The 144179-nt window shown below is 34.4% G+C and overlaps 3 protein-coding genes across 3 annotated transcripts; 1 reads left to right on the forward strand and 2 right to left on the reverse strand.

Annotated features, from left to right (window-relative positions):
• Positions 1-24786: 24786 nt before the first annotated feature.
• On the reverse strand, positions 24787-89425 carry LOC144848252 (uncharacterized). The gene is made up of 39 exons (XM_078704966.1): positions 88941-89425; positions 88623-88751; positions 88224-88316; positions 87881-88093; positions 87586-87627; positions 86934-87416; positions 86616-86744; positions 78520-78612; positions 78178-78390; positions 77884-77925; positions 77232-77714; positions 76914-77042; positions 54199-54291; positions 53833-54045; positions 53688-53720; positions 53034-53615; positions 51849-52988; positions 51126-51275; positions 50808-50999; positions 48975-50753; positions 48510-48863; positions 48114-48344; positions 47681-47840; positions 47417-47538; positions 45986-46237; positions 43151-43210; positions 42759-42887; positions 42543-42638; positions 42197-42269; positions 41779-41902; positions 41537-41595; positions 41344-41452; positions 34005-34102; positions 33813-33924; positions 31491-31714; positions 31116-31182; positions 30296-30429; positions 27793-27955; positions 24787-26411 (listed from the first exon to the last, which is right to left on the reverse strand). The coding sequence occupies exons 1-39, from the start codon at positions 89356-89358 to the stop codon at positions 25614-25616; spliced, it is 10014 nt and encodes a 3337-aa protein (XP_078561092.1). The 5' UTR covers positions 89359-89425; the 3' UTR covers positions 24787-25613.
• Positions 89426-89542: 117 nt separating this feature from the next.
• LOC144848253 (uncharacterized) lies at positions 89543-117850 on the reverse strand. Its single transcript, XM_078704967.1, has 23 exons — positions 117702-117850; positions 105677-105799; positions 105423-105515; positions 104921-105133; positions 103459-104739; positions 102955-103203; positions 102124-102672; positions 98407-98529; positions 96947-97039; positions 96606-96818; positions 93914-93958; positions 93695-93739; positions 93296-93550; positions 92996-93037; positions 92484-92600; positions 92139-92231; positions 91783-91995; positions 91597-91638; positions 90944-91426; positions 90629-90757; positions 90230-90322; positions 89892-90104; positions 89543-89634 (listed from the first exon to the last, which is right to left on the reverse strand). Exons 1-23 carry the CDS (start codon positions 117751-117753, stop codon positions 89543-89545), a joined length of 4851 nt encoding a protein of 1616 aa, XP_078561093.1. The 5' UTR covers positions 117754-117850.
• Positions 117851-126918: 9068 nt separating this feature from the next.
• On the forward strand, positions 126919-127628 carry LOC144848255 (uncharacterized). The gene is made up of 2 exons (XM_078704968.1): positions 126919-127111; positions 127246-127628. Exons 1-2 carry the CDS (start codon positions 126919-126921, stop codon positions 127626-127628), a joined length of 576 nt encoding a protein of 191 aa, XP_078561094.1.
• The last annotated feature ends 16551 nt before the right edge of the window (positions 127629-144179 follow it).

The raw sequence follows: 144179 nt of genomic DNA on the forward strand, positions 1-144179 counted from the left end.
AAAAAAATTATATCATCAATCTATGAATTTAAAAAAAAAACAATTGGGCGCAACAGTGCAATGTTGGGTTTCGTATTATTAGTTATAACTAATTAGTTATATGCTATGCCTATAATATACTATCATGCCTACACTGTCAGACTGGTCTAGGCATATAGGCTAGTAGTAGGGCCTAGTATTATTAATATTTAATTATATTTATAATATTCTAAAATCTAAATAATAATTTTATTTTGTCAACAATAAATAATGCCAAACTGTAGGCCTAGAAAAAAAAACAAATAACTATGTTTTAATAATAGTAAATATCAAATTTTCTAGCGTTGGGCCTAGCGTCATCCTAGGCCCCCACCTATACCGCTCTTGTCGCGGTCATCACCTAGGCCTGAGCGCTCCGCTGAAATCGCCGATACGCTGATCGTATAAAAAAGGGTTGCACATTACGGGATTTTACCAGGTTTCTAACCAGCAACTCTATTTAAACCTTTGCTCAATTGAATCATATACAAATTTTGTTTTACATAATATTTGCTGTTTATCTACAAAAAATTACATTTAAACAAAAACAGTAAAATAATACGATCATTTTTGTTCACTTACGTTTGTTTACTATTTGTAGCGCTAGCCATAGTATTTCCTGGTTTCATGTACTGTACTAAATGTGATTAAAATCTGCTTTATAAGATTTTTTTATATTTTAAGCGTGGTCAAACAATAACATGTTTATGTTTTAACCAAATGAATTTAATATTGAACAAAAACAGTATGTTAAGAATTATTAAACTAATAAGTACTACAAGGTGAAAAAAATAGCTATCGATCTCGCGAAAATACGATCGATAGCGAAAATCATAATTTGCGCCGTTGCTCGAGCGTCGTCTGCTAATATTGAGGGCGCTTGACTTTTATTAATATTTATTACATGATGGAACAGCTGTGGTATGCACTTTGATGTTTTTGTGTGAAAAGTTTCATCGAAATGCACAAAATGGTCTCAAACGTCTCCAAATCCGTTTTGAAGCTATTCTTATCACTTTGGTGTTTTTTTGTTAACAAGTTTTTTCAAAATGCACAAAATGGTCTAAAACGTCTCCAAATGCGATTTGAAGCTATTTTGTGTGAAAAGTTTTATCGAAATGCTCAAAATGGTCTAAAACGATTTCAAATGTGATTTTAAGCACTTTGATGTTTTTGTGTAATCAAGTTTCATCGAAATGCACAAAATGGTCTAAAACGTCTCCAAATGCGATTTGAAGCTATTTTGTGCACTTTGATGTTTTGTGTGAAAAGTTTCATCGAAATGCACAAAATTGTCTAAAACGTCTCCTAATACGATATTAAGCTATTGTATGCACTTTGATGTTTTTGTGTGAAAAGTTTCACCGAAATGCACAAAATGGTCTAAAACGTCTCCAAATCCTTTTTGAAGCTATTCTAAGCACTTTGGTGTTTTTATGTTAACAATTTTTTTCGAAATGCACAAAATGGTCTAAAAGGTCCTCAAATGCGATTTGAAGCTATTTTGTGCACTTTAATGTTTTTTGTGAAAAGTTTTATAGAAATGCTGAAAATGGTTTTAAACGGTTTCAAATGTGATTTTAAGCACTTTGATGTTTTTGGGTAACCAAGTTTCATCGAAATGCACAAAATGGTCTAATTCGTTTCCAAATGCGATTTGAAGCTATTTTGTGCACTTTGATGTTTTGTGTGAAATGTTTTATCGAAATGCTCAAAATGGTCTAAAACGGTTTCAAATGTGATTTTAAGCACTTTGATGTTTTTGTGTAATCAAGTTTCAACGAAATGCACAAATTGGTCTAAAACGTCTCCAAATGCGATATTAAGCTATTGTATGCACTTTGATGTTTTTGTGTGAAAAGTTTTATCGAAATGCACAAAATGGTCTAAAACGTCTCCAAATGCGATTTGAAGCTATTCTAAGCACTTTGGTGTTTATATGTTAACAAGTTTTTTCGAAATGCTCAAAATGGTCTAAAACGGTTTCTAATGTGATTTTAAGCACTTTGATGTTTTTGTGTAATCAAGTTTTATCGAAATGCACAAAATGGTCTAAAACGTCTCCAAATGCGATTTGAAGCTATTTTGTGCACTTTGATGTTTTGTGTGAAAAGTTTCATCGAAATGCACAAAATGGTCTAAAACGTCTCCGAATTCGATTTTAAGCTATTTTGTGCACTTTGATGTTTTTGTGTGAAAAGTTTCACCGAAATGCACAAAATGGTCTAAAACGTCTCTAAATTCGATATTAAGCTATTGTATGCCCTTTGTTGTTTTTGTGTGAAAAGTTTCATCGAAATGCACAAAATGGTCTAAAACGTCTCCAAATACGATATTAAGCTATTGTATGCACTTTGATGTTTTTGTGTGAAAAGTTTCATCGAAATGCACAAAATGGTCTCAAACGTCTCCAAATCCGTTTTGAAGCTATTCTTATCACTTTGGTGTTTTTTTGTTAACAAGTTTTTTCGAAATGCACAAAATGGTCTAAAACGTCTCCAAATGCGATTTGAAGCTATTTTGTGTGAAAAGTTTTATCGAAATGCTCAAATTGGTCTAAAACGTCTCCAAATGCGATTTGAAGCTATTTTGTGCACTTTGATGTTTTGTGTGAAAAGTTTTATCGAAATGCTCAAAATGGTCTAAAACTGTTTCAAATGTGATTTTAAGCACTTTGATGTTTTTGTGTAAACAAGTTTCATCGAAATGCACAAAATGGTCTAAAACGTCTCCAAATACGATTTGAAGCTATTTAGCTTCTAGAAAGACTGATAGCTAAGTAAAGATCGATGCTTGCACATGAATTAGACATTTTTGTAAAACATATAACATTTTTTACTTTAGCTGGCGATAGTAATTACATAAGCTGGGAGCCAATTTTCGTTACTACATAAGCTGTTGACTGTTTCTACATTAGCTGGTGTTGATGTTTATTTACTACATAAGCTGTTGGTGTTTCTACATAAGCTGGAAGTTTTACTACATAAGCGGTGGATTGTTCTACATTAATGGTTGTTTCGACATTAGCTAGCCTTTTCTACATTAGCGGTTGTAACAAATGTGATATATTTTACAAAAAAAGTCTAAATCATGTGCAAATGCATCGATCTTTACTTAGCTATCAGTCTTTTCACCTCTTGTAAGCAAAACGACCACACATCGTAAGCAACCATCTCTGTTAATTGACCACCTCTCGTAAGGAATCACCTCCTCTCATAAGGGACCGCTTCTCATAATCAACAACTCCTCATAAACGACCACCTCTCTTAACGACCACACCTCTCGTAAGTGACCACCTTTTTTAAGGGACCACGACCTCTTTCTCTCTATTTAAGGACCGTTTCTCAATAATCTCCCGTCAATGACAACGACCTCTCGTAAGTAACCACCTTTATTGAACGACCACAGTCTCTTTTAAGGGACCGCTTCTCATAATTAACAACCTCTTGTCAATGACGACTCTTTTAAAGGACCACCTCTCTTAACGACCACACCTCTCGTAAGTTATAGTCTTAGTCTGTTTTAAGTTATGTGGCTAAGAAAAACAAAGGTTGTTTCTACTCTCTAGTATTTAAAAACCTTTATTTCCTCATCAAGCTGAGATACAGTTTTTCTTGAATTCTTTAAGGAAGTATGAGTAATTCAGTGCGTTACATAAATTACTTTAATATAAACCCAAAACGTAAGGTAAAATTCAACACTTAGGCCGTCTGTTCCTGGGCTTTTATTAAATTTCATTTTAAAAACTGCTTTTGTACAGTCTTCTTCAGTTAGCAGTCCTTCACATTTAGAATGTTCTTCTTTTGATAATTTTTTAACCTTAGAGTTTGAAAAGTATGAATTTATTCTTTCCACTTGAATATGCTTATTTTTATAAAATTTTTTTGTAGTATTTAACATGTCCTTCTAAAATGTCATCTATTTCTGTTGTTATTTTACCATTATCCTTAAAAAAAGACGTATTATGTTTTCTTTTAGCATTATTTTTTTCTAATCCTAGGAAAAATGTATTTTTCCCTTTTCAACCATTCTATTCTTGAACTTATTTTAGCTCCATCTGCTTCTAAGATGTATATATCACTTAACTCTTTTTTCTTTTCTCGTACAGTATATTTAACTTAGTGATAATCTCTTTAACCTCTTTGATTTGTACTTGTTTGAATTTCTTTTTTCTGTCTTGCACAATATTTATTAGAAAATTTTTTATTTTATATTGTAGATGCTCCCATTGTTAAATTGTGTTTATTTTTTGTTTTGTTGTGTATCTTTAATCATGGAGACCAAGTGGTTGGTGATTATTTAAGGTCTTGTTGGTTGATTTAGGAGATCGTGTAGAACATATTCAGTATTATAAGCTTCATTTTGTCTGATCTCGTTGCTGATAGTTGATACTATTTTACTTCCAGCCTCGTCCTCGTCGCTACTCTCTTTGCTGCATGGAAGAAATACTTCATCTTCTTCGTTTTCACTTTCTGTTTCCGTTTCTTCTGATCCTGACATAAACGTTTCGGCTTTTTCTTTATGGAATGAAAATTCTGTTCTTCTGTGTATTCCAATTTCTTCAATCATGGGGTTGCTTATGTATTTTTCTCTGCAGTTGTACGCCATATGTCCTGTTTTATTACACGTGTAGCACACTATTTTATTTAACTTTTAAGTTTTCTCAATGCGTCTAGAATTTCTTCGTTTCTCACAGACAAAGGTACATCTGTTATCAAGATTCTTAACGCATTTTCGTTTCTGTTAAGATATGGATTTGTTTTCCTTTTATGCTGAGACCTAAAGAAATTGCTTTACTCGTTCACCGTGATCATCTATAATATATACGCCATATATTTTTTACTTTTTTGGCTCCAATAAGATGGTCACAGTTTATGATATTATTTAGAGCAAAGTATATATCCTCTTCTTTTATGTATTCTTCTTCTTTTTTACGAATTTCGTCGTCTTTAACGAATATTGGTTTGACATTGTTCCTATTTACTTGTTCTACATTAGTCATAGTAACAAACGGTTTTAGAAACAATAGGTATAGAAATAGTGTTCACTGATGCGTTATCTGTGCGTTGGTTGTTGCTAGGGTAAATAAACGACATTCTTCTTGGGCACTTTACCGCCTTTTGATCAACAGTTAGTTAGTCAAACTGACCTAGTAAACAAACGTATCTCATACTAACACTTACGAAGACTGAAAATCACCATGAAAATTGAATTCCAATTCTGGGTGATTGTTGCTTTCTTCTATTATTTTCTTATGAAGTACGTATACTATAAAAACGCCACCAATGATGAAAAAGTTAGGATGTAAAATAAAAGGAAAACTCATTATTGCCAAAATAATATTGTATAACAATTTCGATAAACCAATTATCAAGTACTACGTTTCGACTCAGCTCAGCTTTTCAGCTTTCTGCTGGTGTCCCTTTTGATCATATCATTCTTGATGTGGCTCATGTCCTCATTGGTCTCTGTTGATGTTATTGTCAGTTTTTAGTCACGTGCAACGCAACTCAACAGCTCACTATGTCGGTCGGTCGGTTGGTTGGTCGGTAAACACTAACTCAAATTTGAGCACGCGACTGCAGCCATATATATGGCCTTGTTCTTATCCAAATACCTTGTTTTATTTTCCTTGATAGACAGTGTTGTTCTTTATCCAATATCTAGGTATTGTCAAAACTTGGTTTGTGGTTTTCCATGGTAGCATGATCAGTGATAGCCGACTTGTGGATAATTTTTTATTGTGAGTGTTGAGCGCTCCTGGTTCTTGTTCCTGTAGTGATTTTCTCTACATCTGTTTTGTGTTCTGTCTTTCTTGTTTTTAATGTTCTGCCTTTTTCCCCTATATACACTTTTTTGCAATTGTGGCAAACCTACTTGATATACTATACCGCACTGTTGTTCTTTGTCTATCTTATCCTTGGGGTGAACTAGGCTTTCTCTTAATTCGTTTTTGAGAGTTTCATTTCTTCTACATACGGTAAACCGATGTTGACTTTTTATCCGCATTATTTTTATTGATTAGTTAACAACCAGATTACCCAAAGTTGAAACAATATGTGGTTTTCGTGCTAGAATAGATAAAGGTCAAAAAATCAAAGAAGAAATTACATGTAGAAAATGTTTGGGGCCTGTTTCTGCTGAGCAGAAATAATCGATTATTAACCGTTTATTTTTGTAATCGATTATTTTTGGGCAGCAGAAACGGCGCAAAATAAAATAACCGATTAAAAATAACCGATTAAAAACACTCAATCCATTGCGTGTTTTAATCGATTATTTCTTGTTTGTTCTTGTTTTCTGTTTTACATGTCCGTTTTTAGGCCTGTTGTCTGTTGACTTGTTTCGGTAAATATATTAGCATATAGGCCTAGCAGGCCGAAGGTAGAACCAACGAACGGCGAAACGAACTTTTCTCGCCGACGTGTCTTTATTAATATAACATCATTATTCTGTTGTATGTGGTACGGTAGTAACCCTAGATGTTTATTTTACAAATAATATAGCTTTACGTAAGAGTAACTTTTAATCCTGATTGTGAGAGTTTTAGGCAGCGATAGGATGTAAACAAATCAACTCTCATCGGCCTTTCATAACTTGAATGCGCTGTGGGATAATGATGACGTGATTTTAAAAACCGATTACTTGAATAACCGATTAAAGTCGTAGCAATTTTCAATTGCAACGCGATTATTTTTGTGGTTTGCGGTGACTGGAAAAAATCGATTATTTTGATTTTTTCAGCAGAAACAGACCCTTGGTATGGGTCACAATGCTGGTAAGTGCAGAAAACCAACACATAGAAAATATCAGTGCCCGTTAACAACCAAAGTAAACGAGGTGGATGATAATATTAAAACAGCAGTGGCTGAAGACACAAGTGATCGGGGTGAAAAAAACAATATAAAAGAACAATTACTATTTTATTTCCTTCTGTGAAGAACAGAAGATGGCAAACGAAGAAAATATGTTAAAAAGAAGAACAAAGAAGGTAAGAAGAAATTTAACAATCATTAGCAAAATGAACAAAATATTGTACTGCAAAAAATACAGACTCCATGCTTTTTTTTTATAGTCTTTAGTGTTTCAAAAGTTACACTTTATTACACTTAATGTTAGAGGTTAAGAGTAAAAAAGAAACAAAATAATATTACGTAAATAGATTAGAAATCAGAAAGGGGAAATAATTGTTTTACAAGAAACATATATAACACCCGATATTTATAATAAGTATGACTTTCTGTGGAAAAGAATTTCATATAATTGTTAAGGTGGAACAAATTATGCAGGAGTTAGTGTCTTATTTAAGAAACATTTTGATATAAAAGTTAAAAATAAAGAGATTGATTTAAATGTCAGATATGTCATGCTAACTATTGATATAGACAATGTTCAATATATTATTATAAATATGTAGGCACCTAATAAACCATCATTTAGAAAAGTTAGACAGGGTTTTTAGACGCCTTGATTATTGGCTGGTATCAAAACATGTTATATCAGGCTCGAATAGGTCAGTAGATATAAGACCAGCAAATTTAACTGACCATAAGGCAGTATCATTGAAAATTGTTTCCAATGTTAAAAATGGAAAAGGCATCTAGAAACTGAATAACAGCTTCCTAGATAAAGAAGACTATAAAAATAACATAAATAGATAAAATTTATGAAATGGAGACAAGTGCAGTACAAATTAGAGCAAGGGCTAAATGGATTAAAGAAAACAGATGGGTCTCTGATATATGATTAATTTGAAATAACTAAAGAAGAAGTCAGAATTGTTTGGTAGAGAGAACGTTTGTCGGCGGCTGGGAATTAGAAAATCTGTTTACCTGAATGTTGCGATATGTGGGTCACTACGACTATTCAGAACAAAATACACAAGTTCTGCCAATTGTTGCATCCACATGAGTACTGTCTTTATTTGACATAGGCTTGCTAATGCGTGACGATAATCTAACGTGACGGTTACAATGTTCCTATATAATTATTTCCTTCTAGAAATTCTCCGCCACGCCCAAGTTCACATATCATGATTAACTGAAAATTTAACAAAACATTCTATAAAAGTAAAGACTCAAGATACTACAATAATGTCATAAAGATGATATGCCTGCCTCCTAATCTTATGTATATCTAAGTATATGCTTACCGAAAGTAGGCCTAAGCAACCAAAGTAATACACTAGCATCCCACTGTTGTGTCCATTAACCACCATTGTCTTGTACTAACTGACCTTGGCCACAGAACACAGTGAGCTAATTTGCATAATAATGCCACCTGTGAGCACTACTAACTAGCCAATCAGCAAGGAGTCACTCAAGTGGAACAATGAGCTAACTTGGCTTCATAGAGCCACACAATAAATAAAGTACAGTAAATTAAAAGTAAAATAAACTTCTTCATTTGGCCTTTACACCGGCCCCTTAATTGTGAACCACAATTATCTATAACAAACTTGGCCAAATATATTTTCTTTCTTTAATAGAACAAATTAATTATTTAATTAAAGTTTTAATTTAAAAGTTCTCTTTTCTTTAAACATTTAGTTATCTGCCTCTAGAAGTAAGCACAACTTGTCAATTGGTCGCTGGAGTACTGTAATTGCTGTTTTTACTTCGACCACTCTAACAAATCCATTTCTGTCAGTCATTACTTCAGCACCCTACCAAGTGCCTATGTGTTGCGGGGTGTGTTTTCCATCAGCAAAACTATATCTCCAACAGCAAAGTTTCTTCTAGGATTTATCCATTTCCGGCGTACTTGTAACGAAGGCAAGTATTCTTTTGTCCACCTTTTCCAAAAGAGATCAGCTAGATGTTGAACTTGACGCCAACGTCGACGTGGATAATTGTCATCTTTGTTAAAGATTCCAGGTTGTAAAACTTTACCTTTGCTCAACAACAAATCATTTGGTGTTAATGCCTGTAGATCATTTGAGTAATCAGAAACAGTAGTAATGGGACGGCTATTTAGTGTTGCTTCAACCTCACAAAATAGTGTATGAAGACCTTCATCATCAAATCGATGCATTTGGTGATGCATTAGTGAGTACAATATTTTCCGTACCGAACGTATTAACCGTTCCAAAACACCGCCGAAATGAGAACCATGCGGTGGATTAAATTTCCAGGTTATACCCTTTTGACACAAGGTATTTGTCAGTTTGGTTTGGTTCCACTTGCTGATTTCTTCCCGTAACTCTCTTTCAGAACCAACTAAATTTGTCCCGTTGTCGGACAATATCATATTGGGTGTACCTCTTCTAGCAATAAAACGTCTTATCGCGTTAATGCATGAAGCGGTATCAAGCGAATGAGCAACTTCAAGATGCACTGCCCTACTGGTAAAGCAAGTGAATATTACCCCATATCGTTTTTGTACAGCACGTCCCCGTTTCACTTCCAGGGTCCAAAATAATCCATTCCAATATTAGAAAATGGTGGCATTATTAAGACGTTCTGCGGGTAAATCTGCCATTATTTGTTCACCAGCCTTGCCCTGATACTTGCGACAGACTACACATTTTGACGTCAACCTCTTTATAGCTTCATTTGCTCCTAAGATCCAATATTTTTGTCTTACTCGTGCTAGTATGGAATTTTTACCAAGATGTCCAGTCAATCTATGTGTCTCTTCTATTAGCAAATTTGAGACGACATGTCTCTTCGGCAACAAAATCGGATGTTTCATCTCGTATGGTATAGATGCTTGTTCCAGACGTCCTCCAACTCTCAGAATTCCATCTTTTACGAAGGGATTTAATTTATAAATGGAACTAGATTTCTTTAATTTACCATGCTTTTCACCTTCTTTTAGTGAGTTTAGCTCATCAGGAAACTCTTTGGTTTGTACGTAGCGAATTATCGCCTCTTCTGCTGTGGCTAGCATTTCAGGAGATAAAGTTATTGGATTACCGTTATATTGCAGCTTCTTGTTTTCAGCTTGGGTTTGAGTTTGATTATGGTTGTTATTTAATTTTCTCTTTTTCAGAGCCGCTTGTTTACGTAATTTACCTTTTAGCCTTAAAATCCAACCAACCGCTATCTTCAACCTCATCCATGTTGAATAACGAGAGAACAACCTTTTAATTATTTCTGAGGACCCATTTACGATAACAGCATTTGCAGTCGTTTTCACTTCTGGGTCATTATCCAAAATAGGTTGAGGTTGTATATTATACTTAGGCCAGTTATCCTCCGATTTCCACAAGAAGTCTGGGCCTTTCAGCCACCGTTGATTTTGTACCAAATTTCTGAAATCGAGACCTCTTGAGGCATCATCAGCTGGATTACATTTGGATTCCACATATCTCCACTGGCTGCTCACCGATGATTCTCTTATTGTGTGAATTCGGTTCGCCACAAACGTATGGAAACGTGCAGATTCATTAGATATCCATCTTAAAACTGACATGCTGTCCGTCCAAAATACAACTTTATGCACCTGACAATCCAACTCATCCATAATAATTTTGTTGATACGAACAGCTAACATAGCGGCTGTCAGCTCCATGCGTGGTACTGTGACCTTCTTCAAGGGTGCAACTCTGGATTTACCCATAAGTAGAGAACAATGTCTTTCCGTCAACATCTTCTAATCGGAGATAAGATACCATACCATAATCTTGGTTACTAGCATCTGAGAAGTTGTGTATCTGACAAGACTTCACCTTACCGAAAATACATGGTTTAAAGCATCTAGGGATAATCAATTTATCTAGATTTGTTAAATCGTTTAACCATTGCTGCCATCTTGCTAAGTCGTTACCAGTTAATTCTTGGTCCCATTGAACATTATTTCTGCACATTTCTTGAAGGAGGATTTTAGCAGGTAATATAAACGGTGCCGCAAATCCCAAAGGATCATAGACTGAGCTGATTATAGAAAGAACGTTTCTTCTAGTTGGTTGTCGACTTGGTACAACATTCTTAAATCCAAGAGTATCAGCGCCTACTGACCATCTAATTCCTAGAGCTCGTTCTATAGGAAGTTTCTCATAATCTAATTCTATGTTTTCGAACTCTTTGGCTCGTTCAGCTGCTGGAACCGAAAGTAGTATTTCTCGCTTGTTGCTTACCCATTTCGATAACTTGAAACCACCCATTTTACAAAGTGTGGTAAGCTGCTGAATAAGAGATACTGCTTGGTCACTTGAACTGATCGATTTCAGGCAATCGTCAACATAAAAGTTACCTAACACTGTATCGGCTACTATCGGATCGAATAAATTCTTGTTCATCTGTGCAGTCAAACGCAGTGCAAAGTTGGCACACGAAGGCGATGAGACAGCCCCAAACAAATGAACTGTCATTCTGTAGATAACTGGATCAATGCTTAGATTACCTTGCGGCCACCAATAGAACCGAAGAAAATCACACTCATCTTTGGGAACATGAACTTGGTAAAACATCGATACAATGTCTCCCATGACTGCAACATTCTCTTGTTGGAAACGCAACAAGACGCCAAGGAGGTTGTTGGTTAGGCTTGGACCTTGAAGGAGAAGGTCGTTTAGTGATACCCCATGGTATTTACAAGTACAGTCGAAGACGACACGAACTTTGTCTGGTTTCTTGGGGTGATACACCCCATGATGAGGGATGTACCATACCTTCCCGTCAGCTCTAGCTAATTCCTTAATAGGAACGATTTCTGCATACCCATTTTGTATTATTTTAGACATTAAGTCGGTATAATCAGAATGAAGTTTGGAGTCTCTCTGGAGCCTCTTTTCTAAACCTTTTAGTCGACGTACAGCTACTTCAGAGTTATCAGGCAAGTTCAAGTCGCTTCTGAAAGGTAAACTAATTTGATAGTGGCCATCTTTCAACTTACAGGATTTTTCCACTACCGCCATAAATCTTCTGTCCTCTTGAGACCATTCTTTCTTGTCATCAATTGTACGTTCAGGAAAGTCATAATTAATACATTCTCTGACTAACTTCTCTAGTTTTCTGTTGTCTTCAACTTCCTGTATCGCACTTATAGTGGCTTTGTTCACTGCCAAGATATCTTCTTTACCAGACCTGGATCCATCGTTCCGAATTACGTTCCATGCTATCCAACCTAAAGCTGTCTGTGTTGCATGTTGGCTCCCAGCTGGTCCGGTTCTAACTTGCCTTGGCGTATATGCATCTGGAACATTATTTCCAATTAACAAACCAATATCAGCGTTGATGTGGAAGATGGACATCTGAAAAGTGTGGCCAACGACGAACATCGCTGGCAGTAGGTATGTGATGGTGAGAAACTGGCATCCTATCTTTAGTATATACTTTAGGTAGTTTTGTTCTATTTAAACCGTCAAGACTTAGAATTTCTAAACCTTCCACCACGTAGGTATACATTGTATGTGGTACTCCCATTGTTTCGATTGTGGTCTTCATTTTATGACCGGTCCCACACACTTCTTTCATTAGAGAACTGGAGCAGAAAGACACATTGCTACCAGGATCAAGAAATGCATATGTGACGACTTCCTTAATACTATTTCTCATTCTCACTCTTACAGGAACAATTGCCATCGTACAGTCTCCATCACATTCTGTATTTTCTGTATCAGAACCATATACATCTGCAAAACTTGAGCTACCGTCTATCTGTGTCTGTGTAGTAGTGGATTTGGTCTTGGGAATGTCCGTGTTAGGAGCTTCTGTCTTGGGTGCCTCCATATTATTAGCTACTGTCTTTGGAACATCCACAGTATTTCCCTCTCTGCCAGAAACATGCAAAACTGAAGGGTGGCGCCCCTGACATTTCTTACAAACTGCCTTATTGCGACAATGCTGTTTCATATGACCTGGTTTCAAGCAGCCAAAACACAAACCCTTGCTTCTTAGAAAATGTATGCGGCCCTGAAGGGTAAGTGTTTCAATCTTTCGGCAACCCATTAGTGAATGTGAGGTATTCATGCAGTACAGGCATCTTGTATCTTGTGAATTTGCCGTTTTACCGCTCGGAATTGAACCATCCAAGTTATGCCCGTCTGAAAGGTTGGTTGCTGTGCTGACTCTCCCTCCCTCTACTCTTTGCCTGTGCCGGCCCCTGTACACCAAAGTCATCTCCAGATAATGCAAGTTTACCATAAGTAGGGTCATTAGCCTTTTTTGCTTCGCTCTTCACAAACTGCACAAGAAGTTTAAACGCCACTGGTTGCTTGTTTTCTTTAGTTTTCTGCACCAAACTTCTCCATTTGTCATGAAGGGAGTAAGGAAGCCTCTTCACAATCTTCTTCATGTTTTCAGAGTACTCAAGAATTTTCATAGAATGAACGCATCTTACCGCATTTTCACATTCTACCAGAAATATTGAGAAGGCATCTAAAGCTTTAGGGTTACCATCTTTGATTACTGGCCAAGCTAGTGCCTTTCTAATAAAGGCATTTGCGATTAATTCTGTGTCTCCATATCGTTCCTCCAATTCATGTAAAGCTGCTTGGTACCCCAATTCAGCATCAAGATAACTAAAGCCATTTACAATCCTTTTTGCTTCTCCGTAGGTAAACTGCTCTAAGTAGTACAACCGCTCATCATCATTTTCCGTATTTCTCACAACTCTAGCCTGAAACTGTCGCATTAAATTTGTTATATGCCATCGGATCACCACCAAACTTCATCATTTCCGGTGTCGGCCTTTGAAGTTGTTTCACTAGTGCCTGAGGAAGATCTGCGGCAATAGTCGGCATTACATATGGATTAGTAATCTTCCCGTTTACATCAGGTACACGAACCTCATACACAGGTACCTTATCCTGAACATGTACTCGATGATCTTCGATATGTGCACACACATCAACATGTGTATGTGCATTAACTTTACCATCCAATGAACTTGCAAGTCTAGCTCTCGGAGCCCTATCAATATCAAGGCTATCACTGAATACAGACCCTGCCTCACTATCAAACTTATCAAGCACTCTGCTTCTTGCTTCAAGGACGTCCACCTCTGTCTGCAGTCTCATCTCTTCTTCTTTCAATCTTAAACTTAACTTCTGAAGTTCTAATTGGTGCACGTTTCTAAGAGATGCTGCCCTGGCTTTCAGTTCAGCTCGTTTCTGCTCACTTCGTAGCCTTTCCGACACAGCCAAACTATGCTGAGACGACCTTCTTGACACAATAGATCCAGGTGGATTGGGTTTCTTACTGGAAGCTATTCCAAACCATTCTTCCATTGAAGCCTTAAAATTGCCAAGCCAATTGCTTCTTTCATCATACCATTTAATTCTATAACTAACACGTTCCTCGTCAGACAACAGAGCATAATAATCATCATGCCTTTGGAGAAATTCTTCATACATGCTCATCCATGCCTTATATTCATTTCTCATAACTTCCAAATCATCTGAAGTGAAGCCAGCATGCAACGCGACTAGACGTGCTGCATTTCTGCTCGTCAGGTGAGAGGAATTTTTCACCCAAATTCAGGTATATTCCATATTACTAAGGAATTGATTCCCTAAAAATGGCGACGACAAGGCAAGCTACTAGCAAGAATAAAAATAAAATCACTGATTTTACTACGAAAGGAAGAAATAATTCCCAGGCCAGGCTCCAACAGAAAGGTGATACCAGTGGGCTTACACATGAAAGCCAAGCGGGAGAAACAACCTCTGTCCACCCCATTACGCTGGGTGAGGCACCCATACAAATCGAACGTACTGCGCATATGGAATATGTCAGATATGCAAATGATGATGCAGCTGGGGCGACGGCGGAGAATTCGAACGCATGCCTGAAACCAAGCACACAAAGCAACAGCACGACGGAGGTGGAACATGTTGATTCGGTGCTTGAACAAATACGGGAAGAACTGAAGCTAACCTTTCCTTCATTGGAAACAACTATGAAAGCAAATCAAACTTTAATCAACAACAAGCTAGATACTATTCTAACAAATCAACAGACTCTCAATATGAGACTGGATACAGTAGAAGAAAAGCAGGAAAACTACAGATTGTCATTGGATTTTGAAAGTGAACGCCTGGATAAGGTAGTCAAAGCTTCGGAAAACCTGAACAAATCTATCAAAGAATCAAACAAGAAAATGGCTGAAGTGGATGAAAATTACAAAAGAATAAAAAGTTTAGAGAATGAAGTACTTAGCCTAGAAAGATATACTAGGTCCTTCAACCTAAGGTTTGGTGGCATAGCTGAAAACCCAGAGGAGGTATGTACAATTACTATTGATAAAATAATTTCCTCCCACTTCAAAAAACGGGTACCCATTGAAAATGCCCATCGAATAGGAAGAAAAGGACCCAAGCCAAGGCATATCATTGTGCGATTTCAAGCCCGACCAGATCGGACAGATATTCTAAAGATGGCTAGGAGTTGCCTTAAGGATAGCGATATTTTTGTCACTGATGATCTACCATATAAAGACTTAAACTCAAAAAAGCAATTTAAGGGTATTATGAAAACTGCTTATGAAAAAGGGAATCGTGTATTATTCAAGAAAGGGAGTCTATACATTAATGGAAAACTTTACAAGGAATAAACATTAGATAAAGAGAAAAGAATATTTTGGATTTTGTATTGGGGGTGGTTCTTTCCTTCTCATCCTGATGGACGGAAGTTTGTTCTAATTTAAACATCTTAAGATATGATGAGGCTTTATATTATTGTTGTTAAATGTCATTTTTGCTTGTGTTTTTTTATCAATTTTCCTAATGTATTAACCTTAGTCATAAAACATACTGTAAACTGTCGTTTGTGCACGCAGTCAGATCTAACTTATCTCAGATTATTGTCAAATGAAGTCACTTTTTATTGGTAGATGTTAAGTAACATTAAATGTATGTCTGCCAATTGCAGAGGCCTAGGCGATAAGAAAAAACGAAATGACGTTTTTAATTATTTGAGGGAGAAACACTTATCAATATACTGTTTACAAGACGTTCATTGGGTAGAATCACAAACAACGCAAATAGAATCCGAGTGGGGACACAAATGTTTTATTAGCTATGGAAAATCAAATTCTAGGGGAGTCGCCATTCTGCTAAATAACAATTTCGAATACTCCATAAATGATGTTAAAAAAGATAACTATGGTAATTGGATCGCGATCAACATTAGAGTGAGAGATATTGACTTAATAATAATGAATGTTTACGGGCCTAATAAAGATGATCCTTCTTTCTATCAGGAAGTTAAAAAAGTGATCGAATTATTCACTAGCCCTTACATTCTGATTTGCAGTGACTGGAATCTAGTTCAAAATGAAAATCTAGACCTATTTAACTATCGACATGTAAATAATCCTAAAGCTAAAACAATTGTACAACAAATTATGCTAGACTTGGATCTATGTGACATATGGAGAAAAAAAACCCCAAACGAGAAGCGCTATACGTGGCGATCAAAAAATCCTTTTAAACAAGCAAGGCTTGATTACTTTTTGACCTCAAACAATTTATTGCACCTAGTGTCAAATGCAAACATCCTACCAAGTTATAAGTCTGATCACTCCATAGTGACAATAACACTTGATTTAAAAAGTATAGAAAGAGGAAAGGGGTTTTGGAAATTTAATAATTCACTTCTCCATGACCAAAATTATGTTACACTCATAAATGAAATTATAGAGAATACGATTAAAAGCTATACCAACACCACACCTAAAGACCCAGAGAATAATAAGTTAAATCTAACTATAAATGACCAACTATTTTTTGAGGTGTTGCTTTGCAATATTCGTGGAGGTACAATAAAATATAGTTCAAGAAAAAATAAAGCCCTTCGTAATTTGGAAAAAGAATTAATTAATAACATAGAAGAGATGGAAAACGATCTCGCACAACAAACATTAGACATTACAGTCACAGAACACCGAGTAAAAGAAATTGAACAAAAAAAAGCACGCCTAGAAGACATTCGAAACGAAAAGCTAAAGGGAGCATTTATTAGATCTCGTGCTAAGTGGATAGAAGAGGCTGAAAAGCCAACCAAATTCTTAGGTCTCGAGAAAACTAACTTTACGAACAAATTAATAGACGAATTAATAGATGAAGAAAAAAAAACTATATTGGACAATAAACTTATAATAAAGGAAGTTGAGCGTTTTTACAGTTCTTTATATAAAAAAAAAGATATAGAGCAAATAGATTTAAACGTATTAATAACAAACCAGAACTTCGAAAAAGTTTCAGAAGAAGAGTCTCAAAAGCTTGAGAGTGAATTGACCTTAGCTGAGCTTACAAATGCACTCAACAAAATGAAAAACAACAAATCACCTGGAACAGACGGCTTTACGTCTGAATTTTTCAAGATTTTTTGGGGGAAACTGGGTGCTCTACTTCTTCGTTCTTTGAAATATGGCTTTAAAACTTGTAACCTTTCAGTCACTCAAAAACAGGGAGCAATCACTCTAATCCCAAAGGCGAATAAATCAAGAAAAGAATTAAAAAATTGGCGTCCTATATCTTTATTAAATGTTGCTTACAAAATTGCTTCATCGGCCATAGCAGAGAGGCTAAAATCTGTCTTTCCAAATATCATTAATGAAAACCAAGCGGGATTTATAAAAGGTAGATATATTGGTGAAAATGTTCGTATTTTATATGATATCCTCTCACTCTATGACGAACAAAACCTACCTGGTCTCGTATTACTGGTAGATTTCGAGAAAGCTTTTGATTCCCTGGCGTTCAAATTTATTGATAAGTGTTTGACCTTCTTTAATTTTGGACCAACTCTTAAAAAATGGTGTAGACTTTTTTACACGAATATCTCTTCATGCGTTCTAGTTAATGGACACCCCAGCAATTTTTTCAATATTGAAAGAGGTTGCAGACAGGGCGATCCGCTATCTCCATACCTATTTATTCTGGGAGTGGAAATTCTAAACATAATGGTACGCCAAAATATTAATATTAAAGGAGTAACAATTGATACCTCTGAGATTAAAATGTTACAATACGCAGATGACACTGCATTTCTTCTGGACGGCTCACACAAATCACTTACTGAATGCATGAGTACACTTTCAAAATTTGAAAAGATGTCTGGTTTAAAAATTAACATTTCTAAATCCAAAGCAATATGGTTTGGATTAAAAAAGTTCTCGAGTGAACAAATTAAAACTAATTCAAATCTTGACTGGTGTGATAAAGCCCGTTTTGATTTTTTGGGTGTTACATTTGACTTAGAAATAAGCAAAATGACTAAAATAAATGTTGAAGAGATAACGGGTAAAATTAGGTCTACTATCAATGTGTGGCGTAAGAGAAATCTTACTGTGTTGGGAAGATTAACTGTGTTAAAATCTTTAATATTATCAAAACTTAATTATATTTTTACAATGTTGCCAAACCCTACTACAGCTTATCTAAGTGAACTTAATAGGATGTTTTTTAATTTTGTCTGGAAGGGAAAGGATAAAATCAAAAGAAATAAGCTAATTAGAGAGTATAAGGATGGCGGAATTAACATGATTGATATCTTCAGTTACATAAAGGCAGTTAAGATTAGTTGGATGCGAAGAATTCGTAACAACACTGGAATTCTCAATGTAGTTTTCAACAAAATATGCCATGGTAAAAAAACTGAATCAATCTTTGAATACGGCTCATGCATGATTCAGAGGCTGTCGAAAAATATGAACAATTTGTCCTGGAGAGATGTTCTCCATTCATGGTCCGAGTTTATTGCTATTCATAATTCAACAGCATCTGCAAACTATAACGTACTAAAAGAACCAATATGGTTGAATGATTCGATTCTAATCAATAACTTTCCAATTTTTTACACCAATTATTATGAGTGTTGTAAGGTTCATAAATGATTTAATCTCGGATAGAGGAACCTTGCTTAGTTATGAAAACTTCAAAACACACTATAAGGTGAAAAAAAATAATTTCCTTAAATACTATGGATTAATTGATGCAATTGTAACTAAATACCCTTCTTTGGGTACAGAAATAAATACTAAATTACAAAACCCAATAAATTTACCCATACTTGAAACCATAACCAAACCCCAAACAGGATGTAAAGCTTTTTATAGTAAGTTTATTCAAAACAAAGACTTTAACTGATCTTAAAATCTTAAATGTTGAATTCTCGGAACATGAATGGGAAGGAATTAATGTTGCAACTTTTAATGTGACCGACAACATAAAATTACGATGGTTCCAATACAGACTTAACAACAGTATCCTCACAACTAAAGTCTACCTTAAGATTATTAAGTACATCGACGAAGATAACTGCTCTTTTTGTAACATTAGAAGAGAAACAGTTTATCATTTATTCTGTAAATGTAATATCAGTAGATGGATAAGCAATTTTTTTTTTCAATGGTGTTCTCGAAATCTTGATATTCGCATATGTGTTTCGGAAAGTGAACTGCTTTTTAGTAATACACCATCCAATAGGATTAATTTACTTTTGTCAATACTAAAGTTGTATATATATAAAAGTAAGTTTTCGGGCCTCCTCTCACCCACCGGCCTCATAAGCTTTGTAAAATATTACTTTACAATTAAAAAGTTTAGATGTTTGATTAATAATAGAGCCGAAGAATGGGAAGAGTGGAGTGCCTGTGATAATCTTCTGTAACATAGATTTGTATCACTCTACTGACTTGATGTACACAATTGTATTTATTTTATAAGTAATACACTATCCAATAGGATTAATTTACTTTTGTCAATACTAAAGTTGTATATAAATAAGAGTAAGTTTTCGGGCCTCCTCTCACCCATCGGCCACTTACGCTTTGTAAAATATTACTTTACAATTAAAAAGTTTAGAGGTTGATTAATAATAGAGCCGAAGAATGGGAAGAGTGGAGTGCCTGGGATAATCTTCTCTAACATAGATTTGTATCACTATTTTCTGACTTGATGTGCACAACTGTATTTATTTTATAAGAAGGTGTTTATATAGGAGAATTGATTATGTATAATTTTTCTTTTTTTACTCTGTCTGCTTTTTTTTGTATTCCGATGTATTAAAGAAAGATTGAAAATAAAAAAAAAAAAAAAAAAAAAAAAAAAACTTCCAAATCAGGATTACTCTCCTTCACATACTGAATACGTTCAGATTTTTCTTTAACGGCCTTAAAACTGTAATGAATATTCCTCAACTTTAAATCCTTATTATATTCAAGACCTTTCTCAGTGGGCACTCTACGCCTTCTTGTACTATCAACAATTAATCCTGCCGTACTCATTATCAGCCGTTTCGTTAATGCTTATTCAGAACAAAATACACAAGTTCTGCCAATTGTTGCATCCACATGAGTACTGTCTTTATTTGACATAGGCTTGCTAATGCGTGACGATAATCTAACGTGACGGTTACAATGTTCCTATATATTTATTTCCTTCTAGAAATTTTCCGCCACGCCCAAGTTCATATATCATGATTAACTGAAAATTTAACAAAACATTCTATAAAAGTAAAGACTCAAGATACTACAATAATGTCATAAAGATGATATGCCTGCCTCCTAATCTTATGTATATCTAAGTATATGCTTACCGAAAGTAGGCCTAAGCAACCAAAGTAATACACTAGCATCCCACTGTTGTGTCCATTAACCACCATTGTCTTGTACTAACTGACCTTGGCCACAGAACACAGTGAGCTAATTTGCATAATAATGCCACCTGTGAGCACTACTAACTAGCCAATCAGCAAGGAGTCACTCAAGTGGAACAATGAGCTAACTTGGCTTCATAGAGCCACACAATAAATAAAGTACAGTAAATTAAAAGTAAAATAAACTTCTTCATTTGGCCTTTACAACGACCTTACGCTTCTACCATGGAATATGTACAGTACTATAGTTTAGTTTAAAATTATATTTTTGTTTTGTACAGTAAGACTCGCGTCTTAGTGTTGTACTGATTTTTAAATTAGTGACAGAGCTATGTGTGATGCTCAAATTTTGATCTCCTCATTATATGTGACCATTTAAAAAAGAAAAGTTTGCAAATTTATTTTACTTTGGGCTGTTTTTTAGCTAGATTGCTTAGCCTAATTCACGAGCGATTCATTATTGAAACTGTCGCTTATCGACTCATTAGGGACTTTAGATTTGAGTAAACGTGAACGAATTCTACATCCACATGGGTCGTAGTCGACTGTTACTCGTCGACAGCTATATGAACGTTTAGATTGAAGTGGGCATGTACGTTGACGTGCCAGTGAACGTATGATGCAATGGCCTTGAGATCATGTGTAATCTATCACCTTAAACCTTGTAATCGAGTAGCGCTCGTCCGTGGAGCTATTCCACCGCACTGGAAGTACATGGGCTTAGGCCAAGCTAAGTGTGTAGCTTAGGCCTCCTTATAGCCTAGATCCTTAATTTTCTAAACGAAGGCTGGCGTCGTCGTTTGTTTGAATTTTTAAGTTGATAAAATTGTAATTTGACGATTTGTTTTGAAGGGGACGACGTGTTCACATTTTCTCCTTAAAAATTAGAGGGTCAGGACCTCGTGATCCCCACTGCCTGCGCCCTGGAAACGTACGGAGTTCAAAGAGCGTGATTATTTGATCGACGGCAGTGTTTTAGTGTAGGCTAGCGCGTTGGAAAATCGTTTGATGTCACCGTCTATACGTATTTGTGCTATTTAATTTATGATTTTGAATAATATTGTTTAAAACGTCATGTGACAAGCAATCTTTATTCACCAAAAACATATATCCAAAGACAAAAATGAAATACACGATACACCATAATAAAAAAATAAGTGAGAGAAAATCTTAACCTGAAGAAAAAACCTCAACCGATCATAAAATCAAGTATACATTATTTTAAATTTCAACTTTAAGTGTGTTTAATTTTTCAGTGCTATTAAAATATGGAATAGTACTCTGCCCCAAAATATCCGATTAAATCAAAGGTATGGATATTTACACATAACCTAAATAACCTACATTCTAAGATTATAAAAACAGCAGAACAAGTTGTACTTCACCTTGATTTAAAATCAATTTTAATATTTATTATTATTTGTATTCTGTGTATATGGTATTTTAATTTGTTATATCAAATGACCAAAATGAAAATAAGTTTAATTAATATTAAACTTCTTGTGTTTATCCTTGTTATATCTGTTATCTGCCGAGTCTTGTTTTATCAAATGTGTATGCAAAGCATATATATGGATGTTTCAAAATAAATCAAATCAAACGTATGAAGAAATAATAATACGAATTCACTTCCAATCTATTCTTTTGAAAGTGTTACCTTTTAAATACGTACAACTGTATACCTATGTCATTGGATATTTTGCTCTGTAGGTTTTTGTTATGTTTTCTTTTGCTATTTTGATGTTGTTTTTTTGTGTGGCATTTTCTAGGCCTCTGTGTCCATTAGGCTGGACTGAATTTATATTGTTTACTACAGCACTGTAGTGTTGTTCTACATATAGTATTGTTTACATTCCTTGCCTACAGTTGGACTTAACAAACTTTTAATTGTAAGCATATCGTAACTTGAATCATATATGTACTGTTTCCATAATTTACAGTATGATTTATATATAATTTACAGAGTGATACGCAACACAATTGACTTTATATATATATATATATATAAATCCAAAGGCGAATTACTGAAAAATGACAATGCTGTGGGTATCAGTGGCTGGATCTCAATGGAGATACAAAAAAAAAGCGAAAAGCTAAATCAAAACAGCCAGAAAAGTTAGCAGAGCTTTCGGGCAACACTAGCCCTTCATCAGTGCAAGTAAAGGAATTTGGATAACGTCATAGCATAACAACTGACAAGTGCTGCCTGGGTGGACAGGAATAAAATAAATACAACAAAAGGAGATAGGGTGGTGAATGCTGGGTGGAAACTGGATAAGAGTAGAAAACAAGAAGGTAGCTTGGTAGAGATATAAACAATTTTGGAATGAAACTAAAAAACAGCTTAAATGGTGGTTAATATTGAAACTTAAATTTTGGTAGTCAATGGAATAATTTTACCGATCTGGGAGTATGTTCCTAATGTTAAGTCCAAAAGGTTTTGTGGTTTTAAGTTGTAATTCCCAGTGGTTTTCTTTGTCTTTGCGAGTTTTGTCGCTCCATTTGACATCGTGGTCTATTGCAATAACTCTGAAATTTGCAATCGAGTGACCAGCTAAATTAAAATGTTCGGCTACAGGTTGATCAAGCTTTAATGTTTTGATAGCTGATATGTGTTGTTGTGTCATTCTCATACGGAGAGTGTTTTTTGTTTCCCCGACGCCACAAATATTACAGTATATGAGATAAATGACGTTTTTGGTTAGACAATTAATTGATTGTCTTATCCGAAAAATGCGGCCAGTTTGGTTACTCTTAAATTTTTTAGTAGAATAAACCAATGAACAAGTTTTTGCAAGATTTGCCGCAAAGGTGACTGCCCAAATTTTGGCTGTCATGAGAGTTAATTTCACTCTTAAATTTTGATCTGACTAATATATCACGAAGGTCTACGAAATGTAAAACAGTCCTGAGACGTTCTGTGGACTGTAGAATGGGCATATGTTTCTCAATAATAGCCCGTAATGGAGGCAACCTAGGGTGATAGGTTGTGACCAATGGCACTCTGGTCGAATTTGGCTGACGTGGTTTGTACGTCAGTGTTTGACATCAAGGAATATCTTTTGCTACGCTATATATATAGCGTATAGCGTATAGTAGCGTTGAATTTTTGGACACTATATTGACCATAGAAAATCAAAACTGACCTATTCCGTAAACCCACGGATAAAAATATGTACCTGCTCCCTAGCAGTTGTCATCTCCGATACTGTACTAAAAACTAAGCATTACGAATCAGACGTATCTGTTCTTCAGATTTAGATTTTCAGAATCGTACCGAAGAATACCGGGAATAGAAATTACAAGAAGGAATACATCGAAACTGCTATATAGATATATAAAATTGTTTATATCTCTACCAAGCTACCTTTTTTGTTTTCTACTCTTATTCAGACTCCACCCTGCTCCTTTTGTTGTATTTCTTTTATTCCTGTCCACCCAGGCAGCACTTGCCAGCTCTTATACGATGACGTTATCCAAATTCCTTCACTTGCACTGATAAAGGGCTAGTGTTGCCCGAAAGCTGTGCTAACTTTTCTGGCTGTTTTACTTTTTGTATCTCCATTGAGATCCTGCCACTGATACCCACAGCATTGTCATTTTTTCAGTAACTTGCCTTTGGATTTATATATATATATATATATAGTGCACTTTTGTTGTGAATACTATTAGCATTTTGCAAAGCACGCTCGTTGAGCTTGTGCACTCTTTGTGTTCATAATCAGTGTACCATGTCCCGCATACCTGGCTCAGCCTATATATTGTGCTAGTTCTGCGGTACATTTCATTTCGAAACCTGAGCTGCACTGATCTAATAAGATCGAAACAGTACTGTCTGCAGATTGGACATATATATATATATATGTATATATGTTGTATGAGAGAATGTATCTGGTGGTTGAAAATGATGGTAGTGTGGCTCGAAAGCTCTGCTAACTTTTCTGGCTGTTTTGATTTAGCTTTTCGCTTTTTTTTGTATCTCCATTGAGATCTAGCCACTGATACCCACAGCATTGTCACTTTTTTTCTGTATTTTGCCTTTGAATTTATATATATATATATATATATATATATATATAAACACAGTAGGCAAAGAACATTAATTCTAAACCGCCCAGTGATATACTGAAATTTAATTAATTAATTTGAAACGATAAAGATGAGGAAATCTGTGAGAATAAGAAAAAGTCGCCCCAACCGAGACTCGTGCGTGCGTACAACTAAGGACTAGTGCTGTTCCGCCGTACCACGCCGAGAATGTTAAAGAGTCGCTATCCAATCGAGTTTGAACACTACCATGAAAGCCCCAGTGGTCTAATGGTTAGGGCAACTGCATATCAAGCAGACGGTCCGAGTTCGAGTCTCGGTTGGGGCGACTTTTTCTCATTCTCACAGATTTCCTCATCTTTATCGTTTCAAAATATATATATATATATATATATCTCAATTATAACTGTTATTACATTTTTAACCTTGTAAATAAATTCTTAATCTTGTAAAATAAATCATTTATGTATACGACTAAATAATATATCAAATTATAGCTTCTTTATTAATTATGGGCCTCATCTATAAATTGTAGGTCTTCAACACTATTCGGGGAACCCTAAAAGCCATTTTCTTATACTATGTTGTCGTTAGGTCAATCTTCCTAGAATAAAAAGTTAATATTCCGCTTTCAAAGTACAATATTAACATGTGATATATCATGACTGTTGCTAATTGTAATTCTCACATAATTCTAAGTAGCACTTGTTAATAATATTTTCAGTGATTAGACATATATCCTGAAGCCCAGCCCAAAATTACTCCTATTATATTAAACATTAAACAGTAGATACGTCCCCTACACTTAATTGATATACCTTAACTCGTGGAATTATTTGCTTAGATTTGATTTCTTAGTATTTACAAATTTCTGTTAGTATTCATTTTGCTTGTACAACAAAGTACATTCAATAGGTCTATTTTCATGGAGAACAAGAATACTCTTGAAATGAATAACATTGCTTTGAGTTACCTCTCTAGTGGTTAATAATATTAAGGGTTTTATGCATTTCTGTCATTATCTCTTTGGAGGTGACGGTGGTGGTAGTATTCGTCATCACCTTGCCTATAATAAACGTCGTTGTCATATGCATAACTCCGATTTGTTTTCCCATATCGTCTTTCCACATCCATGTCTACATAATTCACAACAACTGTTCCCGACGCCTTCCTTACAGTTGGAACTTCTGGCCTTCTGCTCTCGGGTAATAAATACTTTTCAACAAATCGAGTTGTCTGTGGTCCTTCGAAAATCTTGCGATTGTCATCGTGAGAAATTGCTTCTTTCGGTCTGTATCTATCCGTCTTTATTCTTGCTGACTCAATTACTTCTCTAACAGCAATATCAGATCTTTTGACATCATAATCAGAAATTACTTCACCATATTTTATTACACCTTCCTCTTTAATATTTTGTTGTGACGTCAATGCTTCAACACCAGAAAGAGCATTTCCCGAATATTTCTTCAACATCCCACCGACAACATCAGCTGATGACAGTTTCCTTGAGTCATCATTATATTGTTGCAGAACATCACTTTCCTTTTCTACAAAGCCAATAATGGACTCTGGACTGAGTCCAACAAGAGAAGAACGTCCAAGAGCTTGGACCGTTTTCGGTCCAGTTAATGCTGTTTCGATAACATTTCCGGTGGTGTCAGACCTTTGCGAATCGCCGAAAGAATGTAAATTTACACCATCGTTACGCTGAAATCCCGTAATTTTTCCATATGGCTTTGATTTTAGTGATCCCGACATTTTTCCTTTACCTATCTGTACCGATTGAATGGATTTACCAACCTAAAAAGAAACGAGTTTTATCTGTAGTAATTTTAGGCCTACTATTATAACGCATTTAGTTTTCATCATACATTTTACAAGAATTGAAAAACACTACCATAAACAAAATGATTAATTAATAATATTTACAATATTTTTTTAATTTATTTATTTATTCAGGTTTATATAGTAAAACACATGCAGCCCGAAGGCTGAAATTGTTAATTTACAAAAATATATATATGGAAACACAAATATTAAAAAATACAACATTTATACAAAACATTAAAAAATTTGAGTCAGTTAAATAATAAAATTGTGTTAAAAAATTCCAAAATTTATATACAAATGCATAGGTCTATATATGTAAATATTTATAACATAGCCATCTTCAGCGTGTGATCATTTTAAGTATTTTTAAAATTAAGGATTCTACTTATAGTAAGAGCAGGCGAGGTCTTAAGACGGTTAGTTCTACAAACAGGTATATTAATTAGGGATTTATCTACCGTGGTTGATCTAAGCTCTCTAGTAATAATGCGGTAGTCGGGCAAAACAGTTCTGTACAACTCCGATTTCAAGAGCCTTTCTCCAAATTAATTTAATTAACGTCTCTCGTCTGTATGCGAGAGTGGTCATATTTGTAAGCTCAAGAGCTGAAACATACGTAATGAAAGCGGGACCCAGAAAAACACGTAAAACTCTCTTGTGCACTCTTTCAATGGTCGATATTTGGGCCTTATTGATGCTTCCATGCCACACAGGGCAGGCGTATTATAACATTGGGCGAATAAAACAAATAATAATTGTTCTAGCTTTTTAACAATGACCGTATGGTCAATTCAGTCGAAGGCCTTTCTAAAATCAACGGCACAAATATCCACAAAAGAACCACCTTTTTCAATGTCACTAATTACAGACTGAATCATGTCCACAAGATAATGATTAGTAGAGGAGCCTTTACGGCAACCAAATTGTTTAATATCTAAATGTTCATGAATGTCACTAGTCACCCAAACAGTAAGGAAAGACTCAAACAACTTGGCGAAGATGGGGGTAAGTAAAATTGGCCTGAGGTCTTGGAATGATGTCATATTAGAAACTTTTGGAACAGGAATGGCTGTTGCTAACTTCTATAACTCAGGAAAGACACCTTCGTTAAGACAACAATTAAAAATATGAGCAAGTGGAGTAGCAATTTCAAAGGTAAATTCTTTTATGAGTTTAATTGGCAAGTCATCAGGGTGACTAGACTTTTTTAACTTTAGTTTGTTAATCAATCGTCTGACTTGTCCAGGCAAAATTTGCAGGAAGAGCATTTACATCAATATATAATATTGTAACATACATACTTTCTACAAAAAACACATATTAAAAAATAAAAAGGCATAGGCCTACTTACTATTATATCCAACACAGTAATTCCTTTGAGAATAAGTCCACCAAGCATACCATTAAGAACACCGAAGAAGTATTGAACGTTTTCATTCTTGATGGCTATACATCCGATTATCCAATTAAAACCGACAAGTGACACCAGAGCAATGTACATCAGTATTTTCAGCCTAAAAAAAGTAACATCTTTATTTATTGTCATTCAGCACAGAGTATTCATTGCCTCACGTGTTTCGTTACATGCGTACAAGTTTCAGTCACCTGCTGGGACTGACTCACAAACGCATAGGACTAACGCTTTCAATGTCCGTGTGGTTTGTTTTCACGCCGCGCCTTTGGTCAGTTATATTTAAGAGGACGGAATCATTTAGAAACTGTATCACAGGCGAAAGCTATATTACTACGGTTGGCAATTTTGAGAATTTGTAAACTTGAATAATTTATAGGTCCATGCTGCTCGGCCCAAAGCACGTCTGGGAAAAGAGAGTCTTTAAGGGCTCACGATTGAACGATTTTGGATTCTCGCCTTTTGATTGGTTGACGCGAATCAAAACACTGTGGAAGAATTTTCTCACGTGTGCCATGGAGTCTCTGAGGACTCTCACAATACACGAGAAAATAATGTATTGTAATTATTTAAATAAAGGTGGTGTTGGTCTTGTCATGTCCAAATCAATCTACAAGTGCATCAAGAAGATTGAAAGCATCTCAGAAAGAATTCTTTACGTCACCTTCAATGGAAATCCCTAGCTTTGTATCACTGTTGTGTATGCTTCTACAGAATGTGGCCCTTCATCTACAAAGAAAGACTTCTATGCTTCACTTGCAGAACATCTGGAGCAAGTGAAGAGACATAACACCAACCTTGTTATTGGCGACTTCAACGCCAGAATTGGTGCTGACAGCCATCTTGCACATCCTGAGGTTGTTGGGAGATGCTATTATCATGATGAGACTAACGATAACGGCAAGAGATTGGTAAACCTGTGTGTAGAACACAAACTTCGTCCTGCACAGTCAAGATTTTCCCATCCACGTGGGAGGCAATGGACTTGGACGCACCCAGCAGGATCAAAACATCAGCTTGATCACATCCTTATAAACTACAAGTGGGTAAACTCCCTGCGAAATTGTCGAGCCTATAACTCCGTCGAACTATACTCCGATCATCGTATCGTAAGCATCCACCTTCATACAAGTCTAAGATCAACCAAGAAAAAGGCATGCAAGAGACCTACGTTTGACTGGAGGAAGCTAGAAGATCCAGATAAGAAGGAGCAGTTCCAACTTGAATTATCAAACCGTTTCCAAACACTGTCTTTAGATGACCAATCCATAGATATATCAGAAAGGTACGAGTTTTTTGCAACTTCAGTAGGTGATGCAGATGAGAACGTGCTTGACAGGCAGGAAAAACATGGACTACCCAGTTGGGTATCTGAAGAGACAACCAACCTCAAGCCTAAAAGAGACGAGGCTAAGAAGAGGTTCTTACTATCAAAATCTCCCCAAGCCAGAGAAAGGTGGAGGAAGCTCAATACTCGACTAAGCGACTCATACAAAGATGATGAGGCTGCAAGACTTCATCAGCAAATGGAAGATCTTCAAATTGCATATGAGAGAGGGCATTACTCAACCACCTGGAACATAATACACACGTTGTCCGGGAAAAACACAAAGAATGGCGAGCCACCAGAGAACGCAGAACACCTTATTGAAGAGTGGAAGAATTACTTTAGCTCCATTCTGAATAATGACAGTGGCTTGGCCCCATCAGATCTACCTGCTCCTGCCAGTGACGATCTTCAAATATGCACTGACCCTCCCACACGTGAAGAAACTGCAGAAGCTATCACAGTTATGAAAACCAACAAAGCAGCTGGCCTCGATTGTGCTATTACGGCAGAAGCCCTCCAAGGAGGTGGTGATCAGATGATTGATACCATTCATGTCTTTTGCTCGGAGGTGTACTAAAAAATGTCGCCTCCTAAACAGTGGGTGACAAATTTCATCATCCCACTGCCAAGGAAAGGTGATCTGTCACTTATGACAAACTACAGGGGCATCTCTCTATGTCAATAGCTGCGAAGGTTTACAACAGAATCCTTCTAAACCGCATTCGGCCTCACATTGATCCGCTGCTCCGGAAGAACCAGGCAGGCTTTCGCCCAGGCCGCAGCTGTGCTCAGCAAATACACATCTTGAGAAGAATTATGGAAGGCTTCAGAGACTACCAACTTCCGTTAATAGTCACCTTTGTTGATTTCAAGAAGGCCTTCGACTCGATCAATAGGTCAATAAACATCAGTGTGCCAAATGTGAGCACGTACTGTTCAGCGGCTTCGGAGGAAAAACATTTAGTAGCATTGACATATAGATAATACAATCATTTTTAACCAAGAACAATTCACAACTGATACGTGACCGATTAAAACGTTTCAAAGTTAGTTCTCTTATGAGTGTAGGCTTATATATGGAATAAAATAATATAATAATAAAGTGATTCTTACTGAGGAGGTTTTTGTTGAATATGATCTAAATCACTGCTACTTCTAGATGACGGAACACTTGATTCATCTTCGGAAGATTTGTCTGCATCCTTTCTAGTTTTCGATAACAATACAAGTAGACCAATCACAGCAGCCTAAATAACCATATGAGCATTTTAATATCTCACAACTGAACTCAACAACAGCAATCACCAACGTCGATATTGTCATTAAATTAATAGAATACAGTGTATCAATATTCAAGAAAATTTAATAAATTATTTATGGATTTTGCATTAACCTTAAGCTTCGATCGCATTGGACTTAATTTGGTCAAATTAACCGTGTCATCAGCTAAATTGACTAAGAAAAGTTCAATCCAAACACTGCCGACAATTCCCTTAGGGTCAAATTAACCAACTCAAATGGTTATTTACCTGTCCAGTAGAATTTACCATGGTCTCAGTAAAACTAATCAGGTTGGGTAAAAAGTGCAATACGAACATGGTACTCGGGTAAATACATTACCTTGCAGACAATCGTAGTAAAACTAACTGCGTGAAATTATTATTATTAAGTACGAACAATTGTCAAATTTTAAGTTATTTTGGTAAAGTTTACTATTTTTCAAGCCCAAACAAAGCTTTAGAAAAGTTCTATTTCTCATACATTGTGTTTATATTAGACCTATTTACATTTATTTATTTTAATGTTGATTTGTTAGTTAGTTAGAAAGCTTTCTTATTATTATTATATATTTTTAGGAAGGGACGGCATTTTTTAAATTGTATTACTGTGCTACTAAAAAGTTAGAAATAAGTTTCGAATCAATTATACCTACCAATGCTAACACCGCCAACGGAACAACAAGTCCCCAAATGGCCCCATTGTCTGGATTTGGCCAATTTCTAGAATTAAAGTTTCAATAACAATAACGTTATTTTAAAAAAATTCAATCGGAATTAAACATACTAAAACATCTTTGGTTGAATGGAAAAGCCTTATTTGAATCTCGACTTCATGAAACTTGTTAAATTCATCATTATCGTTTCGTATCTATTATAACAAATCCCATTAATAGTTTTTAAAAAGAGCTTTGGAAATGGTGAATTAATACATGTTGGTAGTCGACTGTACTTAAAATATTCATCCTAAATTTGCAATTAACGTAACTATATGATTAGATAGAATATAAGGGTTAACATTGAAAACAAACCTGTATTTATCAGATGTATACACACTCCAAAGAGCACCACTTGTTATAGCCACAATAGCCGCTGGTGTTGTCCATCCGACAGCCTGATATACAAACTTACGTTTTCCACGTGTCATAGATGGACGGAACACATCTAAACATAAGTCTAATACTAGTATAAACATCCATAAGAACACTGTCAGGATACTGTAATGTAGAGCCATCGCTAACCCATTTTGTTTATTCTACGAAAAAAACAAACAAATTGGACTACAGTAATTATAAATTGCAAAGTGCAAATGGTTGGTTAAATTGGTTAAAAAGTATTAAAATATTTTAAGAGCACTATAATATAAAACACTTTACTCTAAAATATAAACAACATCATAATAGTATACAGATAAAAAAGATAAAGTGACAATATACACCATTTAAAAGTATGATGTAATACGGCACATATGAATTAACATATCTCTCTCGTCCGGCTATTGCACGATCTCAGTCTTTTTGATCTTTATCATAGTTTTATTTAAAGGATGATTTAAATCGTCACATACTTTCGTAGTCTTAGTAACTATCATTTTGTTTTATAGGTCAACCAAAATAGTGTTTAATCCTGCGATCCGACACGCTTTATTTAATATATATATCTACCCCATAATTGTTCTGAGAAAGAACAGAACATTTCTTTTCCAGATACAACAATAAATACAACAATCACACCTAGATATTTGTAGCTTTCAACTGATTCGATTTCATGATTATTATTTTTTTAGGGGTGGGTTTGGGGTACAGTGAAGTGCAATTCTTTCGAAAATCAATTATTATTTCTTTTGTGTTTTTTTAGTCGCGTGGACGCGACTCTATAGTTTACTATGTCGGTCGGTTGGTCGGTCTGTCGGTCTGTCTGTCGGTCTGTCTGTCGGTCCGATATCACTATGCATTGTAGCACGCGACTTAATGGCTGTTGGCCTTGTTTTTATTTAGCAGGAGGTAGTTAACCTTACAACAATTGGAAAAGCATCAATTTCATCATGATATTCTGTTTTACTAACTCTACTCTTTAACAGGCCAACTATGGCGGTGTCATCAACGTATTTTAAGTAATGTATCTATATATAAATTATATTCAATTCTGACACAATGGAAACACTTTGGGAAAAATCTCCGTCTTTGATACATACATTCATCTATCTCAGGTGTATCGCGAAACGTAGATTTGATAACATTAGTTTTCAGTATTACGACAAATTTTAGCGTTTCTTTTTTTCAGGGTTATTTTCACACATTCGCGCTGATCAACTTGCTTCCGGCCGGGTCCCGTGACCAAATCCTTCGGGTGATCCAATGTTAGTATTGACGTATACCAAAAATACTTTCTGTGTTCGATTACATAAGATACTTTTGATCCATTCAATTATAAACGGATTCACCTCTACTTTAATCAACTTATTTATTAAAATGGCGGGATTGAGGGTATCCAATGATGAGGAGAAGTCATTAAAGGTTACTTTCGCATAACATTTTAAATTATTTGTATTCTGTTTAAAAGTTGGGTGATAGTTAGAATTGCATCATCAACAGATCTGGTTGGTAGACGAACTGATATGGATCAATTAAACAGAGCCCGTTTCTCAAGAATAAGTCTATGAACCACAGGAGATATCCAGGGTTTGGCTTTTTTACGGGAGCGACGAACTGGAATACTATCATTGACACAAGCGAGAAAGAAATCCGAAAACTGATCCCGTGCCACATTGATGTCAGTGAAGTCCCATGGAGTCAACAAAATTAGGCTCTGATAATGTTCAACGTCTGCTTTGTGGTACTGATAACTTTCACGGAACACGTTGGGTAGTTTTCCAGGAGATCCGCGAATTCTAAACGTTACCATATGATGGTCAGAATTGGCAAGACCTGCATCAATTTTTACTTCACACAAACGATCCGGGTGAGAAGTAAATATAAGATCAATTATTGTATTAGAACTAAAATCATTCGATGATATAGTTACGCCAAGTACTAGTTGAACATACTAATGTACATAAATACATAATTACTGAATGTATACTGCATTGTACTATATTATTGTAAAATGAGCAACTTCTTGGAATTCTTTATTATCCAAGTAGTGATTGAATAGAAACATTTCTCCAGTACATTTAATAGCATGATTTATATGTATTTCTTACAGTTTATCATCTGAGCCGCTACAGAGTGCAACAATAAAGGTCGATTTGATGTACCGAATAAGAGCAATATGTACAAATGTATTTTTCTAGTTTAATCCTCCTTAAGTCCACGGAGAAAGATGTGTCAGAAATGATAGATGATACAACTTACTTTGTCATGGACCTTGTCAAAACCAGTTTCAGCTAACATGGCAATGTTAGATGCTTGGATAGCAAGAAGAATGCAACGGATAATTGTAGATTCTGGCATTTTCTTCAAATTACTATAAATAAATTCAAGTCGGAATGAGTTTAATTGTCTGTTAAATGAGGTAATTGAGTTTAAATTTAAAAAAAATCACACCTTAATTTCATTGTAGCAGCAATTGATGCCGAGGCAAATGCGAAAGATACTGCGGAACTGGTCAAACCAATTGCCTTCAGAGAACGTGTAAGGCCAGCCTAAAACAAAAGAGATCACACACTCTGCTCATTTTGTATACCTAACAATACCTTTATATGTTTTGTCACAAAACCATCTGTATAACGCAAGTGGCTACCAAATCGTATCGTAAAAAAAATATCAAGATTTCAAGAGGATATCAATGGAGTCGTCAGCTAGCTCCGCGCCCCCATTGTAAAAAAAGCGGTGATATTTATTATTTACACAGTTCGCGGATTTGAATTTGAATGTTCTGAGCATTAATATTAATGGCCACAGCGTTTTACTCACTGAGATCTACGAAATTTATTATGTTCCATGAGCACGTGTAATTAATTAAAACTCTAACGATGCGATTAGTCGATACGGTTGGCACTACAGATGAGATTGAGTAGTTGATACATGACGTAACAACTCGCGAATCATGGCCGCTCAGACGTCAAAATGCTGTTTTTTGCCCTTTTTTAATGTTCATCCTTAAAATTTAGGAAAGTGATATAGTCTATCGTGTGCGGCCCATCAAGAAACATTAGTGTGCCAAATGTGAGCACCTACCATTCAGCGGTTTCGGAGGAGATATGTAAAATAACGCGACCAATTTAGTAACATTAATAATAGATATTTCCATAATAGTCAGGGTCCTCGTGTAATTTCGTAGGATTTTTGTGTCCAAAGTAAATTTTCACTTTATTTTACTTTATTAGTAACAAGAACAAACCGAAATGTTACACCATTCAGCCACATTTCAAAATGATCTATCAAGATAATATTGGTATCAAAATACTCGGAACATGTTGACGAAGTGTAACAGGAAATGCTATTTTTCTGGACTATTGACCCTTGACTCGCACTGTGTCTAATAAACGAGTAGTCATAGAAATTTAAATATGGTATCAAATTGTTCAGACCATACATATTTATATTTATTGTAATGAAGTAGTTTGTAATCAAGTAAAGTTATTGACCTTTGATCTATTAAACATGAACTTGATGTATAAGCATTTATTTTTAGAGCATATATCGGCAATTAATTTTGGTAGGGATTAAAAATTGGGTTTATAAATATTATTATCACTTCAGTTTCTTGAATATCGAATTTTCTAATTCACATGTTTGGTTTTTATATATTTAAAAATATTGTATAATTTCTTATTCTTTATTGCCAATCAACAACAACAATAACACAAATAACTACAAAGTATGTAGCTGAAAAGTGAACTAAATCCCTATGACAAGAGCCTGTGAATCCTCTTACCAAGTAGCATTTCAATAAATATATCACAAAATATCCACACAAGAAATATCAAAAAACCGTTCATAAAAATACAAAAACAAACAGAAAAGTAAAAACACTTTCCTCAGAGAAGAAATCCATTTTAAGTTTAAACAAAAATGTAGGAAAATTATCCATTAAAAATGAGTCCTTGACTTCGTCTTGGATTCCTTCCCACAATCGCGGGAAAATGTGAATTACTGATCAATGCAGGCAGTTAGTCCGTGCATACAAGTGTCTGAAACTTAAGGTTTCTAGACGACGTGTATTGACACAAACATTTTTACGGACACTTTCACAGTCTATGTACCCCATTAGCGTTTTACAGACAAATGACACATTCAGGTAGGCTCTACGGCTGGATAGCCGAGGCCAATTCAGTTGTCCTAATCTAAGATCATAATCCATATTACCCCGTCTCTGTTTCAATGCTAGCCTAGTGGCTCTACGTTGAACAGATTCAATCTTATCAATCAACTTAACTGTTTGAGGAAGCCATGCAGGGATTCCATACTCAAGTATGGGAATAGTAAGTGCACGGTATAATGAAAATATAGCTGCAGACGAGGTGCCTCCAGCAATACTTGCAATATAACAAAGCATCATATTATCCCTTAACATTAGGAACATGGTCATCCCAAGTCAGATTATGATCGATAATTACACAAAGATGAGAATGATTAAGAACAGCTTGAATTTGGGAATTATTGAGATAATATATCGGACGGTACATCCTTTTAGTTCTAGTGAAATGTAGAATACATGTTTTATTTGAATTTAATTCCATTTTGTTTGAGGTACACCATGTGTTTAGGTCCTTTTGAACTAAGAGTTCATCATTATCACTATGTATATTTCTAAAACCAATGGTATCATCGGCGAAAAGAGCACAAGACGGCAAGCATGAAGACAGATCGTTGATGAATAAATTAAAGAAAAGAGGCCCAAAAACACTACCCTGGGATACTCCGGATGTTACAGAACGTGGGCCACTGATTGGAATAAAACATTTTGAATTCCATTGGATAGAAAAGACCGGATCCTTTTTCATATTTGGCCTCTAATGTTAAATTGTGAAGCGAGTTTGTTGAGGACAATTTGATGGGGTAATTTATCAAAGGCTTTAGAGTAATACAAAAAGATAACATCAATTCTAGGTGGACGTAGTTTGTCTAACGACGATGCCCAATTATGGAGGAGGTTAGTTAGCTGCGTAACCCATGCTGAACATCAATGATACGCCTATTGGAGGTGATATGTTCAAATATTGCAGATTGAAAAAACTTCTCAGGTATTTTACAACATATTGGTGGAAGTGACACGGGTCTGTAATTTGATATTTGATAGTTTTGTTTCCTGATTTGAAATATATATGCGATATCTTCCAGAACAAAGATATCTTTCCAACCTTTAGGGACAATTTGAACATATTATAAAGAGGAGGAGCAAGCTTATCTGCTTCCTATTTAATATATATGGATGTACCGTATTAGGACCAGGGGATTTATTAATATATTTATTTATTTAAGCTGGACTTAATATCACCTAAATCAAAACCTACCTGTGAAAGTTCGGGAACCGGAACGTAGGATAAATTGGAGAGGGGTTATATACAGTAACAAAAATATTTCTTACAAAAAACACTGCTCGACATTTTAAAATTAATCATTGTTCTTTCTTCAGATACCTTTAATTATGTATCACATGCCCATTTAAAAATTGTCAATTTTGAACTTTAATTTGTGTGTGTGTGTGTGTGTGACCTCAGCCTGTAGGCATGCAACTGAATACCCTCTAGAGACAACGTGACTTTACGGCGGTACAAGTGAGAACCCTCTTCCCAGTCTGTTCGCGTCAACCAATCAACGGGCGAGAATCCAAAATCGTTCAACCGTGAGCCCTCATAGACTCTCTTTTCTCAGACGTTTTTTGGGTCCAGCAGCTGGGATCTATAAATTATAGTCGAGTTTACAAAGTCGCAAAACTGTCGGCATTAGATACTATAACTGCTGCTTGCTTCTGAATGAGTAGTCCTCATAGGACGTAGCGGGCTAGAGAAGAAGCGTGAAAATGGAAGCAAAGTGATTATTGAAACTATGACAGATGGAGCCAAAGTAGGAGATCCGTTGATATCAAATGTGGTTGGAGCCGGTGAACGTTTGCGTTCCCGAACAAAACGTCAACATTCTTTCCGTGTCTTATCACTCGTGAACAAACGGTTCACATAATCAAAAATAAGATTTTTGGCACAACTGTTTGACATCATCGGACCACCCTGTACGCCTCCCATGTAATTGTGGTACCTCGGCTTTGGCCTTCTTAAATAATCTACGTTTCTTAGCTATCACTTTCATAATATCATCGTTAACACAGGGGTGACCTTTTCTCCTCTTCTTCTTCTTCTCCTCTGCGACGAGGAACACAATCACGCACTAGAGCAAATATCAAGAAATCCTTCCCCTGCATCATCTACATTATTGTCAATGAATATTCCCCATGGAGCAAGAAGAAAACACTGTAAGAGGTGATCAACGTCAGTTTTACGATAGGCTAGACAATATAATCAAGTTTTTAGAATAAAATTTAGATTTAAAAATGTTAAAATAAATGGCATTATAGTCAATTTCAACAGGATTATCAATGATATTAGGTGATGATATTTGTTCAAGCCTATTAGTAAAAACCAGATCAATAATGATGCCAGTTTCATGGTTATTCAAACTAGGCCTAATAATACCATTTACTAGTGAATCCACTGCTTCATTAAAAGATGGAGGGATACAGTTAGGCTGATCCCAGTTTATGTTTAAATCACCAACAATAAATATGCTATCAAACATCGGTAATTCAGATAGAAGTGAGACAAGAAAATCATTGCTGAAGCTGTTCCAAAATGCAATAGGCATATGTGGAGGACAATAACAAGCAATGAATAACAATTTACATTTACGAACAGTAACAGAAACACAAATAACTTCATATTGAATTGCAGAGTTATAATTCATATGAACAGGAATTAGTTCGTTCTTGACCGCAACTAGAACACTACCTCCTTTTTTATTTACTCTATCCTTTCGAAGTATCTGATACTGCGATAAAATGCCAAGCTTCGATGTAATGTCCCAAGAATGTCGACATAGTGTATGGCAAGGTACGCTACCAGTTCGATTAATTTGTTGCGAATACTCCTGGCCACTAGCACAGATACAACCATTGTTATCCAACACAATCGCATCTGCATTTTAAAAAAAAACTAGGCCGAAAGAAGTCGTACGCAAATCAAAAAGAATGACCAACAAAAATATATTCGTTGTACAGTGATTTATGAATTAAAATAAAAAGCGTTGACATTCCGCCAAAAGGCTTCGTTTCACAGCGTTTAAATGTAATTAAGAAGTGTTGACATTCCTCCAAAAGGCTTCGTTGTAAAAGGATTGATTTTCCACAAATAGCTTCGTTTGGCTTCGTTGTAATAAAGCATTAAAATCGTTGGCTTCGTTTAACTTGGTACGTTAAAAACCATAAGCAAAACACAGAGTACCACTTAGAAACGTTAGCAATGTTATAAACCCACAAATGGTTCTGTTTTTTATGAACATTGCCAAATATGTGGTGGATTGAAGAGTCGTGCAGCTGTTAAATACGATTAAAAAATGCCACCAACTTACATTAAAATCTGTAAGTACTGTAAACACATTTATCTATAAAAAATAGTAAAAGTTACAGTAGAAATACATTGCACTTCATACATTTTCCTCTCTATTCACTTCACTAAAATTACGTAGTCCAACAGATTCTTCCTGCACTTTTCCTGAAAAGTTAATTGCTATACTTTTCATTTTTTCCTGCTAAGAAATTGGACCTGAAGTAAAGTTATTGATCTTTGACCTAAAAAACATTAACTTGATGTAAAAGCATTTATTTATTTGAACATGTATCGGCAGTTATTTTTAGTAGGGATTAAAAAATGGGTTTTTACATATTATTATCACTTTAGTTTATTGAATATCGAATTATCTAATTCACATATTTTGTTTTTATATATTTTATAAATATTATATAATTTATAGTGTAAGTAAACACATTTATCTATAAAATAGTAAAAGTTACAGTAGAAATGCATTGCACTGCATTAATTTTCCTCCTATCCACGTCACTAACATTACATAGTCCAATATATTCTTCCTGAACTATTCTTGGAATGTTAATTGCTATACTTTTTACTTTTTCCTGATAAGAAACTGGAGGTCCAAAACTGGACTAAAACATGTTTAATTACATCAATTTTAATATAGATATCAAGCAGCACATAATTAATGTGTCAGCATTCTCGTCGTCAATGACAGTCAAGGAGTGAGAGTGGTTGATACCTTCAACTTTTTTACCTTTTATATTTGTTTTGCTTTGCTATAAATTCATCATGAATGGAATATTCCGTTTTATTTCCTAATGCTTGTTCTTCTTCAAACATTTTCATAGAGGTTTCTCATACATTGAACTACTGCTGGCTATACATGAGTACGTGGTCATAGATGGGAATTTGTTTGCTTGGTTCCTTGGTTTTGCTTCTTCAACATGGATGTTTCGGGATATGAGAAGCAATCTTCTAATTCTAACATTGACTGCCATTTTGTAGTCATCGACAAGCCAGGGAGTGAGATTGTTAGAAGTGACCAAGAGGTTTTTAATGTTTACAGCATTTTATGATTTTTTTTCCTTCTAGACGTGCATACCTCTTGACTGTCAAACTACTAAATGTTTTTAGTTTCATTTTCTTTTTAGGGTCGAGTCCGAAAACAGACTTTGCTCAAAAACTTCAAAAAGCTTCAGCTCTTTGTTATCATCTCTGTTTAAGATATAATTATTGACTTCTTTTCAGATTATTACAGAGGCAATGTTTAAAAAAATTGATTTGTTATGAATGTTTTTTGATGAAGGATTTGCGCTCAATTCCCCTGAAAAACGAGGAAATACATCTAGTCAGTCGTTATAGGTTGTGCGGCAGGGTAGTAATCATTTTTTTCAAGGGAAACCTAATCTTAAGTAATAATTCCAACAGGACCACCAACCAATTTTAACTGTTTTTGAGCCTGATTTTTTCTTAAAATTCAGATTACATTCTTTTATTCTCTGTATCTGGTTCATCTACGTCAAGCCAAGCCAGTTCAGTTGTGCTCGATGGCAATGTATCAGACAACTGAATGCATAACATAATTATCCTAGTGAGGCTAATGATTTGGAGGTCGTTCGAGTCCCACCCGAGAATTGCTTGCCATTTTTCGCATGTATTCCTAATGTACTCAGTATAAGTACAAATTACGTAAGAGCAGGGAAAAAACATCTGACCAATATTTATCCTTGTAATGTAAATAGCTATTCTTTATGAAAAAGGTTAATAACATTACTTCCGGTCATTTTAAACAAAATATTGCATTGCAATAAATATAAATATGCAAGGTCTTTGCAATGTGAGACCATTTTTACATTTCTATGACCAGCCGTTTTTAAGATACAGTACGAGTCAAGGTCAAGGGCCAATAGTACAAAAAAAAGTAGCATTCCGGTTGCATTTAGTAAAAATGTTCTATTACAGCGCATATAAATAATATATATTCCGAGTATTTTGATATCAACATCTAGACCAAAGGGTTATGGAGATATGACCATTTGGGCATCATTTTGAAATGGGGCTGTTACCATGATTACGGGGATCGTAAACATTTGTTACCTAGCATTTTTCACCATAATAAAGTGAAATCAAGTGAAATCTCACTTCTTCACATTAAAATCTTACGGAATCGCTTTCTTCATATATGAGGAACCTGAATACCGGAAGTATTGTAAATCATAAACCTATTAGAGCATTTTGCATACAGTATTTACTTTAATTAGTAACATGTAATTAAACCAATAGAAATTACGGTAAAAAAATAGAATACTAAATGATGAAGAAATTCAGTCACAGAATCAAGAAAACATCAAGCCTACTTGTTTTTCAGAAAGCAATACAAATACATTTCCATATTCAAACGAGCAGCGGACGCCGTCTGTTGTATAGTTACTGTTGTTTGTTTTACAGCCTTTGGTCGAAAAGTCACTGCAAGACCAAAATACACATACAGTACAGTACTTATGGCAAGATTGAAGGTGAAATTGTTATTATTTTGTTTTGGTCACTTACTATTTCGATTGATCCACGTAAGCACATACAGGATCACCCATTACATATTCTAGTTTCATCTTAGAAAAAAAAAATTCAAATAAGATTGATATCAGTCAATGCATTTAAAATCTTAGAAATAGACTGACGCTTTGATATTACCTATATGGCGAAACGAATTTTAGTAAAGTAAGAACACGTACTGTATGTATGTATTGTGTAGCCTATGGAAAACGTGGTAAGCATTTTAAAACATGACTCACTGATTCTGGCGGAAATTGCAACATAACTTTATCATTTTGTAAAACAAAATTGTTTCGTCCATAACTTGTGACAGTAATAAAGTCACTGACAACTTTATATTCTGTTAATACAGTCCCGTTGTCACTGAAAATAACAATAAAGTAAGTCGAAACAGGAGAAAAGTTTGAATATTTTTATACACCTACTTAACAAAACCGATTGAAAACTTGTCTCCAAACCTCTCCCATGTATTTTTGGTGGATGAAGCCCCATGATAGCATAACATTTTTATTGGGATAGTATTAATTTGTTTTATAGGAAGTAGGATGGATGACTAATAGTAGAGAGAGTAATTAATAGAGTAGTCGGTTGGTATTAGAAGATACGCCTGACTTAAAATGAGAATATTATAGCGAAAACAATGTTATTTTGACTTACGTTGTAAGTTCTTTAATTGGTTTGCTGTAATCAAAATTCCAAACCATTGCAGTACTGCATACATCTTTACTATCTGCAACAGTAATATCAATTATTATTGTTATTATTATTGTTGTTGTTATTATTATTATTATTATTATTATTACTATCATCATCATTACTCCTGTTACATTATAGTCAGTAATGAATTGTCCGTAAATAGACAGAATAGACAGACAACATATCACAAAGGTAACTGAATTCAAGAAGTTAATGTATCCAAAAAAATGTATACAAATACTTTTTTTTTAAATGGTACACGAGAATAATCTGTCATACTTGAGACTTTTAGAAAGCAAGTCCTTACCTCTACCAAACGGAGCGTTAACATTAAAACGAATTAAAGAGTCCCCATGAATTTGTGTTTCTGTCATTGGCATACTTGGCTTCATAACCGTACCAACTACAAATAAAACACAGAAAAAATGCAAATTGTATATCATTATTTGAACTTTTTATAACTGTTACAACATCAATATCTTTTGTAATTAAATGTCTCTATAATTAAACAAAATAGATTTACTTGAATCGTTTGATTGTTTAACATGATTAATCTGGCCGGTATTAAGTGTAAGACATTGAGGTTGGTACTCGTCTTCTGTTATATGTGCGTGTTGCATAAATTCTTGCAATGTTCTGATTTCAACTCCAGCTAGACAAAAATAATATACCACAAACTAAGTTGTATAATGTTAAACCCCCAAAAATAACAAAAACAAAAATATGGAATTGTATACTTTTGATCAACGATAGCAATATCGTCAACGATAGCAATATCGTCAACTATAGCTATGGTTTTTTAATGTGGTATTTGGCAGATGGTCTCTTTTATTAGTACTTCTTCACAACGTCATATATGGCTTGCGTAAAACAAAACAAAAAAAAACTCTGTAAAGTGCGCAAATGGAAAATTACCTGGGTAAGATTCGATGCTCTCAAAACTCCTACACTGTTTTTCTTCGATTGCATATTTGGCTGTAACAAATATATACATCTTAAATATGATTCAAAAACTTAAATGTGGTATTAAATAAGTGTTTTAATTTTGTTAATATTAATGTTATTTAAACCACACAGAACATACCTGATATGTTTTTATCCGGTATAAATATGTTTTAAATAACTAAATGAAGGTTTACCTTTCCACAAAGATAGCATGTTTTGCCTTTCGCTGGGCATTTAGCTTCATGTGGATATAGATTCAAGATTCAAGAAATTTTATTTGTCCATAAAAATGAAAATTCACTTTGCTTGGTAGATTAAAACAACAATAATGCAACAATTTAAAACGTGCAGAACTATAACAGATAAAATACAAGATAAAAAGTTAAAAATGTAAAACTATTTAAAAATTGCATTATCGTCTTACATTAGAATTAAAAATATGAATGCTATTTACAACGAAGGATTTTCTAGTTCTACAAAGATTTGTTCTTGGAGGTCGTAGCCTAATACCTGATCTATTTAAGTTATAACAGTAATGTAACGGATGAGTGGGGTCTTTCATAATATTGTTTACTTTTTTTTAAATACTCTTTTCATAGATAAATGAACAAGGCGTTAGATCAGCTTTAATAATACGTTGTGCAATTTTACGTGGTCTCTCAATATTTTTCTTATCATTTTCAGTAAAGTTACCATAAAAACATCCAATGCTAAAAGATAAAATACTAATTTTCTTGAGTTTTCTGAGAAAGTAGAGCCTTTTAGATGCCTTCTTGGAAATCATGAGAGAGTTTGACTCCCAGTTTAATTTGTTGTCAATTATAGTACCTGAGTATTTGTATTGGGTTACTCTTTCAACCTAGGTTTCTTTAATAGTTATTAAATTATGTTTAACTGCGGTTTTACGAAAATCTATTATCATCTCTTTGGTTTTAGTAATATTAAGTATTAAGTTCATATCCTCACACCAATTAACAAATCTTCCAACTTCATTAACAAATTCATTTACATTATGCTTACTATCGCAAAGAAAACCACTAATTACAGTATCGTCAGCGTATTTAACAATCCAAAAATCGATGATTTCTTAGACTTTTCACCACGATACGTTTTGTTCTGTTTGTAAATCGAATTATACTGTATGGGTTTTACTTTGACTGATTCTGAGCATTAAATGATTCTGATTTAATACAGTATCATGTTTATGGGTTGAATGAAGCAAGCAATTTTGTAAAAACGTTTAATAAAGGAAGTAAGAAGGATTGCAAAGTCATAGAAACAAACATTTGAGACAAAATATATTCTTATTAACGATAATCAACACATATTTCGTTGAACAGGTTTCTGTTCAACTCAAATTTAAGTATTAATCATGGTTACTTTCTTTGGACGAAAGCCACAGTATCGATTATGTTTGTCTTCTAAACCAGTTACCAATATCTTAGGTTCGATATTATTTGTTATTTATATCTGCCAGAATAACTAAACTTTGATACAAAGTTATTATATGCATTTGTCACGAACAAGTATACCGTCGGTAATGAACACAGATTCTACATGATAATTAAGATAGTGCTTGGAGGTGGGCAACTTTACTTTAATAAAAAATAAATGCAATATTATGCATTGTGGTCGCAGAGATCTAAGTACAACATAAGGAAGTATACGAACAAAACAGATATCAGTTCTTACGAGAAAAAGAATCTATGAGTGCTTTAAGATGCCTCACAATCGTTTACAAAACACATACATTTTTAAAAAGCTAATTTAAAATTGGAAATATATAAGCGGTCATTTACTATAAGTACTTTGTTTTCTTTTAATAATCGTATCTTAATGAATTTCCTTTTCACATCTTTAAGTGAGATTGTTTTCGAGTAATTTGTAAGCTTTTTCGTCGACCAGAATATAATTTACTTTAAAAGTGTAGTATTTCCTTTGGGACAAGTAAAATCATCATATTATGATCCTTCTTCAGCTAGATAGCTAACTTTAATAGGGGTAACTTCGCTTTACTGATTATCGAAATCATCTTATTCTAAGGGTCATATAGGCTGATTTAAGCTGAGGGTAACGGCATCTTTTTAAACTGTTTTGTACTGAGATTAATTATCCACCTCGTTTAAGTTTAAACTCCCTTCAAATCCAAGTTTTGCGTCTGGTTTTCTTGTAATTTTTGTGGTTTTCTTACTATCCAGTTCTCTGGTTTTGATGTCTGTTTTACTCATGTGTATTACTTTTCTTTTGCTTACATGGTTTGGATATTGTTATGCGCCCTACTGCTGTTCACCATCTAATGTCCAACCATCTTCTTTTCTTTTAAACTGTGTTGAAAGGTGTGTTGACATTTTTTTCATTAAATAGTTGTATTTCAGCGTTCACTGTGATTTTTTCTCTGTTGTTGATATTAGGGACTTTTAAGTTAGGAGGGGCGATGTTAACAGTCGATTGACAGCGCTTTAACAACGAAGTTTCGGGGATAACCACCATTGCGTTATGTCAAAACTCATGCATGACTAAGCTGCTTTGCTAATCAGCGAAGGATCGAGAGAGTTAATTGTAATGTAAGTTTAACTACGGTATATTCTCAATTTAGTTCATCCAAAAAATTATTTTTAAAAAATCATTCGAGATCCACATTCATTTTTTACGAATATCTATAACTTACATATGCCAAATGTGCAGTGTTATTTGGTAATCATCTCTTAAGTTTCTTCTCTACTAATTAAAATACATTCTGCAAACCAGATTCTATAAATTACCAATTGAAATCAAAATTATACAATTTTAAAGAATCCAATATACCTCTTTGCATAGTAAGCTTTCCAGGTTCTCTAAACACAGATTTTCCTACAAGTTCAATTTGCTTGTCATCTATTGAATATCTGATCAGTTTGTTTTGACTTTGCGATATGAGGAACAAATGATCGTCTGCTGATACAATATCAGTTGGCGCCCTGATTCTTGAAAGTTCGGTAATCGTCTTTTTATTCATTCCAGAGAGACTACTAGAAAATACTTGATCATCTATTTCATTAGTCCAAAGCAGCCTACATCCTAAATAGATGATGACACAGTTAATAACATGAATATGAACTTATCAGAATCGTAGCGAAAATCTATACGTGTAGGCTACGCTATTATTAATTACAATGGCGATTGTCAGTAAATGCAGATGTTCACTGCGCCCGAAAGAAAGAGCATAAGAATAGTTTTATTGCATCGCCATAGTGATGTCATGTTAAATTGATTGATTTACTAACCGTCACGTCAGGAAGTATTAAACATGCCAATTGTGGCGCCAGTGTATTCCCGACGGGGGGCTAAAGTCCCCGACAGGAGGCTATGCGAGCATCACTTGGCTGGGGCCAGGGAGCGTCAAGGCCACGGAAGCAACGCTTCTTCTTAGCGTAATTTTAGGCCGTTTTAATCGACGCTGGGCCAATTTTTTTTATAGAGTTCCTGTATAAATGTTTCTTACAAAAGGACACCAACAGACAAATGCGTCCAAGTAACTTGATTCACACTTTGGTCCATGTAACTTTGATACAGCCCAGATACCGACGCATGAACCGAAATGAAAATGAATTAGACGTTTTACTATAATAGTGAAAACATTTTCTTCTGGCTTTTAGTATATTGATATGATGGTTCATTGAGTGTAAACCAGTAAACTTTTATTTTACCTTACGTTTCAAGACAGTTTCAATTAGCTGTCATCTTGACTTCATCAGTTACTAGAAATTAGCTGGGATGTGGGGCGTAATAAATTTATAGGAAACGATCTTATTTTAGTATCCTAGTGTAATATATTTTTCTTTATTATTTGAAGAGAAAATGGCATTTAAATCAGGTAGGAAAACCGACTATCAGGGCGAATTACATGTTCTAAAAAAATCGGAAAACACCCACTTGATATTTTCAAAACACATTGCACGTCGTCGTGGTCAGATGGTATGCGTGACTGACGGAACAATGCAACAAAAATCAAGTGTAGACTGACCAATTTGCATTGGGAACATCAGTTTATTACCTCCCAGGTCTTTGTTTACGAACATTTTTCGGGACTACGACAAGAAGTTCATGACATACAGGATATTGAAAATGTAATAACGTAGCAATAATAAGATGTTGGCCTAACGAAAATTAAATTTTTTTTGTTTAATAATGTAGTCGTCCAATATAATACTCTCTGTACCACCACTGAACGTGCATGACTATTCACAGCAAGCCTACCTGTTTCATCGATGGCTATTCCATTCACATTTTGCCCGAATATTACTGTTTTTCTTCCTTCACCGTTTCCTTTACGAAATCTCTCAATACGCTTTAGGCCATTGTCAGAAAAGTACACGTACCTACAAGAAAGTAAAATTAAAATTTGTAAAGCAGCTTCAAATTGTGCTGGTATTTTATCCTTTGAACAAAATTCTTATAATTTTATTAGTATTAACATTATATTATTTCTATGCCTCTAAACAACATTGAATTTCAAGTTACCCATTGGCATTGGCCAAAGACATATCTTGGGGATCCTTTAAGCCTCCGACTAATCGTTTTCTATTACTTCCACTCAGATCACTAACACTTATTGAATTGTCGACAGATGACATAAAATATACTTTTCTGTCCTGACTATCAATGACAAGAGCATTAATTCCTGAAAAAAATATTGATAAATGAAATTTTTGATCCAGTGATAAATTCAGTCCAAATTTGCAATCAAAGTTAAGACAAAATGTAAAAGAAAAACACAGAAATACAATAAAATACAAAGTCCAAATGGCGTAGTCCGAAGAAGTTCAACTAGTATACATTTATATACCCTATACAAATAATTCGTCATTCTATTTCAGGATAACTCTGGAAAAACATTTCAATTAAATAAATATATATCTTTGGTAGAGGAATTTATATTTTATTAGTAGCTTACCTTGAGCTTGTAGAACAATTTTGATGTCAGTACCGTCAATATTGGCACTATTTATTTGCGTGGTATTTGCCCAGTATACCTTCTGTTCTTTAGAATCATACGCTACAGCATTAATCCTATCTAAAACCTTAATATTGAATGGTTTTAACACAATATTGTCCTCGTCACCATGTTTCAAGTTTGCATAATAAATTATATTGTGAATTTCATCGGTCGCCAAAATAATGTAACCTACAAAATAAGAATGTTTAATTAGCATTGTTTACGTTCCAAACAAATAAATCAACTCTACATAACCCTAACCCTAACATAATTCAATTTAAAAATCAAAATATCTAAAAGTCTAAATTGTGCAATCAAAACACGTGTTGATAGTGTATGTAAACATTAAATCACCTCCTTGTCCTCTTTCTGGTATACCAAACCTTTGTCCTCCTAGTCTAAATCCACCATGACCTCCAGGTCTTCCACCTCCTTGACCTTCAGGTCTACCACCTGCTTGTCCACCGGGCCTACCACCTCCTTGTGCTCCGGGCCGACCACCTCCTTGACCTCCAGGTCTACCACCTCCTTGACCTTCAGGTATACCACCTCCTGGGCCTCCAGGTCTACTACCTCCTTGACCTCCAGGCCTTCCACCTCCTTGACTCCCAGGTCTTCCACCTACTTTTCCTCCTGGTTTACCACCTCCTTGACCCCCAGGTCTTCTACCTCCTTGACCTCCAGGTCTTCCACCTCCAGGTCTTCCACCTCCAGGCCTATCACCTCCTTGACCTCCAGGTTTTCCACCTCCTTGACCCCCAGGTCTTCCACCTCCTTGACCACCAGGTCTTCCACTTCCTTGACCTCCAGGTCTTTCACCTCCTTGACCTCCAGGTCTTCCACCTCCTTGACCTCCAGGCCTTCCACCTCCTTGACCTCCAGGCCTTTTACCTCCTTGACCTCCAGGCCTTCCACCTCCTTGACCTCCAGGTCTTCCACCTCCTTGACCTCCAGGTCTTCCACCTTCTTGACCTCCAGGTCTTCCACCTGCTTGACCTTCAGGTTTACCACCTTCTTGTCCACTGGGCCTACCACCTCCTTGTCCTCCGGGCCTACTACCTCCTTGACCTTCAGGTCTACCACCTCCTTGACCTCCAGGTCTTCCACCTGCTTGACCTTCAGGTTTACCACCTCCTTGAACTCCAGGTCTTCCACCTCCTTGACCTTCAGGTTTACCACCTGCTTGTCCACCGGGCCTAACACCTCCTTGTGCTCCGGGCCGACCACCTCCTTGACCTCCTGGTCTACCACCTGCTTGACCTCCAGGTTTACCACCTTCTGGGCCTCCAGGTCTACTACCTCCTTGACTTCCGGGCCTACTACCTCCTTGACCTCCAGGTCTACCACCTGCTTGACCTTCAGGTCTTCCACCTCCTTGACCTCCAGGTCTTCCACCTTCTTGTCCAATGGGCCTACCACCTCCTTGTCCTCCGGGCCTACCACCTCCTTGACCTCCAGGTATACCACCTGCTTGTCCACCGGGCCTACTACCTCCTTGACCTCCAGGCCTTCCACCTCCTTGACCCCCAGGTTTTCCACCTACTTGACCTCCAGGTCTTCCACCTTCTTGTCCACTGGGCCTACCACCTCCTTGTGCTCCGGGCCGACCACCTCCTTGACCTCCAGGTCTTCCAACTCCTTGAACTCCAGGTCTTCCACTTCCACCTCCTTGACCTCCAGGTCTTCCAATTCCTTGTACACTGGGCCTACCACCTCCTTGTCCTCCGGGCTGACTAAGTCCTTGACCTTCAGGTCTACCACCTCCTTGACCTCCAGGTCTTCCACCTCCTTGACCTCCAGGTCTTCCACCTCCAGGCCTACCACCTTCTTGACCTCCGGGCCTACCACCTCCTTGACTTCCAGGTCTTTCACCTCCTTGACCTCCAGGCCTTCCACCTCCTTGACCTCCAGGCCTTCCACCTCCTTGACCTCCAGGCCTTCCACCTTCTTGACCTCCAGGTCTACCACCTGCTTGTCCACCGGGCCTAACACTTCCTTGTGCTCCGGGCCGACCACCTCCTTGACCTCCTGGTCTACCACCTGCTTGACCTTCAGGTTTACCACCTTCTGGGCCTCCAGGTCTACTACCTCCTTGACCTCCAGGCCTTCCACCTCCTTGAACCCCAGGTTTTCCACCTACTTGTCCTCCGGGTCTACCACCTCCCTGACCTCCAGGTCTTCCACCTCCAGGCCTCCCACCTCCTTGTCCTCCGGGCCTACCACCTCCTTGAACTCCAGGTCTTCCACCTCCTTGACCTCCAGGTCTTCCACCTCCTTGACCTCCAGGTCTTCCACCTCTTTGACCTCCAGGTCTTCCACCTCCTTGACCTCCAGGTCTTCTACCTTCTTGTCCACTGGGCCTACCACCTCCTTGTGCTCCGGGCCGACCACCTCCTTGACCTCCAGGTCTTCCAACTCCTTGACCTCCAGGTCTTCCACTTCCACCTCCTTGACCTCCAGGTCTTCCACTTCCTTGTACACTGGGCCTACCACCTCCTTGTCCTCCAGGCTGACTAAGTCCTTGACCTTCAGGTCTACCACCTGCTTGACCTTCAGGTCTACCACCTCCTTGACCCCCAGGTCTTCCACCTCCTTGACCTCCAGGTCTTCCACCTCCAGGCCTTTGACCTCCGGGCCTACCACCTTCTTGACTTCCAGGTCTTCCACCTCCTTGACCTTCAGGTCTTCCACTTCCTTGACCTCCAGGTCTTTCACCTCCTTGACCTCCAGGCCTTCCACCTCCTTGACCTCCAGGCCTTCCACCTCCTTGACCTCCAGTTCTACCACCTGCTTGTCCACCGGGCCTAACACCTCCTTGTGCTCCGGGCCGACCACCTCCTTGACCTCCAGGTCTTCCAACTCCTTGAACTCCAGGTCTTCCACTTCCACCTCCTTGACCTCCAGGTCTTCCACTTCCTTGTACACTGGGCCTACCACCTCCTTGTCCTCCGGGCTGACTAAGTCCTTGACCTTCAGGTCTACCACCTGCTTGACCTTCAGGTCTACCACCTCCTTGACCCCCAGGTCTTCCACCTCCTTGACCTCCAGGTCTTCCACCTCCAGGCCTACCACCTTCTTGACCTCCGGGCCTACCACCTCCTTGACCTCCAGGTCTTTCACCTCCTTGACCTCCAGGCCTTCCACCTTCTTGACCTCCAGGCCTTCCACCTCCTTGACCTCCAGGCCTTCCACCTCCTTGACCTCCAGGTCTACCACCTGCTTGTCCACCGGGCCTAACACTTCCTTGTGCTCCGGGCCGACCACCTCCTTGACCTCCTGGTCTACCACCTGCTTGACCTTCAGGTTTACCACCTTCTGGGCCTCCAGGTCTACTACCTCCTTGACCTCCAGGCCTTCCACCTCCTTGAGCTCCAGGTCTTCCACCTCCTTGACCTCCGGGTCTTCCACCTTCTTGTCCACTGGGCCTACCACCTCCTTGTGCTCCGGGCCGACCATCTCCTTGACCTCCAGGTCTTCCAACTCCTTGAACTCCAGGTCTTCCACTTCCACCTCCTTGACCTCCAGGTCTTCCACTTCCTTGTACACTGGGCCTACCACCTCCTTGTCCTCCGGGCTGACTACGTCCTTGACCTTCAGGTCTACCACCTGCTTGACCTTCAGGTCTACCACCTCCTTGACCCCCAGGTCTTCCACCTCCTTGACCTCCAGGTCTTCCACCTCCAGGCTTACCACCTTCTTGACCTCCGGGCCTACCACCCCCTTGACTTCCAGGTCTTTCACCTCCTTGACCTCCAGGCCTTCCACCTCCTTGACCTCCAGGCCTTCCACCTCCTTGACCTCCAGGCCTTCCACCTCCTTGACCTCCAGGTCTACCACCTGCTTGTCCACCGGGCCTAACACCTCCTTGTGCTCCGGGCCGACCACCTCCTTGACCTCCTGGTCTACCACCTGCTTGACCTTCAGGTTTACCACCTTCTGGGCCTCCAGGTCTACTACCTCCTTGACCTCCAGGTCTTCCACCTCCAGGCCTACCACCTTCTTGACCTCCGGGCCTACCACCTCCTTGACTTCCAGGTCTTTCACCTCCTTGAGATCCAGGCCTTCCACCTCCTTGACCTCCAGGCCTTCCACCTCCTTGACCTCCAGGCCTTCCACCTCCTTGACCTCCAGGTCTACCACCTGCTTGTCCACCGGGCCTAACACCTCCTTGTGCTCCGGGCCGACCACCTCCTTGACCTCCTGGTCTACCACCTGCTTGACCTTCAGGTTTACCACCTTCTGGGCCTCCAGGTCTACTACCTCCTTGACCTCCAGGCCTTCCACCTCCTTGACCCCCAGGTTTTCCACCTACTTGTCCTCCGGGTTTACCACCTCCCTGACCTCCAGGTCTTCCACCTCCAGGCCTCCCACCTCCTTGTCCTCCGGGCCTACCACCTCCTTGAACTCCAGGTCTTCCACCTCCTTGACCTCCAGGTCTTCCACCTCCTTGACCTCCAGGTCTTCCACCTCCTTGACCTCCAGGTCTTCCACCTCCTTGACCTCCAGGTCTTCCACCTCCTTGACCTCCAGGTCTTCCACCTCCTTGACCTCCAGGTCTTTTACCTTCTTGTCCACTGGGCCTACCACCTCCTTGTGCTCCGGGCCGACCACCTCCTTGACCTCCAGGTATTCCAACTCCTTGACCTCCAGGTCTTCCACTTCCACCTCCTTGACCTCCAGGTCTTCCACTTCCTTGTACACTGGGCCTACCACCTCCTTGTCCTCCAGGCTGACTAAGTCCTTGACCTTCAGGTCTACCACCTGCTTGACCTTCAGGTCTACCACCTCCTTGACCCCCAGGTCTTCCACCTCCTTGACCTCCAGGTCTTCCACCTCCAGGCCTTTGACCTCCGGGCCTACCACCTCCAGGCCTTTGACCTCCGGGCCTACCACCTCCTTGACTTCCAGGTCTTCCACCTCCTTGACCTTCAGGTCTTCCACTTCCTTGACCTCCAGGTCTTTCACCTCCTTGACCTCCAGGCCTTCCACCTCCTTGACCTCCAGGCCTTCCACCTCCTTGACTTCCAGGTCTACCACCTGCTTGTGCTTCGGGCCGACCACCTCCTTGACCTCCTGGTCTACCACCTGCTTGACCTTCAGGTTTACCACCTTCTGGGCCTCCAGGTCTACTACCTCCTTGACCTCCAGGCCTTCCACCTCCTTGACCCCCAGGTTTTCCACCTACTTGTCCTCCGGGTCTACCACCTCCCTGACCTCCATGTCTTCCACCTCCAGGCCTCCCACTTCCTTGTCCTCCGGGCCTACCACCTCCTTGAACTCCAGGTCTTCCACCTCCTTGACCTCCAGGTCTTCCACCTCCTTGACCTCCAGGTCTTCCACCTTCTTGACCTCCAGGTCTTCCACCTCCTTGACCTCCAGGTCTTCCACCTCCAGGCCTACCACCTTCTTGTCCTCCGGGCCTACCACCTTCTTGACCTCCAGGTCTTCCACCTCCTTGACCTCCAGGTCTTCCACTTCCTTGTACACTGGGCCTACCACCTCCTTGTCCTCCGGGCTGACCAAGTCCTTGACCTCCAGGTCTACCACCAGCTGTTATATCTTCCCCTGTTTAAAAAATATTATAAAAGTACAGAACAAACATTTTTTTCCAAGTACTTTCGTAGTCCTTTTCTCTATACATACTTTAGCAAATCTATTTACAGAAAGATGTTCCTACCTGTATATACTTCAACTTCACAAAGAGTGAGAGGTTCTTTTCCAGGAAGATATACACTGACATACCGTCCTGTGATTGGTTGGTCACATACCATTTCGATAGGATTTGAACCAATCTTAGATGATGTTAGAGAAGCCCCACATTGTGCATTTCCAGTAAAAGGTGAAACTTTGTTGTTCCCTGCACGAATTTCAGCACCTACTAGCCTGTTATCTAGGTATATTAGGAAAAGTTGTTCTGGAGATTAGATAGTAACCTGATTTCTTTTTAAAAATTACAAAAAATTATACACTTTATTATAGTAAAGCTTTACACACATAAGTTATAATATTATTTAGTACTAAATATGTTTTAATTGGTTCTTACCACAACAGTCTTTTCTGTTGTATATCACAATCTTGTAAATAGGTATGGGTGATCCTAAATCAACATACCACCAAGGATTTTCAGATCCAGTTTCTTTGGAAAAATTAAAGAAATAATATTTGTTATTTTCTAGTTTAAAAAAATTACTTCTATTTGGATATTTATTATAAATTATTTAGATTTAAAATTGAAATATTTAATTGAAAACAGTAAATAATTAGGTGACTTTTTTGGAAAATCCTAATGGCTATCCGCTATTAATTAGCATTTACATATCTAACTTCTACATGCCTAAAAAAGTAGGCATTTGTGCACACAGTTAATCACATGTCAACGTTTTAAAATGCTCAAAATCAATTTTGAATCAGATTAGAGCATGGTTCAAGACACTTTAAGCCTTTTAACATTTTAAACTCGTTGCCGCCGCGTGCGCATTTTGTCGCTCGCAACAGTGAATTAGCGGAGAAAGTGGTTAATAAATTTCATTTGCATTATTTGATGTGTCAAAATGTGAAATAACGACATACATGTACGTCAAACTATAACATCGTGAACTTTTAAATGCAAATGTACGAAGAATTAATTATGAAACCCAGTGAGTTGTATATATGAATTCATGAAAATTTTGGCGTACAAAAGGTTGTGAAGTTATCTATGGCCCCTAATTTTTTTTAATGATTTTTCGTTTCGCCATAGATTATCACAGAGCGCATCGCTTTTATCTCAGATTTTAATATAATATTTAATGTATTTACTCACAAGACAAATCATAGCTTAAGACAAAAGACGAACAAAACTTGTCGAGTTTTGGAATTTAAAATAATAGAAATTTAACAAGGAATTTTATCACAAAGAGAAGAAAAATTACAAACTGACAGAAACTGTTTCTTCCTATATCGTATTCTGTGAAGAACTTACTATTTCATGTAAACATATTAAGATATATTGTAATGATAAATTCTGGGTTGATTATGGTGATTGGCCTTTAATAGCAATTTATTTTTATAAATACCTCATAAACGTACATATAACTTCCAAAGTGGTGTTTTTATATCAATGAGGTTTTGTAATTTGAAAGTCAATTCTCAACAATAATAACAAAAACAACTGGGGTAACTTACATAGATATATTTTGTGTTGCCAGGACAATACGAAAAATACAAAAAAATAACCACAAACAAAATAACAACAAATAAAACACAAAAAACACAATTTAAATATGGCTAATCTAATAATAACATGTATATTTGACTTGCTATAATGCAACTAGCGTCATAGGAATAATTTTGATAAATACGAGAATGAAAAAACTTTATTTTGCATTTAATAGTTGATGGAAAACAATTATTTTTAATTTTGAAATAATTGTGTCCAGGTTTTTATACATTTTGATATCTAATTTAATATAAGAGATAAAGAAAGACTCCGAAAAAAAATCTGACCTTGTAAACAGGTCAGTTGAGGTCAAAATTCAGGACAGGTCTCCACTTTACTCCAACTAGTAATGTTTTATCACAATTTACAAGATAGTTCATACACTATCTCCAAAAATGTAATTGTTTACCTACAGTGTTACTTTAGCAACTGTTTCTATGTGTAACTAAGGAAAGCAATTTTAAAAATAAAAAATATGGCGGTTTTATGAATACAAACAATTGATTGAATTTGCACTTCTACTTTTTCTCAAGTTTACTTCTACTACATCCTAATAATCACAGATAAAGTGATGACACACTTGACCTTGTAAAAGGGTCATTTGAGGTCAAATGAGGTCAACATTTTACTATAGTAACTGTTTCTAGTGGGAACTAAGGAAAATATTAAAAAAAATAAGGGTTTTTATCAATACAAATAATTTAGTACTTAGTCACAAAAAAGTCTTTGCAAATCTAAATAAAGGTAAAAAATTGAACTTTAGTGCTATTAAACCTGTTTCTATACTTAACTAAAAAAAGTTCTTGGCAAATCTGAATAAAGGTAAAAAATTGAACTTTAGTACAGTGTTATTAAACCTGTTTCTATATATAACTAAAAAAAAATGTTTGGCAAATCTGAATAAAGGTAAAAAATTGAACTTTACTGTTATTAAACCTGTTTCTATACATAACTAAGGATAATTAAAAAAAATATAAAGTATGGGATTTTCATGGAAAAAAATTATTGATTAAATTTTACATATTGCGGTCAAGTGAAATTTTACCTATAGTGTATTGTAGCAACTGTTTCTATGCGTAACTAAGTACAATTTTTTTTAAATACGGGGTTTCAACAAAAAAATTGATTACATAATTTACACTTCCATTTTTTCCCAAATTTACCTTTACTGAATCCCAATAATCACAAACTATGTCAAAATTTATTATTCTATGCGTAATTAATGATAATTTTATTTAAATAAATAAAATTGCTTATGAATAAAAATAATCACAGAAGAAAGTCCTTCAGAATACCTCAATTGTACCTATTATGTTACCATAGCAACTGTTGCTAGGCATAACTGAAGAACTAGGAAATTAAATAATTCAAAATCTGGGGTTTTTAATTGATAATTATACCTTTTCTGCGCATGTCACTGAAGTGGTCGGACGTGTTGTTTTGAGCTCCCACAATTTGTACCAGAAATTGAGTATTTTACAGCTTTTTATGAAATCCCAGTGCACGATATTGATATATACAAAGTCAAGAAACTATGAATCAAAATAAGGAAGAAAACACCAGGAAATATATGCTGAATAAAAAAATGAGGCCAGCAAAGGTAAGCTGGCCGCGAGTGCTGAACCAGCAGATGTAAGCGATATTCAATATGGCGGCCCCCTGGACGACGGCGTGCAAGTACACGTGATTGATGAAACTATTAATAGAAAATTAGATAACATAAAGGAGATGCTACGGACATTGGTAAACCGTCTACAAAATGTAGAGGCGGGATGGAATTAAATGAATGAGCGTGTAAATGAAGTCGAGGATAGTCTTCATGAGGTACATGAAGCATTAGACGAAGTAAAAGAAAATAAAAAACGTTCGCGTCAAAAATTAAAATGGCTGACCTAGAAAGAGAGATCGACGACCTTTCAAATAGATCTCGTAGAAATAATATAGTGATATGGGGAGTACCCAAAGAAAGTGAAGGAGATGATTGTAACCAGTTTATTAGCGATTTTATTTAAAATGAATTAAGAAAAAAAAAGATCGAGACAAATATTAAAATTGAACGGGCACATCGTAGCCCAATGGGTAAGCTCTCAAGGGTGAGCATTGATAGTGGCAGAAGGCCTAGGCAAGTTCATACAACAGGAAGGGAGTACTGCGCAGTGATCAACTTCGTAAAAATAGAAAATTTGCGACGGGTTTGTGGACAGTCCCTGTGCGCCTATTAATGAAAACAGACGACGGTAATTTTAAGCGAGTTTCAGCTGATTCGAATAAATTAAATGGTATTGCAAGGCGGTTAAGAAGTTCAGACTTTCGCGGAAGTTTGTGTAGTTTTTTAATTCTGTGGTATTTGGTGAAGTTACCCTTTGTTATGTTATTTTTTTTTTAAATTATTTTTGTCACAAACTATTTATTATGGTATATGATGTAACAGTTTGGTATATGGTCTGTTCTCAGATTCCTTAGGATTTGTCAGGAGTGGTTGATAAAATCTAATGGATGATAACTAAGATTAGTTTTTCTTTAAATGAACGAGACAGTTGATAGTGTTCTTAACTCTATAATATTTTAAATCAAACGTTATAATTTCTTGCACCAACAATTGACTTGTTTACTTGTAAATATATAAGTAATATAATAATCAAACAAGCAATCGGTATTTGGAAATCTGAAGAAGCACGATTGATTCGTTGCAAAGCCAGGCCAAAGGAATACGCAAGTACGAGATCAGCATATAGTCAGAAGGGGATCTAATTCAAAACGAGTAAGTGCTTTTGTTTATCTTAACAACAGCCTAAATCACCGTCACATTGTTTACGCTTCAATTAACATTGGCTCAACTTACCATTGTTCTCAAAAACGCTTGTTGCCATGGCTAAAAACGAAGCCAATAAAAACGTCAAACCCGTGTTCGTGAAGGATGACGATATTAGAAAAAAAGGGTGAGGAATATTTAAAAGAAGAGAAAGAAAGATGTAATTAACTGTGGTCATTTATCGGAGCTCAAAAAGCTAAACATTTATTTTAATGATCGTACTGAACGTGTTAAAGCAATAATTACAAGATTAAGCATCAACGGCAAACACATTAACGTACAAGATATAAATCCATATTTCAATGAGGAAAACGGTGCTAGAATTCTAGTGAAAGAAATCACTTTTTCTATTCAAAATTGGGATGTAAGATACTAAGCGACATCTAATTTATACAATTCAGGATAAAAGGAAAACTTTCATGTTTTCTTAATGGAGACCGCGTGGTTTTTGTTGAATCTTTTAAAGGAAGCCTTCCACGATTTTCAAAAGTTAACAATTTTAATGCAAGATCCTTCCACAAATATCAACAGTTTGAACTTAAATGCTTTGAATATGGCCGCCATGATATAATTCACAATATGTCACAAATGCAACAAACTAGGTCATATTGCTACCAGTCCCAGTCATGCTATTACCGATGAACAAAGTGAAATTGGGATTGAAGATGATGTAGAAAATGTGGTGATTGTAACCAATGACCAACCGTCTAAAGAAAAGAAAGTACCTCTGAATCTATTGAATTAGACGAAAGCGTTGAAAAAATAATACAGGACGCAATAGAAAGAGTTAAAACCATCCATCAACTTGATAATACAATCCCAGGAAAAACAATGGCATACGACCTATAACATACTTCACTGTCACGGTGAATCCTGAAACAATTGTCGACGTAGCTGCCACGGCCAAGCTCAATTTCGCTGCCTGGAAGAGAAAGAAGCAAACAGGGACCGGAGAAAAGAGTGTACAGAATTAAGAAAGAAAGGAAATCAGAGTTTGTAAGGTAAACTTGCTTCACTATTAAGTACAATAAAGTACAATAATCAACAAATGTTAACCTCAACTATTGTTTAATATCAATTTTAAAAAAATGAATAGAAAATCAAAAAATAATTCTCTACATTTACTTTCACTAAATGTTAGAGGTTTAAGAGAAATGTATAAGAAAAGAAAAGTGTTTAGGTGGTTAGAGGAACAAAAGACTGATATTGCTTTTGTACAAGAAACATACTTTGTTTACTGTAGGCTAGGCCATAATGACATGCTCTGGAAAGATTGTATGTATCATAGTTTCTGTACCACAAGAAGTAGAGGCGTTTCAATACTACTAAGGCCAGGTTTTGCTTCAAAAGATATAAAATGTAAATACATAGACGATGATGGTAGAACACCAATACTTACCTTAAAAGTTATTGATAAAATGTTTAAACTAATTAATATTTATGCTTCAAATAACTGTAAAGAATGAGCATTATTCTTCAAAAAACTTGATAATAAAATTGATAAAATATGTAACAAAAGAATAAAATATCTCCTTATTGGAGGTGACATGAACTGCGTGTTAGAAAGAAAATTAGATCCAAGAAACAGTGTCCATCAATATAATAATTCTACAATTACGTTAACAAAATATATGAATAAACAAAAGCTAATAGACGTATAGAGGCAAGTTAATAACACTAAAACTCAGTTTACGTGGATACGTAAAAACACATACAGAAGACTAGACATTTGGTGTGTATCAAAAGCCCTTCATAGAAATGGAGAGGTACTGTCTACCGATATAATACCTTCAATTTTCTCTGACCATCAAGCAATCTCTCTTAAATTATTAGATAATCAACCAAAAAAAGGGACAGGTATGTGGAAAATAAACAATAGTGTTCTCGACGATAAAGTTTACGCTTTAAACATAAACATAACATAGAAAATACAAAATAAAATGATTGAAATCTTAGCCCAGACTTGTTCTGGGAGTATCTTAAAGTGAAAATAAAAGAATAAGAAAAACATGTCAACAAAAGAATTCAATGACCTCACTAACTGTTTAGACATACAAAGTAGACAAACAATTAAAACAAAAATAAACGACCTAGATAACATTATGTGCAATAAAAGTGGGCCGGCCGACCGACATAATTCTACTCCAAGAATTTGAAAATACATAGTAACAGTAATAGCAGAGGGGTTGCAGTCATTTTTTTTTAAAAACAGTAACATTGATATTAAGGATGTCGTGTCCTAATCATTAACATTATTAGAAATGAATTAAAAATATATATTGGTCAAATATTGAGCAATGGAAAAATATCTTTGTTAAATTGCGAATACAAAATTGCCTCTAAAGTGTTAGCCTCCAGAGATAGTAATTATATACCAAGTCTGGTCTAATAGTGACCAAAGTGGTTTTGTAAAGGGAAGAGTTATTGGAAAATCGGTTCGTGCCATAACAGATAATAATGGACTATACACAAATATTTTTAGACTTTGAAAAAGCCTTCGATTCGTTAGAATGGGAATTTTTCGGAACATTCTGAGCATGAATTTTGGTTATATGTTTATTAATTATGTCAAGGCTCTATACACAAACATTAGTAGTCAATTACTAACTAATTATTAATGATGGCAAAACTTATTTTAAAGTCAGCATAGATGTGAGGCAAGGGGACCCCTTAAGCCCATATTGATTTATTTTGGAATGCTGGCATGTAAAAGTAGGAGTGATGGAAATATCAAAGGTATATCGGTGAAAGATAAGGAAGTTCAAATTATCCAATATGCTGATGATACATCATGTACTTTGGGAAAAAACGGTCCGTGCACAATTTATTTAAACTAATTAGTTTTGGTAATGCATCAGGGCTAGAACTGAATGCGAGTAAATCACAAGCAATGTGGATGGGATCATATAGATTTAGGAAAATGATTTAATTTAGAATGGCCACTTTCAATCAACCAATAAAAGCTTTAGGTGTGTTTTCTCATACAATAATTTTGCAGCTGAAAAAAGCAAATTTGAAGCTAAAATTAATCAGTTGAATTCTTAACATATTCAAGATTCAATTTTATTTGCCAATTTAAAATGGAAATAATATGAGTACATTGTCAAAATTCTAAAATGTATATTAATAAAATTATTATTACTAGAGGGTGAGCTCGCTAGGAAGTGTAGACGATGGCTCTCGGAATGATAATGTTCTCCTTGTACGTTTTCTGTCGGTTACCATTATTGAAAATGCTTGGCATTCGTAAAACTAAACTACTTTGTTTCACAGTGTTTTAGATGATTAATAACATTTTAAAGTATAGTTTTTATTGTTTGGTAGGGCCCTTTGGGGAGGCGGAGTTCATTTGAGGGAGGTGCTTATTCGAGGGATATATGTTAAATTTTTTAGTTTTAATAATATGGTAACATTTATAATCAAATGAAATCCTCTAATAGATATGAAAAATGGTAAAAAAGAATAAAAAATGCTTGGTAAATTGTAGATAAAAGTGCGATGAATTCTACTACAAATAGTATAATTGTGTTATTATAAATGTGGATGGACGTTTATTAGATAGTTGGGTTGAGTGGGGGGGGGGGGGGGGATTATTATTCAATGTTTTATTGGAGAGGCGTTTATTCAAATAAATACCATCCTAATAATTATTAATGCATTATTTAATTTAAACATCTTTTGAAACTAACTGCCGTGACAGAGTGGGCCCAAGAAAGAAGACATTACGGCTTGCAACATGGGCAGACATCTCGGTCCTAACGGGACACAGGAAGATAGCCTACAGTTATTCTTGCCAGCTTACTTAATAAAACTCAGCTATCGGGATTTCACTCGATTTTAAACAAAATGTCTTATCATCAAATCTCCCTATGTAATTTTATAATACTATTCCCCACAATATATTCAGATTCTTTATGGCGTATATTTAATTTGATCTTTATTAATTTGCAGTATAATTTCTATTTTTTAACTACTGTACCTTCACACACGCGCGGTATCTATATATAAATTTACGTAAGGGCAAAATTCGATAAATCGCGCGTTATTTCTAGAATGTTTACTCGATGGTATATGTGACCCGATCTCGCAAAACCCTCTCTTTGTCGGCAATTCAAAATTCACGTAATCAGTCAAAATACGTCCAAATCGACTACCCTGGCAGATTACATGTTTTTGCATTTTCGAAATATTTCACTATTTAAGAATACGTCTACCTGATTTAAACTCCCGAAATTTAATTAAAATTATGAAAAAAGAGAGTTTTAAAAACATTTATTTTCCTCAAGCCTAACAATTTATTCACGATCTACGCTAAAATTTTGCGTAAATTCAGTTGAAAGTTGCAGAGTTCGACGACATTTTGATCGCCAGTTCGCTGCACAATGTTGAAAGGTCACACATCAAAATAAAGCTCATCCATTTGACATTCCAAATATGGAAGTTTTAGGGCGGAGTTTGAAGAAGGAACCAATGAAAACTTTGATTTACTATGACATAATTTCAGAAAATTCGGTTCTTCGAAGTTTCTGGAACAGCGAACTGCGTGTGTTGCTATGGCGCATCATCGCAATAACAAACGTTATTGGTCAACGCGCTAGATGTTATACGCTCTACGCGCGGAAATAAAAAGTTGTTTACATTTTTGTGAGGTTATTTTCATTTTACACACAGCATGTCGTAAATTGGAATAAAAACGATTTTAATATTCAAAGTAAAGTGTTCTGCAATAGCTGTAACCTGTATTTGTTTATTCCATAGTAAAATAGACAAGTCAAAAACAATTCACGTCATAAATTCAATTGTATTTTCTACATTTTTTTGGGCTATAGGCCTTAATTTTATTATGGTTGTAGGCCTACTACTACTGGGCCTAGCTTTATTGTCAATAAATAATTTTCTTTATACATTTTATATATCCAATCGGCTCTTAATTATTTATTTAATTTATTGTCCAGTCCTTTCATCTTAAATGTTTTTTAAACTCATTGGATTCAAGTCCAAACATTACAGCGAATCTTCCAAGTTATAAAACAAACAAATGTATTAAATCGTCAATACAATGTAAGTAGCTAGCAAGCTGTGACTCTGCAAGGCGCCAAACTTGTCTAGGCTAGTTTACTACTAACGCCAGCCCCAATGTCGATGCACCCCTGCCATACACGGCCTGATGAACACCCATCAGTAGGTCTTACAGGCGATGACGGCGAAAATCTGAATAGGCCTAGCTAGGCCTGCTTGGTTTTTCGCTGTTGATATCGTAAACACCTCCGAAACCAGTTAAAATAAGCTTGACGTTATAATGCTGTTTTTCAATAGTGCAAAATAGTTAATTCGAGTGACTAAATAGGTTAAAACGGCGTCTGAAATCAGTCAAATTGACTATGATGTGCACGCTGCTATTATATCGCACACACTTCCTGGTATGACGTCATTGTGCCTTAGACCAAAATACCGCGTTGCTACGGAGTGAGTTTTCAGCGCGTATCAAAAAGAATTTCATTGCAAACTTCAAACGCGATTTTCTCGTAAACTAATTGAATGATTTGTAAGTTTTTAAAATGTAATAACTTTTTAAATATTTACTCAATTTTTATGAAATAAACACCACTACAAAGCTTATGATTCAAATAATCCAAATATATAAAAAAATACAAATGAATATTTCCGACAAAAGTAGGGTTTTGCCAGATCGGGTCACATATAAAGTTGGTTCGTACTTTCGGTACTGATTTTAACCACCTGATGTAACCCTGTTTACTAATTAAATTGAGTTCGATAATTAGTTATTGACAATTAAAACGAATTTAGGTTCAACGATTTGCCCCAAATAGGGGTTTATTTCGATCGTGGTATACACTGTCTAATGGATGTCCATCTTGAAAAATACCCACAGACAATAATACGAGGATGCTTCGCATTTTCCTATCTCCTCCTACGATAATTGTTTTTAATGGCTGAAAACCGGTTGAACAGCTCGAGTACAGCATCATAATGTTGAAGACAGGCCGATTTTCTTTAAAAAATACTATTTTGATAGATTTAATATACGTTTATACAAATGTATTGATTTCCGATGAATGGAACATTCCAATCTTTGTTCCACAATTGTCTATTCCATCAGGCGTCGTAAAGGCAAGTACTGTATACTCAAAACAGAAATTCGATCCATTTTTTTTTTCAATCTGTGCTGCAGAGGTTGGATATAGATTTTTTTTAAACGGATAATGAGCTAGCGTTTTCAGTCGCCGTATATTTATGTACAAATCTTTATTATTGCAGTTAAACCACCCACATCATCACCATTCCCTCACTGGCATGAGTAGCGTTGTAAAGCCAGTAGAGGATAGGCCTACAGTGCATCACGTGCCCTAAACACAGAACAACTTTGGTGGGTAGGGTAGGAACCAACTTAAGTATGAATTGGGTTGAGTTAGATAATTTAATATTTATTGACGATTAAATCGAATTTATGATTTGCCCCGAATAGAGGTGGTTTTCACAAATTGTTTTACATTATATAAACATATACACGTCGTAGTGATGTATCGTTACATGTACTGTACTTTTTAATCGACTAGGACGGTGATAGTTTCAACAAGTATTACATCGCAATGTTTTACTGTGTTTAGTGGTATATTATTTGTAAAACATCAAAACAATTAATATTTCGTTACTAAATGGATAAAGAATATATTTAAAAATTGTTCCTCTTTGCACCCATCCTCTTCCCCACCTCTCAACCCTAATGTTACATATAAAACACAAATTAAGTTTGTTTAAATTTGACTTAAACAATTGGTCTCATTTTGTGACAAGTTTCTTTCGGAAGTAATTCCCAAGGTGCTAATTTTAGTTGAGTACATAAATCACAGTGTCTATTTATTCGTTCCTGTAAACAACATGTATTATTGTCCTGCGGTACGTACATTTGAAATCGCCAGTTTTTTAACGCTGAAATTATTATGTATTCGAGAACCATCTGTGGGCACGACCTAGATGGTACGCGAGCGAAGCGAGCGTACCATCTAGTGTTTTAAAATAAACAAAAAACTGAAATGGCTATGACTAATGGCCAACTTAAGCTCCAGTCCTACTATCTGATTTTTTTTTCGTCTTTCAAAGGGACACTGTATTGATTGATTGAAAGTGCCTGTTTCCAGTCACCTTTAGGGTCAAATCTATTATTTTAACTGCTCCCTTGTGTATTAAAGAGAGAAAATAGTTGAAACCAGGTTGTTGCAAGATGAACTTTTCGTAAACCCGGAAATTACTTTGACCGCGAAGTTGAAAATCTACTGTTGAAATCATAAATGTTGTTAAAAAACTATGTATAATATCTTCCGAAGATAGAAATATGGAACAATAGCGTCGAACACTAATGTTATCAAATCTACGTTTCGCGGTACATCTGAGATAGATAAGGTAGGTATCCAAGGCGGAGATTTGTACCGAAGTTTTTGCATTGTGCTCGCCTATGTCAGAATTAACCATAATTTATATATAGATTATACAGATATTGCCTGCTTAGAGGTTAAATATAAGATTTGATTCCCTCGAATAAAATTGGGAATGTCAAATCTTACATTTTACCGATATAAAAGGCGATATCTGTTATATTATATAGCCAACAACAAGTCGGGTTGGGTGTAGCTAGGCCTCCTTTATGTAATAATAATAATCCTGCCTAGGCCTAGTTAGGCGTTGCATTCACCTTACCTTGCGAAGAATAAAATATAGATAATGACCAATTAATGATTCCATGGCAATAAAATATTCACTTGTACCTAGCTCGTTTAAATTAACAGAAGAATTTCCATCAATAAGCCTACATTAATAATAATAATAATATTATTATCAGGTAGGCCGAATAAATAATAATTCATCTTCTTCGAGCCGAATCACCGGATGTTCAGGTTACTACCGTGAGTATTGACCAATCACAAACATTCTTTCATCACATCTACAGAGGACGAATAACGAATGAGGGCGCTATGTATGCATAGTAGAAATAGTTTAGTTGAATAATTTATTCAAGCAAGTTGCGTAGCGCAGCAGGTAAAACGTTGTATCGTGAGGATGTGGACTAATCTTCGCGAGTTCAGTCTCAGTAGATGACTTTTGTTTATTTATCGCCAAACGCGAGTGTTGTCACACGAAAATTACACAGTCAATATCATCGTACTCGAGAATATACTGGATTTTATATGTTTATTGACAGGGACACGATAATCACGCGAAAATTACGTAGTCAATATCCTCGTACTTAAGGAAACACGATTTACAATCATCGCAGCAGTAGTCATGTGATGCAGTTTCAACCAATCACGTTCACGTATATACATAGGCTATGTAATATATAAAAATATTTAAGCATACTTAAAGAGATGTATTATTATTATTATATTATAATATCCCTGTATAAACTATTTAAGAGACTATCAAACCTTGAAACAATACCTGATGAATGGAACATTGGGAAAATCATACCAATATATAAAAAAGGTGACTGTAGAGATTTAAGCAACTACAGAGGTATAACTTTAAACTCCACTGTATCAAAGGTTTACAATAGGCTTATCTCTCAAACGGTGTCGAACTTCCTTGTAGAAAATAATTTATTAGGTAGGCTTCCGTAAAGACAGAAGATGTGAAGATCACATGTTTATACTGAAGAGTATTATTGCTTGTCGGCAAGCTGAAGGCAAGAAAACTTACCTCGACTTCATGGATTTCAGTAAGGCATTCGACACCGTTTGGAGAGAAGGTTTATTTTACGCAGTTGCAAATATAGGTATCAAAGGTCAAATATTAAATATTATAAAGAACTTGTAAAAAGATGTAAAAGGTAAAGTTTCATTTGGAGATTTAGAAACTGATGTTTTTAGTATTGATGAAGGGATCAAACAAGGTTGCCCACTGTCTTCAATTCTATTCACTATTTATATAAATGAACTTAATAAGATAATTAAAGAGAGAGAATTAGGAATTAATATTTTGACATAAATATTGGCAGTCTATTCTGGGCTGATGATATAATTCTGATTAAAGACAGTGAGCAAGATTTAGAATTACTTGCATGCAGCAAATGATTTTGCAACAAAATGGAGAATAGTGTTTAATTTTAATAAATATAATGTTACTGTAGCTGGGCAACGCCTTAATGAATATAGAAAATGGCCAATTGGTAATAATTTTATTAATGAAACTAATAATTATAAATATTTGGGGATGTTCGTATCGAGGAAAATAAAAGATACCTACCATATTGATGAAGTAGTTAAAAAGGGGAATAGAGTAATATCATATCAAAAATATATAATAAATGGGCAGGAAGACTTCAATAGAATATACTATAGTGATATTCTTTGGAAATCAATTGGTATACCAACCATAAATTATGCAAGCAGTATATGGTTATGTGATAATAAGAACTCTATAGAAAAAATTGAAAATATACAATACCAAATGGCCAGGTATCTATTAAAGGCACCCAGAAATGTCGCAAAGGAAGCTCTATATGGTGAACTTGGCTGGCAATCAGTTGAATCAATACAGTTAGATAGATTCTTAACATACTTTTATAGGCTAAAAAATATGGAAGAACACCGCTGGCCAAGATTACTATTTAGAGCTCTCTTTGTACTTAAAGATACACTTAGTTGGAAATGGCTCCAAAAGATTGAATCCATTTTAAACAAATTTTAATTTGCAAATGTTTTTCAATATTGATTATTGTAGTAAATGGCTTAATGGTTTCAAAGAGAAAAATATTATAGAAGATAACATAGCATGGTTTAACAAGGCTCAAACAAAATCATCCTTAACAAATTACTTAAGATATAAGACAAATAAAAACATAATAAAAATGAACCTAAAATGGAAAAATACTTATTGGAAAAACGTAGCTACCATGCATCAAGTCTAAAATTCAAAGCTCGTTCTAACTCATTACCACTCGAAGGAAAAAAGGAAGCTTGGTCACCACAACATTTAGGATCATGTTTGTTATGTAATTGTGGTGAAAAAGAAACAATTTATCATTTTGTATTCAATTGTACTAGATTAATTAATATTAGACACTCAATATTTAAACAACTTAAAGAAGATCTATATCACAATGATTTGCATAAAATATGGGACTTATTCATGTCAAGCTCACCTGAACTTAAATATCACCTTTTTTTTGATGACCTAGAAATTTATGAAGAATATCAAATCCAATTTATAACCAATATTAACTATGTAATAGCAAGTAACATCTTTGACAAATATTGTAAATTATTTTTAACAACTGCATGGAAAGAACGCAACGAAATTTTTAATATCCTTCCATAACACAATCTTTTACTTTTCTCTCAAATGTATTGAATGTATTTTTATAATCTAATGTTTATATACTTTTTAATGTAATAATATTTTACAAATGTTTGTATTTGATTGTGTCTTAAGATAAGGCCTTTTTATGTTATTTTGTTGCACATCTCTTGAGATTTGTGCCTCTGTTATAAAAGAGAAACAATAAAGTTATTATTATTATTATTATTACAATCAATATTTAAAAACAGACATGAAGACATGAATACCACAGGGAAACAATATTTTAAAAGCAACATGTAAGAACATCAAACAAACTATAAACATTACTTATGGAGAACTAGACAGTTGAGCGTCTCGGGTAAAATTCTTCTGTCATTTATAACCCCATCAGAATAATTAATCAGATTGAGAGAATGTTGGTATGCTATTTTATGGAATGGTGGTAAGGTTTTGTTAAAAGAAAGGTGATTATTGGGAGTATTGAAAATAGGGGTTTGAAAATGATGACATTAAATCTATTTTTAAAGCACTTAAAATTAGATGGACTCAACGATATAAAAACGATAATGTTTGTAATATCAGAACAGATAAATTGCAAGCATGGAAAAATTGGCATCATATTTTGAACGTATTAGAACAAATGAAGTGGATGTCAACACTTCACAGTGTATTTAAAATAATTAGAATATTGGAGTGAATGGTAAACCCTGTCTTTGCATTCCTCTTCTTTAGGTGGGATTGGAATTGGTTAGTAACTTTTACAGCGAGGAAGAAGAAATATTGTCTTTTAATACTAATTTCATACTAATTAATAGGTTCATAGAATCCCCTACATCTCAATTAAAATATAGGGATAATTTTATTATTATGAAAAATGAATGGAATAATATTTATATTTTAACTTTTAAATGTAGTCAAGATGTTAAAACACAGATTTCTCAATACAAAATTAACATAAATTGCCTTATGCCCAATTCAAGAATTTATCGAATTAGGATTGCGAATGATGATCTTTGTTCATTATGTAAATCTGTGAAACAATGAAGCATCTCTTAAAAAACTAAATATAAAAAAACTAATATGGTCAGATTTCAGACATGGTGGAATGATTCAACGCAATATGAACTTTTATTAGATTTTAAAATCAATATTTTTTGTCATGGCGTTTCTGGAGTCGGAAATGGTGGATGGTCATGTGGGATCTGCTTAGATTAGCAAATAGAAGAATTAAAAACATTAAGGAGGAGCTTCAAAATAAGTGGAAACGTATTATTAAGAATGCAGATATTTTCGAATGTGATGATAATAATGAGTTAGTTAAGAACAAATATGAGATTAATACTACCAAATTAATATACTCATGGTTTTTGAAAGAATATTTCATTATTCCAATGTCACAGTTATAATGGGATGAGTACTTCAATGATAACAACATAGATTGGAAAAAATCTTGGTTACGGAAAGTATGTAAAATGAAGGATAAGAAATTAGCACAATTCAATTATAAGATGTTACATATAATACTGCCTACCAACAAACGGCTTTATCAGTGGAAAGTTAAAGAAACACAAACGTGTGACAAATGTGGAGAAATTGAAAATGAAAATCATTTGTTTTTTAGTTGTAGATTTATTCAGAAATTTTGGAGGAAAACGCTAAGTATCTTTTTAAGTTTACATCACATTAATACTGTATATCATTTAAGCAATTAATACTAGGAACGGGAGATAAGCTAGTAGATTTTATTCTACTATTTATAGAATAAAAATATTATCAGCATTAAATAAGCCAGTGGGTAAATCTTTATGGAGATCATTTTAAAGCAATATGCTATATAACATTGAATGTGAAAAATATAACAACAAAGAAACAAGTATAGAAAAATGGGTAACTTTAAGACATACTATTATGCTAATATAATTTATAATTTGATACGATTTATCAGAAAAAGAATTACTGTGATACGAGTTATTATTTTTATTCGTTTTATCTTACATATATAATGTATATAAATAAATTGTATAATCCGGGTTCTAAAATGAATACAAAAATGAAAATGAAAGTGTATAGGAAAATATAAGAAAATTTATGAAAAAGGGGGTAATACGGAATTAAAAAATGTAAGAATGTTACTGATGAATGGTAACATTTGGAATTAACAAATATGTGTTAGAGAATATGATTTTATGTATGACATGAGATAATATAAATGTGAATAAAAGTGGTGTTTGCGCCACAAAAGAGACAACAAAAACTAGAATTATTATAAAGCATTAAACATTGTTCTGACCAATGAGTTTATAATCAGATAATCAAAGAAATTAAAATGTTTTTACTAATATACACACCTTGGTTGTTTTTGGAATTAAAATGTTTCTGGTAACACTGCTTGTAGATTTTTTTAATTACCCCAGTATTTTATTTTAGAAATCACTTATTAAACATTAGAACTACCTATTTGTAATAAATCAGCTTAAAAATACACCACTTTGGGCGTTATGGTGAAGTAAAGTTTAGTTGTTTTTAACAATTAAAATAAATTGTATCTCCCAAAGTATGAAAAAAATGAAATAGGTACATAATGCATTGTTATTATGCAAATACTAATAATTTTTTTATAATTAAATATACAAAACAAAAATATCATTTATGAACAAAATTTTGTCAGAAACACAAATGTACCCAATGCCATGGAAATATATGTGTGAAATAAAAAAAAAATCATATTTGATTTCTCTCAAAACATGTATATAGCCATGTGCAAAATTTGAAAGAAATTAATTTGTTGAGTCTGCCACTATTTTTTATATCTCTTTAATTCTTACAAACAATGGCTCTTAAGGTCTATTTTATGTGATGAAAATAAGTGAAATAAGTTGTGGTCATGGGCAATTAAATGAATCTGTTAAAGTAGACTTTTATTATAAATTAAAAAATTAAACAAGTAGCCGCAAGTCATGTGTGGAATGCCTATTATGAAATGATACATATTGAGATTTATTATTCAAATAATCTGTTATCCAAAACAATAGTTTTGAAATTAAAATTGTGTGATTAATAGTATCAAACTGAAAAGACAAAAACACCAAGCAGTCTTCAACAGTATGTGCCTACACCCATACATCGACATGATTACACATTATAATTATTTGCTGATATGTTCGCAATTGGATGACAAAAACATGGCAGAGACAATAGTTAGTTACCAAATTAAATGCTGACATTACTTCAGTTTTGATAATTTTCGTACAAACTAAAACTGTTTTAAAGAATTAGCAGTGTTCCTGCATACTTATAATAACTATAACCTAACCGTTAACCTAACATTATTTATTTATTCAACTTCTCACTAACACTGGACACGGGACCAACAGGTAGTAAACACCTCTAAAAACGGTCCAGTCCCAAATGCACAGTGGCTGTGTGTGACAGTGGCTGTGTTTGTGTGGACTAGTACACCGGGGTAACCCCCTACTCGTCTCGAAAGATATACTAGGTTTTTTAAAGTGCACATGAGCTATGTGTACACTGGACCTACGGTTTATAGTCCTTATCCGAGAAGACTCGTTCTACCACCAGAACCATGGAGCGAGTGAGCCTCGAACCCCTGCCGATGGTATGGCTAGGTAATTACGGTTCCACTGTCGCTTGGCCACTCACTCTTATGATACAGGCATCACATGTCATATAACTACGATGCTATAACTACCAAATATTCATATTATACTGGGCAAATTGTGTAGTATGTGGAGTTACAGAGCCCATTTTCACACAACCTGCTTTAAGATAAAATATAATTGCATTGATAGTTGATTACTATTGTAACATTAGTTAGTAAATACAAAAATAAGGTATCAAATAATGTTTTTGGATTGAAAAGGTGTATATGTCAATGTTGTAATGTACTTACTGGTGTGGGTACACGTATTTTTGAATAAATAAATAATTGTTTCTGACGGCCATGACAAATTACTTTTATTAGGAAATTTCTAAATAGTTGGCACGTGGTTAAAAAATGTGATATTGAGAACTATTTTAAATTATGTAGTTACGGCATGTCAATTTTATATAATATAATAATTGCATTGTTTAGTTAATTACTTCAGTTAATTTGTTCAGTCATGCAACTGCTGCACATTCTAGCATACCTTTCTTTTCTTTTTGACGTATCTGCTTGTTTGTATTACCAGGGGGTCTCGCAACGGTCTATTTATTTAAATGTTTTATATGATATATGCTTGTAGTTTAAGGTCTGTCTTTTATTGGTTTTTTTTTCATTATTTATTATTACCAGGTATTTTAATTACATTTTCAATTAGGCTTATCTTACACTTTACAGCGTATTACACACCTGTTCAGGCTAAACTATTCTATGATTTGTATTGCATGTGAATCAAACTCTAGTAGCTGGTTATGCTCAAACTGTACTGGTTTTATTTTTCCTCTTAATCATCCTGAAGATGATGACGAATTTCTTTATGTACTTAAGTATTTCTGTTCTGATCATGATGTTGGTTTTGAAATGCTAAACTCGCTTGTATTAAACCCTTTTGGTATTGATCTACATCTAAGTTCAACCAACTCTACTAACGATTCTGCATTTTCAGATAAAAATGACATATGCCATTATGAGATAATTTAACTGGTTTTTTAATTGGTTTTAACTCCAAATTAGATTTAAAGTCACATTCCTTTAGTGTTTTTCATCATAATTCCAGAAGTCTAGTCAAGCATTTCAACAAAATAACGGATTATTTAAGCTTGCTTAACCATATTTTTCAGCTTTATGCTTTACTGAAACTTTCTTCAACACAATGAAAACCGTTTTTTCTTTCTACAACCCTGGCTACACTCTCTTACATTCATCTAAAACCGAGAGGGTTGGAGGAGGTGCTGCATTATACATTGACCAGAGATTTCAATACACCATGCGTAATGACCTTTCTTCCCTAATTCTGAATGTATTTTTATTGAGATTAATGCACAACCAAAACAGCAAACCTAATTGACACTATTTTTTGTAATAATATCCATGACAAAATTTTACCAGGCATTTTTTATGCCGATATTACTGATCATTTTCCTGTTTTTTTTTATTAAGCCGCAGTCTTTTCCAATGAATTTTGCAAATATGTCTACAGTTAACGAATAAATAACAGATCCATAAATTCAATGAAAGATGAGCTTCTTCTGGTTAACTGGGATAATGTCTGTAATACCGTCGACCCAACACTAGCTTATTATGTCTTCCAAACTAAATTCAATTTTATCTACAATAACCATATTAAAACAATTCGCAATAAAAGAAATTTCAGATGTGAACGTAAACCTTGGATTTCAAATGGCCTACTTAAGTCGATAGATGTTAGAAAACAAACTCTATAAAACCTTTCTTAGGACTACGAAAATATCTGATAAAACAAGGTACATTAAATACCGTAATACATTAACACGATTACTTAAACTTGCAAAAAAAAATTACTACACAAATAAATGTAACAACATAAAAAGTGACATCCATAAAACGTGGCAAACAATTAATACTGTTCTTGGTAAAATGAATGAATTACCCTCTTATATGCTTCACAACGGAAACAAAATTACTGAACTCATTCTTATTTCTACTCACTTTGATGAATATTTTGTAAACATCGGTCCTTCACTTGCAAACTGTATTAATACTAACAGTACACCTCCATCATTCTTACCTCCTCCTATTATTGCTTCAATTTATTTAAATCCAGTTACTAAAGAAGAGGTATTAAATTAATATCCAATTTAAAAGATAAAAAAAAAGTCCAGGATCCGATGGTGTTTTTAATAAAGTTATAATTAATTAAAAAAGCCAAAGTTATACCGATATATAAAAAGAATAATCCGCATCATTTCAATAATTATCGCTTAATTTCTCTTCTTCCCTGCTTATCAAAAATCCTTGAGCGCATAATTTACAATCGTTTATACATTTTTTTTTTACATACATTCCATTTTATTTCAGAGTCAGTATGGTTTTAGGAAACATCTTTTAACTGTACTTGCACTTATTGATGTGTGTCATACATTTCTACTGGTCTAGCCAAACAAAAATTCACAATCGGAGCATTTCTTGACCTTTCTAAGGCGTTCGATACAATAGACCACGAAGCCTACCACTTGAACTTTTAAAAAGCTATCTTTCCAATCTGTCTAATAATACTTTACCTCCTCACATTATTAACCTTTTTAACAGAGCTTCTGAACCTCCCCATTATAATACTAGATTTTCTTTTAAAAACTATGTACCAAGTATTAAACGTCGTTCTATTCTTTATTATGGTCCAATTATATGGAATAAACTCTCCGATAACTTTAAATAGCTTTTAACACTGCGTAAAGAAATCTCTGGTCTCTGAATACAGCACTTACGTTTCTGCAATCTTTTTATTCACTTACTTTGTGTGTATGTTGTAATTTGTACATGGTATTTTTACTTATAATTTTATTCAAGAATTATGATTTAGATTGTCTTTAAACTAAATTTTTTTCAACTCAGTTAAAGGTGGATATGACCTAAAGTTATTGTTTTAACTTATATTGTCTCCTTCCCTACAATGCAAAAAAAAACAAAAACAAAAGTTTTCTTTTCCCTCATAATTCATGCATTTTCCGAGTGTGTGAAAAATAAAATGATTACTGATTACTATTTTAAAAACAGTCTAATCTAATGATCTTAACAGACTTCTCTAAGATTTATATGTGACCCGATCTGGCAAAACCCTACTTTTGTCGGAAATATTCATTTTGTATTTTTTTATATATTTGGATTATTTGAATCATAAGCTTTGTAGTGGTGTTTATTTCATAAAAATTGAGTAAATATTTAAAAAGTTATTACATTTTAAAAACTTACAAATCATTCAATTAGTTTACGAGAAAATCGCGTTTGAAGTTTGCAATGAAATTCTTTTTGATACGCGCTGAAAACTCACTCCGTAGCAACGCGGTATTTTGGTCTAAGGCACAATGACGTCATACTAGGAAGTGTGTGCGATATAATAGCAGCGTGCACATCATAGTCAATTTGACTGATTTCAGACGCCGTTTTAACCTATTTAGTCACTCGAATTAACTATTTTGCACTATTGAAAAACAGCATTATAACGTCAAGCTTATTTTAACTGGTTTCGGAGGTGTTTACGATATCAACAGCGAAAAACCAAGCAGGCCTAGCTAGGCCTATTCAGATTTTCGCCGTCATCGCCTGTACCCTACTGATGGGTGTTCATCAGGCCGTGTATGGCAGCGGTGCATCGACATTGGGGCTGGCGTTAGTAGTAAACTAGCCTAGACAAGTTTGGCGCCTTGCAGAGTCACAGCTTGCTAGCTACTTACATTGTATTGACGATTTAATACATTTGTTTGTTTTATAACTTGGAAGATTCGCTGTAATGTTTGGACTTGAATCCAATGAGTTTAAAAAACATTTAAGATGAAAGGACTGGACAATAAATTAAATAAATAATTAAGAGCCGATTGGATATATAAAATGTATAAAGAAAATTATTTATTGACAATAAAGCTAGGCCCAGTAGTAGTAGGCCTACAACCATAATAAAATAAGGCCTATAGCCCAAAAAAATATAGAAAATACAATTGAATTTATGACGTGAATTGTTTTTGACTTGTCTATTTTACTATGAAATAAACAAATACAGGCTACAGCTATTGCAGAACACTTTACTTTGAATATTAAAATCGTTTTTATTCCAATTTACGACATGCTGTGTGTAAAATGAAAATAACCTCACAAAAATGTAAACAACTTTTTATTTCCGCGCGTAGAGCGTATAACATCTAGCGCGTTGACCAATAACGTTTGTTATTGCGATGATGCGCCATAGCAACACGCAGTTCGCTGTTCCAGAAACTTCGAAGAACCGAATTTTCTGAAATTATGTCATAGTAAATCAAAGTTTTCATTGGTTCCTTCTTCAAACTCCGCCCTAAAACTTCCATATTTGGAATGTCAAATGGATGAGCTTTATTTTGATGTGTGACCTTTCAACATTGTGCAGCGAACTGGCGATCAAAATGTCGTCAAACTCTGCAACTTTCAACTGAATTTACGCAAAATTTTAGCGTAGATCGTGAATAAATTGTTAGGCTTGAGGAAAATACATGTTTTTAAAACTCTCTTTTTTCATAATTTTAATTAAATTTCGGGAGTTTAAATCAGGTAGACGTATTCTTAAATAGTGAAATATTTCGAAAATGCAAAAACATGTAATCTGCCAGGGTAGTCGATTTGGACGTATTTTAACTGATTACGTGAATTTTGAATTGCCGACAAAGAGAGGGTTTTGCGAGATCGGGTCACATATAATAAACACAAAAATATTGAACAAAATATAAGGTTTTTGGATGGAAAATGTGTATTAAGTATTGTACTTACTGGTGTGGGTACACGTCTTTTTTCCAAAGTTTCCATCGGTTTTTCCATCGATGGCTCTACCAGCAACAGCTCCAGAACTATGTGTAGAACTCTGTTTAGCTTCTACAAAATGTGTAACTCTCACGTCCACTAAAATTAAAAATTACAAACAGTTGTATTCTACTGTTCAAAATAATTAAAGAGAAAGAGACAAACATTCAATTATCAATGGTATACATTGATAGGTGTTACCTAATAAAACAACATAATGATAGTGCTAAATATTTGTTGTGGATATTGTATACAACTTAGTACTGTAAGACAAATTAACCCGATTACCCCCTTGTCCACTTCTTCCAACCTTTCCAACTTGAGCCTCAATGGAATATTCACGTTTTCCTACACCATTCTTTATATCAAGTACTTGATCATTAACCAATTTAGCATGCAAATTACCACCAGCCCATCTGACCAAAGAATCTCCTCCTCCATTAAATGTTAACACGCCTTGATCAAATGACCATCCAATCACATCGCCCAATTCTACTGCAATTCGTTCACTTTCAGTTACTATATATGTAACTTTTGCGTTAACGGCACCAGCTGGTATGTCATTGATACCCACGACCTTAAATTGTGTGTTTGAACCATCTATTTTCCTAAATACAATAGCTCTAAATGGTGCTGATGTTTTGCCTTGATATGACCAACTTGTAACTTGACCACTACAAGAAAACTTTTGATCTGGCGATACCATTGTCCAACCATTACTGTCAGGACCACCACGATGTTTAATTTGCCAACCGGCACTGCAATATCCAGCTGTAAAATTAATGTATTAATTAAAAGATTAATTTCAATATCAATTCTCTTAAAAATAGGTATTTCATCGACGCATTTAACATATGTTTCAACATCCTAGTAACTTCTGTTATTTCCACTTAAGTTGTTTTCCTTTGTGAATTGCTATATTTCTGAATGTGTGTCTTACCTTTACTAGATGGTGTAATTTCTCCTGTCATTATTTCTCCACCTATATAAAAAGAAATATGAACTTTGAATCAAAACAAAATAGAAAATACATTACAGCAACAATTGGACAGCACTAACAAGTAATGATTATTAGTCGCGTGCAAGGCGACTCTATAACAACTCACTATGTCGGTCGGTTGGTCGGTCGGTCGGTAAACACTAACTTGAGCACGCGACTGCAGCCTTGTATATGGCCTTGTTATTGTATATATACTTTACTAGATTGAGTCTATATTTTTGGCTATGTTCCTACCTGTATATAGTTCTACTTCACAAAGAGTGAGAGGTTTCTTTCCAGGAAGATATACACTGACGTACTGTCCTGTGATTGGTTGAGTACATTTAATTTCGATAGGATTTGTACTAATCATAGATGATGTTAGAGTAAGACCACATTGTGCATTTCCAACAAACGGTGAAACGTTGTTGTTCCCGACACGAACTTCAGCACCTACCAGCCTATTACCTAGTTACAATAAAGTTAAACAATATGGACATATTGGGTACAATTGTGACTTTACTAACTAAGGTAGTAAAGCTGTATCTTCACATTTACTTTTTTTATTTGCTAAATATGTATTAAATTGGTTCTTACCACAGCAGTCTTTTCTGTTATATATCAAAATCTTTGAAATAGGTATGGGTGATCCTAAATCAACATACCACCAAGGATTGTCAGATCCAGTCTCTTTGGAAAAAATGAATAAATAATTGTTACTGACGGCCATGAAAAATTATTTCTATTTGAAAATGTCTAAATAGTTTGCACGTGGTTTAAAAATGTGAAATTGAGAACTATTTTAAATTATGTAGGTACGGCATGTCAATTTTTTTTAATATAATAATTGCATTGTTTAGTTAAAATCAGTCTACATCCAATTACTCTAGTAGCTAGATCAACTTTCGTATGCACTTTGAGGTCCAGAGAACTTGACTTCAGAAATTGGTTTAGGATGGTCAAACAATCATTTTTGGCTTGGTTACACATTTTTTAAAATGTGGCGAAAGGTCAAAAGGTCAGGGTGAAAAGTTATAATACCAAACACCAATAGGTCCTTAAATCTCGACAACCACTGATTACAGAAAGGTAATTTTGGTCTCAAATTGATCGGAAGGTATACATTTATATTCAGTCTAATGGGACAATTTAGTCAAAAATGACCGGAAATGCCATTTCTGACCTTTGACCCACTACAGAGGGCATGTATGTATCTCCGTAAGTACTGGTCATAGACACTTGAATTAGGTCCTAAATATACATTTATTTGTTGCACATTTTGAAAAAGTTACAAAAGGTCAAAGGGTCAAGGGTTATATGAACAAACACAAATAGGTACTTGTATCTTGGCAACCACTGGTCGCAGCAAGTCAATTTTAGTCTAAAAATGTTGAGAAGGCATGTATTCATATTCAGTCTAATGAGACATTTTAGTGAAAAATGATCAGAAATGTCATTTCTGACCTTTGACCCACATACCAGGGCATCTTAATCTCTCTGGTCGTAGAAACTTAAATTTGGTATCAAATTGTTGGAAATATACATATTTACATTCATTCTAACAGAAAATTTGGTGAAATGATGATCAGAAATACTATTAATTACTAATGTTTCAAACAAAAAACATACCTCTACACAACTTATTCTTATATAAATGGTATGCAATAACTGATGCTTTAAATGGTTTCATTATAGGAATTACAACAAATCCTTTACTGTTTGTAATTGTACTTTTGCTTATAATAATGCTAGAAAATATTGTTGACCCCCCGAACACGATCAAGCATTGATAGAAACGTCGAACTCAACAGTTCTTTTCAGAATGCTAGAAGTAACTTACCGTATTTATCCGAATAAAGGCCCCGGACATTTATTGTTCAGAGGGGTGTTTAGGGGGAGGGATGTTTATTCGGTGGAGGCGTTTTTTTGTTATTTTTGGTGTAATGTGGTAAAAATATATGTGTATCAAATAAATACACCCTAGATATAAAACAAGGCCATATAGATGGCTGCAGCCGCGTGCTCAAGTTAGTGTTTACCGACCGACCGACCAACCGACCGACATAGTGAGCTGTAGAGTCGCGAAGCGACTAAAAGTACAACACAATTAATATTGTAATAAGAATAACTGGTTTAAACCTCCTTCATGCGGGTGCAAGTACAATCATGATATTGAAAAGGTATCGGAGACAACTATAATAGACCAATTCATTGTCATCATTCTGTATATAACACTGTTGTATAATATTTTTGAATGTCACCGACAAATTATACATAATTTATACACGTCTGTTCCCAGTGTACATAAAAAAAACAATATTTCTGGAGATTTATTATCAATACCACTAGAAACTTTTTTTTTTTATTTTTTAAGTACTAAATGCATTGACATTAAAGCATCAGAAGTGTATTTTAAAATCATGTTATAGATCATGATAAAATCATACTACAACACACTACAGTACACAAGGGTGTTTTCAGGAAAGCTGGACATATTGTACAATAGTAATGAAACTATGTATTGGCATATACATGCAAAAGACAGTGTTGATTGTTGACAAATTGTAGTTACAAACAAACAGATGGCAAATTGTGTAATCGTGTCTCATATAGTGTCTCAGGATAATGATGTGTCATTGTTTTATTATATCATTATACTGGCACCTGGAGAGGATTCGTTAAATGGAGCCTGTGACAGTGTCACTTTTATTCCAAAAGACAGAAACATTTTAAATAAATGCTCACCCCTCCCTTCGATTTAAACGCCCCGCCACATGCATATACACAACAAGGCCATATATATGGCTGCAGTCGCGTGCTCAAATTTCAGTTAGTGTTTACCGATAAACCGACCGACATGGTGAGCTGTAGAGTTGCGTTGCACGCGGCTAATAATTGTATCACAACACATTTCAATGACTACCATAATCTACAATTTTCCAAGCATTTTTGTATCACTTTTTGATAATAATTGTGCTGTATTTTTTTTTCTGCTGTAGGTAGTATTTATTTGATTATACATACCATATTACACCAATAAAAAACGAAAAAACCCTTCTGAACAATAAATGCCCGGGGCGTTTATTAGGAGGAATTCGGTAAGTTACTTTAGCATTCTGAAAAGAATTCTGTTGGGCTCGACGTTTCTATCAAAATGTTTGATCATCCTCGGGGGTCAAATACTTTCTAGCATTATTATAAGCAAAAATACAATTATAAACAGTAAAGGATTTGTTTTAAATCGTATAATGAAACAATTTAAAGCATAAGTTATTGCAAAACATTACTGTCCAAGGATAAGTTGTGTAGAGATATGTTATTTGTTTGAAAGAATAACATTAGTAATTAATAGTATTTCTGGTCATCTTTTAACCAAATTTTCTATTAGAATGAATGTAAATATGTATATTTCGAACAATTTGATACCAAATTTAAGTTTCTACAACCAGTACTTACAGAGATATGAAGATGCCCTGTAAGAATAAGTTGTGTAGAGGTATGTTTTTTGTTTGAAACATTAGTAATTAATAGAATTTCTGATCATCTTTTCACCAAATTTTCTGTTAGAATGAATGTAAATATGTATATTATTTCCAACAATTTGATACCAAATTTAAGTTTCTACGACCAGTACTTACAGAGATATGAAGATGCCCTGTGTCGTGATGTACGTTCTTGATGGTGAATGCTTTATTAGATTCAAACACAGTAGTAAAACAGACTCACACAACATGTAGCATTAACAATGGAAGTGTTTTTATTCAGCCCAAAGGTCCACTCACAATAGGTGGCAGCAGATAATATATTAGTTAAGTCATAACTGTAGGTGACAGCAGATAGTATATCAATTAAGTCATAACTGTATTATGTCAATACTGTGACATCTCCTTTCTTTAAATATTGTGTCTAAATTGTAATTTAAAAAATGGATAATAAAGTATCATGAATTGGTTATTGCATACGCGTATTACTGTTCGTTGTATGCTAGTTTATATAACTTTGTAAAACGTTCATATAGAGTTATTAGGTTAATTTGTATAGCTGCAGTCAAGTTCAAGTTGTGATTTATTAATATTATTATACTGTATTACAAGTCCAGACGCTTTGGTGGATTCACTGTTCGGACAGATCTAGTTACATATTGGTTTTCTTGTCCGATCGTAGGTGTAGGCATGAGCTTAGGTGATTCAATTGGTGGTGGTGTATTTGTTGTTTCGGTGTCTTTTAGTGTGTCAGGTTCACTGATAATGTCCTGTGAATCATCGCTTAGTGTTTTTTGGAAGGTTTCGCCAGTTGTCCGTATGTGTCGATGGTTTCTACGATACTGGGCTCCTGTTGATGTGGTCAGAAGGTATGATCTTGGTTCTGAACTTGGTTTGTCTATGTTCGCTGGTTTCCATTTCTTGGTTTTATAGTCTTGGACCCTTACGCTTTGTCCGTTCTGAAGTTCCTTGAGTGGTTTAGCATGTTGATTATAGTGAGTATGCCATTTTGTTGAACGAGTCAATTTTGTGATCAGTTTTATTGGTTTTACTTATTACCGGTAAGTTTGCCTGTATCTTGTGTCCAAACATGATCTCAGCTGGTGAGGTTATTCCTGCTTGAAGGGGTGTGGTGCGTAGACATAGGAGTGCTAAGGCAGGGTCATCTCCAGCTTCATACGACTTCTCTAGCGCTTTCTTTGTGATACCCACAAATCTCTTTGCTTTGCCGTTACATTGTGGATATCTCGGACTGCTTGTAGTGTGTTTAAAATTGTAAGTGTTCGTGAACATTCGAAATTCATCAGAGTCGTACTGTTTCCCATTATCGCTTATGAATGTGTTTGGAATTCCGAATTCCGAGAATATGATTTTCAGTTTGCTTACGATTGCTTGTGAGGTGATACTTGTTAATTTCCGTATTATTACATATGAACTGTAGTAGTCCACTACCAGCAAGTAGTTGTGTCCGTTCCAGTGAAATAGATCAGATCCGATTATATCCGATGGTTTGCTGGCTTCAATGGGGATCAGTGGCTCTTGTTGCTGAGCTACTTGATTGTGTTGACGAACACTACATTTTTTGACCATGTTGTCAATATCAGAATTAATACCGCACCAAAATACTGATTCTCGGGCTCTAAGTCGACATTTCTCTATACCTTGATGTCCTGTATGTATTTTTTCAAGAATTTTTTTTTTATAATTCTGCATTTCCTTTGGAATTATAACACGGTTTCCTTTCAGAACTACTCCATTGTGATTGACTAGTTCTTCTCGAAAGTTCAAAAAGGCATTGCTTCTTTTGGGCACGTGCTATGGTTTTATGGCCATCCTTCAGCAATTATATGTGTAAGGATGTTAAGTGTTTTGTCGTTTTGAGTTGAATGTCTTATCTTTTCCAGTCTGGATGCTGTGGTGCATGTAATGTCATGAATGGTAATGTCAATATCCTTTATCTCTTCGCCCTTGACTGGTAACCGTGACAGTCCATCGGCAACGGGTATTTCTCGTCCCGGAATGTATTTGACGGTAAAGTCGTACTTCTGTATTCGAAGTAGCATTCGCATGTGTCTGGGTGGTGCATTCCTCAGATGCTTTTTTGTAATAGCCTCGAGAGGCTTGTGATCAGTCTCAATGGTAATATGTCTTCCGTATATATAATAATGAAACCTTTCAAGTCCAAAAACGACACCCAGCATTTCTCGTTCAATGTTACAGTAATTTCTCTCAGTGTCTGTGAGGCTTTTGCTTGCGTAGGCAACCGGTTGTCCATTTTGCATTAGAGTCGCTCCGAGGCCTCGCATACTTGCATCAGTTTGTACTGTAACTTCTTTCTTGTGATCAAAGTATACCAGCGTTGGCTTTGAGCTGATTGCCTCTTTCAGTTTTTTAAAAGCGGCTTGGTGTTCTGGGCCCCATGAGAAAATCACGTCTTTCTTTGTTAAGTCTCTAAGACAACATGTGATGGTTGCCAAATTTGGAGTGAAACGTCCAAGATAATTGGCCATGCCCAGTAGTGATTGTAGTTCTGTTACGTTTGTTGGAGTTGTCATGTTTATAATTGATTTAACTTTACTTGGATCTGGTTCAAGACCCTTGTGTGTGAGAATATTTCCAAAGAATTTAATTCGTTAGGACTTCACCATGCATTTGTTTGGGTTGAGTTTTAACCCAAATTCCTTTGTACGGACCATGACACGTTTTAAATTTGCGTCATGTGTTGATTCGTCTTTGCCGAACACGACAATGTCGTCTGCGATGGCAATTACACCTGGTAGGCCTTCGAATGTCTGGTCTACCTTCTTCTGAAATACATCTTGTGCTGAAACTAGTCCAAAAGGTAGTCTTTTGAAACAGTATCGTCCATATGGTGTATTGAAAGTTGTTAATAGTTTAGATGCGTTGTCAAGTTTTACGTTCCAATATCCGGAGCGAGCATCAAGAATTGTAAACAGTGTGGATCTCTGTAGGCTTGGCAGCACATCATCCAGTGTCTGTGTATAATGATGAGGCCATTTAACATGTTTATTTAAGTCTTTTGGATCCAGACAGATACGCAATTCACCTGTAGCTTTTGTAACATACACAATGCTGTTGACCCAGTCGGTTGGCTGTTCAACTTTCTCAATTATTTCAAGATCAATCATTCGTTGTAATTCCTTTTTTAGGGCTGTCTTTAATGTTTCAGGTACTCTTCGTGGAGGGTGAATGACAGGTTCTGCATTTTCACGTAAGTCTATGTGATATTCACCTGGGAAAAGACCAACTCCCTGGAAACATGACTTGTATTGCGTCGCCGTTTTGTCCAAATTTTATGGATGAAGTGATTTCAGATATATCACTTTTCTTGTGACACTTGATGCATGTATCAATGCAGTTTAGTGTAATTAGCTTTAAGTCGAGGTACGTGTTGAGACTAAGCATTGTCCTGCCGTCATCCTCCGTAATGTGAAAGTAAAGTTGTTTCGTTGTATTACCGTGTGTACATTTGATCATCTTTGTGCCATATGCTATTATGCTGTTGTCACCATATGCAATTAGCTTTGCATTAGATTTATGTAGATTCATAGGCTTGTTCATCTCATCTGTCTGTGATGGGAATAGCTGTCTGAATATTCGCATCGGCATAACATTGACTTCCGCACCACTGTCGAGTTTACATCGAACAGTTCTATTGGTGTCGCCAGTCATTTGAATATTGGCGTAAGCTTGAGTGTCCGTCTTCACTGCATTCACATTGTTTTCAAGAGAATCAAGTACAAAACTGTTACCTGTGTCATCTTTGTCGTGGTGTGGTGTTATTTCTCCCAGTTGATTGACTGTTTTCTTATTATATTGTTTCTTGAAAGTAGAGTCCTTTTTCTTTTTAAAGCAAACCTTGCTTCTGTGGCCTGCTTTCTTGCTGTAAAAGCAGTGTTCATTCGCAGCAGGGCATGTGTCATTTCTTGCATGCTGTTCACCACAGTTCAAGCAATGGTGTGTGTTGTATTTGGGTTTTTGTCTGGGTTGTCTCTTGTATTTCACAGCTTGTATCGCCTTGGTACCTTCAATGTCGTCCATTTGTCTTTTTGTGCCTTCATATGCACGTACAATTTTCAATGCATCGTCTAGTGTCATGTCCTTGTCTTGTGCTATCAATTTGCGCCGTATAGTATCATTATATAGGCCTGCAATTAATGTGTCTAGTAACTGTTCCTGTTTGTCTGTAAATTCACATTCATCAGCAATCAGTTTTGCCTTTGTAATAAAAGCATCTACTGTTTCTTGTTCTTCTTGTTTGAGTGCCCTTAATCTGAAACGAGCTACTCTGAAGTTTGACTTAGGTTTTACATAATTGTCAAATCCAGTCCAGTGTGGGGCAAGTTGTTGCTTGTGTTCGTCTGATAAACCCCAGCCATCACGGATGTCTCGACCTGTGTCGCCGACCCATAACATTAGATATTGTACTTTTATTACCTCATCTTTTTCAGTCAATACTGTGACACCCTGGTATGTGGGTCAAAGGTCAGAAAAGGCATTTCTGATCATTTTTGACTAAAATGCCCCATTAGACTGAATATGTATGCATGCCTTCTGAACATTTTGAGATCAACATTGAATTGCTGCGACCAGTGGTTGCCAAGATACAAGTAGCTATTTATATTTCTTCATATAACCCTTGACCCTGACTCTTTGACCTTTTGTAACATTTTTCAAAATGTGTAACAAATAACAAAATCTATATTTCGAACAGTTTAAGACCAAATTCAAGTGTCTACGACCAGTAGTTACGGAGATATATACATGCCCTGGGTTGTGGGTCAAAGGTCAGAAATGGCATTTCCGGTCATTTTTTTCTAAAATGTCCCATTAGACTGAATATAAATGTATACCTTCTGATCAATTTAAGACCAAAATTACCTTGCTGTGACCAGTGGTTGTCGAGATTTAAGGACATGTTGGTGTTTGGTGTTATAACCTTTCACCCTGACCTTTTGACCTTTCGCCACATTTTCAAAATGTGTAACCAAGCCAAAATTGATTGTTTGACCACCATAAACCAATTTCTGAAGTCAAATTCTCTGGACCTCAAAGTGCATACGAAAGTTGATCTAGCTACTAGAGTAAATGATCTTAAAAGACTTCTCTAAGATTTATATAATAAATACAAAAATATTGAACAAAATATAAGGTTTTTGATGGAAAATGTGTATTAAGTATTGTACTTACTGGTGTGGGTACACGTCTTTTTTCCAAAGTTTCCATCTGTTTTTCCATCGATGGCTCTACCAGCAACAGCTCCAGAACTATGTGTAGAACTCTGTATAGCTTCTACAAAATGTGTAACTCTCACGTCCACTAAAATTAAAAATTACAAACAGTTGTATTCTACTGTTCAAAATAATTAAAGAGAAAGAGACAAACATTCAATTATCAATAGTATACATTGATAGGTGTTACCTAATAAAACAACATAATGATAGTGCTAAATATTTGTTGTGGATATTGTATACAACTTAGTACTGTAAGACAAATTAATCCGATTACCCCCTTGTCCACTTCTTCCAACCTTTCCAACTTGAGCCTCAATGGAATATTCACGTTTTCCTACACCATTCTTTATATCAAGTACTTGATCATTAACCAATTTAGCATGCAAATTACCACCAGCCCATCTGACCAAAGAATCTCCTCCTCCATTGAATGTTAACACGCCTTGATCAAATGACCATCCAATCACATCGCCCAATTCTACTGCAATTCGTTCACTTTCAGGTACTATATATGTAACTTTTGCGTTAACGGCACCAGCTGGTATGTCATTGATACCCACGACCTTAAATTGTGTGTTTGAACCATCTATCTTCCTAAATACAATAGCTCTAAATGGTGCTGATGTTTTGCCTTGATATGACCAACTTGTAACTTGACCACTACAAGAAAACTTTTGATCTGGCGATACCATTGTCCAACCATTACTGTCAGGACCACCACGATGTTTAATTTGCCAACCGGCACTGCAATATCCAGCTGTAAAATTAATGTATTAATTAAAAGATTAATTTCAATATCAATTCTCTTAAAAATAGGTATTTCATCGACGCATTTAACATATGTTTCAACATCCTAGTAACTTCTGTTATTTCCACTTAAGTTGTTTTCCTTTGTGAATTGCTATATTTCTGAATGTGTGTCTTACCTTTACTAGATGGTTTAATTTCTCCTGTCATTATTTCTCCACCTATATAAAAAGAAATATGAACTTTGAATCAAAACAAAATAGAAAATACATTACAGCAACAATTGGACAGCACTAACAAGTAATGATTATTAGTCGCGTGCAAGGCGACTCTATAACAACTCACTATGTCGGTCGGTTGGTCGGTCGGTCGGTAAACACTAACTTGAGAACGCGACTGCAGCCTTGTATATGGCCTTGCTATTTGTATACATACTTTACTAAATTTAGTCTATATTTTTTGCTATGTTCCTACCTGTATATAGTTCTACTTCACAAAGAGTGAGAGGTTTCTTTCCAGGAAGATATACAATGACGTACTGTCCTGTGATTGGTTGAGTACATTTAATTTCGATAGGATTTTTACTAATCATAGATGATGTTAGAGTAAGACCACATTGTGCATTTCCAACAAACGGTGAAAAGTTGTTGTTCCCGACACGAACTTCAGCACCTACCAGCCTATTACCTAGTTACAATAAAGTTAAAGAATATGGACATATTGTGTACAATTGTGACTTTACTAACTAAGGTAGTAAAGCTGTATCTTCACATTAAAATATTTTTATTAGCTAAATATGTATTAAATTGGTTCTTACCACAGCAGTCTTTTCTGTTATATATCACAATCTTTGAAATAGGTATGGGTGATCCTAAATCAACATACCACCAAGGATTGTCAGATCCAGTCTCTTTGGAAAAAATGAATAAATAAATGTTACTGACGGCCATGAAAAATTATTTCTATTTGAAAATGTCTAAATAGTTTGCACGTGGTTTAAAAATGTGAAATTGAGAACTATTTAAAATTATGTAGGTACAGCATGTCAATTTTTTTTAAATATAATAATTACATTGTTTAGTTAAATACTATTTTAAAATCAGTCTACATCCAATAATCTTAAAAGACTTCTCTAAGATTTATATAATAAATACATAAATATTGAACAAAATATAAGGTTTTTTGATGGAAAATGTGTATTAAGTATTGTACTTACTGGTGTGGGTACACGTGTTTTTTCCAAAGTTTCCATCTGTTTTTCCATCGATGGCTCTACCAGCAACAGCTCCAGAACTATGTGTAGAACTCTGTTTAGCTTCTACAAAATGTGTAACTCTCTCGTCCACTAAAATTTAAAATTACAAACAGTTGTATTCTACTGTTCAAAATAATTAAAGAGAAAGAGACAAACATTCAATTATCAATGGTATACATTGATAAGTGTTACCTAATAAAACAACATAATGATAGTGCTAAATATTTGTTGTGGATATTGTATACAACTTAGTACTGTAAGACAAATTAACCTGATTACCCCCTTGTCCGCTTCTTCCAACCTTTCCAACTTGAGCCTCAATGGAATATTCACGTTTTCCTACACCATTCTTTATATCAAGTACTTGATCATTAACCAATTTAGCATGCAAATTACCACCAGCCCATCTGACCAAAGAATCTCCTCCTCCATTGAATGTTAACACGCCTTGATCAAATGACCATCCAATCACATCGCCCAATTCTACTGCAATTCGTTCACTTTTAGGTACTATATATGTAACTTCTGCGTTAACGGCACCAGCTGGTATGTCATTGATACCCACGACCTTAAATTGTGTGTTTGAACCATCTATCTTCCTAAATACAATAGCTCTAAATGGTGCTGATTTTTTGCCTTGATATGACCAACTTGTAACTTGACCACTACAAGAAAACTTTTGATCTGGCGATACCATTGTCCAACCATTACTGTCAGGACCACCACGATGTTTAATTTGCCAACCGGCACTGCAATATCCAGCTGTAAAATTAATGTATTAATTAAAAGATTAATTTCAATATCAATTCTCTTAAAAATAGGTATTTCATCGACGCATTTAACATATGTTTCAACATCTTAGTAACTTCTGTTATTTCCACTTAAGTTGTTTTCCTTTGTGAATTGCTATATTTCTGAATGTGTGTTTTACCTTTACTAGATGGTGTAATTTCTCTTGTCATTTTTTCTCCACCTATATAAAAAGAAATATGAACTTTGAATTAAAACAAAATAGAAAATACATTACAGCAACAATTGGACAGCACTAACAAGTAATGATTATTAGTCGCGTGCAAGGTGACTCTATAACAACTCACTATGTCAGTCAGTCGGTTGGTCGGTCGGTCGGTAAACACTAACTTGAGCACGCGACTGCAGCCATGTATATCGCCTTGCTATTTGTATACATACTTTACTAAATTTAGTCTATATTGTTGGCTATGTTCCTACCTGTATATAGTTCTACTTCACAAAGAGTAAGAGGTTTCTTTCCAGGAAGATATACACTGACGTACTGTCCTGTGATTGGTTGAGTACATTTAATTTCGATAGGATTTCTACTAATCATAGATGATGTTAGAGTAAGACCACATTGTGCATTTCCAATAAACGGTGAAACGTTGTTGTTCCCGACACGAACTTCAGCACCTACCAGCCTATTACCTATTTACAATAAAGTTAAACAATATGGACATATTGGGTACAATTGTGACTTTACTAACTAAAGTAAAGCTGTATCTTCACATTAAATTTTTTTTTTGCTAAATATGTATTAAATTGGTTCTTACCACAGCAGTCTTTTCTGTTATATATCAAAATCTTTGAAATAGGTATGGGTGATCCTAAATCAACATACCACCAAGGATTGTCAGATCCAGTCTCTTTGGAAAAAATGAATAAATAATTGTTACTGACGGCCATGAAAAATTATTTCTATTTGAAAATGTCTAAATAGTTTGCACGTGGTTTAAAAATGTGAAATTAAGAACTATTTAAAATTATGTAGGTACGGCATGTCAATTTTTTTTAAGTATAATAATTGCCATGTTTAGTTAATTACTATTTTAAAATCAGTCTACATCCAATGATCTTAACAGACTTCTCTAAGATTTATATAATAAATACATAAATATTGAACAAAATATAAGGTTTTTTGATGGAAAATGTTTATTAAGTATTGTACTTACTGGTGTGGGTACACGTGTTTTTTCCAAAGTTTCCATCTGTTTTTCCATCGATGGCTCTACCAGCAACAGCTCCAGAACTATGTGTAGAACTCTGTTTAGCTTCTACAAAATGTGTAACTCTCTCGTCCACTAAAATTGAAAATTACAAACAGTATTCTGCTGTTAAAAATAATTAAAGAGAAAGAGACAAACATTAAATTACCAATGGTATACATTGATAAGTGTTACCTAATAAAACAACATCATGATAGTGCTAAATATTTGTTGTGGATATTGTATACAACTTAGTACTGTAAGACAAATTAACCCGATTACCCCCTTGTCCACTTCTTCCAACCTTTCCAACTTGAGCCTCAATGGAATATTCACGTTTTCCTACACCATTCTTTATATCAAGTACTTGATCATTAACCAATTTAGCATGCAAATTACCACCAGCCCATCTGACCAAAGAATCTCCTCCTCCATTGAATGTTAACACGCCTTGATCAAATGACCATCCAATCACATCGCCCAATTCTACTGCAATTCGTTCACTTTCAGGTACTATATATGTAACTTCTGCGTTAACGGCACCAGCTGGTATGTCATTGATACCCACGACCTTAAATTGTGTGTTTGAACCATCTATCTTCCTAAATACAATAGCTCTAAATGGTGCTGATGTTTTGCCTTGATATGACCAACTTGTAACTTGACCCCTACAAGAAAACTTTTGATCTGGCGATACCATTGTCCAACCATTACTGTCAGGACCACCACGAGTTTTAATTTGCCAACCGGCACTGCAATATCCAGCTGTAAAATTAATGTATTAATTAATAGAACTTTAAAAGAACTTCAATATCGATTCTTTTAAAAATAGGCATTTCACATTTAACATGTGTTTGAACATCCCAGTAACGTATGTTTTACAACTTCAGTTGTTTTCCTTTGTGAATTGCTATATTTCTGAATGTGTGTTTTACCTTTACTAGATGGTGTAATTTCTCCTGTCATTATTTCTCCACCTATATAAAAAGAAATATGAACTTTGAATTTAAACAAAATAGAAAATACATTACAACAATAATTTGACTGACACGACTAAAAAGTAATAAATATTGTTTGTATACACACTGTACTAGATTTAGACTGTAGTAATATGTTCCTACCTGTATATAGTTCTACTTCACAAAGAGTTAGAGGTTTCTTTCCAGGAAGATATACACTGACGTACTGTCCTGTGATTGGTTGAGTACATTTAATTTCGATAGGATTTGTACTAATCATAGATGATGTTAGAGTAAGACCACATTGTGCATTTCCAACAAACGGTGAAACGTTGTTGTTCCCGACACGAACTTCAGCACCTACCAGCCTATTGCCTAGTTACAATAAAGTTAAACAATATGGACATATTGGGTACATGTTTAAAAGAATCTTGAATTCACTAACTAAGGTAGTAAAGCTGCTATATCTTCACGTTAAATTTTATTATTTGATAAATATGTTTTAAATTGGTTCTTACCACAACAGTCTTTCCTGTTATATATCACAATCTTTGAAATAGGTATGGGTGATCCTAAATCAACATACCACCAAGGATGGCCAGATCCAGTCTCTTTGAAAAAATTGAATAAATTATTTTTACTGACTGGTATGAGAAATTACTTCTCTTTGGACAGTTTACAATTTATTCATGTCAGGATTTTAAAATGTAAATTGAATATTGTAGTGAAATATTACATTTTGAAATGAATGAACATTGTTTTACTGTATGTCTTTTTTGTGATATTATTTTCTTCTTTTCTACCTAAATGCTCTTGAATAATATTGTAAAAATAGGTAAATGTCTATGTTATATAGCACTTACTTGTGTGGGTACACGTCTTTTTTCCAAAGTTTCCATCGGTTTTTCCATCGATGGCTCTACCAGCAACAGCTCCAGAACTATGTGTAGAACTCTGTTTAGCTTCTACAAAATGTGTCACTTAAATTACAAAATACTTTAGGATTAATTATATCTGTACGAGAAAACCTTTAATACGGATATACAAGTTTAGGGCCCTCGTGATTTTTAATATTTAACTTTAAAGTATTGTAATTATTTCTTGAGTAATTAAACATAAACTTTTATGAAATTTGCCTTGCTTCAACTTTTTTTTTAAATTTTAAAATATTACTTCATTTCCTCTGTTTGTTTCATTTTATTTTATCTGCCATTTAAAAAATCATTCTAGACAAGTTATTTCGAAAAAAATATACTTTATTGTTTTGAATTTTGAAAAATGCCGCTTTGGCCTATGTTGTTGTTTTAAATACCAAATAGACTTAAGTTTTCTGTACGTTGTTATACAATATTTCCATTATTGTAGAGTGCTTTACCTTTACGAATAGGTGTAATTTCTCCTGTCCATCCTTCCCCACCTATAATAAGAAAAAGAATTCAAGCATATACGTAATAAAAAAAAATACGACAATAGACTATTACTCCAAGCATGTTCCGCTTCTTTTTTTTAACATACAGATATCTTCTATATTAATTAGTTTATTAAGTAAGTTACTAGGTGGTTAATTGTTTGCCTTGTTCATTGAATTGTTTAGCCAATACCGTGTTAATATCGTAGTTTATACTGTAATTATGTATATTGACAAATAGTTTATCAGTTTATAGAGCGTATTTACCACAATTTTCTCCAGGGCTGCCAATGTTACATGCTTCAAATCTTTTATCCTTATCGGTTGTATAACACCAGGCTGTTTTGTAGTTATCCGGGTTTCGGCAGAAGTTGTGATCACCTAACCCAGATTTTGGGTATTTTTCTGGTGTTCTTGTATGCATCTGTGGTGTTTGTGAGGTCCATCGCTGACACATCTTTCCGGTTTCTGTTACACTTATTGACCCTCGATAGTCTGCAGCATTTGATTTTTTAAAACATTCTGATCAGAAAATTTCAAATAATTTACTGATAAGATTATGTAAAATTGAAACCGATATTATTATTATCATTATTATTATTATTATTTGAGTTTAGACTTGTTTGCATACCTAATAAGATGGTATAACAATTTATAATATTTTACCTGTTCTAGATGGTCTACCTTCTATTCTCGTTCCTTTTCCATTACCTGTATACAACAATGTAAACAATTTTAAAACATTCTGATCAGAAAATTTCTAATAATATACTGATAAGATTATGTAAAATTGAAACCGATATTGTTATTATTATTATTTGAGTTTAGATTCTGTTCGCAATTTGCATACATAATAAAATGGTATAACAATTTATAATATTTTACCTGTTCTAGATGGTCTACCTTCTATTCTCGTTCCTATTCCATTACCTGTATACAACAATGTAAACAATATTAAATAAATGTTTATAATGTTAATAATAAATCTGAAGGAAAACATATTATATAAGAATTATATACCGGCTACAGAGAAAGTTTTTATTACGGAATTTCTACAGACAATAGCTCGGCAATTAACCAACAGAAAATTGATATATTTATATAGATAATAGTTTTTGTTGCCCGAAATCTCTGCTAACTTTTCTGGCTGTTTTACTTTATCGTTTTGATTTAGCTTTTCGCTTTTTTTTTGTATCTCCATTGAGATCCAGCCACTGATACCCACAGCATTGTCATTTTTTCAGTAATTTGCCTTTGGATTTATATATATAAATTTACCCATAGGGAGAAAATCTTTGTTCTTTTTTTCGCCTTAAGGACCTTATTTTTTATTTGTTCACTCTAGAACTAAGAAGTTGAAAAGAGAACTTCCTGCATCCGAGTTTCAAAACAAACTTAGGATTAGTAATCAACGGTAATGGCCCGAAGGGGACATCACAAATTTGGTCTACCTGCAGACTTTGTCATTTCAACACAAATGACTCTACCTTCGGATGATTTCAGGGCTTTTAGAAAACCCTACAAAAGGTTCGTTCGGACTTATAACAAGAATCGGAGCAACACCTCTGATTCAGTTGTTGAAATTAATTGTCGACTTTCCAAAGGAGAGAAAAAACGTCTTTCCCGAGGACTCAAATTCTGCCGATTACGTGAATATTTTGCTGATTCAGACAGCAGCACCACGCAAAACGAAGGCAACGTTAACAAATTTAAACCAAAAAGTTCCTGGAATCCAACTAAAATCGTTGTCCAGCTTTAGAAACATTTATTCAGGCTATTGAGGAGGATGTACAAAACTACGTCCCGAGTCCAGATAAACGTGACAATCTCTCAAAACAAGAGAGGCAGGCAATTGCCAAATTGCGTCAGCGTAATAATATCATCATTAAACCCGCTGATAAAGGTGCTGTCACTGTTGCTATGGACATCAAATTTATGAAGAGGAGTCCTTAAGACAGCTAAACAATCCTCTTCATTATCGTAAACTTACAACGGATCCAACCCCGGAAATTGCGAATAAGGTGGCCAAATCTGTTTCTGTGATGGTAAAAAAAACACTCCATCGATCCTAAGATTGGACCTCATTTGGCACAGGTTAATCCAGTTCCAGGCAGATTATATTTCCTACCTAAAATCCACAAAGCAGGCAATCCTGGTAGACCCATTATATCGGGCAATGGCACTGCTACAGAGAAAATTTCTGAATATGTGGATGATTTACTTAGACCATATGTGACTGATCTCCCTTCATACATTCAAAAAATTAATCCGCAAAATTAACCAAATTCAAAATTTACCTAATAATTCTGTTCTAGCTACATTAGATGTATACTAATATCCCTCACGAAGAAGGAGCCGACGCATGTATTTTAAATTACAAACAAATTTCAGGCAAAGCGCCTACTAAAGCTCATTTACGAGAACTGGTCTTGTTGATTTTAACCAACAACAATTTTATTTTTGGAAATGACCATTACCTTTAAATGCATGGCACATTGATGGGTACAAAAATGGCGCCATCTTTTGCAAATTTATTTATTGGACAATTTGAGGCCAATTTTCTGTCCCTCCAACCTAATAATCAACTTGTTTGGTTTAGATACATTGACGACATCTTCATGATCTGGACCCATGGTGAAGATAATTTGGAATCTTTTCTTCTCACTATTAATTCAGTCCACAGAACGTCTCAGGACTGTTTTTCCGGAACCACCCATTATTGCATTTCGTAGACCTCCTAACCTTCGTGATATATTAGTCAGATCCAAATTTAAGAGTGAAATTAACTCTCATGACAGCCAAAATTTGGGCAGTCACATTTGCGGCAAATCTTGCAAAACTTGTTCATTAGTTGATTCTACTAAAAAATTTAAGAATAACCAAACTGGCCGCATTTTTCGGATAAGACAATCAATTAATTGTCTAACCAAAAACGTAATTTATCTCATATACAGTAATATTTGTGGCAAACAGTACGTCGGGGAAACAAAAAATACTCTCCGTATGAGAATGACACAACACAGATCAGCTATCAAAACATTAAAGATCTAAATTATACATTTGTGCAGGTAGGGGCAAGAGTGCCAAGCTTTTAAACATTAATTTTGCCAGAGACATTCACATATTAACAATTATTCACACTTGAAGTTTTTTTCTTTGTTTGAAATTTCCTGCTTTATAAGCAACCATTTCTGCTTTGAACCCCAAAGCTTTTGGAGGCATGCCTTTTGTTTATTAACATTTTGATTGGATGATTTGTTTTATTATGTAATTTTGTGACTTATATATGTTATCCTTTGTTTTTATCTTCACCTGATGATGGGCAAATTACTGAAAAAATGACAATGCCGTGGTTATCAGTGGCTGGATCTCAATGGAGATACAAAAAAAAGCGAAAAGCTAAATCAAAATGTCAGCATTAACATATAAATAAAGGTTTTTTCGATATCATCATCATTTTTATTTTCCACTTATAATTATTATTTGCAACACATATTTATACTGTTGACACACTGTGTATCTTTTCCTAAGTAGTATATTTGTGGACCAAGAGTTCCAGCAATTTATTGGCTGATACCTGCATAAATCTGTACTTCACAAAGAGTAAGAGGTTTCTTTCCAGGAAGATAAACACTAACGTACTGCCCTGTGATTGGTTGGTTACATATAATTTCGATTGGATTTAAACCAATCATAGATGTTGTAATAGTAGCTCCACATTGTGCATTTCCAGTAAAAGGTGATACTTTGTTATTACCGACACGAATCTCAGCACCTACCAGTCTATTACCTAGTTTGAGAAGAGACACATAAATGTACAGGAAATACCTATTCTTGGATGTTCGGCATACTTAACTTATATAACCATACAATTGATTTTTATTATATTTTTAGTTTAATGTTGTTTTTTAAACCTACCACAGCAGTCTTGTCTATTATATATATCAATCTTTGAGATAGTCTGCCGTGATCCTAAATCAACATACCACCACGGATTGTTTGATACATCAGCTGAGAAAAGATGCAATTGTTGAATATAAACTATGCATTATTAAGATAAGACAATGCATATTATTCTCAACACATTATCATTATCACCAGAATCATCATCAGCAGTAGCACCAGCAGCATCACCTATGGAACGCCGACAATCTCTTTCATTATGCTCTTATACTGTACCCTACATATGCTATTATACATATTCCTAATGCTCTTTTTTATTCTCTTATATAAGCCAATCTTAGATTAGATTTGATCTTAGATCAATAATTTACAATAAAGTGCATGGTCAACGACAATAACAGTGTAGTTTGTCCAAAATGGTCCGATATTGACTGCATTCAGTTTATCAAATTCATGAGCAGGAGCTTGGTGCAATGTATGTCAATCCTATGCTTTTTGGAGTCCACTTTATTCCTTTTCTTATTTCATAGATTAAATCCTGTGCATTGCTTTTAACCATACGTCGTCTTCATTAAAATGGTCTTGGCATACATATAATAATCGTCACTATATATAAAAACTATGAGACATGCACCCGGCCTCATCTTTCTTACTAATTACTGCCAATCCTTTGTAACCAGGTTTTAACAGATCACAAATCTTTATTGCAACATGTAAAAGATATAGAAATACAAAACCTGCTCTGGTCGGTATGTTGGAATCTTGATATCTTCATTCGCCTGAACTGAAAAGCAGCAACTTCGCGGTATACGGTTACTTAAGGAAAATGTTATTATAGAACAAAAACGGTCTTAAGCTCTGTCTACACTTTAAAACTTTATGTGACAAAAAAAGTGTGATATGCCCATATTATAAGGACATGCTGGTGTCATATCACTACAAAGCTTTTGAGAAATAAAACCTGTCTAATGAAAGAGTATTTAAGAGCATATGAAAGAGTATGATGTCACACCGCAGAGAAAAAAATACTACCGACGTTGCATAATTACCAGCATCGCCAGCATCCGCAGCATCAGCATACGCATCATCATCAGCAGCAGCAACATCATCATCAGCATCACCATCATAAGTATCATCACCACTCCCATCACCAGAATCAGTATACGTATCATTATCAGCATCATCACCATTATCATCACCATCCCCATTATCATCACCATCCCCATCATCATAATCAGTATACGCATCGTCATCATCAGCAGTATCATCAGCTTCACCATCACTATCATCAGCACCAGCATCATCATAATTATCAGGATCAGAATCATCATCACCAGCATCAGCATCACCATTATCAGCATCACCATCACCTTCACCATCATCAGCATCAATATGCGCATCATCACTATCATATTATTTCCTATAAATATATTATGATATGAAAGTAATTGTATAAGTGATTGTTATAACACTACCGGTATGGCTACACGTCTTTTCCACAAAATCTCCATCTGTGTTTCCATCGATGGCTCTACCAGCAACTGCTCCAGAACTATGTGTAGAACTCTGTTTAGCTACTATGAAAGTTGCTCTTAATTCTAAATTAAAGAATAAATTAAATATGAATGCAAAATGTATTATTATTGTTATTGTTAATATCATCATCTTCATAATTATCATTTTCATCATCATAATTATTATCTATATATTATTGCTGCTAAATTTTTCGCGTATTTTACGCATCTCCTCCAAAACCACTGAACGGTACGTGCTCACATTTGGCACACTGATGTTTATTGATAGACTATGCCACTTCCCTAAATTTTAAGGATAAACACTAAAAAAGCCCAAAAATAGCAGTAATTTGACCATGTTTTGCGAGTTGTTACGTCACGTATCAACTACGCAACCTTCTCCGTTATATACCGCAATGGCCTGATCTACAAACACCATGCAGAGCCACCAAATTAAAACGGTGTTTAGTCTCGGCAGCCGCCCAACCGTATCGACTGATACTATCCTTAGAACAGAATGTATTTTGTAAATCACGGTTTGGCTCAGTGAGTAAAACGACGTGGCCATTGAAATTAGTACTTAGTAGGTTCGAGTTCGAATCCGCGATATGTGTAAATAATAAATATCTCCGCTTAAAGCAAAAAATCTAAACCAGAATGTAATTACAAAAGTAGCAAAAAAGATACCAAACCTCACGCAAAAAAAATTGCAAAATATAAAAAACCATTAACATTTTTAAAAATGTAAATGAAAACAAACAAAAAAGCACACACACACGCACACAAAAAAATGAATCAAACAAAAAAATATCAGATATAAAAGTTTGTTCGAGCGCATCATCTAATTCGAGTAGTGAGTGTTGATTTTGAAGTACATTTTATATTCCAATTTACATCTTAATTCTAGAACTTAAAAATTATTTATATTTTATCATTAAAATGTTTTGAATTACAAAAGTAGCAAATAGGTAACAAATCTCACAAACAAACAAAATTGCAAAATATTAAAACCATTAAAATTAATATATAAATAAAAAAAAACACACAAACAAAACGATTCCAAATGGTTTGATACATTGTTGAACATGAAAACAACTTCACAATTCGTATTTCCTCAGCAGTGTGTTTTTCATTCGATTCATGTCCACTTTTTATTTTACCTATATGTATCAAATAATGATTACACCACGAAAAACACCCAACATAATATAGTTTGGTATTTTATACTTTCGTTAGTGTTTGCGCGTATCATCAATTTTTTGTTTAGCGTCTTTTATTTTCGTGCCCACAGATGGTTCTCGAATACACAGTAATTTTAGCGTAAAAAAAAACTGTCGATTTCAAATGTACGTACCGCAGGACTATAATACATTGTCGTTTACATAAACGAATAAATAGACACGATAATTTATGTAGTCAACTAAAATGTGCACCCTGTGAATTACTTCCGAAAGAGAAACTTGTCACAAAAGAGTCCAATTTGTGTTTTGTATGTAACATTAGGGTCGAGGGATGGAGAAGAGGATGGGTACAAAGAAGAACAATTTTTAAATATATTTTTTATCTACTCAGTAACGAAATATTGTTTTCGTGTTTATAGGCCTATAAATAATATACCACTTGATACAGTAAAACATTTGCGATGTAATACTTTGTTAAAACTGTCCCTGTCATAGTCGATTGAAATAGCATAGTACATATAACGATACACCACTACAACGTTTATAAATTTTGTAATTATTAATTAATACAAACGTTGAGAAGCAACTGTCAGTAATAAAGTTTATTTGTATATTGTGCGTTTATATATCTAACAGTAGGGCCTACTCACACTCACAGTAAAACGTCTATGTGTTTATATATCTATCTAACAGTACCCACACTCACAGTAAAAAAAATTACGATTCAAATGGCGACCAAAAATGGTTAATACGTATTTACAGTTATGTCCAAGTATTGCAATACTGTACTATATCTATATAGGTTTTAGGTTAATCGCCAAGGGCCAATACATTTACCTACAGCTGGTACTTGTGTTAAACCAAATAGTTATATTGGAATTTTCCATTCATCTGAAATTAATACATTTGTATAACGTATATTAAATCTATCAAAATAGTATTTTTTTAAGAAAATCGGCCTGTCTTCAACATTATGATGCTGTACTCGAGCTGTTCAACCGGGTTTCAGCAATATTCTTTGCCGCTGTGCACATCGATATTTCACCGTCAAATATGCAATTACATTTTAAAAAATATAAGAAAAAGTATTTTGTTGCTCTTATACTTTACATGCATTAGTGGAGACAATTTGTACACAATTTGATCTGCATATCTTTAAGTCGTAACTCTTTATATATATGGCTCTGCGCGGTCATAGCTAAGACTGTTTTATATAGTCCAGTGGTCATTATTTTTTTTCCTATGAGATTAAGGCAGAAATCATGAATAATTAATTATAATAATTAATGACATAATATGGGACATTATAGAGGGCGCTATATAAGCATTTATTTTTTATTTATTTTACATATTAAAATGATGACCTTTGACCTTATGTCAACTGATGAAATTTAACTTATGTCAAGTGATGACATGATGTATGTGCTTGATTAACAGGATGAAATCACATTTTTGTTAAATGTCAGTATTTATTTGGTTTTATAGGTATGTTCTGTGATTGGTCAATATTGACATTTGACCCTTAATTACAAAGGAATTTTTTATAAGGTGATTGAAAAGATACTTGTAATCATAAAAATGTAATAAAAGACCAAATTGTGCTTAAATTTGTTATAATACATCTATCTGATAAACCCTGCTTTAATCGGGGAGTTAAGACCATCAGTTAAAATTTTTTTATAGAAATCTGCCCAGATGATAAAAACAAACATTGTTAATAATATTGTGTATAGTGTATAGAAATGAAAAATGTGTTTAGAGAAAAAAATATATGTAAAGAGATGAGGAACATGTATATGGAAATAAAAGTAGGACGAACCCACATAAGAAAAAAAAATTTTTCGCGCCCTCTCATGGCAGCTTCTTAATTAATTATGTGGAGTTATATGTACTTCGTACGTTGAATAAGCATGCGTATGCTGTACGCTTTTTTTATGTATTATATTGTTGGTAACATTTAGATTCAAAGCAATTTTTTAATTATTAACCATCACACTTGAAGTTTTAAAAAAGCAAGAGCTGGAGATTTCTTACAATGGGAAAATTAGTACAGTCACTCTGACTAGGATCAGGACGGGGCATTGCTATATTTATTGTGTTAATAGTAATTATGGTATATTGACCTATATGATGTAGGCTAATATAATGTGTTAGTTCTGTAAGAGTGTTATTCTTCACGCTTGGAAGAGAGAGGATGGGAGAAAAGAGAGGGGATGTGAGGAGAGGGATGGAGGGAGGAGAGGGAGGAGAGGGAGGGAGGAGAGGGAGGGAGGGAGGGAGGGAGGAATAAGAGGGAGAGGGAGGGAAGGAAAGAGAGAAAGGGAGGGGAGGAGAGGGAGGGTAGAGACATGCCTCAAATTCGTAAATCAATTGCCAAAGGCGTGGGACTCAAACTTGGTGGGTATTTTTAATGCATTCCTGATTAAGGTTTCTTAGAGCCATCCATGTACAATAGTTGATTATACAACGTAGTAATTGTATTGTATTTATTGTTTACCTTCTTCTCCTTCTTTGCCTCCTCTTGGTCTATTGGGTCTACTCTCACCTTCATTGGGACTAACCTTTTCTGGTGGAATTACTTCGAACGTTAGAACTTTAGCCTCAATTGAGTATTCACGTTTCCCTACACCACTGTTTATATCAAGTATTTGATCATGTACCAAATTATTATGTAAATTATCAACAACCCATCTGACATGAAAATCTCCTCCTTCGTTGAATGTCAACACCCCTTGTCTGAATGACCAACCAATCACATCGCCCAATTCTACTGTAATTCGTTCACTTTCAGGTACTTTATAAGTAACTTCTGCGTTAGCCACACCAGCTGGTATGTCATTGATACCCACGACCTTAAATTGTGTGTTTGAACCTTCTATCTGCCTAAATATAATAGCTCTAAATGGTGCTGTTGTTTTGCCTTGATATGACCAACTTGCAACTTGACCACTACAAGAAAACTTTTGATCTGGCGATACCATTGTCCAACCATTACTGTCAAGACTACCACGATTTTTAATTTGCCAACCTGCATTGCAATATCTTCCTGCAATATAATAATTGAAATTGTTATGTAAAATAAGTGTACTTCAAGCTATTATTGAAAGCACAAATTACTGTAGAAGTTATACAACTACAAAATGTATTATTAGAGAATAACTTTAAATTAATTAGCGTAGATTTTTGTTGTTCTCCGATAATTCCTATTTATATTTAACTAAGCCTAATTGCCATACTGCTGAACAATATTTAAATAAACCTAATTTTTAGTGTAAAGCGGAGGCGGGATTTAATTAAACCCCACAGTTAATATATATCAATGTCTGACCTTTACTGCCTCCACTTCCCTGACCACCTGGTCTACCACTACTACCTTCTTGACCCCCAGGTCTACCACCCACTTGACCTTCAGTTTTACCACCTCCTTGGCCGGCAGGTATAACACCTTGACTCCCAGGTTTACCACCTCTTTTGCCTCCAGGTTTACCACCTCCTAGACCCTGAGGTATACCACCTCTTTGGTCTCCAGATTTATCTCCTTCTTGACCTCCAGGTCTACCACCTCCTTGGTCTACACGTCTACCATCTCCTTGGCCTACAGGTATAACACCTTGACTCCCAGGTTTACCCCCTCTTTTGCCTCCAGGTTTACCTCCTTGTCCCCCACGTATACCACCTCCTTGACCTCCAGATTTACCACCTTCTTGACCCCCAGGTCTACCACCCACTTGACCTCCAGTTTTACCACTTCCTTGGCCGGCAGGTATAACACCTTGACTCCCAGGTTTACCACCTCTTTTGTCTCCAGGTTTACCACCTCCTAGACCCTGAGGTATACCACCTCTTTGGTCTCCAGATTTATCTCCTTCTTGACCTCCAGGTCTACCACCTCCTTGGTCTACACGTCTACCATCTCCTTGGCCTACAGGTATTACACCTTGACTCCCAGGTTTACCTCCTTGTCCCCCACGTATACCACCTCCTTGACCTCCAGATTTACCACCTTCTTGACCTCCAGGTCTACCACCATCTTGATCTCCAGGTTTACCGCCTCCTTGACCCCTAGGTTTATCACCTCCTTTTCTACTAGGTTTACCAACTTCTTGACCCCCGGGTATACCACCTCTTTGGTCTCCAGGTTTATCAACTCCTTGACTTCCAAGTTTACCCCCTCCTTGACCCCCACGTATACCAGCTCTTTGGCCTCCGGGTATATCACCTCCTTGACCTCCAGATTTACCACCTTCTTGACCCCCATGTCTAACACCTCCTTGGCCTCCAGGTATTACACCTTGGCTCTCATGTTTACCACCTTCTTTCCTCCCAGGTTTACCGACTCCTTGACCCCTATTTATACCACCTTCTTGACCTCCAGGTCTACCATCCTCTTGACCTCCAGGTTTACCACCTCCTTGACCCACACGTATACCATCTATTCGGCCTCCAGGTTTATCACCTACTTGACCTTCAGGTTTACCTTCTCCTTGACCTCCAAGTCTACCACCTCCTTGGCCTTCAGGTATATCACCTCCTTGAACTTTTTCCGGTTTACTGTTTTGTATACCTTTATCACCAACTACAACACCCCAGCCACCACCTCCACCACCTCCACCGGTAGCTTCGCCCCCATCACCACCGCCACCTCGACCACCACCATCACCACCAACTCTACCTTCCTGATTTCCCGGTCTACCACCCACTTGACGTTTTGGTCTACCACTTCGTTGACCTCTAGTTTTACCACTACTTTGACCTCCAGATCTACCAACAGTTTTGCCTCTAGCTCTATCATCCCATTGAGCTTTTTTGGGTCTACCGCCTCCTTTACTTTCACCTTTCGTACCGCTTCCTTGACTTCCAGGTCTACTACCTACTTGACCTTGTTTAGTGTTTTCTTGACCTTCTTGTAAACCCCCATCACTGCTTACTTGACCTCCAGATTTACCAACATTATCGCTTTCCTGACCTTCTAGTTTAACTCTTCCTTGACGACCTTCTAGTTTAACTCTTCCTTGGCTCTCTCCCTGTCTACCACGATCCTGACCATCTGATCTAGTAACTTGTTGGCCTGGTGATTTACCGCTTCCTCTACCTTCTAATGCACTTCCACTTTCTATTAATTCAATTGTATTAATATTATATTTAAAAAAATATTTATTAAAATGTAATAGAACTCAAAATGAGACCACCATTATAGTTTAACGAAGTTTCATATTAGGCTTACTATTAACCTATAGCACTCGATATTACTCATTAGAAAGTATATCTGTTTACGTTATGGAAAATGTATTTACCTGCATATAATTGTACTTCACATAGAGTGAGGGGTTTATTTCCAGGAAGATATACACTGACGTACTGTCCTGTAATCGGTTGGTTACATATCATTTCGATTGGATTTGAACGAATCATAGATGGTGTTAAAGTACCTCCACATTGTGCATTTCCGGTAAAAGGTGAAACTTTGTTGTTCCCAACACGAACTTCAGCACCTACCAGCCGAGTACCTAATTACAATAAAGTTAAACAAAATGAAAACAAGGTACAATTATGTTTAAAAGTATATTTACTTTACTAACTAATGAGTTATAATTATCTAAGTGTCAACTAGGTCATATTTTAATTCAACACCATTCTTTCTGTATACCATGACATCTGAATCACCAAGATTTACTTATGAATCAACAGCAGAGGAAATATTTATTTGGAAATCTGTATTTGTAAGTTATTTTTTCATCATCATTTAATTTCCCGATTGAATTAAAAAAAATCAACATTACTGCTTAGACATCTTACCACAGCAGTCTTGTCTGTTATATATTACAATCTTTGAAATAGATTTCTGTGATTCTAGTTCAACAAACCACCAAGGATTGTTAGATGCATCAGCTTAAAAATATAAGAAAGAACGTGAACTCAGAGAAGGGCACTCTACTATATGTTGGAAAATAAAATGCAAAGAATACTGTGGAACAACACAGTACTTTATCAGCAACTGCGATATTCGTTAATAAATAATTCAATTTAAAAACCTTTAAAAAAACATTTACCTGTATGGGTACATGTATTTCCCTTAAAATTTCCATCTGTATTTCCATCAATAGCTCTATGTGCATTAGCACCAGAGTTATGAGTTGAACTTTGTTCAGCATCTGCAAATTGTGTCAACCTTACTAAAATGTAAAGTATTACATAATTGTTATAATAAGACGTAGTTTCAAACTAAATAAGTGGAACTGTATAATGTGCGCACATAATTAAATTTAAAATTATCTTATTAATCCATCCGGAAATTCATTGCTCGTTTAAATATACAATATATACAGTATATGTAATAATAACAAAAGTAACAATATAACAGGAAAAATGTACAGAACAAGAAGAATCAGACATCAAACATGAGTACAAATTATGAGATCCATTATCCATCATTTATTGTTGTCAAAAAGTGTAATGGCTCGTGGAAGAAAGGAGCGACCGTTGCGGACTAGGTATAGGGAGTTAAGTTTTGTTGTGAAGAGTTTGAATTGTGTCCGTTAAAATAGATTGAAATACTCTGAAAATATTATTGTTGCAAGCCTCGGACACCGACATCTGGCAACCAACTATCTTCTCAACCTTCCCTACAGCATTAATAATTCTGTTAATATCTGTTTTATTGGCACTCCTGGCCCATCCACAAATACAATCTTTTCAAACTATGACTGTTGTGTAAAAAATAGAAATGATTTTAACATCAACATTAAATAAAGACATTTTCCTCAGAAAATATAGAATTAACCTTTTCCAGGATACAATTAATATCCAATCAAATCCAATAACAATGGGGCAGTGAATGCGGTTTTTGTTGGAATTCGACAAGGATCTCTTTTATCTTGTTAACATGGTAGTTATTTTTGTTAACAAAGGCATTAATTTCATGTTAGTAGGAGAATATTTTATTATTTCGATTGATTAAACCAAACAAAACAGAGTCGTCAGCATACATAATAAGAGTACAAGTAGAACAAAAATCAGAAGTGTAAAGACTGAAGAGGACGAGGGAAAGGCATGTACCTTGTTGAACCCCTGTGTTAAAGATTCGAATAGTTAAATAAAATGAGTTATCATAGTGTGAAAATCAAGAATAATTGATAGGAACATATTAGGAATGTTCATGTGGAGAAATTTGTTGACGAGTAGCCTAAATATGGCTAAATGATGAGTTTGAGGAAAGTCAAAGTAAATTATCATATTCTAAGTAAGAATATAACAGATCTCATTTATCATGAAAACTTTCATTACAACATATATTAAGGCAATGGGCCTAATATCATTTATACATTGAATATTTGGTCGCGTTTGGACCGGACATTTTCCATTATGATGAATTTGTATAACTAGATGAATTGAATTAGATAAATGGTAAAATAAATGTTAGTAGATAATATGGTGGGCGGTAAATATTTATATATTATATATTAAGTGTAGTCTTTCTATGTCTCCATGCAGCAGTTAAGTATTGTTTACAGTTATAGTCTACAATTTCACCTATTCTCTCAAATGGAAATTCTAAATAAAGGTATTCGATTGTACCACTTCTAAAATTCTCCCAGAATGTATCAAAACCACAATACAATAGGAAACTGACTTTTCTTTATTTCGTGTTAATTTGAGGAAAACGAATCTATATATAAATTTACATAAGGGCAAAATTCGGTAAATCGCGCCTTACTTCTAGAATGTTTACTAGATTGTATATAAAGTTGGTTCGTACTTTCGGTACTGATTTTAACCACCTGATGTCACCCTGTTTACTAATTAAATTGAGTTAGATAATTAGTTATTGACAATTAAAACGAATTTAGGTTCAACGACTTGCCCAAAATAGGGTTTTTTTTCGATCGTGGTATACACTATCTAATGGATGTCCATCTAGAAAAATACCCGCACACAATAATACGAGGATGTTTCGCTTTTTCTTTAAAAAATACTATTTTGATAGATTTAATATACGTTTAATAAACGTATATTAAATCTATCAAAATGTATTGATTTGCGATGAATGGAACATTCTAATCTCTGTTCCACAAGTACAAGTGTCTATTCTATCAGGCGTCGTAAAGGCAAGTACACTCAGAAATTCGATCCATTATTTTTTCAATCTGATATAGGTTTTTTTTTTAGTTTTTTTTTTTCAGTCACCGTCTATTATGTACAAAATTGTATTATTGCAGTTAAACCACCCACCCCACCACCCTTCCACTCACTGGCATGAGTAGCGTTGTAAAGCCATTAGAGGATAGGCCTACGGTACGAAGGATCACATGCCCTAAACGCAGAACAACTTTTGTTAGTAGGAACCAACTTAAGTATGAATTGGCTCTAAGAAACAATTGAAATCCATTAGGTCTACTATAAGTTGAGCTAGATAATTTAATATTTATTGACGATTAAAGCGAATTTATAATTTGCCCCGAATAGAGGTTTTTGAAATTATTTTGTTTAATTTATTTTTATTATCGTTACATCATGTAACGATACATCACTACGACGTTCATATTTTGTTTGTACATGTAATGCACTATTTCAATCGGCTATGACGGGTTCAACAAAGTATTACTTTACAATGTTTTACTGTGGTTAGTGGTATATTATTTGTAAAACATGAAAACAATTAATATTTCGTTAATAAATGGACAAAGAATATAATTATTTAAAAATTGTTCCTCTTTGCACCCATCCTCTTCCCCATCCCTCAACCCTAATGTTACATACAAAACACAAATTAAGTTTGTTTAAATTTGACTCAAACAATTGGTCTCAATTGGTCTCTTTCGGAAGTAATTCCCAGGGTGCTAAGTTTAGTTGAGTACATGAATCACCGTGTCTATTTATTCGTTCCTGTAAACGACATGTATTATTGTCCTGCATTACGTACATTTGAAATTACTATGTATTCGAGAACCATCTAGTATTCAATAAATTATTTTAGCATCTGAAACCGTGGAAGGGTACATGTATATATGTAATATATATCAAATTTACAGCTACCAAATCCACTAGTAGCGTTGATTTTCTAGACACTATAGTGACCATAGAAAATGGTACACTCAAAACTGACCTATTCCGTAAGCCCACGAATAAAAATATGTACCTGCTCCCTAGCACTTGTCATCCCCGACACTGTACTAAAAACATACCGTACAGTCAAGCATTACGTATCAGACGTATCTGTTCTTCATATTTAGATTTTCAGAATCGTACCGAAGAATTAATTATATGTGACCCGATCTGGCAAAACCCTACTTTTGTCAGCAATATTCATTTTGTATTTTTTTATATATTTGGATTATTTGAATTATAAGCTTTGCAATGGTGTTTATTTCATAAAAATTGAGTAAATATTTGTGACCCGATCTGGCATAACCCTCTCTTTGTCGGCAATTCAAAATTCACGTAATCAGTCAAAATACGTCCAAATCGACTACCCTGGCAGATTACATGTTTTTGCATTTTCGAAATATTTCACTATTTAAGAATACGTCTACCTGATTTAAACTCCCGAAATTTAACTAAAATTATGAAAAAAGAGAGTTTAAAAAACATGAATTTTCCTCAAGCCTAACAATTTATTCACGATCTACGCTAACATTTTGCGTAAATTCAGTTGAAAGTTGCCGAGTTTTACGACATTTTGACCGCCAGTTCGCTGCACAATGGTGAAAGGTCACACATCAAAATAAAGCTCATCCATTTGACATTCCAAATATGAAAGTTTTAGGGCGGAGTTTAAAGAAGGAACCAATGAAAACTTTCATTTACTATGACATAATTTCAGAAAATTCGGTTCTTCGAAGTTTCTGGAACAGCGAACTGCGTGTGTTGCTATGGCGCATCATCGCAATAACAAACGTTATTGGTCAACGCGCTAGATGTTATACGCTCTACGCGCGGAAATAAAAAGTTGTTTACATTTTTGTGAGGTTATTTTTATTTTACACACAGCTTGTCGTAAATTGGAATGAAAATGATTTTAATATTCAAAGTAAAGTGTTCTGCAATAGATGTAGTCTGTATTTGTTTATTCTATAGTAAAATAGACAAGTCAAAAACAATTCACGTCATAAATTCAATTGTATTTTCTATATTTTTTTGGGCTAGGCCTAGGCCTTAATTTTATTATGGTTGTAGGCCTACTAGACTACTGGGCCTAGGCCTAGCTTTATATTATTGTCAATAGTTTTATTTATACATTTTATATATCCAATCGGCTCTTTTAATTAATTATTTAATTTATTGTCCATTCCTTTCATATTAAATGTTTTTTTAAATCATTGGATTCAAGCCCAAACATCACAGCGAATCTTCCACGTTATAAAAAAAAAACAAATGTAATCGTCAATACAATGTAATGTTAGCTTGCAATTAGCTGTTACTCTGCAAGGCGCCTAACTTGTCTAGCCTAACGCTAGCCCCGTGTCGATGCACCGCTGCCATACACGGCCTGATGAACACCCATCATCAGTAGGTCTTACAGGCGACGACGGCGAAAATTTGAATAGGCGCGCCTAGGCCAAGCTAGGCCTGCTTAGTTTTTTGCTGTTTGATATCGTAAACACTTCCGAAACCAGTTAACATTACCTTGATATTTATAATGCTGCTTTTCAATAGTACAAAATAGTTAATTCGAGTGACTAAATAGGTTAAAACCATAGTGTCCACGCTGCTGCTATATCGCACACACTTCCTGGTATGACGTCATTGTGGCTTAGACCAAAATACCGCGTTGCTACGGAGTGAGTTTTCAGCGCGTATCAAAAAGAATTTCATTGCATACTTCAAACGCGATTTTCTCGTAAACTAATTGAATGATTTGTAAGTTTTTAAAATATAGTAACTTTTTAAATATTTACTCAATTTTTATGAAATAAACACCATTGCAAAGCTTATAATTCAAATAATCCAAATCCAAATCCAAAAATACAAAATGAATATTGCCGACAAAAGTAGGGTTTTGCCAGATCGGGTCACATTTAAAAAGTTACTATATTCTAAAAACTTATATATATAAGCAGATATAGATATAGCAGCAGCGTGGACACTATGGTCAATTTGACTGATTTCAGACGCCGTTTTAACCTATTTAGTCACTCGAATTAACTATTTTGTACTATTGAAAAGCAGCATTATAAATATCAAGCTAATGTTAACTGGTTTCGGAAGTGTTTACGATATCAAACAGCAAAAAACTAAGCAGGCCTAGCTTGGCCTAGGCGCGCCTATTCAGATTTTCGCCGTCATCGCCTGTAAGACCTACTGATGATGGGTGTTCATCAGGCCGTGTATGGCAGCGGTGCATCGACACGGGGCTAGCGTTAGGCTAGACAAGTTAGGCGCCTTGCAGAGTAACAGCTAATTGCAAGCTAACATTACATTGTATTGACGATTACATTTGTTTTTTTTTATAACGTGGAAGATTCGCTGTGATGTTTGGGCTTGAATCCAATGATTTAAAAAAACATTTAATATGAAAGGAATGGACAATAAATTAAATAAATAATTAAAAGAGCCGATTGGATATATAAAATGTATAAATAAAACTATTGACAATAATATAGAGCTAGGCCTAGGCCCAGTAGTCTAGTAGGCCTACAACCATAATAAAATTAAGGCCTAGGCCTAGCCCAAAAAAATATAGAAAATACAATTGAATTTATGACGTGAATTGTTTTTGACTTGTCTATTTTACTATAGAATAAACAAATACAGACTACAGCTATTGCAGAACACTTTACTTTGAAAATTAAAATCATTTTCATTCCAATTTACGACAAGCTGTGTGTAAAATAAAAATAACCTCACAAAAATGTAAACTTTTTATTTCCGCGCGTAGAGCGTATAACATCTAGCGCGTTGACCAATAACGTTTGTTATTGCGATGATGCGCCATAGCAACACACGCAGTTCGCTGTTCCAGAAACTTCGAAGAACCGAATTTTCTGAAATTATGTCATAGTAAATGAAAGTTTTCATTGGTTCCTTCTTTAAACTACGCCCTAAAACTTTCATATTTGGAATGTCAAATGGATGAGCTTTATTTTGATGTGTGACCTTTCACCATTGTGCAGCGAACTGGCGGTCAAAATGTCGTAAAACTTGTAAGTTTTTAGAATATAGTAACTTTTTAAATAAATATAAATTAAATTACATATATTACATTATATGATAGATTACAAGAAGGAATACATCGAAACTGCTATAAAGAAAGCAAAAGATATTCCTCGATGTCAAACACTGACGTACAAACCACGTCAGCCAAATTCGACCAGAGTGCCATTGGTCACAACCTATCACCCTAGGTTGCCTCCATTACAGGCAATTATTGAGAAACATATGCCCATTCTACAGTCCACAGAACGTTTTAGGACTGTTTTTCCGGAACCACCCATTATTGCATTTCGTAGACCTCCAAACCTTCGTGATATATTAGTCAGATCAAAATTTAAGGGTGAAATTAACTCTCATGACAGCCAAAATTTGGGCAGTCACCTTTGCGGCAAATCTTGCAAAACGTGTTTATTGGTTGATTCTACTGAAAAATTTAAGAGTAGCCAAACTTGCCGCATTTTTCGGATAAGACAATCAATTAATTGTCTAACCAAAAACGTCATTTCTCATATACTGTAATATTTGTGGCAAACAGTACGTCGGGGAAACAAAAAAACACTCTCCGTATGAGAATGACACAACACAGATCAGCTATCAAAACATTAAAGCTTGATCAACCTGTAGCCGAACATTTTAATTTAGCTGGTCACTCGATTGCAAATTTCAGAGCTATTGCAATAGACCACGATGTCAAATGGAGCGACAAAACTCGCAAAGACAAAGAAAACCACTGAGAATTACTTAAAACCACAAAACCTTTTGGACTTAACATTAGGAACATACTCCCAGATCGGTAAAATTATTCCATTCACTACCAAAATTTAAGTATCAATATTTAAGCTGTTTTTTAGTTTCATTCCAAAATTGTTTATATCTCTACCAAGCTACCTTCTTTGTTTTCTACTCTTATTCAGACTCCACTCTGTCTTCTTTTGTTGTATTTTTTTTATTCCTGTCCACCCAGGCAGCACTTGCCAGTTCTTATACTATGACGTTATCCAAATTACTTTACTTGCACCGATGAAGGGCTAGTCACCAGCCACTGATACCCACAGCATTGTCATTTGTTCAGTAATTTGCCTTTGGATTTATATATTATATATATTACTCTAGTAGCTAGATCAACTTTCGTATGCACTTTGGGGTCCAGAGAATTTGACTTCAGAAATTGATTTAGGATGGCCCAACAATTTTTGGCTTGGTTACACATTTTGAAAATGTGGCGAAAGGTCAAAAGGTCAGGGTGAAAGGTTATAAGACTAAACACCAATAGGTCCCTAAATCTCGACAACCACTAGACACAGCGAGGTAATTTTAGTCTCAAATTGATCAGAAGGTATATATTTATATTCAGTCTAATAGGACATTTTAGTCAAAAATGACAGAAAATGACATTTCTGACCTTTGACCAACACCCCAGGGCATGTGTGTATCTCCGTAACTACTGCTCGTAGACACTTGAATTTGGTCTTAAATTGTTCGAAATATACATTTTGTTATTTGTTTCACATTTTTGAAAAATGTTACAAAAGGTAAAAGTGTTAGGGTCAAGGATTATATGAACAAACACAAATAGGTACTTGTATCTCGGCAACCACTGTTCGCAGCAAGTCAATTTTAGTCTCAAAATGTTGAGAAGGCATGCATTCATATTCAGTCTAATGGGACATTTTAGTCAAAAATTATGAGAAATGCCATTTCTGACCTTTGACCCACATATCAGGGCATCTTCATATATTTGTAAGTACTAGTCGTAGAAACTTAAATTTGGTATCAAATTGTTAGAAATACACATATTTACATTCATTCTAATAGAAAATTTGGATAAAAGATGACCAGAAATACTATTAATTACTAATATTTCAAACGAAAAACATATCTCTACACAACTTATTCTTAGACAGTAATGTTATGCAATAACTGATGCTTTAATGGTTTACTGTTTGTAATTGTACTTTTGCTTATAATAATGCTAGAAAGTATTGTTAACCCCCGAGGACGATCAAACATTTTGATAGAAACGTCGAGCTCGAAATAACTTACCGTAGTTATCCGAATAAAGGGCCCGGGCATTAATTTATTCGGGGAAGGTGTTTATTTTTTTTGGATGTAATAATGGTAACATTTATAATCAAATAAATACACCCATGACACTGTTGCATAATATTTTTGAATGTCTCCGACAAAAATTATACATTATACACGTCTGTTCCCAGTGTAGATAATAAAACAATATATATTTCTAGAGATTTCCTATCACCACTAGAAACTTTCACATGTTTTAGGTACTTAATGCATTGACAATAAAAGCATCCAAAGTTATCATGATAAAATCAACAACACTGTACTAGCGTACACAAGGATGTTTTCATTTCGTACAAAACATAAAGAGGAAAACGAATCATGAAGTACCTTTTATCAGTTGAGAAATAAATTATATATAAATATTAAAATTAGAGATTTATTCGAATAAACACCCGCTTTGAATAAAAGCCTCCCTCAAATCAACGCCACCCCTCCCCCAATAGAACATCATGTGGAATAAACGCTCCCCCTCCCTCGATTTAAACGCCCCGCCACATGCATTTACACAATAATTATATCACAATACATTTCATTAACTTCCATAGTCCACAATTTACCAAGCATTTTGACACAATTTTATCACTTTTTTATATTAATTGTGCTATATTATCTAGGTGGTATTTATTTGATTAAACATGTTACCATATTATATCCCAAAAAAAGATGCCTCCCCTCCCCATAAAAACCCCTTTGAACAATAAATGCCTGGGCGTTTATTCGGATAAATATGGTGAGTTACTTCAAGTTCTAGCATTCTGAAAAGAACTGTTGAGCTTGACGTTTTTATCAAAATGTTTGATCGTCCTCGGGGACAGCAATAACTGCGTTCTCGTTGGAACGCTGTCCTTTACAAAATTGCTTGTCAACTCAATGAGATCCAAATTGGCAATTGCCGCAAAATCCTCACTGAGTTTGACGTTGAAATTCACTCTAGAACTCAGAAGTTAAAAAGAGAACTTCCTGCATCCGAGTTTCAAAACAAACTCAGGATTATCGCCAATGATTGCCGTAAGCAATCAACGGTAAAATGGCCCGAAGGGGACATAAAAAATTTGGTCTACCTTCACACTTGGTCATTTCAACACAAATGACTCTACCTTCGGATGTTTTCAGGGCTTTTAGGAAACCCTGCAGAAGGTTCGTTCGGACTTATAACAAGAATCGGAGCAACACCTCTGATTCAGTTGTTAATTGTCGACTTTCCAAAGGAGAGAATAAAACTTCTTTCCCGAGGACTTAAATTCTGCCCAAAACCAAGGCAGGTCGGCGCACAACAACTGTCTTTGGATATGGAGTCTTTCTCCAGAATATTACGATTACGTGAATATTTTGCTGATTCAGACAGCAGCACCACGCAAAACGAAGGCAACGTTAGCAAATTTAAACCAAAAAGTTCCTGGAATCCACCTAAAAATCGTTGTCCAGCTTTAGAAACATTTATTCAGGCTATTGAGGAGGATGTACAAAACTACGTCCCGAGTCCAGATAAACGTGACAATCTCTCAAAACAAGAGAGGCAGGTCATTGCCAAATTGCGTCAGCGTAATATCATCATTAAACCCGCTGATAAAGGTTCTGCCACTGTTGCTATGTACATCACATTTTATGAAGAGTAGTAAACAATCCTCTTCATTATCGTAAACTTACAACGGATCCCACCCCGGAAATTGCGGATAAGGGGGCCAAATCTCTTTCTGTGATGGTAAAAAAAACACTCCATCGATCCTAAGATTGGACCTTATTTGGCACAGGTTAATCCAGTTCCAGGCAGATTTTATTTCCTATCTAAAATCCACAAAGCAGAAAGCTGGTAGACCTATTATTTCGGGCAATGGCACGGCTACAGAGACAATTTCTGAATATGTGGATGATTTACTTAGACCATATATGTGACTGATCTCCCTTCATACATTCAGGACTCCACGGACTTCATCCGCCAAATAAACAAAAAAATTTACCTAATAATTCTGTTCTGGCTAGATTAGTTTCATCGTTGTATACTAATATTCCTCACGAAGAAGGAGCCGACGCATGTATTTTAAATTACAAACAAATTCCAGGCAAAGCGCTTACTAAAGCTCATGTGACAATTTAAGGCCAATTTTCTTCTTCTTCTTTTCTTCATATTTGGAGCCAACTTCATATGTGAAGACTCTGCTCCTCCAACTCTGTTTTGCTAGCTCTACTGTATTTGGTTGTGTATTATTATTCTATTTATAGTTATTCTTTTACAGAGAATTTCTATTTAGTTATTCTTTTCTATTTAGTTATTCTTTTACAGAGACAAACTGACTCCCTTATTTATTCATAATTATTATTATTATAATTATTATCATTATTATAATTTTTTTTAATTTTTTTTTCTTCCCTTTCCCCTTCTTTTTCCTTTCTTTCCCCTTCCTTTCTTTTTCCTTTCTTCCTCTCTCTTTCTCTTTCTTCTCCTTCTTCCCCCTTTTTTTTTTCCCCCTTACTTCTCCTTTCACTTTTCTTTCTCTCTTTTCATCTTCTTTTCTTCCCTTTCCCTTATCTCTTTTTTTTTTTATTTTACTTATATAAATATATATACATGTTAGTATGAATATATATAATTATTTGATCTATCCCATCTATTATATAATTGTATTGTATTCAGACACCTTGTAAATAGGGAAATAGCGTAAACTGTACCCAACATCAAACACTATGGAAATTTTCTGTCCTTCAAACCTAATCTTCATGATCTGGACCCATGTTGAAAATAATTTGGAATCTTTTCTTCTTAATATTAATTCAGCTCATTCAACGATCAAATTTACAGCTACTAAATCCACTTGTAGCGTTGATTTTTTGGACACTATAGTGACCATAGAAAATGGTACACTCAAAACTGACCTATTCCGTAAACCCACGGATAAAAATATGTACCCTAGCAGTTGTCATCCCCGACACTGTACTAAAACCATACCGAACAGTCAAGCATTACGTATCAGACGTATCTGTTCTTCAGATTTAGATTTTCAGATTCGTACTGAAGAACTATCCGGACATCTCTGGAATAGAAATTACAAGGAGGAATACATCGAAACTGCTACTGCTGCTAAACTTGTTCATTGGTTGATTCTACTGAAAAATTTAAAAGTAACGAAACTGGCCGCATTTTTCGGATAAGAAAATCAATTAATTATCTAACCAAAAACGTCATTTATCTCATATACTGTAATATTTGTGGTAAACAGTACGTCGGGGAAACAAAAACACTCTCCGTATGAGAATGACACAACACAGGTCAGCTATCGAAACATTAAAGCTTGATACTCCCAGATCGGTAAAATTATTCCATTGACTACCAAGTTTCAATATTAACCACCATTATAGCTGTTTTTTTAGTTCCATTCCAAAAGTGTTTTCTACTCTTATTCAGTCTCCACCCACCATATATATATATATTTATATATTGTTAGTTATTCCTAACCACAAAGAATCACAGGTATATCGATCTAACATGTACAACGCCGACTCTATTGTTGTGGCCGACGTCTTTCGCGAACAACAATGTCAATTAATTTTACATTCTTCTAGATGATGGATAAAACTAGCCAGGACTAAATCCCCTTGGTTGGTCCTATTATTGACCAAAGGCGTCTTTCTTCCAGTGCCCGCCTTGACCAGAAGAAAGGCATGAACCAGTACGTCTGAGGCAGATACTAGATGCAGGGGATGCAGTGATGATTTCAAATACCTAATAGGATACATCTCTATATAATATTGATTAGAGTTCACCTTTATTTTTATTCAAAATTGTATTCAAAACTTTAAAATAATAAATAAAAGATGAAATAAATAGTAAAAGCGTTTTCTTACCCGCTTCTCCTAGTGTATTAAAAACTAAAATCAATAGCACAACGGTAAGCATGTTGTATTTTGAAATTCCAATTTATAAATTGGTCGTCGACGTCAAAACTGAGATAGTATTAACTCTAGTTCCACTCTTTAACTTCGGATATCACTAAGTTTAGTATTTTTTTAAACGTATATTCATAGTAATTTTGAACATGATACTTATGTGAAGGAGTGTTTGAAGTGATCATCGTAATTTTGATAATAATTAACAGAATGACACGGTATTGTAAACGATTACACACGCACAAACTATAATTAGGCGTATATTTCGCAAAAGCGATTATGCGTACAGATTTTCCGAATGGAATTAAAATATAAAATATTTTTCCAACGCAATTATAGCGTAGTACGTCAAGCCAATTGGTTAATAAATAAATAATGATCAGTGTCGTGGTGTAGACACAATTTAACTATCCATAGACAACGTTTTACCGTTAACCACATTTTTTGACAACGTATTAGGTAAGTACTATGATAGCGAAATTTCCGATTTTCTACGCGCGCTCGCCGTAGAGCCGTGAACTTCTGTGACGTCATTACTGTAGTGCATTTGAAAATCTACCCGATCAATTTTCACTGTATATTTAGGCAAATTGCCTGCCAAGGATAAGCGAATCATTCACTATCCTTCTTAAAGGTGGCAATCCTGTGACAAGGTACAAATATTATACAGCATCACTTTATTACAAGTCTTTGGGAGTAGAGTTATATTTGTCATTAGAAAAACAGTGACACTGACAGGACTTGAACTCAGGATCAAGGATTGGTAGCGAAGCATCATAACCACCAAGCCACAACTTCACTCCATTTGTTAATAAACAATTAGAAATTATCCGGCACTTCAATTGCCAATTTAATCTGCATGTAGGTTTAAATAAGCCAGTGTTTAGTCTGTTATTTTAAGAAACACTTCCCATGAACGGAAAGATACATCGCATCCGCAGAATAACATTTTACATGCACTAACGTTTCCCTTCCGTCTAACGCCTTGAAACAACAACAAAAAACGCTATTTACGAAAGAAAATATTTCCTGTCTTGTGCCTCAAAAGAAGTACACATGCAAAGTTCATCATATTTCACTCTACTGTTTACACATTGAGAAACAAGCTAGAGACAAGCACCCACTTCATTATATATAAATGTATTTATTGTGTATAGAATAACGCTTTTTTAATCAACTCGCACGAACGACACATAATTATGTAAAAGAAACAACAAATTCTGCAACCAAAAACCCAATGCATTTACAAAATAATGCAGGCATACGTGTGACCGAAAAAGTTTTCTTGGCAAAACAAGTCACAATCGAAATTGTGTTGAGAAACATTAAGTGAGAAGCAGATTCATTAAACTGTGCTAATTTCATAGCAAATACATAATCAATTAAGAATGAAAAATAATCTGTCTAAGAATTTCCTTAATTGTTTGTAAGAGAGAGCATAATGTGTTATTATATTGTCAGGAATATTACACACGATGTGTCAGTATAACAACGATTAAATGAATGTATGGTTATAAATCAAACTATTCAATTAATCATTTTAAACTCACTAGATCATGTAATATTACATTGTTGTAGGCCTATAAGATATTTCACAGGAAACAATTACTCAAGGACGTCGATATTATTTAATCACTGTTTTTATCCGTGTGCGAGTTTTACGTCTGTATATATTATCATAGATAATGATCAAGGCTTTGATTATCTGGGAATTGTTTTCATAACGTGTGTTTTAAAAAATCAATATAAAAACCAAATACTTGTCTCGTTGTATATACAAACAATTGTGGAGTGGCCGGAACTGTTGTCAATACAACCAGTAAAAGTATAAAATTATCATTTCATAACTAAACCTGATCAACAAGCACAAGGTCATTTGGAAAGTGTAATAACCCTACTTTAAAACTAAATTTCACATTTATATAAAATCACTTTTTTTGGGTTTGTAAACATTATTTTCTTTGACTTACTAACATGTCAAGTTTTTTTACTTAATAACCAACCGATTCTGCTACTGTCCCTAGGTGGTATCTGTATAACTATAGCAAGTTATCCACGTTGATGTCTGCATAAATGCTGTACTTTTAACACCGTACACTGTCATGTAGCACAGTGTCTGTTGACAATTTACAATGAGTTTATTACCTTAATTATTTTCTATTATAAAAAATTACTTCCTAAATATACTAAACCTAACCCTCTAAATAATCTCCCTCAACTATTAAAAAATGTAAGAATTTACTGTATATAGCGCCATCTATAATATATGTATGTTAAAAGTACAGCATTTGTGCAGACAGCATACACTTGCTGATAGTTATACAGATACATACCTATTGACAGTAGCAGAATCGGGTCTAATAACGTAAACATATATATTTACTTACAAACGTCCAACCACGTTTTTTTTTTACTTCCTAACATGTTTGTCATACTATAATCATTTATCACAAATTGGTAAAATATTATATTTTATACCATACCATATGTTTCAATTTTTGCGCAGTCTAAGATGAGTGAGACACTACTTACCTCTTTACATAAAACAGATACGCTGGATTATAATCATCTTCTTCTTTACAAACTTTGCACAAAGCATTATTTCCAATAAAACAAACTTTTAAACGATGCAAAATAAAAATAATAATAATGAATGACACATTATTCCAGATAATTTTGCTATTACATTCATTTTCCCACTTGTTTAAAATAGTATGTGGATGAGTGGATTTTACGGTTTACCAGTTATCGATACCTACCAGAATAACTACAACAACTGCCCCTCTAATTGATCACTCATATACCAACCAAACTCATTCTAATATTTCCTCCGGTGTTCTTATCACTGATATTTCTGACCATCTTCCCATTTTTCAACTTATTCATGATGACCAATGCCATTATAAAAAAATTTGTTCCATATGAATGGTGTACATGAAAACATTGTTTTCCTCGACAGAAATATAGTATACAACAAGAAATATTTATTACAAAATACGCCGCTCGACATTTTAAAATTAATCATTGTTTTTTCTTCAGATATATTTATAAATAATTATTAAAAAGATGCCCTTTAATCGCAAAAATACACACAAATCAAAGATAGTTCTTTAATTATGAATCACATGCCCATTTTTTCACTAGTAGTCAGGTGGCTTAGCGACTAAAACGTTACACGGTGGACAAAAAGCACCAAATTTGGCATGAGGCTTCTTTTAGGCGTACTAATTGATTTTTGCCTAGGAGCCACCCGATCAGCTTCCGATTTTCCAAGATGGCGGCCAAAATCCAAAATGGCTGCCAGTAAATTGGTATATCATATATCTCTGGCTGTAAAAGTTACAAATAGACAAATAATGTACTGAATCGAGAATTTCTGAGGTCAGTAAAACTGATTCAGGAAATATTATATAAAGTGAGTTCCAAGATGGCGCCCAAAAATAAAAATGGTAGCCATTGAAATTGAAATACATATAATCGTATACAAAGTCACAAATAGCCCATTTCTAATGTATTTTAGTCTGCAAATCAGAAGGAAAGTGCAAGCATTGCATTTTATGAATTTTTTAACCATGCTTGTTATAAAAACCCATGTTATCAAATTTCTAAAGTTTTTCCTTGACCTTTGACCTCAATTTGAATATTTTAATCCAATTGAAAACAAAATAACCATATCTCCGCAACGCTTACATTAAATTAAATAATTTTAGTGTCAAATTATTTGGAAGATGCATATTAATATTCGTCCTAATGGAAACATTTGTCAAAAAATGACCGGAAGTATGATTTTTTGTATTTTTGACCTTTGACCTACATGTCATATAACTTGGTAACTAACAGTTGGACAAACTTTAAATAGGTCTCAAATTAATCAGAAGATGGATGTTTCTATTCAGTCTAATACAAACTTTTCCAAGAAAATGACCCAGCTTCTTGTTATTGACCTTTGACCTGTACTGGTAGTACACATTTCTATATCTCGAAAACTAGTGGTCGTAAAAGTTTTTTTATGAGAAATTGTTAGAAAAATATATATTTATATGTTTTAAAATAAAACAGTTTCTATGAAAATGTAAAAGAATCCTATTTATGATAACTAAATTTGTAATTTGTTAACATCCAATAGTATTTGTTATGTATTAAAATGTGTTATATTTGCTGATTTTAGGCACTTAACGTAAATTTATCTGAACTATGGATATTTAATGTAAAATTTGTTTTCTTTAATATAAAGAAAATGTAATCATCTATCAAATAAGACCATTTAAAAAATATTCTGACAAAAACTTAGTTAGTTACAGGTAAAAAAGTGTACTTTTACTTATGTGAACAGCGCCCTCAATCTTTATTTTCCCAAAAATACCACATTTTATGTGGTTTCAGAAACTGAACTGGTTATAACTTTTTTTTATAGATTTGTTTTACAGTTACTTGTAATTTACATACCACCTCTACCATTTACTACAGCTACTTCATTTACATATTACGTCTGCCGTCCACAGATACTGTATGTGATTTCCTAGTTTACTGGCAGCCATTTTGGATTTTTCCACCACCTTTGCAACGAGTGACCTATATTATTACCATGTCTAAAATATGTTTCAATGACCATGATTAGGCCTACTCCATGTTTTCCAACTTCGTTTGATACCTATATGCGATTTCTGCAACCAGAATGATATTCCAGTTTAGGCTACTGGCAGCCATGTTGGATTTTGGCCACCATCTTAACAACAAATGACCCATGTCATGCAACATGTCTAAAATATGTTTCAATGACCATGAATACTTATGTTTTGATAGTTCATTTGCCTATATGTGACTTCTGCAACAAATGAAATGTGATTTTCCAATTTATTGGCGGCCATTTTGGATTTTGGCCGCCATTTTGAAAAATAAATTACGACCAGAGTGGCTCCTAGGCAAAAATCAATTGGTAGGTCCCAACGAAGCTCCATGCCAAATTTGGCGCTTTTGTCCACCGTGTAACGATTTCCTCATTTTTTGTTGTTAAGCCACCTGACTATAGTTAATTGTATACACAATCTTTAATAATTTATGGAAAATATGTTTTTGTTACCATGGAAACGTGTAACAAAATAAAAATGTGTTGGTTAATCGCAAACATACACAAAATCTAACATAGTTATTAAATTATAAATCACATCATGTCCATTTTTTCACCAGTTAATTGTAAAATATAAATACACAATTTTTAATCAAAATGTTGATTAAAAATATGTTTTGTAACCATAGAAATATGTAATAAATAAAATTATGTTGAATCGTAAAAATTATTTGCATGATAAATTTTCTTTCTCAAATTGTCGAAATTACATCATGTGTTCATAGAAGAATTTGATTCTGATAATTTTCTTTCATATTTTCTTCCATGACTGTAGAGATTTTGTTTTCTCTTTTGTGGTTAACCACCACCTTTATTCATTCAATCTTTCATACATATTTCGTTCACATTTTATTTTCGTACATTAAATTTCCATTTTCTACTTTTTTCGTTATTTTCTGATTTTTACACTTTTAACCTTTATACATTATAGTGTTTTGATTTATATGCATACAAAAACCATAAAAATCTACACTTCATTTTGTACATGATATAATACATTTTAAAATACAAATATGGATGCCACTTATAGGTTACAACATGCCTAGTGTGTTCATATCTTTCAAAATATATTTAAACTGAATCCATGGATTCTGGCATACAGGTTTTTTAAGTTCAGTTTTAATTTTAATTGTGTATATGACGTACACGGCTATTGAGTACAATTGATTTTTTAATTGACATTTACATCCTAACAGGAGTTCTTTGAACGAGCTACTGCTGTTATCTAGCTTTTGAAATAAATTGTCAATTTTATTCCACAGTATTTGATTACGTCTACAATAATAAAACATATGTTTTTCATCTTCAATGACTCCACAATTGTTACATATGTTATTATTTGCTTCCAGCTATACACTTTTAGATTTGTAGGTACAATTCTATTTAATAATTTGTAATTCAATTGGGCAAATTTCTTAGTTTTTTCGTTTTTCACTTTTCTTTTCCAGACATCACACCACTTGATATCTTCGTTAAATACGTTATTCCATTTAAGTATGCTTTTCGGGGGAATAAAAACATTATTAAAGTTAGAATAAATATCTTTTGTTGTCATCTTAATTATATTGTTAATATTGTATTCCAGATTCACATTCTTATATTGGTTCATATTTGGCATATTATGTTTAACTATACTTAACCACTCTTTTGGAATAGCTCTAGTTAAAGAAACATATTCAGCTATCCAGTTTTTTTTTTTGTTTTTTTTTTATCTTTTGTGGTTAACTACCACCTTTATTCAACAATTACAGAATCTCATATATATATTTACATTATTTCCTGCATATTTTTTTGTTATGTTATCTATTACAAAATATATTGCATGTTTAATGAAAAAAGTTGTTTAGTTATGAAACGTTTGTTAACTTATTTATCATAATTGTATCCAGTTTTTCTTAAAACGTAGTTGTTTAATTATTTCTATAGGTTTCATTAGACGATGAAAAATAATTATATCTCCAATTTGATTAAAACCTGCATCTATCCAGTTCTTAAAGAATAGTGGTTTGTTTCTATATTTAATATAATTATTACTCCATAAGTTTTGCTTTATCACTTCTTCATACTTGTTAATTGTACCTTCATTATTCATATTATTAAATTCAACACAACACTTTAGAATATTATAATAAAAAGATGGTATATTATTTAAACCCATGTTATTTTTAAAATTGATATTTGACATACTTAAAATTAGTTGCTCGTTTCCAAATTTGTTAAAATAGTATAGTGGTAAGATTTTCCATCTTACGGGTTTTCTACACAGTAATTTTCTTGCCCATATCATTTTCAGAGCGTTTATGTGTAATGCGAAATCAGGCATACCTATGCCCCCTTTAATCATTTTACCGATTAAAGTTTTTCTTTTTATTTTTTCTGTTTTTCCATTCCATAAAAAGTTATATATCAATTTATTTATTTTAAAACTAACATCATCCGGTACATCAATTATACATGCATTATATGTTAGTTTAGAAAAGGCTAAACTTTTTAAAATGGTAACTTTGCCAAAAAAGGTAAGGTTTCTTCCTTTCCATCCCAGTTTAATTCATCATATCCCACATAAATACCCAAAATCTTAATTGGTTCATTAACCCAATTTAGACTGCATGGTTTATCGATTTTGTTTATATTTTTGCCAATCCATATAGCGTTGGTTTTGTTTTTATTCAAATTCATACCAGACACTTTACCAAACTTATAACAATATTTAAACCAATCTCTATACTTTTTTCATTTCCCACAAAGAGTACAGTGTCGTCTGCCAGATGCGAACTTCCTATCCATTATCATTTTTAGGTAAAAGTATTCCTTTATAGCATTTATCTTTTCTTATATTACACGCCATAATTTATACTACTAAAATAAAGAGTAACACCGACAATGGGCAACCCTGTCTAATTCCGCATTCCATTTCAAAACTTTCTGATATCCAACCATTATTAACAATAACACATTCAGTTTTACTATAAATTGTATTTACCCATTTTAAAAAGGAGTCTCCAAAATTAAATTTGTTAGTACCTTAAACATAAAATCTCTATTTACAGAATCAAAGGCTTTTCTAAAATCAAGGGATAGAATAGCTCCTTCGATTTGTTCTTCTGTTGTATAATGCAGAATATCATTAATTAAGCTACGTTCACATCAAGCCCGGATTCGGGCCGGTGGCCGGAGAAAAATTCGGTCCGCGTTACGTTTTTTGAACAGCGCGTTCACATCGCTGCACGAATTCGTTCCATCGGGTCACGTATTAAAATTTGAATCAGTGAAGTGGAACGACGTCAACAATGGCAGATTCCGACGACGAAGATATTGCCTTGTTTTGTTTGTTTTTATTAAACAGAAAAAGGAAAAGAACGGAATGGGTAAATACCGTAAACCAAAAAAGAAAGACCCATGGTCAATTTCAAACACTAATTAGTGATGACTTTTTGTCCGAGCCGGATAAATTTTACAACTACTTCAGGTTAGTGCTTTCAGCTGATATAGGCCTAGGCTAGGCCTATATTCTCAGTTCAGCCTCAGGCTGTATTTACGCAGGCTAAACATGATGTTCAGCCTACTGTACTTAAGTACTGTGTAATAAAAATAGCGTATACATATCAGTAGTACCCTATTTTAGTATAGAACAAATAAATAAAACGAAACCAACTTTAGCTTAATTAAACTGGCTAGCCTAGGCCTAGGTAGGGCCTATCATCTAGGTTTAGCCTATAGGCTAGGTCTATAGCCTAGGCATAAATAATATATTTATATATAATTTAATTAAATGAAGGCATTTTGATTCAATTTTATTTTAGTGTTGTGTTTTTTTCAGAATGACTCCAGATCAATTTGAAATGTTATTCGATCTGGTAAAAGATGATATTTCAAAACAAAATACAAATTTCAGAGAAAGCATCACCTCACGAGAACGCCTAGCTATTTGTTTAAGGTATTTAAAAAATAACATTTTCTGTATGATTTACCTCAGCTTTCTTATTCATTATTAATATTACATTTCTAATACATGGTGATTTTATCAAACTTAATAGTATGTGCCATCATGTTCCAATTATTCAATTATACATGAATCAGAGGTAACAACTCTAATTAAAGCAAAGTCCTTAATATTTTACTGCAATTCAAAGGTTTCTTCAGATTTTAATATATTTTTTCTGCACAAATGAACTAATATACATGTTTTAAGGAGGGCACAATATTATTAATAAATTTGATTGAGTGTTTTTGTTTTTTTTTTCTGTAATTTTTCATTCCCTTATTTTTATCAGATTTCTGGCCACTGGCGATTCGTATGCGTCACTGCATTACAACTTTCGTGTTGGAAAAAGTACGATAAGTTCTATCGTAATCGAGGTTGCAGAAGTCATATGGACAAAACTTCAACCAATATACATGGCCCCTCCAACTCCAAAAGAGTGGAACGAAATTTCATTGCAATTTTCCAAGAAATTGAACTTTTCTAATTGTGTGGGAGCAATTGATGGCACCAGACAACTCTGGGTCCCTTTTTGATAATTATAAAGGTACCATTCCATTGTTTTAATGGCTTTGGTTGACGCAGCCTATAACTTTATATTTATTGATGTTGGTTCCTATGGCTCAAACAGTGACGGGGGAATTTTTTCTCCACCACCAACAAACTTGCCAGGTATGCCTGAACTTGGTCCAGTACCACACCTAATTGTCGGAGATGAAGCTTTTCCATTAAAAGAGAACATAATGAGGCCATTTCCAGGTAAATTATTTTTTCACTATACAGTACTGTTAAGTTAGACAGGGATGATATTTATTTATGATAAAAGCCATAGGGCATAAGTATCAACTTTACAGTGGTAATGTATTATTTATGTGCACATTTATATATTCCAGGTAAAAATCTTCCAAAGCATGAGAGGATATACAATTATCGGCACAGCAGAGCAAGGCGTGTGTCTGAGAATGCTTTTGGAATTTTGTCAAACAAATTTCGAATTTTCCACAGGAAAATAGAACTGAAGCCAGCAAATGTGGACAAAATTGTGCTCTGTGCATGCATTTTGCACAATTTTATCCGGAAGACGAGTATCAACAACATTCAACCAGATCCTGTGGGCGATTTACCAGATAAGCCAGAACTTATTAATCTGGAACATACTGGACACCACAGTAGTGGAGAGGCCATTGGAGTTCGAAACAAACTATGCAAATGGTTTAGTTCAGATGCTGGAAAAGTTACATGGCAAGACCATGTTAGTTTTGGCCATGCAAATTAAACTACGAATAAATTCAATAAAGAACTGAGAAAAATTTCTTTATTTAACTTATACGTGATGCATTTATTTAATAGGATGGTTATTATTATTGTTGATAATTATTGTTACTCGCGTAACAACTGATTTTTGTGTCTGAGGATAGCGTATGTTTCAGCCATGCAAAGTAAATTGAGAGAAAGTCGTTTGTCCATTAACAAAAGAAGAGAAAAAACAACATACAAGTTTTCATTTTTTAATATTCAATAGTTTTTTGTCTAGTTAAAGATATATTGTTTCATTTTTTAATATTCAAGAGTTTTTTGTCTAATTAAAGATATATTGTCCCCCAAAAACATGAAAAATGAAGATTAATTAAATCAGACTTTGAATATGTTATTTTGTAGTTTTAATAAAGTTAATCACTTCAGTAGAAAAAACAAATGTTTTCACTTATAAAATGACAAAATAAATGGGTAAATTCAACCAAAAACTCATTGGCTGGCAGCCAATTTGAAAATATTTTGCTTTAAATTACAGTTTTTTCAGGTAAATACATTTTTTTTTTAATCCAATTTTTTGTCAAAGTGGATAACTATTATGTTAACAATTTTTTCAGGGGGACAATACATCTTTAAACATACTTACTTCATTCATTCTTCAATCATTGCTAATTCCTCCACAATTTTCAAAACAGCATCACTAATTATTTTTTTAATCTCTATTTGCTTAAGTTTAGGGAATGCTTTAACAGTATGACAAGTTGAATCAAAAAAATGTGTTAAGGCATCTTTTTTAACCCCCTTCTTGCTGTCAATGTAATCAACAATATAAGTATTAATATCAGATGATTTCCTCTTTTTTGCTGACTTGCTTGTACTAGCCTCTGAATCGGAGTCTGCCAAAACTGGTAATGAATTTGCATATGCCACTGACATCGGTGTCTGGCAAATTTCCTGTACTTCTGAAAGTAGAACAAAAATACAGTTATATTTTTTGATGCAATCTGCCCTAAAGTATAAAAAAACGTAAAAGTAAATATATGATTGCATCATAGTAAAAAATATATCATAGCGCACATAACCACCAAAGGTCATAGTACTCAACGCTGATTGGTCAGAAGAAAAAATCCGTACGATTTTACAAATGAAATGGCTTCCAAATCCATCCCTCCGAATCCGTCCACCGGAGAAAAATCGTACGAAATCCGGACGGATTTGATGTGAACGCTTCTATTCTTTAACACTATACCCATTTTCCACGATTTTTTCTCCGGCCACCGGACCGGATCCGGGCTTGGTGTGAACGTAGCTTTAGACGGACGTTTTCTCCAGCGAAACGTCCTTTAATGTACCTCTTTTGGTCATTGTCAACTACATTTTCAATTACTTTATGAAGTCTTATACATAGAATTTGAGTTAAAATTGTGTAGTCTGTATTTAATAAAGTAATAGGACGCCAGTTTTCTAGCAATGTTTTATCACCTTTTTTGTATAATAGGCTTATAATACCACGTTTCTGTGTAGAACTCATTTCATTGTTAAAATAACATTCATTTAGAGCGTCACAAACAATGTGTTTAATGTCATCCCAGAAATGTAAATAAAACTCAACGGTCAAGCCATCACATCCGGGAGTTTTATTTAATTTCATTTTTTTAATTGCATTGATACATTCATTTAGTGTTACAATACCTTCACATATCCCCTTTTCCTCTTCAGTTAAACTCGTTACGTTTGATTTATCTAGGTAAGTGTTTATTTGTTTACGGGATATACCCTTATTTACATAGATGTCTATAAAATCTAACTTCCTCACAAAGGATTTCCTTTGTCTTTTGTTAGTACTATACCCTTCTCGTTTTGTAGACATTTGATTTGGTTTTTTTTCCCCTTATTTTTTTCCAGACTAAGAAAATATTTAGCACCTTTTGATTCATTATCATAAATATTTTCCAGCTTTTTTGTTTTTTGTTTGTTTAATTTTTGCTTCTATGCTCTCATTGGCAATACAGTCATTATTCAAAAGAATCATTTAGTTTTTTTATTTCTTTTTCTAGTGTTCCTTTTTTTATTTTTTTTTTCTTTATTGATTTTTTTGCCACAGTAGATTGAAACGTATTTAATTTTGCCTTTTAATAATTCCCATAATACATCTGGGCTAAGGTTATTTTCATTGGTTTGGGTTTTTAGTCGCGTGGACGCGACTCTATAGTTCACTATGTCGGTCGGTCTGTCGGTCGGTCCGGTATCACTATGCGTTTTAGCACGCGACTTATGGCTGTTTTATGGCCTTGTTTTAATTACATTTGTAATATAGTTTTGGTAATCAGTATTTTGCAATAGGTTGTTATTAAATTTCCAATAGCCTGGGCCTCTTTTGGACTCATCAAAACTGATTTTAATTGAAATTGCTTGATGATCTATCAATACTGATCTTTAACAATAATGCGAGTAGCATCTGTGTCGTATGGCAGATATGGGTTTCTATCATAAATGATAACGTTTCTACCTCTTAGGTTTAACCCAGTTGATATTAGGCAAATTCTATCTTGATGTGTTCCTATATAAATCCTCCATAGATTGTTGATACGCTGTATACCAACAATATTTTGGATTTTCACTGATTTCAGTATAGCCTTGTAAATATCTTGGGTTTCTACAAAAGAATCTCCTGTCATGTTAACTTCATCTACCTTCATAAACACTGGTTTCACTTTATTGTAGCCCAGTTTCGTAACCGCGTCTTGGGTCACATGATCTTTTGGCGGGACATCCGAACCATCATCATCATCCGTCATCTTTTACAAGTATTGATTCTGGCTATAAATCACTAAAAAATTATATGCTTTTTTACCTTAGGCTTTCTTTAAGAGTAATGAACCCTGTATATATCTTTTTAAAGCCAAATTCTAGCAAAATCCGATATTTTAACAAAAGGCGTTGAAGAGCTAGTTAGCTAACGTCTCCTTGGAGACATGCACACCGCCCTCATTTGATTGTAGAGATTAAATACCTGTTGATAGATAATAATTTAATAAATTAAAATAAATTCACTTTTAAAAATAATCTGTATTAATTTTTTAAAATAAATGTTAACTGAAGAAAATGCAAACATAGATTTTATATGATTCCTTTCATACTTTATTAAAAAACATAATCGTCAAATAATAACCACAGAATATCCCTTGAAAATAAGTGGACCTGTCCATAGTGTATTTAACTTTCATGGTACGGACGATTCCATTTACCATAATAGGGATATTGAGCATTTCAAACTAATGTGTTTTAAAACACTTAAAAATAATAAAGTATCCATTTATAAATATTATTAATTCGGAACGTTATGAATAGCAAATATATTAATCATCTATATATAAATTATGGTTAATTCTGACATAGGCGAGCACAATGCAAAAACTTCGGTACAAATCTCCGCCTTGGATATCTATCTTATCTATCTCAGATGTACCGCGAAACGTAGATTTGATAACATTAGTTTTCACATCGACGCTATTTTTCCATATTTCTATCTTAGGAAGATATTATAAAGAGTTTTTTAACAACATTTATGATTTCAACAGTAGATTTTCTACTCAATTTCAATTCTTCGCGGGTCAAAGTAATTTCCGGGTTTATGATAAGTTCACTTTGCAACAACCTGGTTTCAACTATTTTCTCTCTTTTATACACAAGGGAGCAGTTAAAATAATAGATTTGACCCTAAAGGTGACTGGAAACAGGCACTTTCCATCAATCAATACAGTGTCCCTTTGGAAGACGAAAAAAAAAATCAGATAGTAGGACTGGAGCTTAAGTTGGCCATAGTCATAGCCATTTCAGTTTTTTGTTTATTTTAAAACATACCGCGCGTGTGTGAAGGTACAGTAGTTAAAAAATAGAAATTATACTGCAAATTAATAAAGATCAAATTAAATATATGCCATAAAGAATCGGAATATATTGTGAGGAATAGTATTATAAAATTACATAGGGAGATTTGATGATAAGACATTTTGTTTAAAATCGAGTGAAATCCCGATAGCTGAGTTTTATTGAGTAAGCTGGCAGGAATAACTGTAGGCTATCTTCCTGTGTCCTGTTGCAAGCCGTAATGTCTTCTTTCTTGGGCCCACTCTGTCACGGCAGTTAGTTTCAAAAGATGTTTAAATTAAATAATGTATTAATAATTATTAGGATTGTATTTATTTGAATAAACGCCTCTCCAATAAAACATCACTTTGAATAATAATTCCCACCCCCACCCAACCCAACTATCTAATAAACGTCCATCCACATTTATAATAACACAATTATACTATTTGTAGTAGAATTCATCGCACTGTTATCTACAATTTACCAAGCATTTGTTATTCTTTTTTACCACTTTTCATATCTATTAGAGGATTTCATTTGATTATAAATGTTACCATATTATTAAAATTTAAAAATTTAACATATATCCCTCGAATAAGCACCTCCCTCAAATGAACTCCGCCTCCCCAAAGGGCCCTACCAAACAATAAAATCTATACTTTAAAATGTTATTAATAATCTAAAACACTGTGAAACAAAGTAGTTTAGTTTTACGAATGTCAAGCATTTTCAATAATGGTAACCGACAGAAAACGTACAAGGAGAACATTATCATTCCGAGAACCATCGCCTACACTTCCTAGAGGGGGAGCGAGCGAAGCGAGCTCACCCTCTAGTAATTATAATCAATGTTGGTTAAAATTTAATATATATAAGATTTAACCTCCGTTGAGCCAAAATTCTACTGACAGTCCTCTGCAGGCGGTCCAAAGTTAGCCTCAGCCTGAGACAATGGAACTAAATGGACTGTGGCTTGATTGGGAATCGAAAAACATGTGCCTACTATTTTCTTTTTCCGTTTAGCAATTCTCAACCAATTATTTTAATATTTGAACAATAGGTACTTCAAACATTATATTTTCATATTATTTGTGTCTTTGATTTAAAATATTGAATCAACCTACCGAAAAAACGAAGACAATTTTTTAAATTTCACCAATTCTGTTCTAGATACCGCTTAATGCTTTGTTGTTGTTGACAAGCTACAGCCCTTGCATTTCACTTGGGCAACCAATCTAATTGTCAATCACCTCAGGTTGTCACGGAAACTTCAATCAAAAAGCATCAAACTTTTAGATTTCCATAAAAAATGGGCGGTGATAAACTGCAAACAGGGATTTACTTCATCATGTTAATGAGGTGGCCAGCTGGAGAGGGTGTTAGTAATCTGGTTGTATTTCATTGAATAATTGATATATAATATATATATATATTGCTTATTACTGAAATATTTTTTTGACATCCAAAAATGTACATATTACATGAATTAATTAAAACTCACACAAAAATATCAGCACAGTGGTCTGGGTAACTGGTGTATCTCATTCTGTGATGAAACAAAATATATTCTTTATTCGGCCAGCTATATAATAATTATTAATTGAAGTAAATAATAAGTCTTTAAAAATTCGGGGATTTTATAACAAAATACCCCGAAATTGTATTTTTAATGCTACTATTTTCCACTGAATAAAAAAAAAATGTTCATACGGTATACACTATGCCAAGCATATTGTTTTATACACTATACAAATAATGAATGTTTATGAGAACAATGGTTCAAACAATTTCATGAGGTGAAAATATAACATGTTTTCATCTTTCAACGAATGATATTATTTGTACCATTGTACGAATATAAAAGATTCATTATTTGTCCTAAAAAACACACCTACTTTTAACAAAAGGAAGGCTAGGCTGTGTTTATTGTATGCATTTATAAAAGACTTTCTTCAAACCTTTTTTCAGAGAGACTCTGGAGTAGTAGACCTAACTACTAATAATGATGTAATAAAATATTTTTAAAATATAGGGCCTAGAACATTTTATCCACGCGAACGATTGAAATAATTTCCGCCCTCTGTTGGCCGTTTGGCGATTTTATTATAATTCTCTGTTTTATATGTATATATATATTATATATAAAAATAAAGGTAAATTTGTAACAATTAATTATTTGTATGAATATTTCTCTTTCTATTGTATATTACTACGATTGTTACAGTGTTATAAGTAGTTAAAATGCAGGCATATTTACATAAAAAGATGATTGATTTCAATATAAAACCATATGCTTTCATTTACAATTTTAAAGAAGATGTTAATTAAAATATAAAGATAAAACTGTCATTAAAATCGTACCTATAAAAAAGGATGAGATGAAAAAAGAGGAAGTTTGAAAACTAGATAATAAGGATGATAGCATGGAAGGATATATTTAATGAAAACCTTAAGGTTAGAGTCCATACACTGTGCAAGTCCAAGATGCCATTTTGACTCTGTGTATATGTGAGACGCTTCATACCTGATGTCATCTTATTATAATACTACTTCTGTATACAATTTGTAATTGAGAAATAAACAAAAAACATTGCATTTTAGAAAATATGACAAAACACTTCATATAAATTATATTCAAGCTATCAATTGTAGCATAGTTTCCTTTTTTGCAACCCATTTACGTTGTGCCTTAATTAAGTTACACATATGTTCGTTTTCTATTAGATTTTTAACTTCAGCAGTTAAAAGAATCCAGATCTTTTTTTTATCATCTTTATCTTTTCTTCCAGCGTTGGATATTATAGTGTACCTTGTATATACAGAATAATAATTTTAAACCAAGAAATATTATCTTCAGCTGGATTTGTGCCATGTCCATTGAATGGCATTGCATTCAAACAGCATGTGTGTTCACTTTCTTTTCTGATTTATACAATTGTCACATAAATTGTTTTCTGCTAAATTCAATAGTTTTAATCTTTTTGTACACGGTAATATTCGATGTAGGAGTTTAAAGTTGAATTGAGCAACTTTAACTATATGTTTCATCTTGTATACCTTATAATATCATACTTTATTCCAATCTATTTCTACATTATTTAGCTCACATTCCCATTTTCTTTGTGGACCTGGTTCACTGGAACGTTTGTTTATAAAATATATATAGTAGATATATAGAGATCCTTTAATGTTCTTATGCAACAATGAATCATTATTACCTACATCTTGATTATTTGTATTGTCTTTTCTAATACTTTCTTTCCACACATTTGGTATGGCATTCATAAGCTGTAAATATTCAATTAGACCATTATGTTTTTTATACAAATTTGAAATATTTCACCTGCAGTACATACTCTATCATTTATAAATATATCACTAATTCTTTTATAATCAGAATATAACCATGATTTGAAGATAGATAGATAAACTTATTTTCCCATAATTGTTGATTTATTTCTATTAAAGTTGTTGGTTTTGGATACACACTATTATTAAATTTTACAACAGCATTAATCATGTTTTTGTAGAATGTAGGCATATTTTAAAAGGCGGCTTTTCGCGAGTTAATTATAATTTTATCAAATGCATGATGACCATATTATTGTTTTGTTTTCGCGCCGCGGCTCTAGCCAGCTATGTCCCAAGAGGATATACTCATTAAGAAGCTTTTTCATCGCGGTAGCTATAGTATCTAAGGCCGACAGTTTTGCGACTTTGTAAACTCGACTATAATTTATAGATCCCAGCTGCTGGACCAAAAAACGTATGGGAAAAGAGAGTCTATGAGGGCTCAAGGTTGAACCATTTTGGATTCTCGCCTTTTGATTGGTTGACGCGAATCAACAGACAGTGGAAGAATTTTCTCACTTGTACCGCCGTAAAGTCACGTTGTCTCTAGAGGGTATTCAGTTGCATGCCTACAGGTTAAGGTCACACACACAGCACATTAAAGTTCAAAATTGACCATTTTCAAATGCCATTTTTTAATTAGTAGATTAATATTTGTTGGCAAATAATACATTGTTGGAAAGGTACACATGTCTTCTTTCAAATGCTGTTGAAAATTAGCAGAAATATCAATTATTCAATGAAATACAACCAGATTACTAACACCCTCTCCAGCTGGCCACCTCATTAACATGATGAAGTAAATCCCTGTTTGCAGTTTATCACCGCCCATTTTTTATGGAAATCTAAAAGTTTGATGCTTTTTGATTGAAGTTTCCGTGACAACCTGAGGTGATTGACAATTAGATTGGTTGCCCAAGTGAAATGCAAGGGCTGTAGCTTGTCAACAACAACAAAGCATTAAGCGGTATCTAGAACAGAATTGGTGAAATTTAAAAAATTGTCTTCGTTTTTTCGGTAGGTTGATTCAATATTTTAAATCAAAGACACAAATAATATGAAAATATAATGTTTGAAGTACCTATTGTTCAAATATTAAAATAATTGGTTGAGAATTGCTAAACGGAAAAAGAAAATAGTAGGCACATGTTTTTCGATTCCCAATCAAGCCACAGTCCATTTAGTTCCATTGTCTCAGGCTGAGGCTAACTTTGGACCGCCTGCAGAGGACTGTCAGTAGAATTTTGGCTCAACGGAGGTTAAATCTTATATATATTAAATTTTAACCAACATTGATTATAATTACTAGAGGGTGAGCTCGCTTCGCTCGCTCCCCCTCTAGGAAGTGTAGACGATGGTTCTCGGAATGATAATGTTCTCCTTGTACGTTTTCTGTCGGTTACCATTATTGAAAATGCTTGACATTCGTAAAACTAAACTACTTTGTTTCACAGTGTTTTAGATTATTAATAACATTTTAAAGTATAGATTTTATTGTTTGGTAGGGCCCTTACCAAGCCCGGAACGAACATATGTGTAACTTAATTAAGGCACAACGTAAATGGGTTGCAAAAAAGGAAACTATGCTACAATTGATAGCTTGAATATAATTTATATGAAGTGTTTTGTCATATTTTCTAAAATGCAATGTTTTTTGTTTATTTCTCAATTACAAATTGTATACAGAAGGAGTATTATAATAAGATGACATCAGGTATGAAGCGTCTCACATATACACAGAGTCAAAATGGCATCTTGGACTTGCACAGTGTATGGACTCTAACCTTAAGGTTTTCATTAAATATATCCTTCCATGCTATCATCCTTATTATCTAGTTTTCAAACTTCCTCTTTTTTCATCTCATCCTTTTTTATAGGTACGATTTTAATGACAGTTTTATCTTTATATTTTAATTAACATCTTCTTTAAAATTGTAAATGAAAGCATATGGTTTTATATTGAAATCAATCATCTTTTTATGTAAATATGCCTGCATTTTAACTACTTATAACACTGTAACAATCGTAGTAATAATAAAGAATATATTTTGTTTCATCACAGAATGAGATACACCAGTTACCAAGACCACTGTGCTGATATTTTTGTGTGAGTTTTAATTAATTCATGTAATATGTACATTTTTGGATGTCAAAAAAATATTTCAGTAATAAGCAATATATATATTATAACGTTTTTATTACCTCCGCCAAGGAGGTTATATTTTCACCCCTGTATGTTTGTGTGTGTGTGTCTGTCTGTCTGTGAACAGCCTGGAGGCCTCAGTTTTCATGTGAATCTGGCCAAGTTTGGCCACAATGATCTATGCCCCAAAAGCAAGGACGAGTTCGACTTTGAGGGGAAAAGGTCATAGGTCAAGGAAAACTATTTTACTGCCTAGAGACCACAGTTTTTATCCGATTCTCACCAAACTTAGCCACAATGACTCATCATATACTTGTGGTTAAATTTTAAAGGGTCAGGGTCAAAGATCAAGATCCACAAAAAAAAAAGAAATAAAAAAATAATTAAAAAAAACCGCAGTGGGAACCAGCGATCTCGACTGTGATAGGCTGGATACATAACCATTACACCAAACTCTCATCCACAACTTTGTAGTGTGCAGTTGGCCTATTTACACTTAGAACTAATAAAACAAAATTTTAAAAAATATATATATATTCCGTTGACATTTTATGTAGGGGAATTTTACAGTAGGCGGAGGTTTGTACTCTCGGAGTACCCTCTAGTTTATTTTGTTTTTGCATTAGCAGTTCCAAATGTTTTCCCATATAGGGATAATTCATGTTATGAAAGTACAATGTGAGACTAAGCATGAATGTATGTCATTTTAGTGTCAAATTATTAATCAATTTCATTTTGACTTATGCGTTTTGCAGCAGCTACACTAGCAGCGCGACTAGAGATCATTTTCGATTACCGCGTGAAAACTATTTCCAAGGTTTTCCGTCATATCATGAATATTCATGTATGGATTCAGGACATATATAGCTTCTACCTTAACTTAATAGGAACAAAAATAATTCCAACCGGAATAACAAACAACGCGCGAACTCTCATAACAACCGTTCTCCGATTGCAATTTTGCTATGTCGCGAGTGACACGATGAAATTACTAAATTATATAATGATAATGATGCAGACTAAAAACCACCAAAAACAAATTAAATATACGGTCATTAGGCTATAGAAGTAAATACAGTACCTACTTTTTTGTTTAAATGTATTATACTGTAGCTGATCCTACTAGGCCCAGGCTAGCCTACGTTTCAATCTGAATCAAAATGTAGCATAGACAAGGCTTACCTTCCTTTCATTCTATCTGAATTAAATCACAAGAATCTACTTGTTATAACAAACAAATAATTTTATTTTTCTGCTATGGTACAAATGCCATTCGGTGAAAGATGAAAGGTCATATTTCATCTTTCATCCCTTGAAATTATTTATTTTATACCATCACACTTAAAAACGGTAACGTAAAATGACGTCACCGTTAAAGTGTGTCGTCACATCTATATATAAATTATGCTTAATTTTGACATAGGCGAGTACATTGGAAAAACGTCGGGTCAAATCTCCGCCTTGGACACATACCTCATCTATCTCAGATGTACCGTGAAACGTAGCTTTGATAACATTAGTTCTCAGTATTACGATATTGTTCCATATTTCTATCTTAGGAAGATAAAGGGTTTTAAAACAAAATTTCTGATTTCATCGGTAGACTTTCAACCGTACTCGGAAGTAATTTCCGGGTTCACGGTGAGAGTCATCACGTTGCAACTTTCTGGTTTCAACTAAGTTGGCCGTTGTTGGCTATAGCCATTTTAGTTAATTGTTTATAACAATATGCCTTGGGCATTTTTTTTTTTATTCAGTGGAAAATAGTGGCATTAAAATACAATTCCGGGGTATTTCATGAAATCCCCTGAATTTTGAGAGACTTATTATTTACTTCAATTAATAATTATTATATAGCTGGCCGAATAAAGAATTATTTTGTTTCATCACAGAATGAGATACACCAGTTACCCAGATATTTTTGACAAAGACAAGTGTGTGCATCATTTAGTAGAGAGATCAGATCCTTGCAAGAAATGTACCGGACCAGCAACAAGAGTTGGAAGATAAGAATTTCAATACGATGGATCAGTAGGCCTGATACAGATTTCGTACTTATCAGTAGACCTAGTATAATTTTTTTTTTTAAATTATAAATTCTATATTAGTTTAACTCACAAAAATAACGAATAAATGTTTTATGCATATGTATTTACAAACATAATTTTTGTCTCACGTTTTTATATTCAAACTCAAATTTCGAGGCCCGACTCCACTTATGTTATGTTGATAACAATAGAAATTGAAAATGGGTCTTTTAACAATGTCTATTTATGAATTTTGAATCATAGGTAATTCTTTGAGTAACGATTAGATTTATGTGATTTATTATTTTACGTATTGTATTGATAGTTCGTGTTGAAAATTGAATTGCCAAAGGATATAATAAACAAGTAGGCCTAAGTAAGAATCTGAACTCATCATTCATCTGAACAACTTTACGTATTTGTGCAGGGCAATCTTATAGATCACATTCGAAATTACTTTTTTATAAGCTTAACGTTCTAAACATTTATGATTTGAATAAGCTTCAGATAGCTCTATTTATGTTCCGCTTAACTAAAAATATCTTGCCTTTTCATATAAGTTCTCTATTTTCAAAAACGGCTGAAGGTCATACACAAAACACTAGAAGTTCGAAAAATAATTTTATTCCTGATAAGTCGTTATATAAGCCCCGTCGTCACTCTGTTTTTTATGTTGGACCTAAGCTCTGGAGTGTTATCTCAAAAGAGTTAAAAGAAAATGTACAGTCTCTAGTTTTAAATACAATTACAAAAAGCTTTTATTCTCTGAATATAATAAATTATTAATTTTTTTTTCTTTTTAACTTGAACTGTAATACTACGTAACTTATTATTAGCAAATGCTAAAGTTTAAACACTTATGATTCATTTATTTAATAACTTATACTATTGTTTTTTTTTATTAATTTACTTTTTAAATTGTTTATTTTACTTATGTATTTTTACTTCTTATTTTATATTCTTACTATGTATATCTTACTCGTCATACTTGATTATGTTCATATATATGTTTATTGTTACTTAATTATCATAATCATTTTGCGTGGAAAATCAATAAAAACAAAAACAAAAAAGCATTCAGATTTCAGTATCAACTACAGTATATTTAATCATTGTGTTGTTGGGAACACGCTGACTTTTAGTTTTAAATATTTCCGGTTTTTAGAAGAGGAGTGGTCTAGATTACCAATGGTTTAATATTGACTATATCGGCGGATTAATATATCAAGGCGCAATACTTAAGTAGGCTTATAACTTCTATATAAGCAAGAAAAGATAAAACACGCCTTAAATAGGTTGTAGAAACGTCACCTCAGGACTACAATTCATTTCGACTTCAGGTAAGGATAGATTTTATTTATTTATTAGTTTAAATATTAGGCATACAGTGCAAACATCAACAAATATATTAGAATGTGCCATAAACGACCAAGAGGTGAATGTTTTATCAAATTTTATAGGAAAAACAGAGCCTGAAACAACTATGAATTCCATCTGTTATGACGATTCATCAAGCTAAATTTTAGTTCTATCTGGTTTCTGGTTTTATTCGTTCTACTCATTGCAATATAAAACATTGAATTGAGAGTAAATTACATATACCATTTGTACAATAATAAAAACAGTTAAAAACATTAAAATCTCATTCAGAACATCAATAAGTCGAAAAAGCTTATAAAAAGAAAATATCATCGCAAAAAACTATTAACCTGTACACAAAAAAGGACGTTACCATTTACAAGACATTAAAATCGAAATTGTGATAATGTTCTGATTAAAATGGTAAAAATTCATTTTTCTATTATTATTATTACTATTATTATCACATTATTATTATAATGATTAAACAAAAACAAAAACGGTAATCAAAGTAAAAGCCAATTACAACCAGGAAAACGGCAAGTAGCAGGGAGGCAGTAGGGCGGGAGGCGATTTTTTTTTCGTACATAAGTTGGGGACTCCTTATGTAACGTCACAAAATAAACATGAATAATTCATTAGTTGTTCACAATTCACGTGATTGCCTTCGCGTATTCTTCTTCACACACACACACGGAACAACACATTTAACTGATGAATTATTCATGTTTATTTTGTGACGTTTCATGAAGGGTCCCAAACTTATGTACGAAAAAAAAAATCGCGGGCGGGAGAGAAAATCACTTATATTTATTAATTAGGCGGCAAAGTGCAGGGAAACAAGAATTTCTGTATCTTTTCGTTCTGCAGAAAAATTCGCTGAGATTTTTACTGTTTCTAAGGACCCTTCCACATGTGTCCGCTCTACTTTACTCTATGTAGAAAGGGTACTATTGTGTTCTTTTAGGCTATAGAGCCTTTATATTATATCAAAGGTAAAAATCAAAGGCAAAATTATACATATTTTGAAAATGTCATATCTCATCAGAACGTACTCAAACATAGTGTTATGTAACGTCATGTTGCATTTTAATGAAATATGAACGAGGGATTTTCTGAAATCTTAATCATATATAACAAAAACTGTATATGCACTAAACAATGCAGATTTTGAAAAGATGAAAAGCATCTTAATTAATTTTAATTTGAAAATTATTTTATGTTTGAAAATATTAATAATATTTGGGATAGTATAATCACCAATATAAACAAGGCTATTTCTGAATCTGTGCTTATTAGGAAAAGAAATAAGATTAAATCATTTCCTTGGATTACTACAAAAATTAAGAAACTTTATACAAAGAAAAGAAAATTATATAGGAAGGCTAAGATTTTAAAAACAAATGAAGCTACAGATATATTTAAGTGTTGTAGTAAGGAACTGAAAAAAGCCATATATTGTAGTCATAGAAATTATGTTTTAGACATCTCAAATAACTACTTCAAATATAAAGCAATTTTAGGCATATATTATGGCAATTAGACAAGATTCACAAGTTATAAATTTTAAGAATAATGATGGTATAATAACAGATGCTAGAGAGATAGCAAATGTGTTCAATGATCAATTTTCTAGTAACTTCAGTAATAATGATGACAATGGTAATTATGACTTGCTCTGCAACTCTGATATTATCCCTGAGAATTATATGGAACTTGAGAAATTTAATGTGATGGAGGTTTATCAGGCATTAAACTATTTAATTGTTTCAAATCTCCAGGACCTGATAATTTACTTCCCATATTTCTAAAGGTTTGTAGGGCAGAATTAGCACGATTGTTGTGTGACTTTTTTAACTTATCTTTAGAAAAAGGCATTTTACCAAAACAGTGGAAAACTGCTAATATTGTACCTGTTTTCAAAAAGCATGGAAAACCTAAAGGTGATTTTAAGAGTTATAGACCTGTGTCTTTAACACCAATTGTTTGTAAAATTATGGAGAAACTTGTATGTACCCGAATCAATAATTTCTTAGAGGCTAATAGTATCTTATCAGATAATCAGTTTGGTTTTAGACATGCTTATAGTACTGAATTGTTACTCACTGAGGCGTTTCATTCATGGGCTCAAAGTTTAGATGCAAAAAATTAAGCAAGTAGATGTAATTTTCTTAGATTTTTCATCTGCTTTTGATAAGGTACCCCATAAGCGTCTGATTAAAAAACTTAACAATATTGGCTTAAACAAAGGTTTAAATAAATAGATTCAAGATTTTCTTTTAAATAGAAAACAGAGAGTTGTCTATAGAGGTGAAGTATTGCATTGGAAGAATATAATATCAGTGGTACCCCAGGGGTCAGTTCTTGGACATCTTTTGTTTCTATTGTATGTGAGTGATCTTGAATATGGTATAGAATCTACAATTTTTCAATTTGCAGATGAAAATACCATTTCAAGACCTATTCATGAATTAGAAGACTGTATAAAGTTACAGAGTGATTTAAATCAGATTTATGAATGGTCAGTTTTAAATAAATTGCCATTAAATGCATCAAAATGCGCAGCAATTAGTTTATCCCGGTCATATTTGCTTACGATATCAATTCAGATTCAACGGAAAGAGTCCATGAATTCAAACTACTTGGTGTATATATCAACAGTAAATTAACATGCCACTCTCATCTAGATTATGTTTGTAGTAAAGCAAGCAAACTTCTTGGTTTTGTTACAAGATGTAGTAAAGCAATGTCTTGGATGGCAATGCTAAATCTTTACAAAGCACTAATATTACCTGTTATGACTTACTGTTGTTGTATGTGGGCACCTACTGGAATATCTCATAGGTATATACTTGAAAGGGTACAGAGAAAGGCCACTAGAATAATTATGTACAGAAAAGAAGGAAATTGGGACACTTCATATTTATATAGGTTAAAGACCCTAAATATTTTAAGTATAGAAGATATATTTAAAGTGTATAGACTCACACTAGGTTTTAAAATAATGCATGGCCTATGTCCCTCATCCTTTAATGAGTTTGTGAGATCAAGTGAGAGGTGTGAAGGGCGTTTAATACATTGGAAGGCTAAGACCAATAAATTTTTAAATTCATCGTTTGTTATTTTTCCTAGATTATGGGAGCAACTTCCCAATGAAATTAAACAATGTGCTACAATTTCAGACTTTAAAGCCCACCTCACCAAACATTTGATCTCAAAATATTAAGTTGTAGTTGTTTATATTATTTATATTGTTTATTCAATGTAGCTTATTCTTAATTGGTGTATCCCATTATAACTTTGTTTTGTTTTGTTTTTAATTAATTTGTACTACTTAGTTTTGTTATTTTTGTATTTTATAATAATGATGGAGTAAGAGCAGTTTTCTGTTTGGGCTCATGCCTATTACTTGCTCCTGGCAAGATGAATTGTAAAACGTACTTTTAAGAACTTTTGCCGAATAAATATTATTATTATTATATTATATCTTCACAACTGGTAGCAGCTTAGAAGATTGGTTACTGTAATGAATACGCGAAGTATACTTTTGAACGTGCGTTAACTATTTAGAAATTGTAAACAATGGGTTTTATTATTAGATATTATTTTTGATACTCTGACCAAAGATATTTTTGCTATGATTTTGTCATACTTCCATGTGCCTGCGCTATATATGATCCTTGCTACTATAACGAAAATCTTATAAACAGCACTTCTAGTCTAGTCTATATTGTAATGGGGTTTGTTCTTAATTTTAAAGAGGCTATAATTACAAACAGTGCTTTCTATTAGGCTTTTCCACTTTATCTTCTTTATTTGA

Source organism: Antedon bifida, chromosome 7 (genome assembly GCF_963402885.1).
Source record: "Antedon bifida chromosome 7, ecAntBifi1.1, whole genome shotgun sequence".
NCBI classification, from domain to species: Eukaryota; Metazoa; Echinodermata; class Crinoidea; order Comatulida; family Antedonidae; genus Antedon; species Antedon bifida.

What these genes read in the sequence shown, in the direction of transcription:
- LOC144848252 (XM_078704966.1), bottom strand. Translation starts at nt 89,358, where the DNA reads ATGGTATCGCCAGATCAAAAGTTTTCTTGTAGTGGTCAAGTTACAAGT. An exon ending in GAGCATCGAATCTTACCCAG is followed by an intron (nt 42,888 to 43,150) that starts GTAATTTTCCAT and finishes ATTTTTGTCTAG; the next exon opens with CTGGAGTTGAAATCAGAACA. An exon ending in TAACGCTCCGTTTGGTAGAG is followed by an intron (nt 42,270 to 42,542) that starts GTAAGGACTTGC and finishes TTACTGTTGCAG; the next exon opens with ATAGTAAAGATGTATGCAGT.
- LOC144848253 (XM_078704967.1), bottom strand. Translation starts at nt 117,753, where the DNA reads ATGCTTACCGTTGTGCTATTGATTTTAGTTTTTAATACACTAGGAGAA. An exon ending in AAAGACGTGTAGCCATACCG is followed by an intron (nt 97,040 to 98,406) that starts GTAGTGTTATAA and finishes ATCTTTTCTCAG; the next exon opens with CTGATGTATCAAACAATCCG. An exon ending in AGGTAGACCATCTAGAACAG is followed by an intron (nt 93,740 to 93,913) that starts GTAAAATATTAT and finishes TGTTGTATACAG; the next exon opens with GTAATGGAAAAGGAACGAGA.
- LOC144848255 (XM_078704968.1), top strand. Translation starts at nt 126,919, where the DNA reads ATGGCTTTGGTTGACGCAGCCTATAACTTTATATTTATTGATGTTGGT. An exon ending in CATAATGAGGCCATTTCCAG is followed by an intron (nt 127,112 to 127,245) that starts GTAAATTATTTT and finishes TATATATTCCAG; the next exon opens with GTAAAAATCTTCCAAAGCAT.